The following is a 113,450-nucleotide window of genomic DNA, read 5'->3' as shown; positions in this document are numbered from 1 at the left end:
GCAGAAACACAATAAGGAGGCTTAACTTAAAAGCAATGTGTGAAGTATTTATGCAGCACACAAACAGTAATAGTGAGAAAACACCACACAAGAAACATTTGACTCCAATTTAGAAAAAGAGTCAATTTTTATAAATTATTTGACATCAAAACGACAACAATAACTACATAAGAAGGTATCGATATACTTGAAATTAATAAACAGATATAAAGTTGTGTTATACAAAGTCCTATATGTACAGGTATGGATAAATATTTAGGAACTCAGACTTTCAAGTGTTGCTGAACATAAAACATATTTATTTATTTTTTTGGTAATGTGTTTATTGAATTTATATCATTTTTCCTTTAAATATATATATCCTCCAATAGTTCTATAGTGAATCACTTATAGATGCAATTGTTATGATCATATTTACACAATGTGATATATAAAATAAAATAGAGACCCATAAGCATTTAATAAAATAACTTACAAAACGTATCACACATTGTGATAGATACATAAATAAAATATTAACAGAGACCCATAGGCATATAATCAAATAACATATGTAAACTATGAAGTGACCATATACATGTTAAGCATAAATATAAACCATAAGTAATATATACATTTATTAAAAAGATCTATAAGTATATCTATATATTTTAACCATAAATAGTATATATTTGTACACAGAAATGTATATAACTAAATACCTACATATAATCGAATGATATATTTACATATACAATCATATGCTGTACATTTGTGTTTTGAGTATGGTTTTCACGTAGGAAACAGCCAATTCTTGAGTTCTCTTCTGAAGATAAGATAATTATCCATGGATCTTATGTTTGGGGGTAATGAATTCTATAGTATGGCTGCTTGAACAGAGTAAAAGGTACCACAAATGTTTTTTTTTCCTGTATGCTGGGATTTGGAGGCGGGAACCAATCCGGAGCAGAGGTTCCTTTGCTTTTGTAATTGGTGATTTTATTCCTGACAAAAAGTGGCCTTATTCTATGTACTGCTTTGTGAGTGATACAAGGCAGCTTGAAGGTGGATCTTCTGGCAATTGGTAGCCAATGTGAGGCCCTCAAGGCAGGGGAGATGTGGGCCCTTGTGGCTTTACATGTAGGAGTAGTCTGGCAACAGAGTTCTGAATTTGTTGTAGTCTTTTCATAGTTGATAAAGATGATCTATGGTAGGGGTGATTTGCGTAATCAGTTGAGACAGTACAGCAGAGATATAATAGCTTGGACCTTGAATGGAAATCCTAGGTGGGGGAAGATGCGTTACAGAGTTTTCATAGTAATGAAGCAAAGCAGGTCATACTTTTTCTAGTTGCCACATGCGAGTATTTCAGTTTTGGATACATTAGATGGCTCAATGTCCTCCACTGAACAACATCTCGTGGCAAATGAAGATTTTTGAGTTTCTAATGTCTTTGGGGCTTGCCAGTTTAAGAAGTGTGTATGTGTCATCTAGGTAGTTACAGCATGTGAGCACACATTCACTGACCATTGCAGGTAATGACTATGCAGATGATGAAAAGAGTGGTTATTCTGTGCAGACAATGGAGCATGTAGGATTAGACACAAAGATGGATAAAATACAAGGGGGTTGCATGAAACAAAATTAAAGATGAATCTGTGTGTAACAAATTGGGGTTTCCAGTTACAAGGAGCAGGTCTTCTTGACATGCCAATAAAAATAAAAATAAATGCAGATATTTAGGGACCCTGGAGGGTAAAAAAAAAAGTTGTGTATTTATCATACAGACGATAGTGAAAGCGTAGTGTCCTGTTTGCTTGTGAAATAAGTGTAGATATTTCAAAAACCGAAAGAAAATAGGTTGCGGATGACAGACAAGAGCGCTGAAAGTGCCATCAAGGTCCAACAAAACTGTTAGAAACAAGGCAGGTGAAGTCCTTGCGATGAGTGTTCTTTAAGATTTCAGTATACAGCTGTCATGGTTCCTCGATTCTCTCCCCCCCCCCCTTCCCCGCTTGCCTGTTGTCCGTGTTGTCTGTGTGCTTGTACAACACTTGTATGGGTGCAGGGATCCTCGCTTCCGGTCTCGGCTGTTAGCAGTTCATTCGCCGGCCGGAAGCACAACCGGATCACTAGAGCTTCCAGGGAAGGTCGCTTATCAGGCGCGACTTCCCGGTGCTCGGCGCTTCGTGTACTTTCCTATGGCGCGTTCCTTTGCTGAACGCTGTATTTGTTACCCGGATCCAGACCGCGCTAGGAGCGCTTCTAACACCGTGTGGTAGCGCAGGAGCGCTTCCGCATTCATTTTCCCTGACCGCGCTTGGAGCGCATATCGTAAACACCTTTGCAGCGCCAGGAGCGCTAGACACTTGACTGGTGCAGCGCCAGGAGCGCTAGACTATTGACCAGTGCAGCGCCAGGAGCACTACACTATTGACCAGTGGCAGAGCTAGGAACTGTGGCAGTTGCCTTGTTTACAGCGCAGGAGCGCTTGGTTTTTTCCTTGTTTATAGCGCAGATGCTCTTGGTATTTTCTTTTTGGTAGCGCAAGGAGCGCTTGGCACATACCAAAATTGCAGCGCAGGAGCACTTGGTTTTCGTTGTATCCACTTCCTGGAGAGCTGGTGGATGCCTTCCTATCTTTATCCTTGATGGCAGCAGGGCGGCTGTAGCTATGAGGAGGTAAGCTGTGTCCCATATGAGTGTTGTGGTTGTGTTGCATGCTAGAGAACGGTGGTTGATTACTGTCCCCTTGTCTCCCCGTTCAGCTGGTGCCCTGGGACTACCCGCGAGAGGGACCTCTGCCCCCACCTGCATACCCAGCATTCCTGCCCAGACCTTTGGCTGCATCCTCACTCGCACCCCATTCCTGGTCCTATTACCCAATCAGAGCAGGGTGGTGCGTGTGTGGGGTTGGCAGTCCGTGTCGTCTCTGCGAGGACCCACCACAAGAAACAGGTACTTGTGGGGGGAGCCCGGACAACAGCTCGTCATATTTTATATATTGGCTGAAATATAAATCACTGTCTAAATATGCTAGGAGACAGTGAGAAAGAAAATGTTTCAAGTTTTCCATGAAGTGACAATGTGCTTATTTAAATGTATTTATTTAATGCAGGTTAATATAGCGCAAACTTTACCCAAAGGTGTCAGAGCGCTTTACAAAAGAAGCGGGTAAGTTACAAAAAGGTACACAAGATAGGCTAAACTCACAAACAAGTTACATATATACCGTTACCAAGGTACACACGATAGGCTGAGCACGGTAACAAGTTACATATATGCAGTTACAAAGCTAACAAGTTGCATATTTATATTGTAAAAAATAAAAGGTGTCGGAGTTGGGTAAAAGAAAAAGTAAAATACATATTTACAAAGTTGACCTCAAGCGAGGGCTAGATGGCCGTGAGGGTCAAGGAATGGGTTGAATTATTTCATAAGTAGAAAACGGCAAAAAACGTCATACTTCCACCTACCGCTAATGAATTATTGTTTGGAATTTGTATGCTACTTTTTATGTGGTAATATGAAAAGGGTATTCAATTAACCAAAAAGTTTAACATACCTGTTTAAAATTAGCCTGCGGGCGACACATCCTCCTAAATTGCGCCTGAGTCCACAACGACCTCGGCAAATTTGAACACCCGTAGGTCCATGACGTCTTTCGTTAGAAGATGGCCGCCGACGTGAACACGGCGGCTGCCATCTTGTTTATGGTATATGACGTCACTGGTAACGTATAACAACAGTACGGCTTAAGGCTCTATGGTTTAGTCAACCATGTCGGGCAAACGACAGATGTCCACAGACCACCGCGGTTCCGTTACACCCACCTTTCAGAGATTTAACCTCCTCAGCGCGCTGGAAGAGAGGAGGAGAGGAGGACAGCAGCACAGGGTAGGGTGAGCCCAGGCGAGGGTGATTGGGAGGAGTTAGCTACGCGGGGGTGGGCACAATACGGCGTGAGCTGCAGCACCGGATAGGGAGAGCCCAGGCGAGGGTATTCGAGAGGACTTAGTTATGCGGGGGTTGGCAGGCTCTGATTAAGCTTGTGGAGAACAGTTACTTTTTATTATAGCATGGTGCGGTTGTAATATTAGACAAACACGAGGGCCTGCCATGGAGGACAGCAAGACTGCGAAAATAGCAGGCAAACATGTCGACATTCGAATTGGGTGGGACACCAGCTTTTTAAGCTAATGTGTTTTTATATTCCCTCCACACCCCTTCCAACTTAAGCCCTGTGCAACGAAATTTGCAAATCAAATCCACTCGCTTTTTCGTCAAATCACCATTCTGGACGATCAGCAATATTTATGTGTATGATAGTCTGTTCTGTGGATGAACTGGGCAACAAAGAAAAGTGGGCGAGAAACAAGGTTTCCACTAGGCCACTATTTTTTCCAGCATGTTTAGGTCAAAACCTATTAAAACTTGGCAAAATAAGCTACATTTGGTATCCATGCTTTAAAGTGCAAACTTAAAAGAGCAGCAATTACTCGAATTAAACACAGCAAGTACACAAAGTAAACACTTCAGATGTGTTTAATATCTCTAAACCATTTTAACTGCTTATTGAAAGCAGACAGAGTCATACTTGCAAGACCGAAAAATAGGATACAGAGAAGTCTATGCTAAATCGTATTTAAGGGCCGGCTTTTGGCATTCTTCAAATTAAAATAACTGAAAAAGTAGGCAATATTTTTCTCTGCAAATGGTGGCAATCCTTAAAAAAAGAAACAATCATCACACAGCGTGGCAGTGAGAGTCGTGGTGCAAATGCATAGCATATAAAGTGGCTCTGCAGTGGACTGTATCAGGAGTCCACAGAGTATTGTATCTTGCAGCCATTATTTTTGTAGGGTCGAGTGTTACATTGTAACCATTCTTTATTAACCCAAACACCAACACTGGAGCCTAAAAATTATAGACCTTCTAAAATCCCCTGGAAATCAAAGCACGGTAAAACCAGGTTGTTCCAATCATTCTTGTCACCTTTCTTGACAGATAAATTCACTAAATCTATAAAAACACCTAACAATCTCTGAACAGTCGTGGTACAAGTGTACACTACAGAAAATGAAATAAGAAGTAGTAAATGACCTAATAGCTCAACTTCAGACTTCACTGCGGCAAACACCATAGCAAAACATCCCTGCCCTTCACCACATTTTTCAAATTCCCACACAAGGACCACAACAATCGCATTGTTAGATTGGCCGCTAGAGACATCATTAGAGTGGCAGGAATTGTTACTCAGTCCATTCGAGGAAAAACAAGTAGAAGATGTGGACCAGCCAAATAGAACCACAAATTTCAGACCTAAGCATTATTTTTCAGCCTTGCTTGCTTCAATTAAGCTTCAGTATGAAAATGATTCTAATATCACTTACAATCAACAAAGCAAGGATCTTTTGCCCAAAAAAGAAAACCGGCCATCCTCACACTCACCATAGTTTTCAGTACCCCTGTGAGCCCCATTTATAAATACAATGGAGGTGATTTCGTCAGCACTAACATTCCACTCAGAAAAACTTGAGATCCAAGTTGACTTATTGAACGCCCTGGCCACCCAGGTCTCTGGCATTGAACCCAACTTGCAGGAATTAAACAGTTCAATCAAGCAAGTGCAAAAATAACCCACCACAGCATATCACTCCTGTCAGTGCTCCTCCACCCTAGACCACCTAACATCAATTTCACACATTCTGTCGGAATTCTAACAGAAGTCAAATCTTCGAAGCAGCCGGACTTAATAGAAACATCCTCCACCGCAAGCCAGGATATCCCAGTTTCTCCCTATGTAACGAAGACACTGGGCTCTAAGAACGGCCTCACGAATACACAGAGAAAGGAAGCAAATCAGAAAGAAAATGAACACCTGACATCTGCAATAAACGAACTGGCAAGAGGAGGACTCTTTCTCCTTCCCTACGACTCTGAATCTTTGGCCCACCAGCAGCGACCCTCCCTAACTAAAAGGAGCGCAAAAGCCTTAGGAAAGCAAGGAACAACGAACCAAAACATCAGTCATCTAAATCGCAATCCCAAATGGCCCTAGACACTACTGATGACATAACAGATTATGTAGTTTTCTGTATAAGTATTAATCTTGTTGTTTGTTCCCTAGCTGCTTAGCCAGTGTGAATGTGCTGCATGGAATGTTGGTGTGGTGATGCATTTTATCTTGTAAATTTATCTATTGCATCTACTTCATTTTCTCTTGTATATTTTCCTTGGCATCTTCTTTATAGTTTTCTTCAATGCTATACAGTAGTTTCCATTGTACATGTATTATGTTTTTTTCAGGTTAATATTTTATTCCTTTTTGCATTTTGTGTACTTAATCTTTATTTATTTTGTATGGTTCTTGTCATTTCCGTATTCCGTTTTGCAGTTTCATTTTTTGTGATATACAAAGGGGGAGGGTATGTAGTAGCCTGTATATGTATTAATCCTGTTGCTTTCACCCTAGCTGCTCAGCCAGTGTGAATGTGCTGCATGGAATGTTGGTGTGGTGATGCTGAATGTAATGTTTGGGTGCCTGTGAGGTGAAGTGTGACAGTTGGAGTATGGGCTGAGCAGCAGGCAGAGTGCTCCTGGGGGGACTGCTCTACATTAACCTAACAACTTCTAGCTAAGATTGAATAAACCTTCATGAAATACATCTCGGCTACTGGACGTCCTTACTACACATTTTTGGCAACGATTTAAGTAAAAGAAACTCTGCGTTCTACAAATTAAGTTACAGAAAGAAGAATTTTAAAAGAAAATTAAGGTAACTAAAAATTAGGAGAGACACAATGCTCTATAGCTTTCAAGCCTCACCAGTAACTTCTACATCGGTCAGCCACAGGCAGAGCACGCCTATGCTTACATCGTTTTATTCTCTTGTATCCAGTAACAACTTTTAAAGTATTGGTTGAGATCAACCACATCGTGTGTTATGTTTGGAGCCTGCCTATGCTGTCAGGAAACACTCCCTGCCACATTGTACAACTTTCTGCCTGCAAGTTGGAAAATTATTAGTATGGATTTGGACATAAATCATCAACAGGTTAAAAGATACCTCGGTGGAGTAAACCAGTCAGCCCTCTAACTTTGGATGCTTCTTCCGCCAATAAGTTCACTCGTGTCCTGGTGTGAGTTATAAATTAGATCTCTGTGCTCGCCCAGTTAAGATACGTAAGGTGGTTGGTGTTTTCTATAAGAGGGTCAAGGCAAATGAGGACTAAAAAAAAAATCATCATGCTGATGAACAGGTAGCTCAGTGGATTATAGAGAAGATATGGACTCAGTACGGGGTCTTACAGCGTTGTGAAACTATCTATGTGAAAGCCATTGTCAGTATATGATTCCCAGGGTTTGTGTTTGCTGTGGCATTTAGAACCTTAATTGATGGTGTGTCCAACCTTTATGACACTGCAGAAACCCAGCAGCGGTATGTACTGTTGGATGAATCCTTATGAGACGGTAGCGGATCAGCAACGTGCAGGGATTTTGCATGTTTGTTGATTGCACACTGCTGTTTTGAAGCCAAATTTGGTGTCGGGTAGCATGTTTTGTTTTTTAAATGTGGCACACGTACCTGTCCCAGTAGTGTTTGCTGTTACGGAAGTGCTGCACGTACACCCCTTACAGTTGCCTTGGTGTCACGTGATGGTGCTGCAAGAAGATCTTCAGCGAGTCTCTTCTCATCCAGTGTGGCGATCCATAGCGCATATCTGTCTCAGTCATTACTCCCAGGTTTTGGGTATTATCTAGCGTTTTCACCACCGTGGATTCTAGGTTCAAAAGTATAAAGTTAAAAAGATGGTCTCCTTCAATCGGATTGGTTTGCGATCTGGCAAGCTACTGTTACACTAAGCAATCAGCAAGTCAAACCGATGTCATGTTCAAGAACACATTTGCTGCAGCTTTGGATAGTTTGGCAATGTTGAATCTTGCAGTAATTCGAAGGTGTTAAGGATGGAGAATTATCTTTGTATATTACTTTGGGGTTCCACCAAACATTTTGGATCGGAGAGATGATGTCTTTCCCTGGACTCTTTTTTCAGGTGAGAGGTGCACACAATTTTATTATTATTATTTTTTTTTAAATTTATTGTGATTTTCTATAGCGCGAATATTACCCGAAGGTGTCGGAGCGCTTAACAAAAGAACCAGTTGCGATACATAAGGACTTAGGATTACATGAGTTACATAAAAGATACAAACAGGAAAACACATTTGCAAATGTTCAAGTTGTAAAGTCACACAGGGAAGAGATACAAAAAGAACAATTGTAAATGTACACGTTGTAAAGTCACACAAGGAAAAGATACAAATGGATAAACTCTAAGAATCACATAGGAATGGTAGTTAGTACAAAGGTCTACTCCATATACTAGTGGTTAGAGTTATCTCTCTCTCTCTCTCTCTATATATATATATATATATATATATATATATATATATATATATATATATATATACATACACATACAAATAGTAGATTTTCTCAGGATTCCATTTTACCATCGATTTGGCTTGGACAAGTATATATCACATATTTACAGAGTGAAAAGAGAAATAAAAAAATATATAAAATAAATAAAAAGGGGCAGAGAGCGGTATGTGGGGGAGAAGAGTTGGAGGCTCTGAGACTGGTGAGAGGAGAGAGGGGGACCTGAGGGGGAGAAAGAGATAAAGCAGTCCAGCGTAAGTGGAATGTCTGAAGGTCAGCAGGATGAAATCCAAGGGACCAAAGGAAAGGACAAGAATCAAAAAATGGGGTTGTGGGCATCGATGGAAACCATCTCAACATGGCAAGATGCACCCAGGGCAAGAGCAACAACAGGAGCGTGTCCCAAAATGGCGGGGCGCACACGAGTTCCAGTCCAAAAGTTACGAGGGCCAAGTCCAAAGAAAACCAGGGAGCCGACCCTGGAAGAGGGGAAAAGGAGCCAGACAGTCAAAAGGAGGAGCATCTTCAGTATTTGCACCTCCTTTCACCACTGCTGCACACACGTGTGCAGTGTGCAGTACACTGGTGAGAGGTCGCTCACAGGCATAGTGTTCTGCTGTTGTACAATCATAGTTTTTGTGTGCCTGGTTTTGTCACTGTTTTAAATGCTTTCCAATGTCATACATTACTCTTTTCCATGTCATACACAATTGCTCTTGCTGTATTGCTCACATTGTAGCAGGTTTTTTTTCCACAGTGTTTTGTTCTGAATCTGTGCACAAGTTTGCATTAGTGTCGCTACTAAACTTATGTGGTGATTTCTTTTGGGTATACAGAAAGCGTGTGTGGTGTTGGGCTTTAATTCTATCGCTTGGAGTGTGAGCTGTTCACAGTTTACGCTATTGAGTTACGCTGACATTTTACGCTACATCTGCTCTACATTGTTAAATTGAAGTTCGCTTACCCCTGACAACTGGGATTGCGTTATGGGTGAGATTTGCTCATTTTCAGTCTGTTTGTTTACCCTTACACAAGGGATCACTTGGTGGATGGATTCCACCTGTTTCGATGTTTGTTATTACACGCCTTTACATGAGGGACGGGTAGAAGGAAGGTAGCCCTAACCAAACTGAAAAGGACACAGCCAGAAGGGGGCCTCGCCGTGCCTGACATGGAGGCATATTACTTGGCAGGGCAACTGCAGAGATTCACGCAGTGGTGACAGGTAGTCTGACACCGGACAGGGGAACGCCTCTCTTCACCCTGGATAGGCTCAGTGTGTTCTGCACCCTGTTGGGGACTGCAAAGCCACAGCATGTCCAACGCAATGAACACAAAGTGCTACGCCGAAGCTGGGGCATGAATACTAGAACACAACGCACATACTCACCGGAATTACCATAACACTGGCACTTCTGGGGGCACTCCCACATGGGGGACAATGGAGCAGGATAGACGATTGGGAACAGGCCGGAGCCACAAAAGTGGGAGACCTATACCGGGATGGGGAGTTACTCCCCTTTGAAGAGTTCAGGACAGACTGGGGCATCCTGCAAGGACACTTTCTGCTCTATGGGGCAGTCACGGAGGCAATACTGTGACACTGGGGCACAGGCACGACTGAGCCACCACGACATGCCACCTGCGAATACTTAGGCCTGGCAGGAGGGGACCGTAAAAGCCGTCACATGCCTGTACAGGGCCATTGGGTGAACCTCTGTTCAACCATTAGCCCAGTTGAGACAGCGGTGGGTGGAAGACATAGGCAGACCACTGGAAGACAAGGACTGGTAGAACATTTTATTATGAACAAATACTGTGTCTAGAAACACACGTTTTAGTATAATTAGCTTTTTCATGCTGCACCGAGACTACATAACACCGGAACGTATTAACCAGTTCTTTCACAGAGAAGATGCCGAATGCCCGAGGTGTAAAGAACAAGGGGCACATTTTATCCATATGATATGGAGCTGTCAGTCCCTGATGCACTATTGATAGGAGGTAAAAAGGGAGACTGTTATGATAACAGAACGGGTAGTCCCATGTACACCAGCACATGTCCTGGTTAACCTGTTCCCAAACACAGAAAAGACTAAGGTCACTAATAATTTTCAGGACCTCACCTTCATACTGGTGAAGCAGGAAATTACTAGTAGATGGAAGGCGCAGAATGGCCTCACCGCACATCGGTGGAAGCGAGAGTTGGTGAAATGGGCGAGATCCAAGGGCAGAATCTTGCTCAGAAATGCAAGACGGGATATGGGCAGGTTGGAGAGGGCGCAGGCATGGGAGGTGCCGATGGAAGAAATGAGGAGCCATGACCCTGGGTCTGAAGCCACCACCCCTTAAGGACCTTCACAACAGGGGAGTCCCCGAAGGCAGAATCAGGAGGGGGGAAACAGAGCAGGTACCAGGGGATGAGGACCCTTAGAAGCCTAAGAATTGAGGGGGAATAGAACCGGAAGGGGGCAACAGAGCGACACACAGCAAGGGACAACAGAAGTGATCGCTAGGCCTCATCCTACGAGTCAGCAGTGCAAGGGGAGGGTGGGGGTAGTTGGGTTTCAGTTTTGTTGGGGGGGGCGTGGGATTGAATATGTTTATGTAGATTAGTTAATATGGCAGTGTTAGAAACAATAATAACACTAATGCAACAGTAATTGATACGGGTAAGGGAGATAAATTGAGATTGCAAAGTGCCAGCCTGGAACAATGACTCAGCAACTAGAGAGATATATGTAAAAGGCAATAACGTTTAAAAAAAAAAGAAAATATTAAGCAGTACATGGCTGGGTGCAAGTTATAGTCAGCTCTGTAAGCTATAACTGGTTAATTCTAGTATTGTTTTGGTTTAAAAAAGTTAGTCCTTTGTATTTCAACACCTAAAGGTTTCCTGTGAATATCTAAGGTGTGTTAAACGAAAGCTAATATCTTGTTACCACACCTAAATATAAGTCACTTTAACCTTTTATTTTTTAAGTGAATATATATGTAAATATATATGTCACACAATGTCCGTCACTACAAAATTATCAGGGAAGGGAATACAGCCATGCTGACATAGTCAATAAATTTGCTTTTTCTTTATTGCTTTATACGGCAGACAAACAGATATGTTTCGACTTCTGACAGTCTTTTTTTTTTTTGTAAATCTTTTTATTTGTTTCAAAACAAAGAAAGAAATAGACATATCAGGTGCCATACATTCAGACATAATAATAAGGCGAACTGATGTAGATACAGGATAGATACTAAGCAGTGAAGAAATGGCTGAGAGGCCTACGCCAATGTATGAGAAACAGGACGTGCCACATTACAATATACGATTCACATTCAGCGCAACCTCTCAGAGTCTGCCCACCCATAAAATGAGGATAATAGAAGAAGCATGAGCACCAGATACTGGAATACCAACAAAGTCAGGATGTTCCACCAACTATACTTATAAAAGGAAAGTGAAAGAGAGTGTGAAGAAAAAGAACCCATAAAAACAAAAATGAAGCCAAAACAATAAACCCATCCCCCCACCCTGCACCCCTGCATATGACTATCGCCTAACCCCAACTAGCAGTGTGCCTGTCACCCCAACTAACTAAATACTTAAAGTAGAAAATGGAGGAGGGCATCTTCATACATGCCACCGGTCTCCGCTCCCCCGCCAAAGCCAAGAATCCCCAGACTAAGGTCTCGAAATCTATTAAGTTGCAAATACGTAGGGGAACAGGGGAAACTCCAAACACCGCCTAACCTCCCGAACGCATCATGGTTGCAAACCCCGTGTCCAGTAATACCCGATGGCAAACTCAATCACACAGTCTCATCCTTGACCCTTCCGATCAAACATGTGAGCCCCTTCCGGACAAAGGGTCGCTTCCGCAGGATAGTCAATCCACGAAAAAGCTGTAGCAAAGTTCAAACCGAGACGTAGCAGAGAGATGAAAGTGTTGAGAACTCCGCTAAGTCCAAAGACTCCCCACACCGTCATGGATTCCCAAGGTTGTTTCATCCGCCATCTTAGTGGTGCCGATGTATAGGGGAGTGACGCAGTTTCAAACCAACAACAGTTCCCATCAAAAGTTCCGGAAAGGGAGCTTCAAGTAGTCCTTCCATAGTCGGCAACGATCGTAGGCCAGACAATCCAATAGCGGCATCAAGCTTGCTCTCAGCACCCAAAACACTGGTCAGAGGCTCCAATACTTCCCATAGTACGGGGTCTGCTTCCTCCATCGAAGTGGCCATCTTCGGTATCTCGAGTCGTTTCGTTTCTTGTAGTGGACCATGGTCCGGTCCCATCCGCCCAGTTCCAGACAAAAACACTATCATTTTATGGATGTGGGATTCAACGCAAACATGAAGTGACCCTATGGCTGCCAACACAGTTCGTAGTGATGGGTCACTCTCGGTCCGCTCCACAACATCTCGCTCGGTTTCGGTCATATTCGCGTCCCAAGAGAGCCGGTCTCCCTGGGGGGAATAGGTGGATGCGGAACGGACGACTTCAGAGGGGGACTTATCGTTGGGGACAATAACAATCCGAACTCAGCCACCGTAGGCCGAGATCCCAACCCAGCGAACACCGGCAGGGCCCTAACCGGGCCACCGGGCAAGGGACCCCCGTTCACCGCTCCAATTGTGCGTCGTCACCCCTCCTTAGATATTCACCAATTCAGCCAACCATCGTCAACTTCGGTCCAAGAAAATTGTTTTTTCACCTCGGTAGACCGGACCCTGTCACACAACTACAGCCGATGTTGTTCAACTGCAACCCGGCTGGGCCAGTACTCGAGATCCCGGCTTCCAGGCTGGTCTAGGCCGCAAGCTGCCACACAACGTATCTTTGTCTACCAAACTGGTAGAAATCTCGGGATTGCACTGTTAAGATCCAGTCCGGTTCATACACATGGAGGCAGGGCACAAAAACAGGATAAATAACAGGATCTTCTGGCAGGAGTCTGAGGTCGGCGGAGCCGGGAGCTTACGCGGCCATCTTGTTTGCTGGCGTAGCTCCTCACTTCTGACAGTCTTGATCTTATGACCAGATCAGCGTGCTTCGGGCACATAAATACCACGTCATGTTGAGCGCTCCAACTCCATCAACATAAAAGAAAGACTCTACGACATTTACGAGCATGATTTGTGGAGACAAAAAATCTATATTCTGTACATAACTTATACCTTTTGTTTTACAGCAATTGGGAAATAATACAATTGCCATCACATTTTTTTGGTGTATTGTGTGTATGTATATTGCATGTATTTTAATAGATCAGAGCAAAAAGTGGGGATGTGAACTGTTATTTAACCAGTCTCAGTGATAAGCTTTAACTCGAACTACAATTCCCAAAAAGCCTTAAATTCCTCTCTGGGGCAGGGGTAGATACTTATCTCTCCCCATTTATCCCACATATCCATATGTATCCAATGGGACTCATGGTATCATGAAAATACAAATGAAAAACAAGCTATGTTGGAGTCTGGAGAATTTGGTTGTAAGATTTCATTTAGGTTAATGGCTCATCAGAGACACATAGATAGGGAACCATCCTGGTGTAGTACCTTATGGAACATCTAGTTCTTCTGTGAATTGTCTAGGATCATCCAGGGCCTACCAACATTTGGGGGGCCTTAGTTCATTATACTTAGTTCATATGTTTTCGAAAATAAGATGAAAAATTAACAACAGAAAATCATAAGGTAATGGCTCAGGTAGCCTTTGTATAATTTTATCCCAACTGAAAATGATGAGATTCCACATACCTATGTATAAGTCACTTTAAACTTTAGTTTGTAAGTGAATATATATAAAGAGATATAGATATAGATATATGCACTGAAAAAAAGTTACAGGGTCGTTATAGTTAGGCTCAGATTTCACTCGTACAAAACCAGTGAAATTCAGCAGTTATAGTTACCTGAGCTAACTATAGTTTATGCCCCCACAATGCACTGCTTATTACCTCACAAGTTACATCACTCATCACATGGTCAATGACATCACTGATTACATTTTTTTAAAGATGTATTTTAATTTGTTTTTATATTCGCAGAAATAGCCATGATTTAAAAAAAATGCTTTTTACCCTGCTGGGGTCCCTGTGGGCCACCAGGACAATGGTTAGGGTTTTTTTTATTCGTACCCTGCCCCCTTTTATTTATTTTTTTGCATTTTTATGTTTGATCTCGAGTCCCAAGATGGCTGCTAACACTTCCTGGTTGAAGTGTTTGCAGCCAATTAGAGCTCTTCAGATCTCTGCGTGAGCTTGTCATTATTCGCGAAGTCTTCACAACCCTAGATATCCAAATTTGGATTTCCTTTAATTTTTCAAAAAGTACTGAGCGGATGTTAACCAAATAACAAAAACTGTAATCTGTGAACCAAAACGTACCTTTCTGCCAAATTTCGTATAACTCAGTTTAGCAGTTCAGTGTGCAAGCGCATCTAATGAATATATGGAAACTCACTTTTTTCGCCCCCCTTTCCATGCACAACTAGAAATACCGGTGCATTTTTGGGAAAAACTTCCTGAAGATTTGTCAAACGGCACCAAAGATATAGGCAAGTCAAAAACGCTTTTCCTATGGAAACATGGTCCTAACTATAAGTACCTACTGGCGACTGCCAGTAGGTAATATACCTACATTAATATCGTAAGTAGTCTTTCTACAAGTAACTTTTCTTTCCCTTAATTTCAGCAAGATTTTATGTTTATGTGTAACAATGCCTAGTGTTCCCACTTTAAGTTTTCACAATATAGATTTCTTTATTTCCTTTTGGTATGAAGTTCGTCCTTCACCGACTGTTTTATGTTGCTGACAAAAGCGAGGCACGAATCGACTATAGGGATCTAACAGGTAAATGATTTTTTTCATTTTCAAAATCACGGCTACCTTTTTTGTGATTTATGCTGTCTTGCTTGTATATCTGGCATATCATCCATTTTTAGATCCGTTTTGTGTCCTGCTCGTGCCAGCTACAACTGACCTGATTTATCCATTTCCTGTGCCATCCTGTATCCATCTTTTTTCTCCCTCATTAGTACCAACTATTTATTTATATTCTATCATTAACTGAAGTTTTAAAAAGCTGGAACGAAACCCCTAAAACGGTGACTGAGCGCAGTGCAAAGTATTGAGTACATATAACAATAATATCAGCAAGATGTCATTTTACTCACCTAGAGTCCTTGTGCTTGAAAAATAAACAACATACATTTCTTGGGATTTCAGTCATCGCAATATGTTCATTTGTGATAACTTTCCAGTGTAAAACCTTACTTGCGATGGAAAGTAGCAGACGAGCAAAGAAGGCGGACCCTGGGTGGTATAAAAGGGTTCCAATGCAACCACAAATTCTTTTTTATGCAAACCCCTATCTACTAACATTTGTAGACATAGCTTTTTGGGGCCAAAAAATAATGCCTCTTTGAAGCTGGAGTTTAAAAGGCAAAATCTTTTTATATCTCCACACTTTTCTGACTTTAAATGTGCGCTGGCACTGTATCAATCACCTCCAGAGTTGGAAAAGTTTTGACGTTTGTCCAAACATAGGGGCATATTTACAAGCTCCTACCACCACAGGAACCTCACGTGTAGTGAGGGTCTTGTGGAAATATGGGCTTTGCCTTATTTACTTAATGTGGCTTAACGCTGCCTTGTAAATAAGGTACTCTTTCACGCTATACTTAGCGTGAAAGAGGCGGGCAATGGGTGTTGTGGTGGGTGTTCCACTGCAGCACCCATTGATTTTGACGCTGCCCCATATTGACACGGGTGGCGTGAATTTGAGGCAGCGCCAAAATTAAGACCAGGGAAGATGTGGTCTTACACTGGCAAAACGAGGAGAAATGCTTTATTTCTCCTAGTTTTTGCTGTTTCTATGTGTGATGCGTTGTGCAGCACACATAGAAACAGCAAAACGCCATTGATTGTTTATGTACAGGAAGGTGTCCCTTCCTGCAAATAAACAATCTTTAAAACAAAATGCCGATTTGCAACTTCTAGGTGTGCTGCACAAAGAAGTACACATAAAAGTTACAAAACTCCATTTAAGATTGTTTATGTGCAGGAAGGGACACATTCCTGCATTCAAACAATCCTTCTCCTCAACGGAGGCACCCTTGCACTCTGGTGCAAGGGTGCCTGCATTGGCGCGAGGCTGCTAAATTTAGTGCCAGCGCAGAGAGAAACGCAGGACTGCTCTGTATTCTTATAAATACGGTGCAGCCCTGTGTTTCAGAAGTGGCGGAGCGCAGCATTAAGGCAGCAAGTATAAATCCGCTCTTCATCACTTCTTTTGTAAATATGCCCCATAGTATTTTGAACTATAAGGGTACCCTTTCTGTACAAAACCTATGCTGAACATAAACCAGACATCTTTGCACTATGGCAGAGGTCTTCAAACCTTTGAAGGTTGAGCCCCCCACCTGAATTTTTTTAAATGTCGGGCCCCCCCACCCCCTGACAGAAATTTCTGGAATCTGGTACACTACATAATCGACCGCCACCCGCATATCCCTGGCCATATCCAGCAAATAATGTTCAAAACAATGAGTGTCTCCTCCTTCTCCATGAATTCCCTCACTACCACTCACCAACAATGCACCTCATCTCTCTATAGCACCTTTCTGGCAAACATATAATTTTTTTTATAGTGCTACTCATAGTTTCATCATACTCAGGGGCATATGTACAAGCCCCTATAGACACCACACCGTCACTTTTTTTTTTTTTTTTATTCAAGTATGTTTTTATTGTGAACACAGCGATAAGCCTACAACCTCGTGCTGAGGCCGGCCGCACATAAAAGAACTCATAGGCGTATACCAACTGTGGCGGGGAAGAAGCGTTAACACAGCGCCCTGCCTACAACCCCGCTAAGGGGGCCGGCCGTGTGGCTTAGGGATGATGGTCGCAAAGGTTGGCTTCGCGCAGGTGTCATGCAGCTACGCGAGGGAGGCGCGCATAGAATAGCTAACTGTAGTGTCACAGATTTTAAAGGCCCAACAGGGCTCAACTGCCCCATAGGGAGGCGAAGGCTAGGATGGCAAGTAGGAAAGGAGAAAAAATCAGAGCACCGTCACTTTTTAAGACATTGTGGTGGTGATGGGGGCATTGCCGTATTTACACGACAGAGTTAAGCCACTTAACTTGGCTTAACGCTGCCTTGTAAATAAGGCCCTCTTTCAAACTATGCTTAGCGTGAAAGGGTGGGCAGTGGGTGTTGCAGTGGGCGTTCCACTACAACAGGCACTGATTTTGATGTTGCGCCCTATTTACAAGGGCAGCGTAAAAGTGAGGCAGCGTTAAAATTAAGAACAGGGAAAACCTGGTCTTGGCAAAACTAGGAGAAATGCATTATTTTTCCTCATTTTTGATTCATCCATGTTTGCTGCCTTGTGCAGCACACATGGAAAAAGCAAAGTGCCTTGTATTTGTACTCTTTAAAAAAAATCCATTTTGTGATTTCTGTGTGTGCTGCATTACTGATACTCCATCACATTATCCTGGCTGCTCTGATGTGGACAGCACCACAGGTGACCAACTCAAAGCAACCCGGCATCAGCTTCCATGAGCCAAGCTCCACTCCCCACAGAAACTCAGTTATCTGCAATGAAAGCAACTGTAGCCCACAAGGCTCTGCCACCATACAAAATCAGGTAGCCGCTGAGAAAAGGAAAAAAAGGAGGAGGTGGCAAGGGGAGGAGGCTCATTTACAACCAAAACTTTAGTGAATTCCGACAAGGGAAGATAATGTATTAAAACATTTAACTACTTAATAACTTCCAGTCAGGTTTCTATAATCGTTTCTATGATGGACACAATCCCAAAACTGTAATGGTCAATATTGTGAATGATGCTCACCAGACACTTAACACATTAAAGACATGATGCCAGTGTCTTAAGACTCTCAGAGGTGTTTTTCACATTCTGTATGAAATACTTTTGAGCACTCTCCACAAGATTGCCAACTGTGTAATTATTTTTTGTTTCTGGCGCACAATTGATGTCAGTTTGTGAAAGTACCAGCAATATAACAGCAACACCAAATATGTATAAATAAAGATAAAGACAGCACATAAAATAACTTGTTACAATTTTAACGTGATAATTTGCCTCGGAAGTTAGGGGGTTAATAATTTGGCTGTCAGGCATGTTAAAATGGGCACAGCCTTATAATGTATTATTGCTCTGTTTAGATAGGAAAAAACAACAACAAGGGCTGCTTCAAACAAGAAAAAATAACTGATTAAAGCAACCCTTTTCAGCCGGGGAAAACCAAATGTGCATCTTTTATTCACTAAAATACAAATTTGCTGGGCCATCTACAGCTGAGCACTTCCTGTTCAGGCTAGTTGGATTAGGAGCCATTTACTTCAGCTCCAGACTGACTCTCGTCTCTTGCATGAAATTATTCATCATGATCATCACTGGGCAGAAGTGCTCGGATGGTGGCTTTGGGTCCCAGTTGCTTTAGATTTTACTTCTCTATCGCAGATAGCTGTATCAGCAGCTCTTAGCCTGGCCTGCAGCCCTGCACTGCCTAAAGCAAAAGCAGTATTTTTAATCCTCTATACTAGCGCTGAAAACGGGGCAGCATTGCGGCGAGGTTAGAAGGAGCAGGAGCTCCACAGAACTTCAAAAAGCACGGCGGCCGGAAGTCAATTAATTTTACCAGTGGGCACTGACTGCAGTGACGTCAGTTTAAGTTCGACGTCACCTGTCTGCCCGGGCTTTAAAAAACCTTTTTCTTGCTAATGAGTCTTTAATGGTTTTCACCCCTTCTTCGGGCCCCTGCAGCTCCACTCTGCGGTTTGTTTCTTCAATCAGTGGAGGACAAAGGTGAGATTTACAGAGGAGTGCGCGCCCCCCCCCCCCCGAGACGGAGTCGCGCCCCCCCCAGGGGGGCGCACCCCACAGATTGAAGAACTCTGCACTATGGTATAAAGGTGTGTGCATGGCGCTAGGCAGCCTATTTGGGTGCCAGTGCTAGGGAAGAGAGCAGGAGTGCCAAATCGTAGTAGCTATGGTGCTTTCTGGCTCTCCTTTTCACAACGCAGCCCAGCAACTTTGCTTGCTGAGCTATTGTATGTGAGAACTTTCTAAATCTATACCTACTCAGAACGGTGTTATGGAGAGATTACGGCCCACATACATCCTTCCTATTATTGGTTATATATATTTATAAGTGTAAAGTTCAGTTCAAGAAAGGTTCCAGAGCCCACTGTAGAGGTCTGGGCCCTGTAGATCACCAAAGAGCACCTCCTCACTCTCAAATGGTAGCATGCTTCATCATTGTGCTGTGCTGCTTGTTGGGCTGGCGCTGCAATGCCTAATGGTCCCCACACTGACCAAAGGATTTTAAGAAGTGCGTAAATTGGTCTAAAAAGAGAAGACTGAAATTAACTAGGGGTTCCTAACTCAGCCTATTTTATTTGGGGAGCCCTTGTTAATGAGATAAAATGAAACAATGGATCTCATTGTTTGGTTGACTTGTTTCGTGCCTCAATTGTCCTTACACTGATCAATGGTACTTCCTCCGGACCTATCAGTTACCTAATCTACTGTGGAAGAAATGTTCTCTCAATGTAAAAAATGATCTACCATTATCATAGCAATGTGTACAATAAGGTATGTGAACGACCACCCAAGTTCTGCATGTGCTCTGTATTCCTGCTCTGATGACCTGTATGAAAGAATGAAATATACTTGCATGCATGTGCTCTGGTTATAAATATGTCCCAACTACTATTTTGTGCTAATGATAAAATAACATTTCATATGTACAACAACATCTTGAGTGTGGGCATCGGACAGAATTCGTAGTTGGATCATATAAACAATTTTTCGTCCAATACAGAAATATTACATATTTTGGTAAAAAATGTTTTTACTTATTTATATACGGAGGGTATGAATTTACATTTTCCTCAACATGTGTGTCACTCACGGCTCAAGGTTCCTTGCTAATGATTTGCAAATCTCTTGATAAATATAAGGAATACCAGCACTTTTCTCACCATATTTGCAGCGCTACTTCCTTTCTAAGGGGGGGGGGGGCGATATTTATAAATGCTTGGCTCTATTCAAAGCAGTCCTTTCAATGTATGTGTCTACCTTTCATTGTGTTATTCCTGGGTTAGACTGAATGTTTGTGCTATATTTAAATGTATAGGGAGTCTAGTATCCTTATGACTCAGCAGTATAGATGCGGGGCATTTATTACCAGTGAAAATTTCACTACAAATAGAGAACAATGGGGCATATTTACAAGCCTCTATCGCCACAGTAACATCACTTTTTTCAACATTCCTGTGGCGATGACAGGGGAGGGCAGTGGGTGTTGGAGTGGGTGGTCCGCCGCAACACCCATTGATTTTGACGCTGCCCCTTATTTACAAGGGTAGCGTAAATATGGGAGAGCACCAAAATTAAGACCAAAATCAAGTTGGTATTAACATGGCGAAACAAGGAGAAATGCTTTATTTCTACTTGTTTTTGCTGTTTCTATGTGTACTGCATTATGCCCCATGCATGATTGTTTATGTGAAGGGAGTTGTCCTTTCCTGCACATAAAAAAATTAATTGAAAAATGACGAGTTGCTTCTATGTGTACAAAGCAGCACACATAGTAGTTACAATCTCCATATAAGATTGTTTATGTTCAGGAAGGGACACATAAACAATTACTCCCACAACGTAGGCAAGGGTGCTTGCATTGGCTCTAGGCAGCTGTAATTAGCGCCAGAAAAGGGGAAATGCAGGGCTGTACAGTATTGTTGTAAATACGGTGCAGCCCTGCGTTTCCAAAGTGGTGGAGTGCAGCGTTAAGCCAAGAAGGCTAACTCTGCGCTCTATCACTTTTCTTGTAAATATACCCCAATATTTCTTTAGAAATTACCTGCATCTTTACCAGAGCACTTAACGTATAGATTAGAAGATAGGATATAACCACAACGAATTTTCAGGGTTTAAGTTTCGATAAGGATATGGTAGCAGCTATCCTCTCGATCCTTCCCTTCTTGGGAATGTACAGTTTGAGAGAGGATTTGGAATCTTTATCTAATATAAATAAAAGACAACTAAAAATAGCCCTTCAGGGGGCAATCATGACAGAATATTTGCAAGCAAACATTTCCCCAAATGGTCTGCGGCCACAAATGCACACCATATTTTCCTAGAAAATATGATGTTTTGGTTTAAATCGTCCCAAATAGCATTGAAATGTACCCCGGACTAGCTTATGCTAATCATAAATACAGTTAAAAGACTACGAAATCGATTAATCAATCAATCAAGAATTTGTAAAGTGCTGCAAATCACCTGTGACGGTTTCAAGGTGCCGGAGTTGCTAACTGCTTTGTGGGGATCTGTTCATATGAACAGCCAGGTCTTGAGTCCTTTCCTGAATAGCTGGAGTGAAAAGGTAGGCCTGAGATGAAGGGTAATGTCCTTCCAAGCTTTGGCTGCCAAGTGTGATCCTGGGTGTGAAGAGAGTACAAAAGACATAATTGATGACAAAATGCAGAACAAATCAAAACATTCACCCCCAGTCAAGAGATCTAGGTTAAATCCATAATTCATTAGCTCCTCATGCCACCCCAGTTTAGACCTGGCCATATGCAAATCAGTCTTGACCCTGTGGCTCATGGGAAAAGTCCAACCTGAACTGCCAAGCCAGGTCCTCCTTGGACCGGAAACAAGCATCCTAGTACTGGTTTCGGGGTTTCACCCCTCATCAGCCAGGATAGCTTGAATCCAGTGGCACAGTGAGCCCGGGATCCACGTCTGGGCATACCTGGCGTACTTAGGGCGAGAAAGCAAAAGACATACATTTGATGGATGTAATGCATAATAAATCAAAACATTCACCCCTAGTCAAGAGATCTGGGTAAAATCCATCATTCTTTTGCTCGCCAGGCCACCACAGTTTAGACCTGGCCATATGCAAATCAGTCTTGACCCTGTACCTCATGGGAACAGTCCAGCCCAAACTGCCAAGACATTACCTCCCTGGACCGGAAACAAGCATCCTAGAACCGGTTTCAGGGTTTCACCCTCCATCTGCCTCGATGAGTGGAAGAGAGAGGCGGATCGTAGATGTCTGGTTGTTTGGATGGAAGGTCCCTCGTTGTATAGGGTTTTGTAACCGTGGGTCAACATTTTGAACTGGCATCTCTTCTGGATGGGGAATCAGTGTAGCTTCTTGATGTGGGGTGTGATGTGGGTTCGTCTGGGGAGGTCGAGGATGAGTGTTGCTGCTGAGTTTTGTATTGTCTGTAGTCTCATCAGGAGGCGTGCGGTGATTCCTACATTGTGTGTTCCCGTAGTACAGCCTGCTGGTGACAGGGGCCTGTGTGACGGTCCTTCTGGTGTTGACATGATGGAGATTGGATGCTCTTATCGCAAAGATACCAGTGGCAGAGAATGCCCTTAAAAGAGTAGCATTCAAATAAGTCTATTCAAGTCATTATGACACAAATTGGCAGAGATAAAGGCTGAAATCAATGAGAGTAAATCATTTTTAACGCAACAAAAAAATCACATAAACGACCGACTGATATGAAAAAACGTAGCAGAGAAAAGGTATAACCTTACATTAAGGAGAATTATGACTAGGGCTCCCGGTTTTATTTTTTTGACATTTCTGTCTATTTATCCATATTTATTTTTGCTAATTTTATCTGTAATTATCCATATTTATTTATTTTGGTCTTTGTGAAAAAATTAAGAGGAATTTGTATATTTCCACATTTATTTAACTGATAAATATGCACTTATGCTTGAATGCCTATCAGGTTTTAGTGCTGTGAACACCCGCTTGAGTTAAATTAATGCACTTATATGAAAACATGCACATTTCATTATCAGCCTTGTGTATATCTACTTCTGTTAAAACCTCTTACTAAAATCCCTTTCTTTTTTTAACCCCCTTTCCTATCAACCCACACAGCTACTGCCTTGGTAGTCATGGGAGACAGAATTTAGAAATACTAAAAAAACAACCCAATTTCCTTCTTTATCCACATTTAATAATAAATACAGACACGAAAATAAATGTTTTCTGTCTGTATTTAGCTGTAAAAATCAGTAAAAACGGAAAACAGGGAGCACTAATTATGACACCAATACATCCCATCAGTCCCGGTAGGAGACCACATACCAGAAAAAGAAAAGGATAATATACGGAGGCATGTCAAGCACAGAAGATTGGAGCAGTGAAGATGAAAATAGAGTACTTCCAAGATTTTATGGATATAATATAGGCCCCTACTCTTTTCAACAGCATCTTCAGATGTGGCCTCCGCAAGTGCCCTTTTTCACACCTCGAGCCATATGACCTTTTGCACCACATTTTCTAGGCATCGGGGGCAAAGGAAGAGGAAAGCAAAGAGGAAAGAGACTACATGTCCAGTGGGGCCGAGGGTACCACAAATGGTGACCTGTAACAAGGGTAGAGACTCAAAAAAGACTAATTGTTAACCTCTCTGACAGAGTATTGAGGACTGAAAAAAGACAAATCATTAATAAAGGACTAGGCTTTGTCCCTACACTAAATGAAGACGTCTTTAGACTGAGTGGTGAACTGTCTAATTTTTTCAGGAAGATAAGATTGCAAGTTTTCTTTAAAAAGAAACCAACGGAAATGGAGAACATGAACACAGGTTTGAAAAACCCTTCAACCTTTCTCCCTCCGGCTGCAGCAACAAAATTCTAATCTTTGAAGGTGGTATACTAAATGATATTAATGTACAGATGATCAGACCATCAAACTCATAGATAAGGGTGGTTCCATTATTATTTAATCAACATCAGCATACAGACAAGAATGTTTATGACAGCTCAGTGATACGAGATACTTCTAGATCATTAAGGAGGATCCTATTGCGTGCCTGAGCCAAAGGATTTGTGTTATGGTCAATGAAGCAGAAATACTCGGATGGATGGGTAACTCGAAATGAGGGAGACTTCCTGAAGATCCCTTATTTCTGCACCCTTCCTAAGATACACAAAGGAGTGAAAACTCCACCTGGTAGATTGATTGCTGAGTGCTAGATCCACTGTCAAAATGTTGTGATCATGTGTTGAGACCCATTGTGGGAAATACCTCCCACATTCCTGAAAAATGCAAAACCTGTATTAAACCTATTGAGGAAATCAATCCCGGGAGTCGGATTGACCTCTTGAAGACATTAGATGTAGAGGTATTATATACAAATAATCCACTGTAGCAACCCTGGAGGTTGTAAAGCCCCTTATTCAATCAATGGATCGGAATTACCCGACACCAGTCACTTTCATACTGGAGTGTGCAACCATGACCCTTAAAGAAAAAATTTTTCAATTTGAGGACACCTTGTATTTAAAGGTCCAGTGTACTTTGATGGGGAACACTTTTGTGCCTGGCCTGTTTATATATGTACCACTTTGAGAAAACTAAGATCCTTGTTTAATAGAACCATTTTAAAGAAAATTTCCGCCTGTGTCGCCATTTCATAGACAACATTTTGATTTTATGGAAATGGGATAGGGCCCATTCAGAAGCATTTTTCTATTGAACTAATAATATTAATCCCTATTTGAGATTAACTCAAATAATCTCAGATTTAAAAGCTTTTCTAGATGTATCCATTAAAGTAAGGAATGTGTTCCTGGAAGCACAAACATATAACAAGGAAACTGACCGGAACACCCTGCTCCTATTCGGTAGTCAACATCCACGCACACTGAAGTCAAACTTCTGTTTGGACAGTTTTTAAGGATTTGCAGGAATTACAGCCGGTTATAGGAATTATGATAGACAAGCAAAAAAACTATCTGCCAAACTACGTTCCGGAGAATTACCCCAATAAGATCATCCAAAAAGCATACAAATGAAGCAGGAATAACAATAGGGAGGTACTGCTAGACATCAAACCAAAGAAGGACCAACCAGCATTAACATGTGACTACCTTTACACCATTATCAAATGAAAATAGAAAACTCAGAAATAAAGATGAAATATCCTCTTTATTGGGGAATTACGACTGGAGAAACCATTGTAATATGTAGGCATGACCACAAAAACAGTCTGTACTCGTATAAATGAACATAGAAGGACTATCCCTTGGTGGAGGGAGACAACTAAAATGACTACCCACTTTTTAAACACACACATAGCCCTGATGAACTGAAATGGGTCGTGCTAGAAGTAGTAGAAGACAGGGCAGACTTACAAAAAATATTATTTGAGGGAGAACAAAGATGGATATTTATATTAGAGACACATGTTTCAGGATTAAACGATGGCATCCCATGGCCCATGCTTATAAGTCACTCATTTCAAGAATAGCCAGACTGAGTCTATGATATCAGGCTGGTGGTTGGTGAAGTAGAATAGAAGATGAAGTATAGAAATTCTACTCATGAACTTTTCGTAAGAATAACATCCAAACTTCATCCATAAATTGACTTTTCTACTGATATACTGATGTGAACCACATCTACTAATCAGGTTGAATGACCACACCAAAGATGGCTCTGTACATATGGCATACTGCCTACACATAAAAAGATCGCACAAACATTAAGTCTAACTTAAGAACAACACAATGAGAGGTAGATACATGAATTAAAAGCACTACCTTGAATAGATCCAAACTGCATTTATTAACATTGATCCATCTGGAAAGGAAGCAATGCAACAAAAATGGTGGCCAAAGTGCTGCTGATCCCTTATATTGACTGAGACAGTTGCAAATCATAAACAAAAAAACTTGAGGACTGGGTGACACACATTCTGAGGAAAATATAAACTTAAGCTATCCATATAAACATAAATAAAAAATTTTTAAGAATAGGTTATATTTCTAAACTGAATGATTGAAAATTGTTTATATGATCCACCTATGAATTCTGTCCAATACCCACACTCAAGGTGATGCCATACTTATGCCGCCGTATATGCTCCCATCACACCGAAGCACGTACAATCAGGAAGTCTGACCGAGGGTATATTTCCCGATGTCTCAACCAAGCAACATATGTTCGGGTTGGTGATGCATGAGTAGGCATGCCGCAAAGAAGATGGAAGAAGAAGTTAGTGCCATGATTATTCTAAGCTAACAGGACGGGCATTGCTATGCCTTAGCCTGGTATGATATTTTCTCCATGGGTTACGTTTTCCAGGTTTAAGCCCAGTTAGTCTAAGGTAAAAAAAATGTAAATCCATATTTGTAAAGCGTGAACTACTCACCCTTACGCGTCTGAAGTTGCTGGGGGCCGTCGTGGACAGTAAGTGAGCTATTGCCCAGAGTCACCTGGTGCTGAGCTGAGCTGCCGCCAGAGCCAGAGATTGAACGTGAACCCTGTGCTCCGAAGTCGGCTGCCCTGGCCGCTGCACCACACCTCTCCACTAAGGTCCTGCCAGTCCCAAGGGGCCCTTCTTTCTTAGGATTGGGGTATGCCTACACATGGAAAAAAGCATTTTGCATGATAATTGAGAAACTTGCCTTTGTCATATTTGTGACAAATTGAAATGATTGTAGCTGCATGTCAATAAATTGCATTATAAAAAATGTTTGCAAGACAAACAGAAGTTATGATTTTAAATGCTAATGAGATATTTGTCAGAGGTTGGCTCAGCACATTACTCACTATGCATGTGAGACCTATGCACGAAATACAAATGTGATGCTCTATGTCAGGACACACTCCGCAGGGTCCAATCGCAACAATATAGGCTCCACCTCCTGACCTCACCGACACCCTGATATATAAGTACACAGGGTGTTCGAGTGATCGAGCAAGGGAAATAAAGAAAATAAAGGGAGGGACGGAAGGGAACAGCGGGGAAGGGATAGCTGAAAGAGAAAACACACAAATGTTATACTACAAGTAAGAAATACTACTCTCATTTCATTCTCGCCAATGTCCCTCTATTCACCTGGCTCAGGTCCTCCAAATTGCCGTCCTGCTGCAGAATATGTATAGACCTGCACATGTTCCTGGTCCCTAAAGATAGAATAGACAAGTTATTCTTCAGACCCATACACATTAGTGAAACACTTCATTAGTAACCTATTAGTTTGAAAACGCAACCCCTAATATTAATGTTCATACTGGAATGATGCTCCTTTGAAACGGTTCCCAGCTTACAGAGAAATCCTTCTCCTTATCTCCTTCCAAACAATATAAATCCAAAGTCATCAGGTAAGGGTTCCTTCACCCAACCCGAAGAAAATAAAGTACCAGTTAATTAAACGGTGAGATGTAGCCTCCTACTACTACCTTCCGTTGTATAATATAGTACATAGATCCTTTAGTATCCAGAAAACAAATGTACATAACCTCACACTCCAAACACGGCAAAGTGTAGTTCAACCCACTACTTTCCGCTTTGGCACTTGCAACTCATTCCTTCTACTTTCACCAGATTGTGCTTGACTTCGTAATGGTAACGCGTAGCATTGCCACAGCGCTCCGCTCACGATGCGAACAGGATTGAAGATAATGCCGTGGCCGAAGTAAGACCCACAGCGTTTCACTCCAAGTTCAAACAAAAAGCAATAAGCGTTCTACTCACGCTTATGACATCGGGAAGAGTCCTCCGATCACTCTGATATGTAGCAAGCCATCGGCATACTCACCAGCAGACCAGAGAGTTGAATAGAGCGCCTACCCCGGAAGCCAAGAAACCAGAGGAAAGGCCCTTGGCAAGCACATCGCTCGAGAACCCGAGCTGAACCAGCGCTTAACGGATAGACATATCCAAACGAACAGCAACTCAGCAAGGATTTCTCCAACACACAGCAACTCAGGAAACGAACAGTTGGTGGCGAGAGGGAAACAGGAAATGAACCAAAATCACGCACAAGGTTTCCGGGTCCCGCCCATACTTATATACCAAGTACACACACCGGGCTGCTGGGACTAGTAGTTCAACATGATCCTGACAGTATGTCCCCGTCCCTAGCGCCTCCTAGGACCAGGCTTCACAGGGTACCTCATATGAAAGGATCTAACTGACCTCGGGGCATTGACATTCGTCACCGGCTCCCAAGAGTCATCCTCGGCAGTATAGCCCTTCCATGACACCAGATACCAGAGCACACCCCTACGCCATTTAGAGTCCAAGATGCTCTTCACCTCATATTCAAGCCCCCCATCGCTCACCGCTGGTGGAGGAGCCACCCTCCTGGAGGTCAAGGCTAGTTTTAGTAACTGCACATGAAACACCGAGTGTATTCGCAGCGACCCCGGCAGCCTCAATTTATAGGCCACTGGATTGATCCTTTTCACAATTGGGTAAGGGCCAATATAACGGGGGTGAAAAACACTTCGTAGTTTGAAATGAATGTTTTTTGTTGACAACCAAACCTTTTCCCCCACTTCGTACTGGCGTCCCTTCATGCAATGCCGATTTTCCCACTTCTTGTACACCTCTTTTGCCTTTATCAAGTGCGCTTGCACTTCCTTGTGCACTTTCCTCAGCAGTTGCACCTTTTCCTTCACTGAAGGCTGGTTCTGCACGTCCTCTGGGATGTCTACTGGCAAGGTGGTAGCATCATACCCGAAATTGGCCTTGAAAGAAGACATACCAGTGGAACTGTGCCATGCATTGTTGTAGGCCAATTCTGCCATCCACAACAAATCAACCCACGATTCATGAACCTCTTTCGAATAACATCTCAGGTATTTCTTCAGAGTCTGATTTAGCCTCTCTGTTTGACCATCAGTCTGTGGATGGAAACTTGTGGAGAGAGATGACTCTATGTTTAAAGCGCGACACCACATGCGCCAAAAACGGGCCATAAACTGGGGCCCTCGATCTGAGACAACTACTCTTGGAACTCCATGCAACCGTATGATGTTGCTGGCTAACAATTGTGCTGTCTGTCCTGCTGTGGGAAGGTTCTTGCATGGTATGAAGTGCCCCTTCTTTGTGAGGCTATCTACAACCACTAGTATGGCAGAGTATCCCTGATCAGGAGGTAAACCCGACACAAAGTCCAGACTAATGTTCTACCAAGGACGTCTAGGGGTAGGCATTGGCATTAGTTTCCCGGCCTTCCTGGTGTTCACACCTTTTGCCCTAGCACATACATCACATCTTGACACCCATAAGAATACATCCTTATTCAACGTCTCCCACCAAAAATGTCTTTGTACTGTAGTGATGGTTTTCCGTATGCCAGGATGCCCAGCCAAGGGCACTTCGTGGCACCAGCGAAAAGCCTTATGCTGTAACTGGATGGTGGGTAAAAACAAACGATTATGCTGGAAAGGTAACCCCTGTCTCACTGTTCTCTCAGGGACACTGGCCGCCCAAGCATTCCAAACCCCGGGGTATTTGTGATTCTACACCTCCTCCAGAAAGTTTTCGGCTCTGACCACACACACCACCTTGGTTGCAGGAATTATAGCCTGCGTGTCCTCTGTCTTGGGCAGGGCTGGCATTACTTGTCTGGACAACGCATCTGCCTTGCGATTCTCGCTACCCGGACTAAACGTGACCACAAACTCATATTCCGCAAAGAACAACATCCAGCGCATTTGTCTTTGCGTGAGATGTCTGGCAGATGACATGTATTGTAGGTTCCGATGGTCGGTGTATACTGTTATGGTATGACGGGCCCCCCACAAATACTGTCTCCACTCCTGAAAAGCTCTCTTAATCGAAAGGAGTTCTTTCTCAGCTATTGTGTAATTGAGCTCGGCAGGACTCAATTTTCTGGATAGATAGGCAACGGGATGGAGCTGCCCTGTACCTGGGTCTCTTTGAGATAGTACCGTCCCAATTGCCTCATCAGATGCATCAGCCTCTACCACGAATGGATGTTCCAGATTTGGAGGGGAAAGCACAGGAGCAGTGATGAACGAGGTCCTCAGACTCCCAAATGCCTCCCCAGCCTCTCTTGTCCATACAAAAGGCACCCCCTACCTCAATAGCTTGGTGATGGGAACAGCCACTTGAGAGAAGTGTAGAATAAAACGGCGATAGTAATTCGCGAATCCCAGAAAACTCTGGACTTCTCTCACGTTTTTCGGGGTATGCCAGTCCTGAACCGCTAGCACCTTGCGCTCTGACATCTGCAACCCTTTAGGGCTAAGCATAACCCCCAGGAACTCGACATTGGTCACCCCGAATTCACATTTGCTCAACTTAACATACAATTGATGCTCTCTCAATTTGTCCAACACTTTGCACACCTGTTCTGAGTGTCTAGATACCTCCATTGAATAAACCAAGATGTCGTCTATATAGACCACCACAAATAGATCTACGTATTCCTTCAGAACATCATTAATAAAGAATTGGAAAGCCGCCGGGGCATTGCACAATCCAAATGGCATAACCAGATATTCATACAGACCATACCGCGTCTTGAAAGCTGTTTTGCACTCATCCCCCTCACGGACCCTGACCAAGTGATAAGCGCCCCGCAAGTCCAAACGGGTATAGATCTTTGCCTCTCTCACTTCGTCAAGCAGAACTGTTATGAGGGGGAGAGGGTATCTGTTACGGATGGTGTTCTTATTCAAGACGCGGTAGTCTACACATGCCCTCAAATCCCCATTGGCCTTCACTATAAAAAACAAAGGAGATGCTGCCGGGGAGCGTGATGGTCTAATGAATCCTATGCTCACATAATGGTCCAAGTATTCCTTCAAATGGGTAGTTACGTGAACAGACAGGGCATAAACTCTACATGTTGTAGTAGTGGCACCATCCACCAGGTCTATTCTGCAGTCATATTCCCTATGAGGAGGTAACGTTTCTGCTTTGCTTTCACTGAACACATCATGATAAGATACATATTCCACCGGGAGTACGACTTCCTTCTCAGCGGCCGTGGCCACTAGATAAGGACTAGCCAGCACAGCCACCTGCGAAACTCCACATGGAACGAAATGTTCCTGACAATACTCTGGCAAGAAATGCACTGTCTTAGCTTTCCAATCAATGGAGGGGTTGTGGTAACTCAACCATGGCATCCCTAGAATAAGCTCATATTGAGGTGCATCTATTATGTTTAGTTCTAGCACCTCTGCGTGTCTCTCATCTTGTACCTCAACAGACACTACCACTTCACCCGTCTTTTCTGTTATGAGCCCTGACTTGATAGGCTGCCCATCTACAGCTAACACCTCCTCTGGGTTGTCCCTAGACACCCTGGGTAAAGCCAAACGGGATACCAATCCGTCATCTATAAAGTTACCTGTAGCCCCGGAATCGAGCATTAATAGCACTTGATGGGACTTCTGTTCACATTCTAAAGTCATGGTGAGCACCAAATGTGACTCCGTCTCCCCTATTCCTCTTGTGGACAAAGAAGTGAGCTTCCAGTCCACAGAAACTTCTTCTCCCTGCTTTATGTTGGCGGTATTCTCCAAATCTTTTACTGTCGAAGAATTCGCCACTCGGTCTCCGCTATCAAGCGATTAAAAGCAGTTAGATAAGTTATCAACTCCCCTTTTCCTTGCTTTAGCTCCAGCAATTCTTTATCAGCGCTAAAAGTAGTGGCTCTGCGGTCAAAGACTTTCTCAAACTCGGTCCTGAAAGCTGACCAATCCGACAATATGGCGTCATTATTCTTTACCAAGGGCACTGCCCAATTCGCCGCATCTCCCACCAGATAGGATATGGCAAATGCAACACGAGAATGGTTAGTCGGGAATGAGGCAGATTTGCATGAGAAGTGTAGTAACACCTGTGTAAAAAATACCTGGATCTTACGGTGGTCACCTGCATAATGTTCAGGGTTGGCCAAAGGGATGGGGGGTGGGACTGTGACTTGTATTTGTGAAGTGCCAGCTGAAGCATTGAAGGGATTTTTTGAGAGCTGTTCTACCCTATCCCTCAAAGCATCTGTCTCTGCCTTGGAGGATGCCAATTCCTGCTGCACTAAGACTAGGGCATGTAATACGTCCTCCATGGTAGCTATACTTGCTACAACTGGACCAGGCAGAATGAAATTCTTGGGTGCGTGATTCTGTCAGGACGCACTCCGCAGGGTCCAATCGCAGCAATATAGGCTCCACCTCCTGACCTCACCAACACCCTGATATATAAGTACACAGGGTGTTCGAGTGATCAGGCGAGGGAAATAAAGAAAATAAAGGGAGGGACGGAAGGGAACAGCGGGGAAGGGATAGCTGAAAGAGAAAACACACCAATGTTATACTACACGTAAGAAATACTACTCTCATTTCATTCTCGCTAATGTCCCTCTATTCACCTGGCTCAGGTCTTCCAAATTGCCCTCCTGCTGCTGAATATATATAGACCTGCACACGTTCCTGATCCCTAAAGATAGAATAGACAAGTTATTCTTCAGACCCATACACATTAGTGAAACACTTCATTAGTAACCTATTAGTTTGAAAACGCACCCCCCAGTATTAATGTTCATACTGGAATGATGCTCCTTTGAAATCCTTCTCCTTATCTCCTTCCAAACAACATAAATAAGGGTTCCTTCACCCAACCCAAAGAAAATAAAGTAACAGTTAATTAAACGGTGAGATGTAGCCTCCTACTACTATCTTCCGTTGTATAATATAGTACATAGATCCTTTAGTATCCAGAAAACAAATGTACATAACCTCACACTCCAAACACAGCAAAGTGTAGTTCAACCCACTACTTTCCGCTTTGGCATTTGCAACTCATTCCTCCTACTTTCACCAGATTGTGCTTGACTCCGTAACGGTAACGCGTAGCATTGACACAGCGCTCCGCTCGCGATGCAAACAGGATTGAAGATAAAGCCATGGCCGAAGTAAGACCCACAGCGTTTCACTCCAAGTTCAAACAAAAAGCAATAAGTGTTCTACTCACGCTTATGACATCGGGAAGAGTCCTCCGATCACTCCGATATGCAGCAAGCCACCGGCCCGCTCACCAGCAGACCAGAGAGTCGAATAGAGCGCCTACCCCGGAAGCCAAGAAACCAGAGGAAAGGCCCTTGGCAAGCACAGCACTCGGGAACCCGAGCTGAATCAGCGCTTAACGGATAGACATATCCAAACGAACAGCAACTCAGCAAGGATTTTTCCACCACACAGGAACTCAGGAAACGAACAGTTGGTGGAGAGAGAGAAACAGGAAATGAACCAAAACACGCACAAGGTTTTCGGGTCCCGCCCATACTTATATACCAAGAACACACACCGAGCTGCTGGGACTAGTAGTTCAACATGTTCGGTAGGCCCGGCTATGTAATCCTGACACACTAGGTACAGTTTGACCATTAGTAAATATATGAAAATGATGGGAAAACGCTAGGAGAAATAAATTAAACTTGAATCATTGAATAGAGGGTAACTGCTTTTAGAGGAGGTGGACATTTTTATTTTATCATTACCACAGAATATAACCAGATGGTTTCAGAAATAGTTGGGACATGTTTATAAACAGAGCATATGCACGCATGTATATTCTCTTCTTTTATATAGGTTATTAGAGAAGGAATACGGAACACATCCAGAAGTGGGGTGGCCTTTCAGGTACACGTATCGTATTGCACACATTGATATGTTAATGGTAGACCATCTGTATATGGAGACAATTTTCTACCACAGTAGATTAGTTCCTGAGGAAGTGCCATTGAAACCTGTAGGGACAACTGAGGCACCAAATATGTTGCTGCTGTTTGATGATCTGCAGGGCCCAGACCCCTACTGTTGTTTCTGGAACCTTTCTTGAACAGAACGTCTCACTTTTTGTATAGATATAACTTTGTAAATCTGCCTCTGCTTGTTGTGCAATGGTCATAGAAATCTTCAGAAGGATATCACTTACACTAAGCTTCTTCAGTGTGCGCTTGTGAGCTGCTGAGTTCACCAGCTGCCAATAAGTCGCTCACAGATATGAAGCCCAGCCAAAACCATATTTCAAAGGTTTTGGAGCAGAGCAGTGCTACATCCTGACACTGCGAGGTAGCCAGGCAGATTAATGTTAGCGAGCGCATACACACACACACACACACCGCCCTCCCCCTTCCACCCCAATCTACTCTGAAAATGTATTAATTTTATGTGATAGCACTGTGCCAGAATATGATCAATATAGTGAAAGTGAAACAGCGCAAGGATGGCCCTGTGGTCGTATCATTGGATATGTGCAGGAGCAATCCAAGAGAGCAGAAGCTGGAGTGGCAGAACAAATGGGCAAGTACTTCACTTATCCTAGGATATTTTTGGCTTTGTGGATCTGGAATTTGATGAATCCGCTTTGTTCACCGAGTCAGTGATGCGGCGAGTGTAATGTAAGTGGTTTTATTTCGTTTTTTAATTTTATTTTCCCTATTCTGTCGACTCCCTCCCGGCTGTGCCTGCCTTGGACCCCCAAAGTCTTCAAGAATGCCATGCAGAACAATTCTTCGGGAGAGTTTCACTGTGTCCCCAATCAGGCACATCGGGAGCTGGTATCTACCTGCCCCGCGAGGGTGGCGTAATCGGCCGTCAGTCGGGCGGCACAATTAGCATATTTGCGGCTCGCAGAGGCCCGCGGCACGCCTGCTCTGTGGCGGGTCTGGCCCCGCCTGCTGTGTCTCGGCTCAACAGGGGCCTAGGTGAGCTGTGGACATTGGAGCTCTCCTCGTCATCCCTGCAGCTGGAACCTGGCTTGGTGGCCTGGGGACTGGCGCCTGGGGTGTGCTTCACTAGAGGTGAGGAGCGAAGGTGCTGCCCTGTGGGATGGCCCGATGTGCCTGGCGATGAGGGCTTCTGTTGGAGGTTTGCCTGCGTGGAGGTGATGGGCCCTGCTGTTCTGGATTGAGAGCATTGGCACCTTGGGGCCCCTGTGCGCCACATCTGCTGGACTTAGTGGAGGCCCGTGACTGAATTCCCTGGGGCCTGGACTGCGGACCTGGGCCCCCCCGGGACCCCTTGCATTGCGGCGGTGGTCTTGTTGGGCTGGTGCCTGTCGGGGGCCTGGACTGATCGTTTCTGGTGCCACCGGGTCATGGAGGCAGTCTGACTGGGGCAGACCTGATTCCTGGCGGAGTGTCGTGATCTGCTCGCTGTGTGGTCTGTTGAGGAGGTGCCCCGTCGCTGCCCCCTCTCCTGGGCCTGGGCGGACTTCTCAGGGGACACCGGCCTCCGCCTGCGGTGAATCTTACTGGTATTGTGGTCCTTCGCGGAGGGGCATCAGCGGTGCCCTGGGCGGCCAGCTGGGAGCGGGGCTTCCCTCCCTCGCCACTCCCTGGGCCCAAGCAACATTGTTGGAGGTGGAGCGCCTGCGGTGGCCTCAGGGGGGGAGACCTACATGCTTCTGGACTACCCCTGTTGAGCCTGAAGCCTGTGCTGCGCTGCGGACTCTCATGGCGGTCGGTGGAGGGTCGGCGACGAGCGGCGAGTTCCTGCGCCCTGGACTGGAGGTAAGGAGTGGGAGTGCTGTTGCATCTGGGTTTGGGTGGAGGATTCGGCCGTCGGTCCGGCGGCAGGCGGTGTGTGGGGCCCTGGTTGGCGCAGCTTCCTTCCCTCCACCCCGTCTCCTCCCCCTCTCCCCCACTCCAGGCGTCATCCCTGCGACCAGCGACCGAGGTGACCTGTCCCAGTTGGGCTTCTCCTCCCCAGGCCTGGCACTGCTCACTACTGTGTTTCCATGATCACCTGCCATACCAGTCCCGGGCCGCCTCTATTCCTCCACCCAGACCAAGATGGATTGCTTCACCACCCCGGAGGGGGGGCTACTGGGGGAGTGGTTGGGTAGGAGGCTCCTCCATCCGCTGAACTGGCCGCCATCCTCCAGGCCATCCATACGTCCCAGACCTCGGTGGAGGGCAAAATCGCAGAGGCGAGAGTGGATGTGACCCTCATCAGGCAGGACCTTCGCAATGTGAACGCCCGGATTAAAGAGGCTGAATCCAGGAACTCCTCTGTGGAAGACGACGTGCAGCAACTTAAGGGGCAGGTGGCCCGTCTTCAGTCCCATACTCAGTAGTTGCACCACCGGGCGGAGGACGCCGAAAATAGGTCCAGACGCAATAACCTCCACCTGGTGGGCTTTCCGGAGGGAGCGGAACAGGGTCGTACAGTGGACTTCCTGGAGAGGTGGCTGAGGTCGTGGGTCCCTGAGGGATCCCTGTCCCCTTGGTTTGCGATCAAGCGGGCCCACCGGTCCCTGGCCCCCAAGCCAATGCTGGGCGTTCCCGCCCGTCTGATCATAATGCGGGTTCTTAATTTCAAGGACCGTGACATCATCCTGTCTGAAGCCAGCAAGCGACAACGGCTCCTCCATGAAAACTCTTCCCAGATTACACCCGTGAGGTCCAGGGCCAGCGTTGCTCCTTCGGAGAGGTCAAGCAGAAGTTGAGGGCACTTAACATTCAGTATCGGCTCCTCTTCCCGGCTCGCCTGAGGGTGGTATTTGAGAACAAGACAGCCTGGGCGACGGAGGAGGGAAACAACCTTTTACAACACAACTTTTACAACGCACTACCATTGCAACTAAACTTTTACTACGCAGGATCCATTACATCGCATGCCATTAGAACGCAACCATTACAACGCATGACATTACAATGCATGTCATTACAACGCAGTCATTACAACGCATACCATCACAACGCATAGTACCCTTACACTATCCAACTCTTACCCTACTGTTGCACCCCCTGGAGTTAGAATAGTAATTTTTACCCCTAAACTATCCAACACTTACCCTACTGTTGCACCCCCCCTGCAGTTAGAATAGTAATGTTTACCCCTACACTATCCAATACTTACCATACATGCAATGTAATGGTATGCGTTGTAATGGTATGCGTTGTAAAGGTAGTATGCATTGTAATGGAATGCGTTGTAAAGGTAGTTTTAAAAAAAAATTTGTAAAGGCATGTGTTGTAATGGGTGATGCGTTGTAAAAAATGCATTGTAAAGGTATGCATTGTAAAAGTATGCGTTGTAATGTCATACATCCACGGAGGAGCGCTCTCTGCGGGCTGAGGGTCGTACCCTGGGTGGGGGGGGATGCGGGGGCGGGCTCGACCGCCCGCTCCCCAGCCTCCACGTAATTGTTCTCGCAGGCGCCGTGACTGAAGGCAGGCGCGCTCTGACTTCTCACCGGGTCACAAACAGCAACCATCCCAGGTCGAGGAGGGAGCATCGGATGGGAGGCGCTTCGGTTCATCTGGCCAGCTGGACGGCGGAGGCGTTGCTTCCCAGGCCTCGGAGATTGACCTTCCAGATATGGGCCTCTCTTGTAGCTCGATGTTGTTGAGGGATCCTGCTTGAGCCGGTCTCTGCCCGCCGTGACTTGCTCCGCGGCCGTAGACGGCGCTTTGTCTCAGATCTGTTCCTAACTCCCCGATGGTCTTCGTAAACATGCACCTGCTCACGAGGAGGGGTCCTCCACGCTTCCCTATTCCCAGGCGTTTTAGTTTGGTAGTTCGCCCCGTGTACTGGGTGTTGTTTATTTGGAGGGTCGGCAGATGCTTCTGGTCCTGATGTGTAGGGTGGGGGGAGGGAGTGAGGGGGGATTTGGGAGAGTTTTTTCCTGTATGTTGTTCTGTTGTTTGTAGGTTTTTGTTTCAACTACCATGGAATCACACATGTTACCAGTAGGAGGGACGGATGTCCCCCGTAATCCACGATAGCGCTCACAACTGTGGGCCCCCAAGCGCGTTTGTATACCCAAAGCCACGCGCCCCGTGTTGCCCTAGAAACACCTACCATGACCGATAACGCTTCCCCTTTGGCGTCTTTCCATGTGTTGTCATGGAATGTCAATGGCCTGCTGGACCGGCACAAACGCACAGCGGTCTTAAGGTACGTGCAGCGTCTACACATTGACATCCTGATGCTTCAAGAAACGCACCTCCTAGGTAACTTCTGCCCCTTCTTAGCTCGCTACGGCTACGATAGGGTATGGCACTCCGGCTTCTCCAGGGGTTCACGAGGAGTTGCCATCCTCCTGAGGCGTACACTGCCCTTTGTCCTCTCCCAAGTGGTACATGATCCTCAAGGCTTATTTGTGACAGTCTGCGGCTCGTTGGCTGGTTCCCCCCTTACTCTCATGTCGGTGTATGCCCCCCCCTCCATGCTCGTGCCCACACTTCCGCACACTGCTGCCCTGCTACACAGCGTGCCCGCAGGCAACATGGTCATTACGGGTGATTTCAACGCCGACTTAGCCCCGGCCCTCAATACAACGGGACCTCCATATGCCGCCCGGGCGGCGAGCGCGAAACAACTGCAAAACTGGTACGAGTCCCTGGGGCTTTGCGATGCATGGCGCATATGGCACCCACACAGTATCAAATTCATGCGTCCGTCCGCAGCTCATCGCACCCAAGCGTGCATTGATGCTATCTTTGTCCCCGTGCCCGACTGTTCCCTGATTGTTGACGTCCGCATCCTCCCTAGAGGCATTTCTGACCACTCCCCGATACTCCTTAGCTCAGAGACCCCCCCTTACACGGCCCACCAAACATGGAGGATGAATGCCTGGTTTCTCCAGGGTAAAGATTTCAGGCAGGCGGTGCGGAAGGAACTTGCCAGATCTTTTGCTACCAACGAGGGCACGGTAGAATCTCCAGGTACTCTGTGGGAGGTGGGAAAGGTGACCATACAAGGCTTTGCAAAACGACAGTTGAAGATCCAGAGGCAGTCTCAGCTACAGGAAATCTCCTCCAAGGAAGCGCAGGCGCTTTGCTTGGAACAGCTACTGTCCATGTCAGAGGACGCCGTTCAGACCCGTCAATTAGCACTCATCCGGGACGATATTAAACAACTGTCCCTGGATGCGGCCAAGCTCCTCTGGAGTTCTTCGGTAGCAAGAGTTTACGGGTGGGGGGATAAGAATGGTACGATTTTGCACAGGCTGGCCACATACCCCAAGGCGAATCGTATTATCCCGGAGGTGGTGGACGCAACTGGAGCGGTGCAACGTGCTCCTGTTGCAATGGCAAACACCTTTGTGGCATACTACAAGAGGCTATATGCTGCACATGCCCCTACGCTGACCGTTGCAGCCCTCCTTGACTGGGTAGGGGTGCGCCTCCCCAGGCTGGAACCAGTGGCTCGGAAGGATCTGGAGCGTCCCATCTCCTTGAAAGAAATTGAGGAAGTAATCACCCTGGTCTCCCCAGGTAAAACCCCGGGTCCGGATAGGTTTCCGGAGGAGTACTACGCGGTTTACTGAGGCGCCCTAGAGCCCTACCTAGCCAGCTTGTTTAAAGAAACGGTGGCGAGAGGTTCTTTTCCGCCGGAAACGGATATCGCCACCATTGTGGTTCTCCCGAAATCCCAGCCTCCTTCTCGCCTATGTGCAGAGTACCGCCCCATATCCCTCCTCAACACCGTTAATTAAACTTTACACCACCATTCTGGCCGATTGGCTGAAACCCTATTTGGCCTTTTTGGTACACCCGTATCAATGTGGGTTCATGCCTCAGCATTGGACTCGCCACTGCCTCCGTAGGCTGCATCTGGCCGTGGCACATCGGCACTGGCTCACCCTGTATTTGGTGCTCCTGTCCATTCACTTCGAAAAGGCTTTCGACTCGGTGGACTGGACGTACCTGCAGGGCGTGTTGACTGAGATGGGGTTCGGGCCCCATTTTTGCTCCCTAGTCCGGGTCCTATACGCGCATCTGAGGGCGCGTGTGCTGGTTAATGGGGTGCTGTCGGAGGCCTTCCCCATCGCCAGGGGCACTAGGCAGGGTTGTCCCCTCTCCCCAGTGCTCTTCGCCCTGGCGATGGAGCCCTTGGCCTCCTTGGTGCGGGCGGAGGAGTGTCTCCATGGGTGGAAGTGGCCCGACACGGACGCGGACAAGATCGCATTGTACGCGGATGATTTCCTTGTCTTCCTGTCTGATTCAGCCTCCTCTGGGCCACACTGCCTCCGGATCCTGCACGCATTCGTATTGGTTCCCCTACATCTTTCTAGAGAGTGCTTTGATGGGCAGTCTACCATACCACTCCGGAGGCAGTCCTTTAAATATCTGGGGATTTGGATCACCCTTCTTCCCGAGTTGGGCTGGTCCCTTAACGTGGCCCCGTTGGTTAAGAATGCCAAGGAGGACCTCCTCAAATGGACAAAGCTGCCTCTGAATACCCAGGGGAGGGTGGCCCTATTAAAAATGATGAACCTCCCCAGATTTCTTTACGTCCTGCAGAATACCCCCTTCTGTTTTTCCTGAACGTGGTTCAGGGAGCTGGACAGCCTAACCACCAAGTTTCTCTGGAGAGGAGGACGGGCCCGAGGGGCTCTGTCGACCTGTCAGATTCCCTCTTACTATGGAGGTATGGGGATGACGCACTTGTATCTCTACTTTTTGGCGGTGCGTCTACTGGTCATTCACGACTGGTTCAATAGGGGGCGGTCGGCTCCAGCCTACAGGCTTGAACTGAGCGAACTGGGGATCACAGACATCCAGAACATGATGTACGGGGGACCCATTCGGACCCGAATGCCGGATGTGACACGCTCTGCTTTGTCGCTCCGTCACACTGGATGGATGGGGAAGTTGACCCAATGTACTCCCCTTTGGCAAGGAGTGTGGCTCCGGGAGGTTAGTGGATTGCGGGGATTCAGAACCTGGGACCTTATTGGCATCTCCCAGCTAGGGACGTATGGGACATATGGGCAAGGGGCCGTATGCTGTCCTCCCTACACTCATCTCAGTTTTATAAATATTTGCAACTGAGACACGCCCTCCACATTCATATTGCGGATGACACAAGGCTCCCTGAATGTAGTCCCACTGAGGCCCAAACGATGTTGGGAGACTTGGGTAGGGGGTGGGTAGGGGGTGTTTCCCATATTTATCGCACTCTCATTAACAACGCTCCCACATTCCTAGACAAGCTGAGGGATCAATGGGTAGGCCCCCTTGACGAGGTGGACTTGTGTGATGCCCTTATGGCCCCCAGAATAGTCACCGTCTCTGCCAAACTCAAGCTGGTTCAGCTCTACTATTTACATGCTGCGTACCTCACTCCCCTACGCCTGTAAAGAGCGGGTTTGCGCCCGGATGCGTCATGTGCTAGATGTAAGCATGCCCCAGCTGACTTCCTCCATATGGTTTGTTTGTGCCCCCACCTGGGGCAGTTCTGGGGGTCCATTGAAGTGGAACTAACGTAGGTACTAGGCTGGGAGGTTCCTCACGACCCACGTCATTCCTTGCTGGGGATCACTGATGGGCTGGATGGGTCCAGGAATGATAAGGTGTTCTTCAACACAGCTATGGTGGTGGCCAAGCGGGACATTGCGGTGGCTTGGATAAGCCCTGACCCACCCACTCTGGAGAGGTGGCGAAGAAGGGTAGACTGGTGTGCGACCCAGGAGAAAGCCCTGTATAAAGCTAAGGGATGTGTTAAGAAATACTGTAGAGTGTGGGGGAAGTGGTTGGGGAATGTGGAGGGTCTGGCTTAACCCGATTCAGATTCCATCTACGTACTTTTTCATGGGCAACATGATTGGGGGGTACAGTGCTTGTGCGAATGAATTCATACTTGTGAGTGATTTCCGTGTATTTGCTGAATTGTTCAGGTATTCTAAAAATCAATAAAAATTTACTTAGCAAAAAAAAGATTTAAAAGGGGGTCTCTGGAGTTGAGAACCACTAATTTGTAGCTCTGCAACACACTCCCCTTCCCGTTGGACCCATTAGAAGTTTTGCTTCGAGTGGACTACATTCAGGTATGCTATCGAGGAGTGTCCTATGAGAGTGTAGAGTATGTTGTAATTGTAAGTAGTAAAAGAATTAGGATTTGTGTAGCGCATATTTTACTTGAAGGTGTTCGAAGGATTTTAAGTTGGAGCCCTGCCAAACATCCCTCAACTTTAAGATCCCAATATGGTCCAATTTATCAAAGCCCTTAAGCGTTGCCATATGGTTCAACCAGTTACCTTTCAACAGGTTAATTTCAAGGGTAATTTTTTTAATTCCAATCAGTTCATTTTAGTGCAGATCGTCAGGACCAGAAAGCCACTTTATTGAGATCTGGAAGGGATTGAGGGATAGCGTCGCCATACAGTATGCCTTATATGTTGTTCCGACCAATCAATGTCACTTCTAGGTGGAACGCAGGTCATGCCATCTCCCGCTTAACCAGGTATTTATTGCCAAAAGTTGCAAAGACAACGCCCACCATACCGATCCCACCATTGGTTGGTGAAAGACCACATTTACCAAAGGCCATTCTTGGTGACCAGTTCAGCCATAGAAAGGAGTGGATTTGGGTGCCTCTTTGGAACCAGTCGTGGGGTATCATTAGGGGAAAGTTTTGGATGGTCTAGAGAATTCGGGGTGTCATAATTATTTTGAATAGGGCTACTCTGCCAAGCACATTCGGATGCAATGTGGCCCATTTGCCAAGAGTTGTGGTCAATTTATTCATTAAGGGAATTCAATTTAAGTTCCAGGTCAGGGTGGGTTCTAAAGCTGTGTGCACCCCCAACAAATAAAAACTTAGTCTGCAGGTCAGCAACTATGTTTGCGAGTTCACTGTGCTTCTGTCATTCTTAGTGGGACCAAAAGGGATTTAAGCCATTTGAACCATAAGTTGGAATCCTCCCCATAGAACGTCCATATCCAAAACAGGCAGAGACCTATGAAGGAAGGCCACAAGAGGGATAGTAGAATTTTGTACGCATAGAGTGATGTGTGATCTTCAACTGCCAGTCTTAAGTCGAAACCCCAGACCTGAGCATCACATCTCATTGAAGAACATAGGGTTCTATGGCCAGGGCGAATAAAAGGGAGTTTAGCTGGCAGCCTTGGCAGGAGCCACAGCTTATTGAGAAAGGTTATGTCAGGGTCCCATTGATCTGGACCTGCGCCTGTGAGCATAGAACTTGAACATGTGATCAGAATTTCGGCCCAAAGCCCATTTTTATATGCACCTGCTCCTTCAAGGATTAGTCAACTGAGTCGAAGGCTTTTTCGAAGTCGATTAGCTTGAGCGCGGTGGGATCACGTAGATCAGAGAGGTGCACCAGGACCACCTGTACCCTGCAAATGCAATGTCTAGTTCTGTGGTGTGGCATGAACCTGCATTGGTCTGTGTGAGCTAGGTGCTTCAGCAGAGGGAGGAGTCTGTTAGCCAGGCCTTTGGCGTGGATTTTGAGCTTTGTGTTGAGGATGTATATTAGATGGCAGGAGTCACACCATTCTGAGGGATGACCAGATTTGTGTAATACTACCATAGTTAAATCCACAAAAGAGGGATGCCCCTAGAGTATGTTCCTAAAGGTATCTACAGAGGTAGGGGAGATGTGCTACCATTGGGGGCATCTCATAAAAAGTTACGGACTGGCCTCACACACCGCTCGGTGTTATGCTTCATCATCGGCTGTCCTCGCCCTCTAGAAACTTGGTTTGATAGAGGGCGGGCATACACCTGGAGACAGGGATGCACTTCTAAATCTAAGTGATGGCCGTGAGGGAGTGAAAAGTGTATTAAAAACCATTACCCTTGTCCAAACCTTAAATGTATTCAGGGCTCAAAGGTATGGTAGTTAAAAGAAGTGATTGGTGGTATGGGACGTTATTCTCCCTTCACCGTATTATATAGGGTCAGCATGTTTCTGCTTCCATGTCCCATATGTTTCAGAAAGTCTAAGTAGGTCCTTCCACCTCTGCCCTCCCATGGAGCAAGTAGGTCAGACTTTAGGGTAAGGCCTTGAATAATTTTCCTTTAGAGGGTGAGGACAGCCGATGATGAATCCTGACACTGGGTGGTGTGTGAGGCCAGTCCGTAACTTTTTATGAGATGCCCCCAATGGAAGCGCATCTCCCCTAACTCTGTAGATACCTTTAGGAACATACTCTAGGAGTAGCCCTCTTTTGTGAATTTACAGTAGAGTGGAGGCTGGCTTGCCCCTAAGCCCCGTGCCCCTGGTTCCCACCCTTGGCGAATGCTGAGGTTAGTGTGTGTTATTCTACCATAGTTGCCAGGTCCAGTTCCGAGAAGAAAGCGCCTGGTGGAAATAGTGCCCTAGTACATTGCCAGGAGTGGGGGTGTCAAGAGCGATGAGAACCGACAGTAGTTTTCAACCAGGAAACCGTCCCGGCCTGGGGTTTTGCCAGCAATCAGGCACTGAATGGAAAGTCTAATTTGGCTGGATTGTAAAGGTTGCTGAAGCTCCCGGTGGTCCTTTGAGTGGAGGTGTAGTTAGGAGAGGTCCTTGATAAGAGGTGTAGATGGGTCTTTAGAACGGGGGGATCATGTCCTGAGTATAGTGATCAATAGTATGTAGCAAAAGCATCCATTATAGCAGCAGCATGAACCAATTTTTCCAACTGGTCATTCATAAGGAATGAGACTGTTCCCAAGGCTGTGTCTTTAGTCGACAGCCTGTATAATATTTTACTTGATTTGCCACCCCATTCATAGACTGTCCTCGATGAGGCTATCCAACACTGACAGGCCTCATCGAATGTAGTTTGTCTGAGGGATGCCCTGGTGATGTCTAGGCATTAAGAATGTGTAGGTTTTCCTGTTTTCAGTTTCTATTTTTGGTAAATTCTGGTGTTTTTTTTTCAGTGTTTTCAAGTGAATTCAATACCTTAAAAGAACAGTGGTTACACATTTTTGCACCATTAAAAACAACAGAAACAGTGTTTTTCCTGTGTTTATTGAAAGTTATTGCTTTTATTATTGACTTCTGCACTGATAGTGCATGGTATATAGAGAGTGTACAGTACGCACAGTGAATATGAGGTACAAATACATTTTTACAAATCAAACTTATTGTAGTACACCATACAATACTTCTTCAGTGAGTCTTTGGTCATGCGCGCTTGCACTTTCCTTCCCATGTAAACTTCTATCTGTGAAAAGGCCCTCAACATTGTCAGTTGAGACGGACAATGCCAAAACAGCCAGTACACATTTTGCTAACTCAGGCCCCAAGCCACTACTGGTGCACTTGAAGATTTTGATTCTCTGGGACAGGTTCTTCAACAAATGCATTGAAGCATTCATAAATGAAGCAGCACTTTTGATAGTCCGGTAAAATTCCCCTTTACAGAAGGGATCTAGAATTTGTGCGGAGTACCACAGTGAAGCTTCATTGACTTCAGATGCCATGGTTGGTGGAGAGACATGTCTATGGATCATTGCAAGCCATTTCTCATACAGTGTAAAATAAAATGTCCTGAATTGCTCCTCAACATTTCTTTGCTTACCAAGTGGCAAGCACTCTAACATGGAACGTCTTGCAGTGCCAAAGTACCTAAAAGTGTTGCCCAGCCTACTCTCAAGGAGTAGACAAGGGTGTTTTCAAATAATAGTTTTTTTATTATGGCCACTACAGAAGCCATGTTTTCCTGTAAAAATCTAAGAATGCAGTAGAGGGTACTTTTTTCACATCACTAGTAATATGCGACTGAAGATCCTCACATTTCTTGCCTTTGGGATCATCACTCAACAAAAGTCTGGTAACGGTTGCCACACAGATAATATAGAATTCACCGCCTCTAGGAATGAGAGCCACCAGCTAAATGACACAGTTGGGAGGACTCTTTCTTTGATGCCACACAAAGCACAAAATGAGAAATATTTGATTTTAGTTCTCACGCATAACAAAACAGCGCACCAGATTGGACTAAAAAATCAATAGCATTCTTCATTAACTCTGAAGATTGTAAAGATGCTTTCAGCATACCATTATGAAGTGGCAAGGATCTCATACAATCTTTGTTGAACTTGGTAAGTACTTTTGCATCAGCATTCTTCCAGCGGCACTGCGTTCCATGTTTTCCAAAAGTCTGGTGTCATGTTTTCACCCCTATCCCAGATACTTTGTCGACAGCACTCTTTTCACATATACCTGTCACTACACTTTGCATTGAACGTTTAAAGCCTGGGGTGTTTGGCAATTCACCTACTATCAATACTGACTCTCTAGAAGAGGGGGCTGATGTTTCAAGGGGATTTACCCATTTTCTGTGGGTAAATGTGATTGTACATATTCTGAAAGATTCGTATGAAACCAGCCATTTTACCTATCAGTGAAAATATCAAATGTAGCGAAAATATCAAATATGATTTTGATATTTTCTGATTCTTCACAGTTTATAAAATAATTAAACAATACCTAAAACATGCTTCTAAACCCTGCATATTTAGACCAAAGACCACAAAACTGAAAAAAGCAAAAGGAAGAGGAAACAATATTTTAGTGACATCCCGAAACAACAAAACTCAATCAGAATAATGTTAGCCCAGTTGTTTTTGTTGCTACCTTGTATAACAAAGTTACAATATATTAGCCCCCTCAGGAAGAAATAAAAATGACTCTTTCACTCTCCTTTTCCTTTTTTTGAATGGCATTTAGTTTGTGGTAGTGCAGGTGTTTTATCAATGTTTATATGTTTACACTGGTGATGGCTATTTCTCTTTTGGTGGGGTTTTATCAGTTATTATATGTTTAACCTAAAACAGGACAACCTAAGTGTGTGTTTGGATGGAAAGACTTAGCAGGTTCGCTCTAAGGATATCACTTTAGTCTCTATATCTGTTATGTGTTGATGCTTTTCTCTTTCTTTATCCATAGGTAGTACCTGGCTATACCCTGCAACATGGCTTTCCTGGCAACCCATATCGTACTGTGCAACATAACCGAGTCTGTGTTAGTGTCCAAGTGTGTTTGTTTTCTTGAGCGAGAAACTTTGCGATTTGAGCTTTTGTAAGATGCCAAGCATTTAAGCACCGCTTAGCAATAGGTTGTTATGGGACATTGTTTGTGTGCAGCTGCTGGGTGGGTGTATGATCACTTTTTGGAGGGGATTCTTTATTCTCCAGACGTTGCATAGCCCCCTGACTCCCGGTCCAACTTTTTATTTCCACCCTATGGCTCTTTTTGGGGCCCTGAGATCCTGTAGAGTTCTCCCCAGTGTTCATAACATCGTTGAAGTCTCCCCATATAATAGTATTAACTTAGGGTAACCCCAGCGGAACCTCCCGGCCACACCCAGAAGGGGAGGGACGTACATACTAAAGAGATGGACAGGGAGGCCTTCAAGAGTGTCCTCCACTGTGACATATCTGCCTAGGGAGTCATGCATCACCACAGACACAACCAGAGAAACGGATTCCTGTAAGACGATACCTACTCCTCTGAAACCCCTCATGTGTCTGGAGTGGTTCACCCTGTCATATCCATAGTGAGCTAGGAGAGGGCAGTTATTTCCCAGAAGGTGGATTTCTTGGAGTAGTTGGGCTGTTGGGGCATGTTGCTTCGCAAAGCGCAGGGCAGTGGTACATTTAATCCAGTTGTTTATGCCGCTAACATTCCAAGTCCTAGTAGTGAACTCCTGCATGAATTCAGTTGGTGGCATTGAGTGGTGAGTAAGAGCCACTGGGGCTACCTTTGGTGACATGTATAGAGCGACTGAGATCCAACAATAAAGAACTCCTCAGTGGCGACTGTCATCATGGGTAGAACTGTGATATAAAAAAGGAGGAAAGATTATGCTTTTGATTTTTGGACCAAAAGACAACTAGAGTAGGGCATTACATACTGAGATTTAATTATTCAGTGAGGTAATTTTGTGCTCTCATGCATACCAGCTGATTAGCTTTGAAGTGCTCAGTTTTGGGACGAAAATGCTAAATTATGTTAGGTAATGGTTTAATGGATATGCTATTGATCATTACAGATATGAGAAATTAAGTAAATTATATATTTTTTTACAGTTACAAATATATATTTTTTTACAGTTATTTCAGGCTAGTGATAAAAGTATACATGCAATAGCATTCTGAAGAAGGGCTTTTTTAAGCCTGAAATCTTAGGGCTTGATTAGGCTGTAGTGAACAGGTTGAAGAATTTTAATTGAAGAAAAAAATCATGCTTTAAAAATCAAGAACCGCCAAACCAACCCAAAGTAATAATGCACCTTACAAATGAAGTTGTTCTTATATCACTGTATTATAAAAACAGTAACTTATAGTAAAAACTCCCTGTACTGCTTATTTCTACAAATGCTGTGTATAAGTGGAGGCACAAATCTGTGGGGTGAGTGCATTGGTTTCAGTATTTTATTTATTTTGCCCTCATTTAGCAATATTTTGGAGTTGGGCGTGACGGGGGCCCATTTTCCTTACTATTCCACCTGTCCGGAGTTTCTCCTAGGTAAACGCAACATGGGTGTGGAGATTTTCTTCTTCCCCTTTCTACTTGGGCCCTTTTTTATCCGCTTCCAGTACAAATCAGTTCTACGTTGAGCTAGTCACTTTGACTACTCCTTCAAGTTCCCACTTGAAGGCTTTTATTGCATTGCTTAATCATTGGACCATACAATGCTTTTCACCTTCTTTAATTCATAAGATTGTGATTTTCCCAGATGCACCAAAATGTATTTCTCTTTCCTGTGTACCCATTCCTATCTAGTTTATTTATTCTTTATACGGAAGCTAGCCCCTCTCTATGTGTTGGAGGTATACTTTTCACCTGCTTAATACATATTTCTCTTCTTGCTAAAAGTATCAGTATAAAGAGAATTTTCTCCTGATCTTTCTCAACTTAGGTGTCGCTAACTCGTGCTGGATTATCCCAAAAATAACCAAATCTATACTCCCTTTCACCTGTCGTCCCAGCAATTTAGATAAGGTCTTACCCGTCTCCTTCAAAAATTCCTCGAGTTGGGGACACTGCCAAAACATATGTATGTCATCTGCACACACTTCTCCGCACTTAGGGCAGCTTCTCTCCCTTTAGATGCTGATCTTTGATAACCTCTTTGGCGTCCAGTACGCTTTGTGGATGGTGAATAAATGGTTCCTTCTCAGTACTAAGATTCTCTGCTCGATGACCCTCTCCCAAGATGCATGCAATGTGTTGTGACTACAGAGAATACAACTAGCCGCAGTCCTTGAAGGTTAGAGCGGTGGGGCCCTGTGAAGGTGATTACGATGTATGACCACGAGGGAAAATTAATTATTTGTTTAATTTACCATTGCAGTCATATGTAGAAATACTATGAGGATAAAAGCTGTGTTTTTACTTCAGGGTTTGTCAGAATTTTTTTGGGGAGCACACATTTTTTGCAGCCCAACTGAAAATCTTCTATTTCAGTGCCTCTGTTCATTCCCTGTAGGCTATATATGGAGATGATGCTGTGAGCTTCCTCAGCCTCCTGGTGCAGATACTTTATCAAATTGTTTTGCTGTTATGCACATGATGCAGGCTTTTATCAAGAGATAACACATCTTCTTTCCTCTTCTGCCCAAGGGTACCATGACAGGTTGTTCCACAGCATCGTAAAATCCCACTTAGGGGAAGCAATTTCAGGACTTCTCCTCATCTATCCTAGGACCATTGTCCACATTCTAGAGGTAGGTCAATTAATACCGTTACAAATTACTTTATTTCCGAACGCAGAAGCATTTCAGTTCTGTTTGAGAAAACATGTCATCCAAACTATAGATTTTCCCAGTTATTGTGAAGGAAAACCGGAAGCTTTCTAATGATTTGTGGGTGCAGATTATGCGTTTTCTTTCTGTACTGCTTGAATATTAGCATTAACAACATAATAAACAACCTTTCCCAAGAACCCTGGACATCAAGGCCCACCACTTTTTGGCAGCCCATCCTTCTTGTCATCTAGAGCCTACAGCCTGTCTTTGTCTACTCACTTACAACAGAAGACCCCTGTCACAAAAATGTAAATGAACACCAAGGAGACATCTCATTGAGGGCTGTTTGAGACAAAATCTGTTGATAAAAGACCACCATTGACCTACCTGTAGACAACCATGTAAAATATAGTACAGAGTTATACAATCAATTCCATGTCAACATTTTGGATGAGAAAAGTGAACATCTTTCTGATTGGCCTGTAATTTCAGATTCATCCGGTAGGTGGAGGGATTATCTGAAATGGGAATTACAAGTTTTGCTTAGATTTGTTCCCCCCAGTCATGTCACATGCTAAAAGCATCAATGTGGGCAGTGACAAAAAGCAGGTAATGTAATAAGGAAAAACCAAATTGAATTGTTGCGTAAGCACTGATCCCTGAAGATATTCCCGATTTATGACTGCAAACTCGAATTAACTTGGCATTCCATTATCCTAGAAGTCCCTTCAGCTGTTGGTGCGGTAGTGGTGACACAGGAGTTCCCACCATCTCATCATCTGCACAAGACGTCTTCCAGCCAACATTACATATTATAGTTTATCTGCTCTGAGAATCATGAACATTCCTTGGTGGAATAATTAGCAACTCCTTGTTTTTCAATTGAAACATGTTTCTTATTTTTATGAAAATTTGCATTCTATTTTGGCGCTGAGGTGAGCAGTATGCACATCGAAGTTCTGGCTATGAGTCAATATATTGAACTGGTTTAAAATCAAATTTGTTAGCCTTAAGCGGTTTAATACAGAATGTTATTATGTAAAGTAGTTTCCAGTTAGGCACTCCCATTTTGTACTCTTTTATATTTCAATACATATAACCAAATAAACATCTGTGACACAACAGGTTTTTTTATATGCGTTCTCCAAAAACCTACCAAATCACTACTTTGTTTTATTCTTTACTACTCCTTCGTGAGCCTCCTACTGTTGCTGGATTCCTAAGTCCCTTCCTGGCTCAAGTCTGTGGTTTTTCATCTCAGTGTCCACCTCTCTCCCCCCTCCGCCCATGTATACAATCTCCTATGGTCTCCTTCTTTTAAAAAGCAGCTCTGACTAGGTAGCTTAGAATAAAGGTTTGCTCCATCCACCTGTACTACAGCTTTTACATGCAGGAAAATCTCCCTTAAGAAAGCTGTGATCTCCACTACTACAACTCCCTTAGATGTTAAACTAGGCAAAGTGGGGACTCCCTGAGGCTCTTCTATAGAAATATTCTCCACTTTCACATGTAGGACTCATTGCTTATTCCATTATCCTTCACATCTGGTTGTAGGACCTAAATCTGAACAGGTGAACAACAGCATATCTTTTACAGAGGAATACATCATGCTTTCCTGTACCAATAAAGATCTTTTTACCCACACTTGTCAGCCTCTCCGCCTAACCTCACTTTTGGGAAAGATCTAGGGCCACATGTACAAATCTTTACAATTGCGATTAACTAATAGCGGTTCTTAGTGAATCGTAATTAGGAAATTGCAATTCGTAATGGAAGAAAACTTTCAAGTTTTCAATAGCGATTCCTCATGGGTCGCAAATAAAACCTACCTCATGACATAGGTTGCAATTTACGACCCATTAGGAATCGCAGCCATCACAGGATGGTGGCCTGTTAGGGTCAGTAGACCACCATGTCTGATTGCTTTTAGATAAAGTAATCTTTTTTTTTAAATGCAGCCCCTTTTTCTTACAGTAAAATGGGCTGTCTTTCAAAAAAAAATTATGAAAAGTGTCCTTTTGATTTTTTAAGAGTAGGCAGTGGTCCGTGGGACCCCTGGCTGCTCTTAAAATATGTTTTAACAACCATTCTCAAAGAGAAAGGGGTCCCCAAAGGACCCCTTCCCATTTGCAAATGGGTTACAACCATTTGCTTAATGGTGAAAATTTGTGAATGTTTTGCGACCTCAATTTCCAGCACAAAACATTCATACATTCCACTGCAATTCCATATTAGGAAGGGACACCCTAACCACGCCCCCTCCTAATACTGAATCGCAAAACCCACATTGTGATTCAGTAACAAGTTCACCAAATCGTGATTCTGTGAATCAGCCGTTTGCGACAACAAAAATGGAATGTACATGTGGCTCCTGAATCCTATCCGATAATGATGGCTAGGGCTTGGCTGTGCCAGATATGGAATTCTTGCCTACTTTACTTTTTACAAAAGAACCACATTTGACTCCCCAATCGATTAAACTGTCTGACCATGAAAAGACGGACAGAGCTTAATGCCTTCCTTCCATCACTCCTCTTGAGCGTGTGGTTCCTAAAGAAGGGATCTTTCAACTCCCAGGCGCTACGTGAATATGACCATTATATTCCTCATTTTCGGTAACATGAGATCCCATCGGCTGCCAGGACCTCCTCCAAAGAACTTAGTATAAGAGTAAGTGGCTGTGGTTCTGACTGGGGCCATTAGCGGGCAGCCACAGTTCTCTAACATGCTCGGTAGATGATGTGAGAACTTGACAACTTTTTCGTGTAATCAGGATGAAGCGGGTGCATTTAGTCAAGTCAAGTCAAGTCAGAAAATTTATATAGCGCACTACATACCCGGAGGGTCTCAAGGCGCTTGAGGAGGGGTGGGGAATTACTGGTCAAATAGAGGGGTGGGGAATTACTGGTCAAATATCCACGTTTTTAGTTGCTTTCTGAATGCTAGGTGGTTCTGAGTAAGGCGAAGGTGAGTGGGAAGTGAGTTCCAGGTTTTAGCTGCCAGGTAGGAAAAGGATCTACCTCCCATGGTGGTTTTGTTGATGCGAGGTACAGTGGCCAGGGCTTGGTTGGATGATCGTAGCTGGCGTGCGGGGGTGTAGAAGGACAGTCGTGCGTTGAGGCATTCTGGTCCGATTTCGTAGAGTGCTTTGTGTGCGTGGGTTAGGAGCCGGAAAGTGATCCTCTTATTGACGGGGAGCCAGTGGAGGTTTTTCAGGTGACCAGAGATGTGTTCGTTGCGCGGGATGTCTAATATGAGCCTGGCTGAAGCGTTCTGGATTTGTTGGAGTTTTTTCTGGAGTTTAGCGGTAGTGCCGGCGTAGAGGGTGTTTCCGTAGTCCAGTCGGCTCGTGACCAGAGCGTGGGTGACCGTTTTCCTAGTTTCGGTGGGGATCCAACGGAATGTTTTTTTGAGCATGCGAAGAATGTTGAAGCAGGATGTAGAGACGGCGTTGACTTGTCTATTCATTGAAAGTGAGGAATCCAGGATGACGCCTAGGTTCCGTTGGGATGGGTGCTTTTCCGAGGGCTTCTGGCGACCAGGAGTCGTCCCAGGCAGAGGGGGAGGTGCCTAAGATGAGGACTTCTGTTTTATCTGAGTTCAATTTCAGACGGCTGTGTTTCATCCATTCAGCTACTTCTTTCATTTCTTCGTGTAGGTTATTTTTGGCGGTGCTAGGGTCATTGGTGAGTGAAAGGATCAGTTGAGTGTCATCCGCGTAGGAGATGATGTTGAGGTTGTGTTGGCGTGCGATGGCCGCGAGGGGGCTCATGTATACGTTGAAGAGGGTGGGACTGAGTGAGGATCCTTGGGGTACGCCGCAGATGACTTCAGTGGCCTCTGAGATGAATGGTGGGAGGCGGACTCTCTGGGTTCTTCCGGTGAGGAACGAGGTGATCCATTCCAATGCTTTTCCTTGTATTCCGATGTTTTTGAGGCGCTGTAGAAGGGTGCTATGGCAGACTGTGTCGAAGGCTGCGGAGAGGTCGAGGAGGATGAGGGCGACTGTGTCTCCGTTGTCCAGAAGAGTTCGAATGTCGTCTGTTGCTGCGATGAGGGCGGTTTCAGTGCTGTGATTGGCTCGGAAGCCGGATTGTGAGGAGTCGAGGGATTTGTTTGTTTCAAGGAAGGCGGCGAGCTGGTTGTTGACCGCTTTCTCGATGACTTTGGCCGGGAATGGAAGGAGCGAGATGGGGCAGTAGTTTTTGAGTTCGGTGGGGTCAGCTGTGGGTTTCTTCAGGAGGGCGCTGAGTTCGGCATGTTTCCAGCTTTCCGGGAAGTTGGCGGAGTTGAAGGAGCAGTTGATGACATCTCGGAGGTGTGGTGCTATGATGGAGTCTGCTTTGTTGAAGATGTGGTGAGGGCAAGGGTCAGTTGGGGATCCTGAGTGGATGGAGTTCATCAGGCGGATGGTGTCCTCAGTGGAGATTGGGTTCCAGTCGTTGAGGGTGTTCAAGGGAGGTGGGGGTCCTGCCAGGGGTTGGGTGGGTTGGTCTTCGGGTTGGTTGTCGAAGCTGTTGTGGATGTCTGCGATTTTGTTGTGGAAGAAATATGCTAGGGAGTCGCAGAGAGTTTGGGAGGGGGTGATGTCGTTGGAGTTGGCCGTGGGATTGGTAAATTCCTTGACGATATTGAATAGTTCTTTGCTGTTGTGGGCGTTATTATCTAGTCGGTCCTTGAAGGCGGCTTTCTTGGCTTTTCGGATCAGTTGGTGGTGTAAGCGGGTGGCGTTTTTGAAGGCTACCTTGGTGCTGGTGGTTGGATCTTTTTTCCAGGCCTTCTCAAGGGAGCGGCACAGTTTCTTGGATTTCTTAAGATCATCGTTGAACCAGGAGGCCTTCTTGCTGCCGAGTTTGTTTTGTCGTTTTTTCAGTGGGGCTAGGATGTTGGCGCTGTTGGATAACCATAGGGTGAGGTTGGAGGCGGCTTGATCGGGATTTGAGGAGTGGGCTGGGGGGTTAAGAAGAAGTGATGAGGAGATCTGGTCGATGGTGATTTTGTTCCAGTTTCTTTGCAGAGTTGGTTGGGGGTGGTTGTTGGGTTTGGGCTTGTTGTAGGTGAAGTGAACACAGCTGTGGTCAGTCCAAAGGAGATTCGTGGTGTGACTGAAGGAGACATGATTGCTGGAGGAGAAGATAGGGTCGAGTGTGTGACCTGCGATGTGGGTGGGGAGGTGACAAGTTGTTTAAGTCCGAGGTTGGCGAGGTTGTCCAGAAGGGTGGAGGAGTTGCGGTCGTTGTGCTTTTCAAGGTGAAAGTTGAGGTCTCCCAGAAGGATGTACTCTTTGGAGGGGAGTGCGTGTGGAGTGATGAAGTCCGTGATGTCCTCACTAAATTGTGCGCGGGGTCCTGGAGGTCTGTAAAGGAGGGTGCCTCTGAGTGTGGTCTTGGGGTCGATGTGGATTTGGAAGTGGAGGTGTTCGGAGTTGGCGAGATTGACGTCTGAGCTGGTTGAGATGCGGATGGATTTCTTATGGACGATAGCGATTCCTCCTCCTGTGTGGCCGTTCCGGTCCTTGCGTATGATCTTATAATCTTCAGGGATGGCAATGGTGATGTCTGGGGCAGAAGAGGCGTTCATCCATGTTTCTGTTAGGAAGGCGACGTCCGGAGAGATGGTGTCTAGTAGATTCCATAGGTCAATGGCGTGCCTGTGGACCGAACGGGTGTTGAGCAAGATGCATTGTAGGTTGTAGGGGTCGGGTATCTGTGGTGTGATCGTAGCGGAGTTGTAGACAGTGCCGTAGAATTTGCAGGAGTTGCAGGAGAAAGGTCCGTGGGTTTGTCCAGGAGCGGCTTGGACGCAGTTGGGGGGGCGGCCGGGGTTTAGGGCTAGGAGGGTGGAGGCATCGTAGGTAATGCGGGAGGGTTGGGCAAGACGAGGGCCAGGGGGACTGGCGCTGGGCGCGGTCCAGGCGCGGACGGGCGTAGACGGGCTTACCTTTGGCGCACCTTCGGCGCGATTTGGGCGCGAACGCTGCGCGTAAACGCTGCGCGCGGGAACAGCTGTCATATATGGATAGTGGAGGGGGAGGGGCGAGGGCGGCTCAGCTGGGAGGCGGGGCGGGTTTACTCGGAGCACAACAACAAACAAAATGGCAGCGGAGCGCTGGGGGATAACGCGCAAACACACACAAAGTTACACTGGCAATTACAAATGAAAGCAGAGCAAAAGCGGCAATGTTAAATTTCAACAGAGCAAAGACGCGCCAAGCAGGCAGATTGCAGGAAATAATAACGAGGCGCTGCAAAACGATACCAGGTGTCGTCAAAGACACTGGGGAGCGACTACTCGGCTCGAGAGCGAAGAGCGAGTCACAGCGCTACCAGGGAATGGAGCGCTGGAAGTAGTCTGTGGGAGGGCGGCTCAGCTGGGAGGCGGGGCGGGTTTACTCGGAGCACAACAACAAACAAAATGGCAGCGGAGCGCTGGGGGATAACGCGCAAACACACACAAAGTTACACTGGCAATTACAAATGAAAGCAGAGCAAAAGCGGCAATGTTAAATTTCAACAGAGCAAAGACGCGCCAAGCAGGCAGATTGCAGGAAATAATAACGAGGCGCTGCAAAACGATACCAGGTGTCGTCAAAGACACTGGGGAGCGACCACTCGGCTCGAGAGCGAAGAGCGAGTCACAGCGCTACCAGGGAATGGAGCGCTGGAAGTAGTCTGTGGGAGGGCGGCTCAGCTGGGAGGCGGGGCGGGTTTACTCGGAGCACAACAACAAACAAAATGGCAGCGGAGCGCTGGGGGATAACGCGCAAACACACACAAAGTTACACTGGCAATTACAAATGAAAGCAGAGCAAAAGCGGCAATGTTAAATTTCAACAGAGCAAAGACGCGCCAAGCAGGCAGATTGCAGGAAATAATAACGAGGCGCTGCAAAACGATACCAGGTGTCGTCAAAGACACTGGGGAGCGACCACTCGGCTCGAGAGCGAAGAGCGAGTCATTTACTAATCAGTAGGACCTACCCCACAGCCGTTTTGGTATACTGGAACAACCTTGGAGAATCCTTTTCCTCCATTAATGAGACTGTCAAAAGGCTGCCTGACAGGACCAAAGCACTTTTTCTTCTGGAATGTCTATCGTGCTCTTGAGGCTTTCTCGCAGAGCAATGCAAAATTTGGCAAAAACTGTTTTCCTGGGATCAGATTTGGTGACCGAGTATAGCTCTGTGCTGTCAAACTCAGAGACATCCCAGACACTAGAAGCACCTAGAGGCTAAGAAGTAGGTTTGCTTTGTGGAGAGAAACCTTTATGACCTAGTACTCACTATGCCAAAGTAGTGGCACAGTTGCGTAGCTGTGCCTAGAGAGGAGACGTGCCTCATGATCGCCAGTCACAGAGATGGGTGACGTGGGACACCACTCATTCGGAATGGTGGTCTTGCGATGCGCCACCAGAGGTGGTAGTAAAGCGGAAATCAATTGATGCTGACTGCAGTAGAGAGGGGAAGAGTGAGGAGCCTGAACACCTTAGTAGTAAGTGAGGAGCAGCACACCATTAAGTGCACCATCCTAATAACAGTCCTCACGTGAAGGGACATTACGAGGATCTTATACAATCCCTCAAAAGTGGAGATGGGAAACTCTAGAAAACAGGACAGTGGAGTCTAAGTATCTAGAAAAGACTAACTCGCATAATAGACTTGCCATGGACGTTCACTTCGGGTTTACGAAGACCACTAAAGGGATAACAATCTGATAAGTATTTCAGAGGCCACTGTACCTGTAGCAGATGCCTTGCAACCTGTTGTGAGTTCAGCTACACCATAGTTATTAGTTAATACCCAGCTTTGAAGTCCCCACCTTTCTTTGGTTTTCCATTTCTGTTTCCCCCTTCATTTTGTCTTTGCACATGTTTTACCTTGTAGATTTATTTTCTCTCTTAAGAGAGAGATGCTCTGGTTCTTAACCATTCTGGAATTAACTGCTTGTCATGGTATCCTGGATTCCTGGTCAGACAGCTTCTGTCTACCACGAGACCCATAAGCTAATGTCTGAATACACATATGTATACTTTGATGTAAAAAACCCTGTACATTCATTAATAATGTTATCTTCTTACCCTATAGTCAGTTGACGTATGGACCTTTAGAACTTTCCCATGGTTGGCTGTATCCAAGCAGAGAAAGGCTGCATTCCAGTACACAGCAGACTCCAGTCCTCATAATCTTTTCCTGCTTACCTATTATCCCATTTCCTATTGTGGGTATGCACTTTACTGCCAACATAGGTATTTAGAGACAAGAGTCCACAAAAGACTAAACTGCATAACAGACTCGCCATAGACCTTCACTTCCTGGTTAGCTGGGTCACTTCTGGGCTAACTTAGGTAGATCAGTATTACAGGCACTTGGCAATATCGTAAGTTCTTTCGGTTTTCTGCTACTCTATAGTTTGCACCAATCTTTGCAGGCTTCGTTCCTTATAGTCAACTGATATGTGTGGCCAGTGAGAACATATCCTGGGTGGTAGCTGTTTCCAAGCAGAAAAAAACTCCATTCCAGTGCACAGCAGACTAGAGTCCAGTGTATCCTCCTACCATTTTCCAACCTAGCTTTTCCCTGCTGCTCTCTGGCTCCTATTGTGGGTATACAGTGTACCCCTTCCATACACAGGGGTTTTGGTACGAAAGGTGTTTCAGCGGGTTGAACACCCAAATCTGACACATCTAGACAGGGTTAGATGCTGGGAGCAGGGTCCCAGGTAACATCCATCAATTATGCTGAGATGGCAGTTCCCTGCAAAACACAGATAATCACTATTAAATACATTTACATTGATCAGAACAGTAAAAGTCATTTCTGCAGAACACAGGCGCTTTGCACGAGATGTTAAAGTGTCAGTGACAGCAAAGAAGGTCTAAAACTGAATAGAAGAATGAATTGATATCTTGTGGTGGACTGGAATGTATCGATGTGTGTCGGGTGCTTTTTAAGGATTCCTGGAAAATGTAGTTTGTTATGATATTATCTTGTTCGGCTGCTTTTCCTGTTCAAAGCATAATCCTCATCTCTGAACCTGTCATATAACAGATGCATCATTGCAGCTGTACAAATAGATCATAGAGCAGAGTTGCTGTTCCATTTTTATGTTAGCCTCATGTGCGCTAGCGGAATTCCGCTCGTACGCTGAGATTTTTAAAAGCGCATGTTACGTGACGAGCTGGGCTCGTCATCAGCGTGCGAGGAGGCTACGCCATGACGAGCCCAGCTCGTCATCAGCGTGGAAGGGGTTAACAAATAAAATGTTTGTTATAATGCAAAGCCGAAATCTATGGAAATAAACAAGGACACTTTAAAGGAAACATATATCACCAAAGTCAAGACATGTACTCAAAATAGTAAGTCTGAGAGGACATGCCAGATCATCTTTCCCTCTCTCCATTCATGTAACCCTAGGCATGCTAGGGAGGCAGTTACAAGGGTGATGGTTGGCTACAAGTATGACTGAGAAGGATGACATGTTTGTGATGGATATTGGCAATGGTCAGTAGGATGGCAGGCGTTGCTAGGACATGGAGCCTGATGCAGGAAGTGGGGATGGCCAGGACCTGGACACCTGTTACTCATGTCTTGGGGAGAAAGGGTGCAGACAACAGGAGGATTGATGAAGCCCCAAATGCCCTCACGAGGATTATTGGATGAATAGATACAACATGGTGCTTACAACACCCAATGTCACCTGACACAGCGTGTTTTGGAGAGAGGAAGGTGATGTGGGATGTCACGTGACATAGCAGGTGTTTGACAATGCCCTGCATGTTTCCACTTTGTGTCGGTACAGATTGTTGTCCCTTGCATGGACCTTTCCTTGTATGCTCTCCTCCTTCTGATGTCTCATGGGTGTGTCTAGGTTGCAGATGCTCATCGTGACCATGGTCCCTGGGGTTACCTTACTTACGAACTTTGGGTCGGGGGTTGATGATGGAGGCATATGTACTTTTAATGGTTCTGCAAAGTTGCATTTGAACCTCTGGCTTAATCAGGGGCATTCTGCACTCTTGTTCTGTGTGCTCACTTATGTGCAGTTTTTATTTATGTTTCACTATGCATGGTTGTGTGGACATTGCTCACAGTAACGGTGCAAAGAACACCTGCCCTCCAGGTGAAATAGTATTTTGCCTCCCAGCACGCTCCTCATACGCTAAAAAAAGGCTAGTTTAGGCCTCTTTAGTAATATGGCACCACTGCATAGTTGCTCGCTCAGGTGGCCTTCTGAAAGCAGCAGCCATATAACTTTATTTTAGGTCATTTTGTGGCTGTTCTGTTTGTTCAGGGATGGGTTTTTTAAATCTGCTTTTCATGCTATTGTGATGGTTCTTTTCTGAAGATAAAAGTGAGGTTAAGTGAAGCAGCTCTTTGTAGGTTTAGTGGACTCTTTGACTGCTTTAGCACCTACCTTGCTTTCATTGCTGGTGTTTCCATGCCGTAGTACGGATCAGCACAGGATGTAAGCTTCTGTTCGTGTTGGTGAACACTATAATCAGCGGTATCGTCCTTGTTTTCCCTGAAGTAGTGTTCAGTAGTGGTGTGCAATAACTGGATTATGAGGCTGTGTCTAACATGGCAAATCTACAGTCACAATTTTCATTGACTACAAGTTTGCGCAATAGAACCTCAGAAACAACTTCAGCGTGCCGTTGAAAGACTTTGGACTGAAGGAACGAGATGGACGGTCCCACCAGGTAAATTTTCCAAACTGATCAAACACTCCACATGAGGGTCGCCTGTGAGTGAAGCGTTACTCAAGTTACAGCATCCATTCGATCCTCGTTGACCACTGAGCTGTTGACTGAAATTATATTGATGAATATATGATTCTGCCATTCCACCTGATAACCTACTTCCTACTTCTAATTGGACTTGTCTTGCAGTCTTCCACTGAAGCCCTTTACTGTGTCCTTCAAGATTTGGTTGACATGCAGAAACGGAACTCCACGTAAGTATTGGGCTGATATGTAGACATCACAGTAACGCCACCAGTGCCTATACGTGCAAAGTGCTGGTTATCTTAGGTTATTCTTTCTTGTATACTATGCAAACCTGCTGAAATTCAGGAACTTAGAATTGAGTTGTTTAACCTTTGAACATAGGACCCGCGTGCTAAGGTTACCAGTTGACATGTGTACAACTATTTTTTAATGAAGTTTAAGTTTGGTTTTCAGTCCTAATCTCAGCTCCTTCTATCCATTAGAGCAAAACATCATGTGGCATTTTCAGTACAAAAGTCTGTAGGGTAAACATTTGGGCTGTTTTGTTACAGACCGATGCTGGTTGCAGCTCTGCGCTGTTGGGGTGTTTCTGGGGTCCTCTGGACAAATATCCGGAGGTCTTACCATAAAGGTTCTCATAGACTCCCTAGTGACATTTGACGCGCTCCAGGCTCCCAGTTTGACCAACTTTAAATGTATTACCCTTCTCGTCTCATTCATGCCAGTGTGATGCCAACCAATACTGCATTAAATGTTACACCTTCAGAAGGGGGTACATGCAAAAACAGCTGAACGCTCATGCGTTCTTGTGCCTGCAATGAAAGCTTTAACCAGCCTCGATAAAGCAATTTCTGTTTGAGTTTGGATCTAGATTTTTTTTAGTTTGCATTAACAACATCTCATGTTGACTTCATAGTCTAACCACCTGGCTGTTCCCATTGTAGAAACACCATGCTAAGGGAGAACTGTTAGATGTTTAGTGTGCTAATGCATAAGACACGTGCACATTGCAGTTGAAATTGTAGCTTTAGTTGCTAAATATTTTCAGTCACAAATATAAGCTCCATCACAGCTGGTGTGCTTGAAAGTGAAAGTTAAAGCGCTGTTCTGAGGAGTTTCCCTGTTCCAATGGTTAAACTCTAATACTTTTCTCTTAATTTCCCTTCCACTGCCTTGTCACTATTGTCCTCCTTAGATGTGTGCACTTCTCTGGCTAGACAATTACCTGTGATCCTGTTTAGGAAGAGACATTGTACTGGGCAGAATACAAGCATAAAAAGAACAGTACTGTGAGAGGTGTGAAGTAGAGGGAGAAAGTGGTAGAAGCTGAGATGATATATGAGCTAGGGAGAATTAGAGGAAGGGAAGGTAGCCATGATGAAAGATAAATAGAGGTAGAAAGGGGAAGATGTATGTATAGAAAGAGAGCATGCGTATGGATCAAACAAAAGCAAAGAATATTTGTTTTCTGCATCAGCAGGGTGTCTTTTGAGAGGCAAGTCTAGGCAAGTAATAAAGACCAAGCATGGGATACTCATTTGTGTTGCATTGGCTTGACTAGGGAGACCGTACCCCCGTCCAATATATTGAGTCTATCTTCCCTCTCTGAGAGCATGGCCCTCTTTGGACCCCCACCTCGTATTGTTGGTATAAGGCAATTGTACACTTTGCCCATGCTTTAGAACACCCCTGTTTGAATTGTATTGTGGACTTCACCACAGGGAGTGTAAAGTCATCAAAACTGGGATGGTGTGTGCCCTTTCCTCGATGCCTACACCAACTTTAGCAATAACCTTCTTGTTGAGTGGGAGCTTCAGTAGTTAAGCAGTTTAAGAGGTCATCATTGAGCCCAGCTGTTTCGACTCCCTAAAAAGACAAATATATTGGAAGAACTGTGCCTAATACTGGCTAAAAATGGCCACAGCAAGTAATCCAAATGCACTGTATGTTTCCCACCTTTAAGATATAAAACATGGATAGTGCCAGAATTGAACGTGAAGGGAGATGGTTATAGAAGTTTGGTAGATGGATGTGCTTCTATTCATAAGCTCGGTCGCAGAACTATTATGGTTGAGCCGTTTAGCCAATCCCTCACTGTAGCTATAAAAGTGTTTAATGTGAGAAGATGCCTGGTTTACCCAGTGTTTTGATTACTGTCGTCCATCAGGCGCCTCTGTTACTTCTCATTAGGTTTATGTGTTATTACATGGTTCCTGATTTGCCATTCCAAACTCTCCATCCATGCTTCCAGGTTCATGGTTTACCCAGTGTTTTGATTACTGTCGTCCATCAGGAGCCTCTGTTACTTCTCATTAGGTTTATGTGTTATTACATGGTTCCTGATTTGCCATTCCAAACTCTCCATCCATGCTTCCAGGTTCATGGTTTACCCAGGGTTTTGATTACTGTCGTCCATCAGGAGCCTCTGTTACTTCTCATTAGGTTTATGTGTCATTACATGGTTCCTAATTTGCCATTCCAAACTCTCCATCCATGCATGGTTTACCCAGTGTTTTGATTACTGTCGTCCATCAGGAGCCTCTGTTACTTCTCATTAGGTTTATGTGTCATTACATGGTTCCTGATTTGCCATTCCCAACTCTCCATTCCTGCTTCTAGGTGCCTGGTTTACCCTGCGGTGTGCTTACTGTTATGTAAATGTAAATGTGTTTGTATTTATATAGCGCCTTCTACCCAGAGGTCTCGTAGCGCTGTATTCATACCGCTGTGGAACACTTCCTGGCTTTTCTGTGAGATGTCCACTCCTGGGCACCCCCAAGATGAAGCCAGGCATCCAAGCGCTGCTGGGGCCATTGTGGAGATTAAGCAAGCTATTACCCAGAGTCACAGAGTGGGACCCATGATTAGACTAGGCACCGAGGCGAGAATTATCAGGTCCAGGGAGATGCAGTCCAAGAACCGCAGAGGCGGGAATAGAACCCTCGTCCCGGGCCAGACCTCTGCATCAGAGGCTGCCGCTCTAACCATTGAGCCACGCTTCTCCACATCCAGCAGGAGCCTCTGTTACTTCTCATTAGGTGTAAGTTTATGTGTCATTACATGGTCCCTGATTTTCCATTCCCAACTCTCCATTCCTGCTTCTAGGTGCCTGGTTTACCCTACGGTGTGATTACTGTTATCCATCAGGAGCCTCTGTTACTTCTCATTAGGTTTAAGTGTTATTACATGGTTCCTGATCTGCCATTCCAAACTCTCCATTGCTACTTCCAGGCCTCTACTCAAGAATGCAACAGTCTTGATTATGTCGCACAACATCCCTAGCAGATTATTCCCGCAGTGGTACTTCAGGATCATCAGTCTACCCGTGAGGTATATGGAGGATTCCTTGGAGGGGCAATCGATGGAATCCGTAGTGATAGACTCCCTCACACAGCTGTTGAAACTTGCGGCCTTCTTTTCCAAGACAGCCAAGGTGAGAAGTTTACGAGTACTGATAGAATACAATGTACATTGAAAGATGTCTCTTAAACAGAAATTGTGTTTGCACACGGTGGTTGTCTTATTATGAGATGTCATTTATATTTACCTGCTTATTTGCTTTGGTGTCCACATGGATTTATTTCTTTATGTTTTTTTATAACACAGAAAAGGTGTGGGGTGTTTGAACTCTGTACATAGCAACAGGAAATACTAAAAGCCTGAGAACTTGGGCTCCCATTTTTTGTTACTTGGGGCCCTCGGCCCCCTTGCGACGCTAAGAGACACTATACGGCCCTACATGGCACAAATTAAAGCTCTGACCAACTTTCGCACGCAAAAAGGAAGTTTTGCACCAAACATTTAGACATGAGATGTATCTAATTCCTTGCAACACCTAGTCCCAACATCCTGCTAATCTATGGAAAGGGGATGGCGCAGAAGAGGATTCCAAGCATAGCCAGATAATATGTTAACGCCACGCTCCGCCATTCTGAAAACTTAAGGATGCACCGTATTTACAAAGATATGGCGCACCCCTACGTTTTCCCTAGCGCTGGGGCTACATTACTCTGCCTAGCGCCAACGCAGACACCTTTGCTCCCTAGTTTCTTTGTGTGCTTCACAACTCAGCACACAAAGAACCAGCAAAAAATAGAAGAAATAAAGCATTTCTCCTCGTTTGCCATGTAAAGACCAGGTTTTCCCTGGTCTTAATTTTCGTGCTGCCTCCTATTTACGACACCCTTGTAATTAGGGGGCAGTGTCCAAATCAATGGGTGTTACGGCGGAACGCTCACCGCAATACCCATTACCTGCCCCTTTCACACTAAGTATAGCGTGAAAGGGTGCCCTATTTACAAGGCAGTGTCAAGCTACATTAAGTGGCTTAACACTGTCTTGTAAATAAAGTGAAGGTGATATCGCCACAGGAACTTCGTTAAAAGAGACGTTCCTGTGGCGATAGGGGCTTGTGAATATGTCCTATAGTGCCACATGAAAACAGACAGAAACAGTGGGTCAACGGAATATCGTGATATTTGATACAGAATATGTGTAATTAAAGTGAAGTTAGCATTTTATGTGGTTACTCTCTGGCAGTTGCAGATTTATATAGCGTGAACTCAACTCGAAGGTATCAGAGCACTTTACATGAGCACCAGTTGCATTACAAATGGACACATTCCTTTTTTTTAGGCACAGGGACGTTAAGTGACTTGCCCAGAATCAGGATGCTTGAGCCTCCCACCAGACTCGAACCTGGTTTCCCAGCTTCAAATTCGGCCACCTGTACTTGTGGGAGTGCCCAAAGTACAAATCTCATCCAAAATACTGAGCACTGCCCTCGGTGCCATCCAAAAACGGCTTTTTTAGAGTGGGTTTGGCCGAAGACATCATCAGTGCGCCCCTCTTTATAAAAGGAAGCCTAGCAGTTCAGTATTTCACACAGTGCTGTTGAAATGGGACAGAAAATTGGCTCCAGCACAAAAATAAAAGTGCCCCCCATTAGTGAATTTGGGCCATATGTATCAAAAATTCTCAAATTCCGATTTTTAGCGAATCGCAATTAGAGAAAATGCAAAATGCAATGTATGTAGGATTTGCAAAAAATTGTGCGAATCATACATATTCCTTATTTGCAAATCGCAATTTGATATTCGCAAATAAGGAATACCTTCCCATTCATTCCTATGGGCTAGGAGGCCCATAGGAATGAATGGGAAGACATTCTCAATTTACGATTACCAATTAGAGAATTGCAAATTGAGAATGCAATTTCAAGGTTGCAAGGGTGCCAAAAGGACAACCTGTTACACCATTGAAATATGCATGTGTGCACATTTTGCTCACATACATGCCCTAAGGGCAGGTATGTGCGACATATGGCACTTTAAAAAATCTTTTTTTAAAGAAAATCGCAAATTACCACCAACTTGAAGCTGGTGGTAATTTGCAATTCGTTAAGGCCAAATAGCAAATTTCTGGTGCTTCCAGAATTGCATTTAAGGAATCGCAATTTGCAATTCCTTAATTGCATTTGCAAAATAGAGAATCACAAATTTTGCAATTCTCTATTTTGCAATGGCCTTTTGGGATGATACATCCCAAAGGCTTTTTCCAATTCGCAAACGGGCCGAATCTGAGAATCTGCCCGTTTGCAAACGGATAAAAGGCTTGATACATATGGCCCTTGGAGAGCTAAAAAGTGGCTCATATTTGCAAATCTGGGCAGTTTTGAACTTGTAAAGACATATGGTGTAAATGTGTTGCAAGGTATGAAATACTACATGGATTTTAGCTTGCTGCATGCAATGTTTCTTTTAATAACAGGGAAATTAGCAGTAAAAAACGACCCAGTATGTGAGCCCGTTTTTTGGCTATTCGTGGGCCTGTTTTATGGTCATAAAACAGGCCCACAAACATCCCAAAAACTGTCTCACATACTGATTTGTAAGACCAGCCCATCAAACACTGCCTGACTGCCCTATAAACCAGTCTGACCCTGCGAAGCAGTAACAGTCCACTTCCGCTAAGAGAATCATGCAAACCCCCCAGTGGCTCGTTGACTGTATCTTTACTTCTCACTCACCCTGTCCAGAGCTCCGCTGTACAAATTCCACATACATGCATGAATTATGAATTATTTCTCATATTGAAATTCTTATTGCTTTATGATATTTATATCGAAATAAAGCTTGATTGACTTGACATACATGCTTACTGAGATTTGACATCCTTCTATAAACAAAGTTATATCTCAAAGTTTAACATGGCTCCTTTCCTTATGAAGAGGAGGGGTGATACCTTTTAGAGCTAGGACTGGCAGCAATCTCTTCACAAAATCTTGAACATTTTGGACGCTCCAGTATTTCAGAAGAAAATTAAGACTGCCAGGAAGGGTGTGCTGGCTTAGAAAGGTGTGAGGGAAGAATAAATGAGGTGGCAATGGCTTAACAGTTCACTTTAAAAATCCAATCAAAATATTCTGCCATCCAGGGGTGAATAAGCGTTAATATTATGATCACGATTATGATCCATATGAAACCGCATATGAGAACTGTAGAGAATGCCCAATGATGATGGTGCCTGTGAACCTCAGAAAAGATGTATGCCTCAGGATATCTGACTATTATAGAAAGCACAGTGCAGAATCAGTCCAACAACCTGCACTGCAGCAAACTACGTCAACATCACCGCAGCCGTCAGAACACAGGGCTGATGCTTCAAAGTCACTGGTCAAATACAACTCCACGTCAGCAGGTATGACTTTCCTTGACCTTTGTGAAAAATCCATTCAAATTAACAAGTCTGATGATCGGAAACTCATCGACCTAGAGGTGATGAGTGGGATGACTACATCCTCACAACTGCAGCTAAACCTCTGATCCATCCCCCAGTGGTCTGTCTTCCAGGTGACATTGCCAGATTTCACATCCTAATAGAGAGGGCATCCAAAAGATTTGATCTTCTGGTAACCGTCAGGAAGACTGACTGCTTCCTTTATGATTTCCAGGAGCCTACCAGAAGATCCGTCAAGACTATTCAAGTAATAGACCACCTCAGGCAAGTAGGTATTTAGCTAATACAGACCCCGGCAACAGTTGCAGTGGTGGTACTCAGGCTGGTTAAACAATATAAGGACCAGAGAGCTCAACAGCATACCTGCTTGCCACCCAAGAGCGTACTCTGCATGCACAGAGGAGGTCTAGAAATCTGGAAATACCATGCACTGCTCCACCTGACAGGGTCATAGAATGGATGCATTTAGCACAAGAGTCTCATCTATAGCAGCAGTGTAAATCAGAGCAGCCAATCCTCTCGTAGGAATGATCAACAGATCAGATATTGACCCATACCTAGATGATAAAAAGCAGACAGTGAAAATAATTCTTCAGGGTGGAGTACAGGCTTCTGTAGTGCTGATAGAGTCAGGAGTGGATGTTGCAAATCCAGGCTTTTAGTAGCTGGCTACGGCAGCTGTCTTACGAAGACAAAGGTAGCTAAGGGTTAGCTCTTTTCGGGCTGAAGTCCAAATCAGAATCACAGGTATGATGTTTGAGAAAAAAATATGGATGAAGCTTGTCAAAGCCTCAAAATGGACACAAATTCAACCAGGTCACTTGGGGCTTTACAGCACAGCAACCTAGCCCTAATAAGAAATGAGAGGAAGGATGCCGTCTTACAGTGGGTCATATCAGCCATACACATATCCGTTATACAACCCCCATCAAATAGACATTATTATGGACCCCCAACAGGAGAAGCCATCACACACATCACAGCAGTTCTAGACATAGAACAAACCACAGGTAAAATACAGAGGAGGAGGCTCTCAACAACATTGACAATCCCCAACCCAACCCATCCAATCGAACTCATTGACAATCTCCAACCCAACCAATCCAATCCAACCCATCCCATCTAACCCAAACAATCCAATCCAACCCATTGAAAATCTTCAACCCAGTCTTTAGGCACCATTTACCATCTCACTTACAAGACACTTGGGCACATAGCAGACAGGACCTCTGTTTTGTACATTAAATGAACAAAATCCTCATGGACAGATGGTTGCTGGATGTAATCTAGGTTGGATACACTTCGGAATTTCTTCAACACTTCCTCGCCAAACATCAGGTACAGAATCTATGCCTTTTGAAATCGGACATTTCCAAGTTGCAGTGGAAGGAAGCAATACATTGAGACACAAATGAACAACAGAACATGGAATTTTGCTCAAGATTTCTCCTCAACAGAAGACATGGAAGGAATGGGAACCCATTGTGGACCTGCATCAGCTCAGCGCAGTGTTTTCCAAAGAAAACAGTAATTCATAGGTGATACTCTAGCTTCTGGAAAATGAATACGTGGCATATTTAGATCCTAAAGTTGCATATTTTCACACACCCATTCACTTAAAAAACAACAAATTTCACATTTTTGAGCTAGCCACTACAAATTTTGTAAACTTTGGCCTCAGATCTGTTTCTGTAATATTTACCAAGTGTATGATGGTAGCTGTCTCACCTCTGTAGATTAGGACACCAGGTCTACCCATACCTGGATGATTGTATGAATAAGGTCTCATCCACAAACACCATAAAAAGGTCGGTGTCAGTTTACATCAAACTTTTCAAAAGGTTACGGCTCACACTCAAAAAGAACATGTCCTCTTTGCATCCATTTCAGAGACTTCATTTTGTAGGACCCCTAATGAAAACAAAAGAAAAAAAGCGTATTTGTGAAAAAACAGGCAATCCACTGGCATCTCACTGCCCCTGCATATTGTGGCCTTTTCAGGTGCACTAGAAGCAGAATCTTTTCCACTTGGAGCAAAAAGAGAGCTGGAATCTTCCTCCTGAGTAAAATACCATTGTCCCAAAGAGGAGGAGAAGAGAGCTGGGAATAAGGTTTTCACGAACAAAGGAATCAGAGAGACTGATTTGAAAGAGCCCTCAAGATAATGGAACAGAATGAATTACCTAATTCTCAGGAAAGGGGAGATCAATCTCGCCTATGAACTAGAATTTAGGATTGTCAAATTATAACAATCCTATGGGTATATTTAAAGTTCAGAATCTATTTAAAAAAAGACATTTCCAAGTTGCAGTGGAAGGAAGCAATACAATGAGACACAAATGAACAACAGAACATGGAATTTTGCTCAAGATTTCTCCTCAACAGAAGACATGGAAGGAATGGGAACCCATTGTGGACCTGCATCAGCTCAGCGCAGTGTTTTCCAAAGAAAACAGTAATTCGAAGGTGATACTCTAGCTTCTGGAAAATGAATATGTGGCATATTTAGATCCTAAAGTTGCATATTTTCACACACCCATTCACCTAAAACACAACAAATTTCAAATGTTTGAGCTAGCCACTACAAATGTTGTAAACTTTGGCCTCAGATCTGTTTCTGTAATATTTACCAAGTGCATGATGGTAGCTGTCTCACCTCTGTTGATTAGGACACCAGGTCTACCCATACCTGGATGATTGTATGAATAAGGTCTCATCCACAAACACCATAAAAAGGTCGGTGTCAGTTTACATCAAACTTTTGAAAAGGTTACGGCTCACACTCAAAAATAACATGTCCTCTTTGCATCCATTTCAGAGACTTCATTTTGTAGGACCCCTAATGAAAACAAAAGAAAAAAAGCGTATTTGTCAAAAAACAGGCAATCCACTGGCAACTCACTGCCCCTGCATATTGTGGCCTTTTCAGGTGCACCAGAAGCAGAATCTTTTCCACTTGGAGCAAAAAGAGAGCTGGAATCTTCCTCCTGAGTAAAATACCATTGTCCCAAAGAGGAGGAGAAGAGAGCTGGGAATAAGGTTTTCAAGAACAAAGGAATCAGAGAGACTGATTTTAAAGAGCCCTCAAGATAATGGAACAGAATGAATGACCTAATTCTCAGGAAAGGGGAGATCAATCTCTCCTATGAACTAGAATTTAGGATTGTCAAATTATAACAATCCTATGGGTATATTTAAAGTTCAGAATCTATTTTTAAAAAAACATACCCGCATGTAGAAACAGATAGTAATCTTTGTAGACTGGCTGAAACTGCACATGGACATTGGGGAATGCTGGGCACCGCATGTTGGGTGTCGGAGGGTGACACCTATCTTGCCTTTGGCGAAAGCTTGAGCAATTGTATTGGGGTAGAAGTGATGTTGAGCTTGCATGCAAAATGTGCAAACAGTGCCGACGATTGAGATTACATTTTGTCTGTGCAAGTTGAACAAAGAAAAGCGTGATCATCATTTCATAGTAAAATAAAGTGAGAGTGGAGTTATTTTGTCTTTTTTTCAACAATGCACAGGAACCTCGCCTTTTTTTGCTGTTGAAGAGTGGTTGCAGCAATGCTCTGCGTTCGTTTAGTAGCTCTCTATATATGCATAGCAAGTGTGTAATGTCTTCCTTTCCCACCCCGCTTAGTCAGCAAGTTAGTGGTAATGGGGGACGTAGCCATGGTGGTAGATGAAGTGCTGAGGGTAGTATTCCTAGATGATACCGCAGGTATTTCTCTTTGGAGGCTTTAGAAAAGCCTATACTCGGATGCGGTTAAGGAATAGCCTTAGTGTAACTCTGCACAGCGAGCCATCCATGCTCCCTTCCTGATAATGCATCTTTGTCCTCCTGCAGAGAAATTCTTTTGATATTTTTGTTGACAATCTTTTTAAAGTTCTCATGTGTCCCTGAGGTAACCCAGTGGCCTCATAGGTCTAGTTGTTTTAATGAGTCTTCCCGGTAGGTCCTTTCATGGCTTTTCTCCTTAGTTATCAATTCTATCTATAAATGGGCATTTAAGATCCCTGCTTCCCCCTTTTTAATCTTTTACCAACTTTGATGTATGCTGCTTTGCGGGCCAGCTCCTGCCTCTGAATGCCGAATTCTAGTCTTACTTGTGCAGGGGATGTGTATTCAGGTAGACCAAAGATCATTAGTAATGCTCTCTTATTGAGCCATCCAGTAATGCTGCGTCCCTTCCTCTCATGGCCTTGCTTCCATAGGTAATTGCCGGTATACTTTTCGCCTGAATCAGCGAGTAGAAACTTGTGCCAGCGATCGTGTGCTTTAAGTTCCTCAGTGCCACAGCTATCACTGTGCCCTTAGTTTTAGGGCCTCCTTTTGGACAGCAAAGTTTCCTTTGTTGCCTATTATAACTCCCAGGTATTTATACCCTTGAACAACTTCTAGCTGTTGTGTAGACAGATGCCAGCGGTATGGTATTTTGGCTCTCCGTTTTAATTCACACTCATGGCCTTTGTTTTTTCCAAATTTATACTCAGGCCATTTTCTTGGGAGTAGCTTAGTGTTACGTCTAGTAAGCATTGAAGGCTGATTGCTATTCGGCTTGTGAGAGTACGAGGTCATATAGTGAGTTTGAAAGGGCCAAGCCCCCCCATCTTTGAAACATGAGAACTGCATTCATCCAGCCTGGTTGACAGGTCTGACATGAAGAGGTTGAACAGGGTTGGAGTTAAAACGCAGCCTTGTTTTAGCCCCATAGATGTTGGAATCTTCTTTGTCAGGTGGTCTCTTCCACCCAGGTTTACTTGCATCCACGTGTTTGAGTGCAAGAGGATTAACTGTTTTAGGAGTGAAGATGGGATGTTCCACTTGGTCAACTTTCGCCATAGATTTCTACTTGGTAAACTTTCGCCATAGTATGTTTCTGTCTATGCAGTCAAATGCTGAGCTATAATCAATGAAGCATACATACAAAGGCTGCTTGGCTGCAATTGTGGTATCAATCATAAAGAGAGTTAAAATATTAGTGGTCGTCCCCATGTGTCTGGCAAAGCCTTTTTGGTTTAGAGGGATGACTTCGTTTTCTGTTGCCCAGTTTGTTAATTTGTGTAACATAAGCCTGGTGTAGTATTTAGTGTCGTTGTCTATCAGGGCTACTAACTGGTAATTTTTTGCCCTTGTTCCTGTTGCCCTTTTTGTAAATTGGGGAGATGATAGAACCCCTCCTTGATACTGGAATTGATGTGAAGTGAAGTGAAGTAGTGTGGCTCACTGGTTAGAGGCGGCAGACCCGAGAGCAGAGGACGGCCCGGGACCAAGGTTCGATTCCCGGCGCGGCAGGTTTCTGGACCAGGGTCAGCGGACTCGATAATTCTCTCGCCTCGGTGCCCACTCTGATCAGCGATCACACTCGGCAACTCTGGGCATTAGCTTGCCTCATCTTCACTAACGGCCCCACCAGACCGCCGGGGATGCCTGGTCTCACCCTGGAGATACCCATTAAGGGACCATCTCTCAGGGAAGCCAGGAAGGGTTTCGCAGCGGTCAAAGCGCCTTGGGACCCTCCGGGTAAGTAGTGCGCTATATAAATGCCTATACATTTACATTTACATTTACATTGATTATGTTTCAAAGACTGCTTTTAGTGCTTCACCTCAATATCCCTGGTCTAGTTTAAACAAGATTGGGGGAATCCCATTGTGGCCTGGGGCGCCCTCTTGTCTGTCCTTAGTTATACTCCTGGAAATTTGATTGATTGAGATCGAAATCAAATTGAAGATTATGTTGGCTTCAGGTAAACTGAGTCAGTGTTTGTGCTAGAGTCGCTCTTTGGTTCTATGTTGAAGTGAGAGTAATGGAAGGTTGTCCAGGCCTCTTCAGTCAGATATGAATTGATCCCGTGAGTTGATGGGTATATTAGAGTATTGATTGTGTGCCAAAATCATGAGCTGTTATTGCTCTTGATGTCGTACAAAAGTTTGGGCCACAAGCACTCATGTGATTCCGTTTTGAGTCCCCAGATTAGCCTTTTACGTGTTGCTTTTATTTGTCTCAGTTAATTTTCGGTTCTGGAGTCCTGGCCCCTTCTTTGGAGTCTCCGTACCACTTGGTTTTTTGCTTTCTTGAGCTGTTTCATTTGCACATTTTTAGAGATAGATGGGTTCCCCTCTTGAGGATTTGATAATCTCCTTTTTTGTTGATCCTTTTTGTCTGTATATGCTTTTCCTAGTGGTTTTGTGAAGCTCTCCTAGCCTATTAGTGCATTATGTTCATCCTTCTGCTTTTCTTGGTAAAGTTTCTTTGCATCGGCCAGGAGCCTTTCTGGGTCGTGGGTTTTGCATCTCAGTCTTTTGTTATTAGTGGTATAAACTGGACCTGCTATGTTTCTAGCTGTGTTGGAGTTATGACCCGTGTCTTCATTGTGGTCTCTTGTGGCAGGCGATCGCAATAGGCAATTGCTCCGATGTGGGAATCCACTACTTTACCAAGCAAAGGAAGTGACTCAAAGGTGTAATCAATTGTTGTACTAGTTACCACGTTATGGAACGTTGCAGCTTAAGGGCGATCTCCTGGAAATCGACCACTTATTGCATGGAAGGTCAGGTTTTCTAAGATTCTGAGAGGTTTCTGTGCTAATTTGGTTTGTCATCCCCAGTTGTGCCCTTCCTGTGGCGGTATGTTGCATGCAAGAGAGTGGTCTTCCACGGAGTTGTCGATAACTATTGTGCCCAGCAAATGTAGATTGAAGTCACCAGTTATTATAAAGTTTGGGATTTGTTCGTCCATTAATACTTTGAATAATACTTCCCCAGCTGGTTAATTCTCCTGGTCTTGTCTTGAGGCTGTAAATATACATTTATTAGTACCAGGTATTGGCTTTTGTTTGACCCTTGTAACATTTGTCTAAAAGGAGGGGTGCTTGTTTAGTAGATAGCTCATTAACTGTGTTGATGCTCCTTGTAGAAGTGTAAATTGCAAGGCCTCCTTTGTGGTGATGAAGGTTAAATCCTTGTAATACGTTGGTTGGTCAGACCATGACTCTTGTAAGAGTATGATATCAGACCTTTGAAGTTATATTTGCAGCTCCAGATCAAAGGTCCTATTCCAGGAGCTGAGAAGCAATGAGTTTTTCCTTTGGGGAAGTTTTCGAGCACTGTCAAGGTTTGTGACTCCTGTGTTTATCGTCCTGGTTTCCCAGCCCCAGTTTTTTGAAGCTGGTGCTCCTGTTTCATTTTTCACAAAGCATGGCTGCGCTATGTCCTATTTTCTCCTAGGGGATGTGCTATGGGCCCCCTGTAGCAAAGAGAATGATTGTACAGTCGGGGGATCCTGGCGGGAATCATGTCAGGTCTTATGCTTAGCTATTAACGGCTCTGGGTATCTTGGTTTGAGAAAGGGTAACAATTTGAGGCCCCAAACTTGAGTTGTGCTTGCTTGTTCAGAATCCTTTTGGCTAATTTAAGTGAAGACCAGATTGCTGTTGGTGCTTCGATCCCTGGATGCTCTTTAGACTCCACAGATTCAATTGATTCCAGATTGCTGGAGCTTAAGTACTTCAAGCTGCTGATTGACGTTAGAAGCCGTAGGATTATACCCCTGTTAAGTATGTCTGCCCGACCTTTGGATTTATATTCAGGGTGTATAGGGTGGTGGATGACTTTGCTCGAGTCAGCTGTTTTCTAAATAATTTTTCGTCAGACAGTGCTGGATCTGTGCTAGGTCCCATGTTAAGATCTGTTTCCCGTGAAGTGATACTTTCTCCCACCTGTGCCTCGTCCTTGGGGATTGTATTGGCGCCCCTAGGCATTGGCCTCTCTTCTGCAGTGACATTCCCTGTCAGGACATAACTGGGTTCTGTCTGCACATCTTCTGAGTTTGCAGTGTCCCTTAAATCTTCCTGCAATTGATTGCATGTGGTTTGATCCTGCCGGGGTTGAGTATGCTGTTAAGTAAGTCTTACCTTTCGGTCCCTTTCTCCTCTGTTTTCTTCATTGCTTTGTAACTTGCATTTCAGCCAATGAGGTGTTTCCCTGTAGTAATTTGCTGGCTGATGTAGGACCCCCGATAGGAATGATTACATCTTCTTGATGAGCTAACTTATTAGTTTCTTCCTCCGTCTGCTGGTTTCCCTCATCGATCTGTCCTAGTTCTACATTCCGACAAACGTCTGGGTTTTCTAAGCGTGGTTGATTTAAGGCTGGGACTGACTTGCCATGATCAATAGTGCCATAATTTGGGCAAAACGCGTTGGCTGTGCAGAAACGTTTGTTGCTAAAGAAGAAAGTGAATAGAAAAATGACAAGATATAAAAGAACGAAGACCTCTCAATTCGTCTCTATGTTGCTAAATACAGTATTGACTGTGTGATTTGTTTGAATTCTTTCAAAACGGAGGCCCACTGGAGGGCTTTAAAAAGACTGAAAAAGCGATATTGGAGGTTGGTGCCCGGCAAGACATTTGAACTTCGTAATTACCCACGGGAGGGATTACAATGCACTACAACTCCCAGCATGCTGTCACAATACCCAGGTGGGAGCAGTATGCAAAATGGGATTAAATGTTTGTAAGGCGCAGCCGCGCATTAACCTGCTTTTTCCCTATGAAGAAGAGACATGGTCTCGAAACGCGTCAGGGAGTCATCAAATGAACTCGGTTTTAAAGCTGTCTGCTGTAAATAAAAGTTCGGTGAACCAATTCTGGTGGAGTGGCGTCCTTCATGCACAGGACAACTTTGAATGAATATATATATATATATATATATATTGAATTATGAAAGGATAATGGTGGAGGCTAGCTATTAGAGATGGCCAATTCTCGAAGAGTAAGTGTTTAAACTAGTGATCTAAATTTGTTAACACACATAGTGGTGTGGCAAAAGGTGTTCATTGCTGCCATTGCCTGTTCAGTCTGGAACTTTGAAGTTCTATATTGAAAAAAAAACATAAAAAGGATGAGTTCAATGCTCCAAGGTGCCTGTTAACAGGAGCCAGAAAAACGAACTGAGGTGACTGCCTCGGGCTGAGCATGATAGGATATTGGCGGTGTCTCTTCTCTTGAAGGCATAGTCTCTTTTTTTCTTCACTTATAATGGCAGCATATGGGCTAGATTGTCCTGCACTCCTTCATCTATGTTTTCTCTCATAGGAAAAGGGTATGTGAAGTTACTTTTCCAGTGCCCTTACAAATAATTTTTTCATATACTAGGCGCATATTTCTTTAGTCTCCAAGATGAAGAATTCTGGCTATTGTAGCCTGTTCCTTAGACTGCATTATGAATTTCTTAAGTGACTTTTCAAGGCCTTAACAAAGAAAGGCGACCTCCAGCACTTAAGAAGTTATATTGGATAAAGTGCTCCGAGGTCCCCGCAATGCTTATGACTATCATGGAAAAACCCCTTTGAGAGAACTGGAATTACAGGTAAGAAACTACACCTTCTCTGTGATGTATTTCATGAGGATAAAGTTTGTTCCCAGGTTGAATCCAAGTGACTTGGCATTGGGTGCACATTGGAATTCAAATATGTTAAATGAATGTGAAATTACGCATTTTACCTGGGTACTCTCAGGCAGTTGGTTACCTCTAGAAATTTGTACTTGAGGTAGTGTCTCAAGTACAAATCTCATTCATCATACTGGCCACTGCACTTAGTGTCATGTAAAACCAGCTTTTTTAGAATGGATGTGGCTGGCACCTATTCAGTCTGAATCACTATACGAGTCCTCTCTAGTAGTGCCAGAAAAACCCAGACGGGGTAAACACACGCAACTGAATATTCATTTAACTAATTCATTCATTCATTTATCCTTCACAGACAAGCAAGATCCGTCCCCATATCGGAGTCGGGTCTTGCTACACTTTCCAAAACAAATCTCTGTGCTTCACATAGAGTAAAGTATAAAAATGTATAAACGCATAGTTAGAAAACGAGGTAATATTTTAACAAGAGGCACGTTGTAAAACTCGGTAAGCCTATTTTGACTCACAATTGACATACTAGGGTTCTTTGCTGCTTCTCTCGTTAGTAGTCGCTTGGCCAGTGCTTTTCCACATCTCATGATGCACTGTAACCAGTTTTATAGCCGCCAATGCTTATTTTTCACAGATTGGCAGTAAAGGGCCAGGCGAAAACCTCCATGATGTAGCACCTCAGCTGTTACTGAGAGAGGCCACCGTTAGCTATCTGTGTGCGTCCAAAGAATGGCTCACTCCAGACCAGTTCCTAGCACAGTACAACAAGCCAGTACAGATCTCTGCAGCACCAGGTACATTAAGGATCATTTCTGACCATTTTGAAGTTGAATACTGCTGTATATTGCCTTATGACTTCAGTTACCGCATTGGCATCTGGATCTAACTATGCAAAATATTTTTATCTTGATGAATAAAGAATATATAGTATATGGAAAACAATTGATTCTTGGATATCAACATTAAAGGTATATTCAAGAACCTAAAGAAACCAGATATAACAGTCTCCCTGAAAGATACTCTTTATACAAAGCAGATCTTAGATATTTCTATATTTCTCAAGATGTCAGGTTGGTACCCTGAAATGCCACTGGCCCGATTACAATCAAATGAAGCGCCACACCACACATGCCCAAAAGTGAACATGTATATATATATATGCTATACCTGTCACCGCTCACACGTGCATCTTCCACTCATACAAACCCCACTCAACAGAATGTGGCATGGCCCTAAAAGTGCAAGGGATTGTGTAAGAAGAATCTCTAAGAGAAACAGATAATCCACCAGAAATAATATTATTTTCAAAGGAGTGTTGTCAGACCCGTCCTGTTGGGGCACATGGCAAGCAAAGGCTGTTGTGCGTCAACGGTTTGGTGGGTTAGGGTGGTTTGCTTCTGATGTTCCAGGGCCCATCCTACTGCGACTCCCCAAACTGGGCCAATTACAACCCCTTCAGCACTTGATTCACTGGCAGTGGTGGCAAGGGGGGTCACAGATTTCTCAGGGAGGTAGTGTAGGGGTGCTTAAGCTCAGATCTCAGCGATCATCCAGCAGTGCAATAACTGATTGTCCAACCCAGTTCTTCATTTTATAAAGGAAAAGTACTTTTTTCACACAACAAGTAGCTACCACACAATTAATAGTAAACAGACATATTTTAGTGAAGAGGGCGCAGGGCTTCTCCTCCTCTAGCTGCTATCCATTCATCTCCCCCTGGGTTCCCCTCCTCCTCCAAACTAGGCAGTTCTCCCACATGGGTAAGTATATCGTATCTTCCTCTTATCCCTCCTGAAACCCTTGAAGGACTTCATACCATCTAGGACATGGCACAAAAGTACCCAGTTTTATCCTCTATTGTGCTGATCACCTTCCCTATAGGTCACAGCACTCGGATCATCCCTGGTAACCTCTTAAACATCCCTTGATAGGGATCCTCTACATATTTATGAACTCTTTAATAAGTCCCAGTCATCATGCAGTATTTCAGAAACACTTAAAATGTGTCTTCTTTTAATTGTCAACACACTTTCAATTTGAAATAAAAATATAAACTATTACAACAAAACAGGCTTCGGCAGAAGCTGAAACAACTGCTTCCTTTAATGTTGTTCATTATCTGTGACTCTTTGGGGCTTCATCAATATTCTAGTTTTTTTCGAGTCATCAGAAAATAATCTTATTACTCTTCTTGTTAAAAAATGTATTAACATTGAACAAAATAAAAACATGCTACAGCACTATTACTTTTGAAATAAAAAATTAGTTTAAATATATTACATTCATTTTTTTAAATTTACGTAAAAAATCCTACTTATATTAAATGTTTATATTTACTCCAGTATTGGAACTTTTATAGATTCCCATGCTTGTATCATTCCCCGTCGTCGAGATGGGAGTCCCCGGAATACATAAAATAGCAATACAAACCATTACAAAAATAGAAACTAGTCCAAGCCCCATTCTAGTTTTGTAACATATCCACCTCTTTTTGTAAAAGAGACGAAATAGAATGAACAACCAATCAGATTAGCCTCACCCTCTAGTACCTTCCTGAGTGAACCTCAAACCCTCAGATTTTCTACTGCACGTTGTGTAAGGGAGTCTCCACTAAGCTCTGCTCGGTTTTTTCCTTACAACCTAATTTCTACAGTATTTTCACCATTTTTTTTACAAGCCTGGCTCCAGAAACCTAAGTCAAGGAAAGAGACAGTCTCCAGTGACAGTGATGAGGCCTCCTCTGCTTCATCTTCTAGGAGGTCTCAGAAGAGGGTTAGGTCTTCTCCTTCACCTTCTAAAGACCGTCCCAGTAAATCCTTGAAATACACCTCCCATAGGTCCGAAGGGCGCAGCCCTAGCAAATCTCCTCACCGAGGTGTAAAGGAGAGTGAAGGACTCTCAACAGGAGTGGTATCTGAGAGGAAATCCAGTTCTGTTCCTCCGTCATTTCCTCCGGCACCAAAGGCCTTCAAAAAGCCCTCATCCTCTTCTGAGGGCAAGCCGATTAAGAAAATTCACTCGTCGACGACGCGGTCTATGACTCCGTCGACGAAGGCTTCAAAGGTACAGTCTAAGTCCTCGTCGCCTTTCATTCTGACTGTCGGCGGGCTCGTCTACAGTGATTTCTTCGTCTCCTTTGCCTGTGCTGTATGGTTCAGCATCAATGGCATTGACGCCGGTGGTAGCAACTGCGTCGACGGTGGCGTCGACGACTATGACGTCAGCAAGGATGACGACGGCTGTGGTGACAACAGCGTCCACGACTACTACGACAACAGCATCAGCCGCATTGGTGACGACGATCTCGACAACGGTACCATCAATGGCTTTCATGTCTTCGTCGACGACCCTTACATCGTCGTCGACGACTTCATTGACAAGACAAGAGAGAAAATTGCTATAACCATCAGGAAGCGCCAAATTACACCAGAGATGACTTCTCCCAGAATGGTGACACCTTTACCACCTGCACTTCTCCTTGAAGAGGAAGGCTCTGTTAATGATGACGGGTCATATGGGTATGCGCATAGCCCATCTCAGTTGCACGTTAAGTGCTAGGACACAGACTCGGAGAAAGAATATGTTGAGGAGCAACACTATGATCCTCCCTTTGATTATCCAGAGGTCTACCAGCCACAGATGATTTCTATGCCTTTCTCCCTACTAACAGACTTACAATTTATGCTTTCGTACTATAGAAGGAGATTCCTAACTCAATCTTCGGGTCCGGTTGGGGTACCAGTTACAACTGTTCCACCTGTGCTACCTTCTACCCCTCAATAGCCACTGCCACTGCCACTACCACTGCCCGTGCCTCCAGGTACACCACCAATAGTCCCCTAAATCCAGGATGATACTTCTGATGAGGACCAGGGTGACGTCACTCTTCCGGATCCTGACACGAGTGGAATGACTATATTATTCCTGATCCAGCTTCGCCCTCGACAGCGCCAGTGGATTCTACCCCTGGAGACATAGGGGGTTTCCATAATTTGATGGAAAGGGCTGATAAGAAGTTCGAGCTGCCCATGCCCACGGTGCAGTCTGAATGTTTCCTTTACGACTTCAAAGAGTCTTACAGAAAATCTGTTCAGACTATTCCTATTGTTGTTCATGTCAGGAACGAGGGCTTAAAGGTGATGAAAAATCCAGCCACGGTGCTTCCCGTGCTGCCTCACCTTGAAAAGAAATATAAAGCCCCCGGGGATAGTCCGGCCTGCCTGGTCAGTCAGTCTAAACCGGACTCTGTCATCTCCCACACGGCTCAAAGAAAGTCCAAAAATCCTTCAGCTTCACTCACAACCCCTCCAGACAAAGAGGGCAGACGCCTGGATAACGATGGCAAGAGGTTTTCCTCCATGTCCAGCATGATGGTCAGGGCGGCGAATACCTTATCAATACTTGGTCGCTACAATAGCCAGATGTGGTGTGACCTTTCCCCCTATCTGGATCAATTACCAAAAGAGGCTAAAGTGGAGGCTAAAAAGATTCTTCAGAAGTAATTGACTGTGCAATGCACATAGCAACAACTGCATTCCGCTTTCTAGCGGGTGCTGCTGTCCTTTGTTGCTAAGGCTGGCTTCGAGCCACATGGTTTCATCCGGAGGTCCAAAACAAAATCTTGGATCTTCCCTCCGATGGGGAGTCGCTCTTTGGGAATCCCATTGATAACATGCTTCAAGACATTAAAAAAGACACAGAAAATGCAAAATCCTTAGGGACTCTGCAATTCCACAAGGTTCCCTTTCGCGGGGCAAGAGGCAGACGTCTTCCACCTACAGAGGAGAATTCCAGCAACAACGATATTCTACATATACTGCAGCCTCTCAATCTTATCGCCCTCAATATATACAGGGGCAGGGCCAATCATCCTCTTTCTCTAGATCCAACAACAAAGGACTTTTCCTGATACGCAAGAAATCAGGGGAGTGGAGATCCATTTTGGATCCCATACACCTATATCCTTCAGCGCCTGAACAATGGATACTCCATGACATTCCTGGATTTGGAGGATACCTATTTCCATGTCCCTATCCACCCCAAGAACCGGAAGTACCTCAGATTCACAGTAGCTGGTACCCATTATCAGTTCAGGATCCTTCCCTTCGGCCTGAAATCCACTCCTGGAGTCTTCACCAAGTGTCTGGTCCCAGTCACAGCCGCTTTACGGAACCAAGGTCTCTAGCACCGAGGTCCGAAGACGGCTCATCCCTGTGTGGAATAGGGGGCACTGTACGCCTTCTTGAGAGCACAAAAGCGCATTAAGGGGCCATTTAAATTTAAGGCCAGACGGAGACCAAAATGTCTAATACAAGGTCTGACTGTTTATGGATATATAATGAAAGCAGTGTGGGAGGGAAATTTCAAAAGAGAACGCGAAGAAAATAGATGGCTGTACCAGTTTTTAACATGTGAGGAAATCATAGTAAAAATATGTGAGTATCTGACATAGGCCTTGTAGGAAGGAATCAATGCTATTGTGTCTTTGAAGTTTGGATCACCTCAGTTTGGAATTTTGCCCTGAAGAAGTCCTGTGGGAATAGAGATGAAACGCATAAGCTGTTTTTTTTTTCTTTGGGGATGTTGTCGTCCTGTCTTGTCTAGCTACTTGAAGAAGTTTGAATAAAGACAAAAAAGAAATAACAAGGACGTGAACATTTTCATTATAAACAAAAAGTATTGGTTTGGCTGTCTAATGTATAAGAAAAGTGTCTATAAAAGATGTATGAAACATGCTTGAATATTGTATAACTCTAGGAGGTTGGATTTTTATATTTCAAGGGATTGTGCTCCACAACTTGTGTACTTGCATATATTGTTAAAATCTGTTTTTTTAAGGTTGACCTGAAGAGTGAGCACTGCTTAGGACTAACAGTGTGCAGGCGAATCGTAAGCCATAACCGTTATGCTGTAACTGTATAGTTTCTCTAGCTCATCTTCACATGAGGAGCTTCAACTGCAATGAATTCAAGTAGGGGGATTCTTTGCAGATGTGATCTCTATCACTCCACACATGAGAGAGGCATTCAAATTGTGAAGCCTAAGGTTCTCATCTTTCACAAGGCCTCTCTTTCCGACCTTTGGTTCCAGACTTTATCATCACCACAGATGCCTCCATGGAGAGTCGGGGAGACTGTTTGCAAGACCTCGATATTCAAGGGAAATTGTCCTAATCCCAATGACTAAAGCACATCAACAGGTTAGAACTCAAGTCCATATTCCTCTCCCTTCAGGCTTTCCTCCCTTGGATAGCTGGATCAACACCGCAGGCATGTTCTACATCAACAAGCAGGAATTCTTATCTCAGGATGCACTAGAGCGTTGGAATTGGTTAACAGAGCATGGAATATCCTTGAAAGCCGAGTTTGACCCTGGGTTTCAAAACACAATAGCAGATGCCCTCAGCAGGACAAAGGACAGTTGCCATGAGTGGGAGCTAAACCGGGTTCAACTGGACAAGGTATTCTCACGATAGGGGGAAACAACTGTTGGACATGTTTGCAATGAAGAACAATAACAAATGCTGGTTCTACGCCAGCAGATTTCCTCTCCCAGGATCACAGGGGAATACCCTTTCAATGCAGTGATCTGGGATATATGCCTATGATTTTCCCCCCATCCCTTTGATTCCAGAAGTACCCACCAAAATGAAAGCGGAATGCTGTTCTCTACTTCTGATAGCCCCAGATGGACCAGGAGGCAAGGTTCTCAAAGCTTCTCCTCCTCTAAGAAGCCAAGTCCATCAGCCTTCTACTGTCGCCAACTGCACTAATGATGAACTGGGGCCAGATATGTCACCCGGAGCTAGCATCTCCTCAATTGTATGCATGGCTCCTGAATTCAATGAGTTTCGGGGTCTGAACATTACGCAGTAATGTAAAGATATGTTTGCCAGGTTTCCAGCAAAAAGCACCAAATAGACATACAGATGAAAATGGAGGCTATTCGGTCATTGGTGCCATTAAAACAATTTGCATGCATACCTCTCTACTCCAGAGCAAATTCTACCATACCTACTCTCCCTGGCTAAATGAGGCCTGGATTATTCATCAGTGAAGGTTCATCTCTCCACCATATCTCAATACAGATGCTCATCCTTTGTTCCACCAAAATCGTAAGCAATTCATGAAAGCCCTCTTCCGAACCTTTCCTCTAGTGAGAGCTCCCCTTCCGGAGTGCCATCTCAATGTAGTTCTATCACAACCAATGAAGCACCCCATCTATAGGGCAGACATCATATTTCTAATGTATAAGGTTGCTCTTCTCCTCGCTCTAATATCCACCAGGAGAGAAAGTGAAAATCTGAAAGAAACAGGTTAGTATTAGATTCCTTACCTTAGAATATCCCCAGGCGTCAGACTGAATCCGGAATATTTTTGCGTAGCAGTACCCTGCGCGTCGGTAGGCGTCGTCCACGGCTCCGCGTCCATCGTCGGCGTCGTGCGCGCCGTGATGACGTCGTCGGAGTACTTAGACGCCGCCTCCGAGTGCTGACATCAATTCTTCTTTTTTCCGCGCCAGCAGCGCAGATCCGGAAAAAGTGGTACCTTAGTCGATTTTTGACTAAACTTTTTTATGATCCCTTTCGAAGTCTTCGACTCCGAATGGTGCCGGTAGGGATGCCAGGATTTAAACCCTGTGAGGACTGCGACCGACTGATGTCGGTAACCGACCCTCACGCCGGTGCCTTCACTGTCTCGGCGTCGACCACGACGACAAGGCCTGCCCCGACTGCCGAGCCCTGACATCGAAAGCTAGGCGGGAGCGGTCCCGCAAGTGGCTCGAGCTCAGGCAGTCGGCCCCACGCCGCGAGAGGTCCCGGTCCGGACGGAGGTCGAGGGACCGTCGCGGGGTCGGAGCCATCATAGCTCCGGGAGTCACCATGACTCTTCAGGCTCGAAGTCGTCAGGTAAGCACAAGAAGTCGAATAGACATCATCGCTCATCCGACTACCCCCGACGCTCGCGTGACACGGGCGGAAGTTCGGGTGACACCGCCCACGCGGCTCCGTCGGAGTCGCAGGCATCGCAGCCTGCCCCATACCCTCCGGTCCCTGGGGAGCAAGTGACATCGGAGGAGATCGCGCGCTTCCTCATGGCCATGCGGTCCCTCTCTCCTCCGACGGGCTCCGCGGCGCCTTTGGGCCCAGTGGACCCGTATGGGGGCCCTAGCTGGTCCGGTGCTTTAGCCCAGATGCTGGCGGGTGCTTCGGCCCCGACCCCGCCAACGCCTTCGGGCCCGGTGCCGCAGGGCCCCGCTGGATCCGCTTCCGGATCCGGGTCGTCGCCTGTTGACCTGACGACCTCACAGGCGCCGGTCCCTAGGGTCTCACCTCCGGCACCGCCTTCGGGCGACACCGTCCCCGATGCCTCCCTCGATCCGGTTCCAGCGTCGGAACGGCGCCGCTGGGCGCAGCTCTTGACGCCGCTTGGAGAGTTCAACTTCAACGAACCGGCCCCATTCTTTGACAACCCTGATTATCAGGAAATGGGTAATGAGGAATATTGGGAGGGGTCTGAGGACCCTCTGACACGTGAGTGTCAGTCCCAGCAGGACTGGACAGGTGAACTTGGGGATGCCAGTGGTCTGGACACTTCGCCAGACACTGGTTTTGTCTCACCCCCTCCCGTGGCTACGGAGGAGGGGGCAACCTACAGTGTGGTGTTGACGCGGGCGGCCAGGGCCTTGGGCCTTGAGCTCCCCGTCGTGGCCGTGAGGACTAACCTCTTCACTGAGGTCCTTAAACCGCAGTCAAGCTCGGCTGAGCCTCTGCTGCCGTTTAATGCCTTGCTTGACGTTCTTTTGGGCACTTGGTCCAGGCCCGCTACAGGTCTGCCTGTAGATAGGAACGTGGCCAGACGCCACCGCCCGGCCCCGGGCGACCCTTGTTTCCTGTCCACCCATCCCACCCCGAGAGCCTGGTCATCCAGGCCTCCAACTCCCAGACCGTATTCCCGACGGCTCCGCCCGATCGGGAATCCAAGAGGTACGAGCAATACGGCAAAAAGGTATTCTCCTCCCTGAGTCTGGGACTGCGGTCGCGAACGTGCTGCCAGAATGCCTGGCGGAGGTCAAGGCTAAACTCGCCCAAACCCTTGCGGAGGGTCGAGATGCGGCACATTATTCTATCCGGTGTGAGCTGGATACCACCGACTCACTGGGCAGGGCGATGGCAACGACAGTGGCGATTCGTCGCCACGCCTGGTTGAGGTCCGCCAACTTTTCGGCCGATGTCCAGAATACACTCATGGACATGCGGTTTGATGGCCGTCACCTTTTTGGCGACAAGGCAGACCATGCGCTTGAGCGCTTTAAGGACTCCAGGGCTACGGCCAAGTCCTTGGGCCTCTCGGCCCCGCGCCAGCAAACGGGTGCCTTTCGCTCCTTTTGTGGCCATGGAAGGGGCGCCTCCACACGTGCTGCCAGCCACGCACCGCAGACTAATTTCCAACGCGGTGGCGGCCGTGGAAACCGCTGTGGCGTCGGTCGGGGACAACGGCGAGGTCAGTCCACACCTACCCCTGCAGCATCCGCCTCAAAACCCTCCTAGTCCGTGCTTTCAGGCCCATGTGACGCCAGTGGGGGGCAGGGTTCGCCATCACCCCCTCCACTGGCGCACTGTCACAATGCACAGGTGGGTGCTGCAAATCGTCCGAAGGGGCTACTCCCTCCCCTTCGAGGCGACCCCTCCAGCCATGCCACCGCAATACCACTGCGTGTCGGGGGATCACTTGCGACTTCTGCAGGAGGAAGTTACGGCCCTCTTGGCCAAGGGGGCCATCGAGCGCGTTCCTGGGCCAGACGTAGGGTGTGGTTGCTACTCCCACTACTTTCTGGTACCCAAGAAGGACAAAGGGGGCCTACGCCCTATCTTGGATCTACGGAACGTCAACCGCTTCCTCCGGAAGGAGAAGTTCAAAATGATGATACTGACTCAGGTCTTAGCTGCCCTGAACCCAGGAGACTAGATGGTAGCGTTGGACTTGCAGGACGCTTATTTCCACATCCCCGTCCTGCCGGCCCACCAGCGCTACCTGCAGTTCACGGTAGCCACGAGCACTTTCAGTTTACCGTGCTCCCCTTCGGCCTTACCAGCGCCCCACGGGTGTTCATGAAGGTGATGGCGGTGGTCGCAGCTCATCTGCGCAGGTTAGGGGTTTCAGTTTTCCCCTACCTCGACAACTGGTTGTTGAAGGCGGGCTCTCCCCAGACAGTCGTCAGCCACCTCCAGACGACGGCAGACCTCCTGCACCAGCTGGGGTTCTCCATCAATGTGCCGAAGTCACACCTGTGCCCCTCCCAGAAGCTCCTCTTCATCGGAGCGGTTCTCGACTCTGCGCATTTTCGGGTTTATCCTCCCGAACAGCGGGTTCGGGATATTCAGGCTCAGATTCCGATCTTTCAGCCTTTATCCCGAGTCTCGGTCAGGTTGACGCTAAGGCTTCTGGGGCTGATGGTCTCCTGCTTCCTTCTGGTGCATCACTCCCGTTGGCGGATGCGGGCTCTGCAGTGGGACCTGAAGTTTCAGTGGGCCCTGCATCAGGGCAGCCTGTCCGACCATGTCCTGATCTCGGAGGGCACTGCGAGACAGCTGCAGTGGTGTCTCATGGACCGCAATTGGGTCAGCGGCAGATCCCTCTCCCATCCCAAACCAGAGCATGTAGTTGTGACGAACGCGTCCCTCCAGGGCTGGGGAGGCCACATGGGAGAGGCGGAGATCAGAGGCCTCTGGTCTCCGGCGGAGTCCCGGCTTCATATCAACCTTTTGGAGCTGCGGGCGATTCGTCTAGCACTGAAGACATTCCTCCCCTCTGTCCGGGGGAGTGTAGTGCAGGTGTTCACGGACAACACCACCGCCATGTGGTACTGCAACAAACAGGGCGGGGTGGGTTCGTGGACCCTCTGTCAGGAGGCTCTGCGCCTCTGGCAGTGGCTGGAACATCACGGCGTGACCCTGGTGGTTCAACACCTGGCAGGTTCTCTGAACGCCAGGGCGGGCGAACTCAGCCGCCGGTGCATGATGGATCACGAATGGCGTCTGAACTCGGACGTGGCGCAAGGTCTCTTTCTGCAGTGGGGAGAGCCTTGTTTAGATCTATTCGCCACCGAAGAGAACGCGCAATGTCATCAGTTCTGCTCGTTGGAATTTCCAAGGCGGCACTCGCTCGGAGACGCATTTCGTCGCGAGTGGAGTTGCGGTCTGTTGTACGCCTTTCCGCCTATACCACTTCTGCCCAGAGTGCTGAAGAAGATCAAACGCGACCGGGCCCAAGTCATTCTTGAGGCTCCAGACTGGGCTCGAAGGTACTGGTATCCCGAGCTACTCAGTATGTCAGTCGATCCACCGGTTCATCTGCCTCTTCAGGAGGACCTTCTGTCGCAGCAGCAGGGGACGGTCCTCCACCCGAACCAGTCCATGCTTGGAGATTGAGCGGCGACAGTTGAGGCCATTTGACTTGCCTCCTCAAGTCTGCAATGTTATGCTGGCAGCCAGGTGTCACTCCACAAAGTCGGTATACGCCTGCAGGTGGAACAGATTTGTGGCATGGTGCACAGCAAAGGCTGTGGATCCTCTCTTTGCCCCTCTTTCTGAGGTTCTTCTCTTCCGTCTGTCTCTTGCCCAGCAGGGCTCTGCTCTGGGCACTATCAAGGGCTACCTTTCTGCCCTTTCAGCCTTTCTAAGGCTGCCTGATCAACCATCTTTGTTCAAGTCTCCTATTGTAACTCGTTTTCTGAAAGGCATCACACACATGTTTCCCCCTGTTCCGTTTCTGATGCCTCAATGGGACTTGAACCTTGTTCTTACCTATCTGATGTGCGCTCCCTTTGAGCCACTTCACAACTGTCCTCTCCGCCTTCTTACTCTGAAGACTGCTTTCCTGGTTGCCATCACCTCTGCCAGGAGAGTGAGTGAGCTCCAGGCTCTTTCATCCAAACCTCCTTTCCTTTCTGTCCATCCGGACACGGTTGTGTTGCGGACTAGACCCTTTTTCCTGCCCAAGGTTGTCACGGCCTTCCACATCGGACAGTCTATCCCCTTGCCCACCTTCTTTCCGCCACCGCACCTCTCAAAAGAGTTGCTCCTCCACCCGGAACTGGCGTGTGCGATCTAAATAGAACGAAAGCGCACGTTTTGGGTCCAGACGGTGGAGCCTCGACGAACTTGCCATAAGCTTGCTTGCCGAAGGTAAGTAACTTGTTCTACAGGCATTTACTATCAAGCAACCTTTTCTACATTTCACTAATGACTTTCTGGTCCTCAGAGCGAGTCCTAAATTCATCCCTAAGGTTCCGTCACAATTCCACCTAAACAAACCTGTTATTCTCAGAACTTTCTTTTCCAATCAGGCCGCTCCATTAGAACAGACTCTGCATACTCTAGAAATTAGGTAGTGTCTTAAATTCTACCTGCATGGGACTAAGAATAGCAGCAGGATTGACCAACTTTTCGTAGTTTATGGCAAGTTTGTCGAGGCTCCACCGCCTGGACCCAAAACGTGCGCTTTTGTTCTATTTAGATAGCACACGCCAGTTCCGGGTGGATGAGCAACTCTTTGTTGGTTACGTGGGCCGTAAGAAGGGATGGGCGGTACACAAGCGGACCATCTCTCGGTGGGTCGTCTTGTGTATCAAGGCTTGTTACTCCTTGGCGAAGAAGGAGCCTCCTGTTGGGCTGAGGGCCCATTCCACTCGGGCCACGGCGGCTACCACTGCCCTCGGCCGGGGAGTCCCCTTACAGGACATCTGTCAGGCAGCTACGTGAGCATCGCTGCACACGTTTGCAAGACACTACTGCCTGGACAGCCAAGTCCGGAGGGATGGCTTCTTTGGCCGTTCCGTCCTCCAGGACTTTCTGGTGTGATTATTGGTTCACAATCCCACCACCGGGGTTGGTATTGCTGGGGTATCTATTCTAAGGTAAGGAATCTAATACTAACCTGTTTCTTTCAGATGAACAAGTTACTTACCTTCGGTAACGATATATCTGTAAGAAACAGTAGTTAGTAGTAGATTCCTTACCGCCCCACCCATCCTCCCCGTTCTGCGAACATGATATCTAGGGTTAAGGTTATCCCCTTTCAGGGCCCTAGTTTCAATGGCACCAGTGTTCGTTTTTAACATGGCTCTGCGTTTCTGGCACAGAAAATCTGTGTCTAAGAACTGACGTCAGCGAGCGGAGGCGGCGTCTAAGTACTCCGTCGACGTCATCACGGCACCCACGACGCCGGCGACGGACGCGGAGCCGCGGACGACACCTACCGATGCGCAAGGGTGCTGCTAGGCAAAAATTTCCGGATCCAGTCTGACGCCTGGGGATATTCTAAGGTAAGGAATCTAATACTAACTACTGTTTCTTACAGATATATCGTTACCAAAGGTAAATAACTTGTTCTACAGGCATTTACTATCAAGCAACCTTTTCTACATTTCGCAAATGACTTTCTGGTCCTCAGAGCGAGTCCTAAATTCATCCCTAAGGTTTCGTCACAATTCCACCTAAACAAACCTGTTATTTTCAGAACTTTCTTTCCCAATTAGGCCGCTCCATTAGAACAGACTCTGCATACTCTAGAAATTAGGTAATGTCTTAAATTCTACCTGCATAGGACTAAGAATAGCCGCAGGATTGACCAACTTTTCATAGCTTATGGCAAGTACGTCGAGGCACTACAGTTACTAAGCCGCCCATTGCCAGATGGATCGCAGCTACAATACAATTTTGCCACGACAAAGCAGGCAAACCTTTGGCAAGGAAGTTAGAGCGCATTCTACAAGAGCAGTCTCCATCTCGGCTGCTATGTTCGCAGGCATTCCACTGGAACAAATTGCAGAGCTGCAACATGTAAAAGCACCCACACGTTCATGCATCATTACTGCCTGGAATCAGCATAGCGTGGTGATGCAGCCGTAGGACAGGCGGTGTTACGCCATTTATTCTAATAAGGTGAGCCTCTTTCAATGGAGGAGTTTATTTATGTTTAAAAATGTCCTGTGTTTCAAATGTTATCTTACTGATTGACTATTTAAAAAAAAAAGGAACTTATTCAATACTATTAATAGGAATGTTAATTCTGTGTATCTATACATTTTACATACATTAGTATATTCATAAGAGATATGCGTTTGTATTGATATTTTCATGTGATATTAATGTTACCCACCATCTGCTAAGGGTACTTACAGTTGCCTTGATACTGCTTGCTATTCTGATTCAAACATCTGAATCTATGAAAGATACCCCAATGCTGGATAAGAAATACGAAACTTACCTGTAACTGCAGTTATCCAGTATTGGTATCTTTCATAGATTCACATGCAACCCATCCTCCTCCCATGAGAGCCTCCCCCTATACTTCAGTATTACCTATCCACACTTGTGCTGGATAATCTGAGGGATTCAGCCTCTCTTAGGGAAGGTTCGGGAGGGTGCGAACTACTGAATGGTTGTATCTAAAGTTTGGTTCTTTTTTAAAAAGGAGATAGATAGGCTATTAAATTGATGGCCTAATGCCATGAAAGCCTATGAAACTTTTTCATGCTGCTTTATTTTTAGTACCGTGGGACTTCCACTTCAACAACAGGGAATGATTCAAGCATTTGAATCTATGAAAGATACCAATACTGGATAATGGCAGTTACAGGTAAGTAAGTAACACTCAGCAGTGTGGCAGTTTTGACATTGAGATATTTGTCACAGCCAGACTACTAGTTCTCAAGGTCCCTCCTACCATCCAGAGAATGTGGAAGAATCGACTAATGATGCTGAGCACCCTCAAGAACAGGATATTCTCTTGCACTGATACCAGCAGGCCTTAGGTAGTTGCTTGCTGATGCTCCATGTGATCCAGGTTGTCATCCCAGACCTTGTTTAACAGATATGAGATGATCTCAGGAAAAGAGAAGGTAAAGCTCAGAAAGTCTTTGGCTCCGCCATTTCCAAGACACACTTCTCCAATACCTTGTACACATTTGTCAGCAGTTAAAAGGTGCACAGCGGACATGGAAATGCAAGACAATATTTATTTTCCATGTTCTCTTCATTCAAGGGTAATTGTATTTCCTCCTGAGGCACAGCCGGGAGACTTGTATTTTGTGTTCACTCGTTCGCTTTTAAAACTGAAAAAATTGAATTTTATCTGCACTTTCCCCCTGCTGCCTACACACGATTGCTGTGTGCTGGCACCTGTCCCTGCGGCAAAACGAGCGCTGGGAAGGCTACAATCACACCTTCTTGGAAACCCCATTCACCCCGCCCGGAGCAGGACACGCCCACTCCGAGGCCACGCCCCCCTAGGAATCTCAGACTACAAGAATGTGTATGAATAGGAAGCGCAGCGGGCGCGATGATTGCGGGCCAAAGGCGCGCATAAGGCAAGCTAGTCTGTGCTCGTCCGCGGCGAGTCCGGGCCTTGGGCCACCCCCCTGCCCCCCAGCCATCAGCACACATATGTTGTACGCTAGCAACCCTCTATAAGTTAAGGCCTCCTGTCAACTTATGCCCTCGGCATTCCCTCCAAGCCATGGACCTTCCCTCAACCTGTCCTACCTGTTCTGCGCCTCTCAAACCTAACTCGCGCACAACAACCACACAGGAATTCCAAATGCTCCTACTTAACTGCCGCTTGCTGCCTAAGCATAGTGCCGAAATGGCCTTACTGATAGAAGAGCACACCCCGGATTTATTGTTCCTTACGGAAACGTGGCTTACCAGTGAGTCCAACCCGGCGATAGTAGAGGCGCTCCCCACCGGCTATCAAATAACACGGCAAGACCGGCCAAAAGGGAGAGGTGGAGGCCTTGCTATCATCCATAAGGAGCAATATCATTGTCGACTCTCTCCCGAGACCATCTCGGACTGCGAGAACATGGGTTTCAACATCAACCTTTCTCCAAACATCTGCTTCTCAGGCACCCTTATTTATCTCCCACCCGGCCTCCCGAAGCAATTTCTTCTATCTCTGCCATCGAATGTGGCCAGTAGAGTCAGCACCTCCTCTAGCTTTACCGTGTTGGGTGACTTGAATCTTCATTTTGACTCCCCATCGGACCTTTCAGCTGCTATCCTATCAGATGACCTAGCAGCCCTACAACTCACTCAACGTGTTTCCTCCCCCACTCACGAAAAAGGCCATTTACTAGATCCAATCTTTTCAAATTGCTCTGAGATCACAGTGGACCCAGGCATTACCCTACCCTGGAATGACCACTTTTTAATCCCCTTCAAATGGACCACACCTAAATTCTCTCCTCCGGCTCCCACTACCAAACTCAGGCGAGCCTGGACGCGCCTTGAGGTTGATAAGTGGTGCACTAAACTGGCTAGCTGACAACCAGAAATTCCGGATGATCCCGCCCTAGCAAACCAGGAATATGCTAATTGGATCTCCCACACTCTTGACTCTACTCTCCCAATGAGCAAGACTGTACTGAAGCGGCCTCAAAAAAACGCCCCTTGGTACACCCAATCCCTCAGAGAAAAAAAGCGTCTCTGTAGAAGGGCGGAAAGACGCTGGCGCTTAGACAAATCGGCGGATAACAAAACCCGGTACCGTGAAACCATCAACGAGTACAAAACTCAAATAAAATCAGCTCAGTCTACGTATTTCGCCGAAAAAATCCTGATTGCTAGATCTAAACCCAAAGAGATCTTCCAGATCATTAAAAAGCTAACGAACCCATCCCCTGTGGTGCATGTCGAGAAATCTGTCACCCAATGTAATGACATTGCCGAATTCTTCCACCAGAAAATCAACAAAATGTATTCAACTTTTTCTCCCCCAAACACCGACCTGTCTACTCAATCTAATAACCTCCCCAGCCTGCCACATTCCCCCACTCCTTACAGCTTAACTCATTTTCCCCCACTAGACCTCCCTACTTTAGAATCACTAGCCCTCAGTGTCAAATCAGGTTCTCCGGCCGACCCTGCCCCTCCTGACATCCTAATGGCAGCATCCCATACCATCCTGCCCGTCATCAGAGAGGTATTAAACTCTTCCATCTCCTCCGGTACCGTCCCACCCGTATGGAAACAGGCCATGGTTAGGTCACTGATCAAGAAACCCAATCTGGACCCGTCTGATCTGGCTAACTACCGCCCTATTTCTCTGCTCCCTTGGTTGAGCAAGGTTTTGGAGAAATATGTGAACCAACAGTTAGTGAACTATCTCGAGGACCACCACATACTGGATCCCACTCAGACGGGTTTCAGACCTAAGCACGGGACAGAGACCGCCCTCCTCATGGTTGTAGAGGAAGCGAGAAAAATCTTGGATCAGGGAGGATCAGTGGCAGTGATCCTCCTTGATCTAAGCGCGGCCTTCGACACAGTGTGTCATGACACCCTACTTAGCCGCATGTCCTGTGTGGGGATTAAAGATAAAGCTTGGGCATGGTTTGAATCCTTTCTGGGGAACAGATCTTTCAGAGTTTTTGATGGCGACTCAGTTTCCTCCAGTAGACCTCTAAATTGTGGAGTTCCTCAGGGCTCCTCTCTGAACCCTGCTTTATTCAACCTATATATGAGACCACTGGCCAGTGTCGTCCGCCCATTTGGAGTTAAAATCATCTCATACGCGGACGACACGCAGCTGGTGGTCTCACTGGCGCAGGAGGCATCTCGAACTGCGCCAGGCGGGCTCAGAGAATGCCTGGAGGAAGTGAGGAACTGGATGTCGTCATCATCCCTGAAATTGAACGGAGATAAAACTGAGCTGATGCTCCTAGGACCTTCAGAGCCGGCACTTCCCCCCTCCCTATGGCCCCCATGCCTAGGACCGCCTCCAACCCCAAAAAACACCATCAAAAGTCTTGGGGTATGGCTGGACAGCTCACTATCCTTCAATGTCCAAGCCACAAAACTGTCAGCCACATGTTTTGGCATTCTGAGAGTGCTAAATAAAATCTTCCCTCCCCTCCCCCTGGAAGCCAAACAGGCTGCCATTCAAGGGCTCATTCACTCCCGTCTTGATTTTAACACGCTCTTTATCTGGGTGCACCAGAATACACCCTTCGGAGGCTGCAAACTGTACAGAACAGTGCAGCTCGCCTTCTACTTAAAATCCCGCACAGACACTCAGTAAGGACCGGACTGACTAGCCTCCATTGGCTACCGATCCGGCAGAGGGTTCTGTTCAAAGCGCTATGTATAGCCCATCAAGCTTTCTGGGACATGGGACCTATCATTACCCGTGATTTGATCACTCATTACATCCCAAATCGTAGTCTTCGTTCCAGCCAGACTCTCTTAGCAGTAGTCCCAAGAATAAAAAGATCTAGAACCGGCGGAAGGACGTTCATGTACAACGCAGCTAAGGCCTGGAATGCTCTACCACTTCATCTTAGAGCCACCCAGAACCTTACTACGTTTCGCAAGCAACTGAAGACCCACCTTTTCACATCTGCCTGCTAAACCGTTGTCTTTTTTTCCCCTTCCCTGCTCTCTGTAGGTCACGATTATCCTAGCGCTTGGACGCCTTCGGGCAACAACTGCGCTCTATAAATCCCCAAGTTTACAAGTTTACAAAGACTCTTCACTTTGGGAACCTGATTATCTTCAGAGTTATTGATGCAGTTGGGTGCCTGAGTAAATATTTCTAGTACGTCTCCATCCCATTAGGAACGGGTAATGGTTAAAAGCCTGCATTCCCAAAATTCACCTTGGTCTTTAGTTCTATTGGTGTTCTAGAGCCTACCATAGACTCCCTGGCTCTTGTCTCCAGAACACATAGCAGACGAAAGCAGGAAAGGAAATGCAGAGCTCTTGAATCTGATGCATTTTTTTATGTCTCAGGATCTTTCTCCTGATTGTACAGTAAATGGAACCCTTCTTGACATTCATCCTCAAGTTTTCCAGATATGGAAAGCCATCAAGTGGTTAACGTGGGAAGGAAGATTTGTGCAGTACTTTAACCTCCATCCTTCATGGGGAGATAAGTCGGCTCACTCTGCGAATCCATGGAGTGTATTGCAGATTCTGCATTGTAGGATCTTGATTGACAGTCATAAATGTTAGAATAATTTCCCCCCTGCCTGTAGGGTCCCTGGAACATTTTATATATCTATATATACCTATATCCCTATATTTTTTAACTATTACAAAGAGGCAGATAGCACTCTGTAGTTATAGTTAGGTCGGTGTTTCCATCGGAAGATGTTTTCTTCTTTTGCTAATAACTTTTCGTCGTTTGTCAAATTAGCATGATACTTTCCAAAAAGAAGTTCATCCACCTCGGCTCCTCCAAGGAAAGTTTTGTGCCGATCAGTCAAGTGGGCAAGGCCCCCAAAACATTAATTTCCCATGTTAATTCTCATAGGAAAAATTCCAATACAGAAAAAATGGTTGCATGGAAGTACACGAAATTAGGCAAAATGTTAGAACTTCGCTCAGAAAGCGTGTTTTTTGTGATTTGGTGTAAATCCATTCAGCTGTTTTCAAGTAATGTGCTTTTAAAGAGGTGCTTGGGTCTGGCTTGAAGGGGTTCAAAATTCATCTATATTTAGACTGTTCATCCTGTGAAAATCTGGCTGTACCAAAAACTTAAAAAATAGGGCCCTCTTATTGGTTGAGGAAGCTTTTACTGCCATCAGCCTTTTCCTGTTCTTGTGGTAGCGAGCCATCTGATAGGCTGGCCCAACCAAAAATAAAATGTTGTGTCCAGCATTACCAGACTGTATCCCCATCTCCTAGGAATATTAAGCAAAAAATGTATGGAAGGGTAGATTAGGCACCCCCAGTCCCTTATCACTTGTGTGGGGGATCGGCGGGACCCCCTAAGACCCAAAATTAAAATAAGTCATGTTGCGGTATCTGGTATTCCCATAGGACCCAGCACAGCCTTCCTGTGTGGTAGTGCGGTACTCCTGTGGGTGCCACTGCTCAACCTTCTCCCCCCATGGAAAAGCCTGCAAGGTGCTGCAGTATCATGGGTGTGAAGATTGACTGGCAGGCCTTGTGCAGCAGGTAGTTGGCTGTCCACAGAGGGGGCTGTGTGCACGTCCTGTTGCAACCCCCTGCTGCGCATGGCCAAAGTCTGTACACAGCCATTTGTAGGGGGGGTTGGACACAGTGACTGGTGAGGGGCCAAGGCCCTGCAGCCAGCCTCCTCCTGCACACAGGCAAAGATCATGCACAGTATGTGTTTGGCCACCCATGGGGTGGGGTTGTAGCTAAGGGCCTGGCCGGGTGCTTGGCCCTGCAGCCAACCTCCAGCTGCGCTTGCCAGAATCCAAGCTCTCAGTCAACACCCCACAGCGAACAGCCAAAGACTTGGGGCAAAAGGGGGATTGTCACCCGCAGGGGTGTTGCACACTGGAGGATTGGCTGGCTTTGGGAGGGTTGGGCGTAGGGTTGTTGGGTACAGGGCCCACTGGTAGGTTATGCCCTGCCCCCAAACTGTGAAAAGTAATTCCCGCGGTACCTAGAAAGGAGCTTCAGGTAGAACTGCATACATTCCTTTATGTTGCTTAGGAAGATGCTGTTCCCTGCTGCTGTGAAATGCACTCTATCGCTTCTGAAGATAACAGGCATGTCAAAGTGGATGTTATTATGGTATATGGAGCCCATGCCTTAGTATTAGAGAAACGCCAAAATTACTTTTTTGACATGCTTCCGACATTTCTAAGTTTTTGGACAGAATTGATTGGGCCACTGACACTTTTGCCTTTGCCATAGTTTGGAATAGACATAGGCAGTGCGGAGGAGAAGATTCATCAACTCTCCCATGGTTTCCTTAATTTGAATCGATAGGGGTAACCTTGTAATTGTGCCAAATCAGTGTACAGACATGACATCAACGTGTTGACAATTTGAAATGATTTCTACCATAGTCGGTAGTTTATGCCATGTTATCGCTTTGTGGCCAATATAAGTAATTTCCACTTAGGAAAACACTAGATCTTTGTCGCTGACGCAAGGTTTGGCATACTCACAAGCCCAAAAGACAAACCAGGGGCACACAATCCCTATGTGAACCATGATGCTGATATCCTAGTACAACACCGAGGCGTTTTCAGCAGAATGAGAAGTGTTATGGAAGAGTGTGAAGTGTGACGAGGGAAAAAAAGCTTCTATAGTCCTAGCTTCGAGATTGGTTGCTGCTAGTTAGATAGAAAAGTAATTTAGGTAGCAAGTAACTGCCATTCTTTTGTGAATTGTGATTGGAGGGAGTACTAAGTTGGAGTTTGCTGCTATTGGTTTAAACTTATGAGCAGAATAAGAGGACTGCTAATTTTAATATTTGGGCACTCTTTGGAGTACACTATGCTGGATGAACCTTTGAATTGGAGACAAGCTTCTAACATGGTCTTATTTGATTGCCTATTAAACTGATGTACGGCAGTGGGGTTGGGGAGGGTTCAGTGTTGGTTGAATGTCAAAAATTCACTTCAGTTTAATAAGTTACTTTCTATTCAAATAGAATTATAGTATACATGTAAAGATATCTATAACTGGTGAATTTCAGTGGTTTGGGACATTTAAAACGGTATGTTTTAACTGAGGTTTTGACATAACTATAATGTCCCTTTAAACTTTGTTTTTTCATTGAAATACATACACAAACGCACACACACACATATAAATATATATGTGTGTATATATATATATATGTATGTATATATAAATATATGTGTGTGTGTACACACACACATACAAAAGACCATCAAAGAAACCGACGTTTGGGGCACCTCTTTATCATATGATAGTTCCCCCCCACCCCCCACTACCTCTACAGACCCTAGATAGATTATATTATATATAAATGAAATGGGACGTGTTGTTCTTGCTTTGTAGATACACAACTTTGATCACAAAATGTATTCACATGTGTATCACTTTGATAGATGCACCAAGCACCTTTCCCACTAGACACCTACTGCGGCGTCACAAACTAAAAGCTTTTTTTTATAAACATTCTTTATATATGAGTATATTAATAATTTTACCCAAAAAAACACTTGGTTCATTTGTATTGATTGTATTATTTTCAACCGTAGAACTAGTGTTTCTTTTACTTGTACTTACCCAAGGTCCCCGGTGATATTCGGGATCCCTTGTTAACTGCAATGCAGGCCCACTAGTAGCATTTAATTTGCAGGCCCTGGGTACATGTGGCACCGCTCTATTAGGGACTTGAAAGTAAATTAAATGAGCCAGTTGGGTATAAGCTAATTCCACCAAGTTTAGTCGAGAGAGGACAAGTATTCTAATACTGGTTTGCAGTGGGAAAGTGTGCAGAGTCCTAAGGCCAGCAAAATAGGAAGGATGAAGGCAAAATGTTTGGGGGGGAACCATCCTAAGGCTGACAGGTCTAACAATGGAGAACTGGGTTTGCAAGAAACCTTGTCTTCTTAGTTTATACAAACTATTCCGGTGGTTAGGGCAGCTGTTGATCTGAAATCCTAACTGCCATCAGAACTCTCTGATCTAACACTGAGGTCAAGCCAGCAGTACCAAACTCATGTCAGACAAAGCCGTAGTCTCAAGGCGCTTGTACCAATACCGCTGTGGAACCCATCCTGGCTTTCCCTGTGAGGCGTCCACTCTTGGGCACCCCCAAGGTGGAGGCCAGGCATCCTTAGCGTTGTGGGGGCCGTTGTGGAGATTAAGCAAGCTATTGCTCAGAGTTGCAGAGTGGGACTCCATGATAGGAATAGGCACTGAGGCGAGAATTATCAGGTCCGTGGAATTTTGAGCCCAAGACCCGCAGAGGCGGGGAATTGAACCCTGGTCCCGGGATAGACCTCTGCATCAGGGTCTGCCGCTCTATTCATTGAGCCACACTTCTCCACATCGGTCTCTGTTTCATCCTACTTATATTCCCTGAATGCGATCTGATGATACCCACTGCTGAATTTTTTGGGATGCAGGGGCCGTAGAAGGTAGCAGTTGAAGTTACCCAAGACTGATGGACCAGGAAATGCAATATCACATTTGGTTACTTCTGACTCCACGGATTCTTTTCAGTACTTTATAATGCATGTATTCTTCAGCTCTATTAATATCACCTTTACATTTTTGTTTCTTGCAGATGATGTTTGGCCTATTCCTGGGCACGTTTACATGTAAGTCCATTCAGATCTGTTCCTCTTCTGGCAAATCCGATGTTTCAGTTTAAAAAAAATGCATTGGAAACATCCTCCTGTTTGAATTGGACTTCAAGTAGATACTGATATGAACTGCCCAAGTACAACAAAATCTTTGTTAATACATGCACTAAATACTTGCTCTTGTTGTGGCCATCTACCTTGTGTATAGGGTGCCTCCTCACAGATGGTCAAATCTGCAGTGTTCATAATTATATGCTCCATTGTTGCCAAGTTATCAAATTAAAAGTTTTTTTGTCACTGTCCCTCTATGTTGTATTCTGGATTAATTAGATAGTTGATATGGTTACATGAGTAATATCAATACATTTTGTATTGTTATCTTTTAACAATGGATCCTTGTCTTCTGGGATTTTCGCATATATGCTGTGCAAAACACACTGTGTGCTACCTCAAACAGATCTTTGAAGGGAGATTCTGGGCCAAAGCTATTGTTGTTACGCGTAAAGCACTGGTTGGCCTACGCCGAAATGCTTATCAGAAGGCCTTCTGTAATGTTAAAAAACCACAGCTGTGCTTATATGTAGTGTTCATGACATTATTTGAGTGTTGTTATATAGCAGTGCAGGTAGCGTAATCATTAAAACCAACTACAATCAGAAAAGATGTGAGTTTTCTGGCACATGGGGAACCTGGAAGAGAAACTCCCTGTGAAAACACCCTGGAGGGGAGTGACTCACACGTGGAACAGGAAGAGTAATGGAGTAGGGCTTTGGTACTGGTATGACAGGCAGAGGGTGGGTGTTAGCCATGTATGCAGTTCCATAATGCAACTCAAAGAGTTTAATGAACCAACCTCTCCCTTTACAGGACATAGAAGCACTTTCGCAAAAAGTCTGGGGTAGTAGAAATTACATCATGCACCATTTGACTCACCACCGCCCCACCTCCAGTTACTCCACAGGAGTCACTCCTTGTACCAGCCTTAGAAACTCATTATCTTCTATTTGCTGATGTGAGAATACGGCAAGGAGTGTACATTTTAGAATGGAGACAGCACTGTTTTTTTCCAGTTGCTGATGTTACCTTCATGGTTCCTGAGACCAGTGGTAGAGCAGTGGCTGGTGTACCGAAAAACATGCTAAGAGTAGCAGCTCCTACCTTGGCCTTCCCTTATTAACGTCCATGTCATGGAGCAGCACCGACACTGGAATTGTGAGGTTTGCAAAAGTGGAATAAACGTCCCTTTTGATAATAGAATGCTGTTAAAGTAATGTTAATTCTATTGAAATAAAGGACTACAGTAAAACTGATAAAAAGCAGGATTGCATACTGTTGCCAGTGCCACTGACATATATTTTCTGACTGTTTTTTGATTACTCGACAGAGGAAGAGCTTGTTAACCGGTCACAATTGTTGCCGCTTCCCTTCTTCCCCCCGATTGTGTGCTTGGGAGTTCAATGGAGGCGGCTTTATAAAACCTTTTACTATGGGGACAGCCATTTATTTTATGTCCCCATGTTTCCGTCACACCAGCGTTCACAAACTTCTGCTAACCTGTGCCAGGACTGGACTCTGTCTTTAAGGGTTTGACTTATCCCCTCTGGTCCTCATTCTCAGTTATATATTTTCTCCTGACTAGTGAGTTGTGAACTTAGGAGACACCAGTTTTTTTGGATTGAAACAGAAGGTACCTTGCCACTCAGAGCTTTTACTCTGAAAGGGTTTTGATTCTGCCAGTTGGAGTTTTGTGTTTTTGCTGTCAGGTCTATGTGTATTTCAGATGCTCCTTCACAATCCCAAAGCACTGGTCAAAGGCAATGACATTACCGTGGCATGTTCCAGATACATAGGTTTGTAGAACAGGGCTGCCTATTCTCATCTGTGATGTTTGTTGTAGCAATTGAGCCTTTGGGTTATTTGATGAGTGCTGCATTTGGTGACTGAATGATAATGGGATGTACTGCATGTAATATCCTCGACAAACAGTGTACTAACATTACTGCAAGGAAAACGTCATAGGGAATTCGGAAGTCATAGGCGTGCCTATGGGACGGGCCATGGTCCTGCATGGCCATATATGTGATCAGGGTTCTCTTTCTTAAACTTTTCTTGAGCTGAGAAATAATATTATTAATTTCATGGCCTATCATCTTTGAAATCCGATGAAACTGGAGAGCCCGCCATCTTTGGAGTGACTATGGTGGCAAACTTGTGCTTTGTTTTGTCCCTGGTTGTACAGCGAAACTCTTTCTACTTCAGTCAGTTAGTTAGTTAGTTAGTTAGTTAATGACATTTATTAAGCGCATGGTTGCACAGAGAACAGTGCGTCCCCGCGCTGACAGCCCTATCTGCATCTCATCAGCTGGAACACAGAAGAAGTGTCAGGCCTCCTATACTGAAGTTAGCTTGGGGAAAAGGTGGGTTTTCAGTCTCTGTCTGAACCTGGTTTCAGACAGCTCCATCCTCAAATCGATGGGTAAGTTATTCCAATCATTACTGGCATGGTGTCTAAAGGAACGACCTCCCATCCTAGCTCTATGTATCCGAGGCGCCACTAAGAGCATGCTGCCCATCGACCTCAGGGGACGTGCGGGGCGATAGACAGGAAGCAGGTCCTGGAGATATAGAGGTGCTTTTTTGTGAGCTATACGGTGGGTTATACACATAATTTAACGTTTCTGATTATTTTGGAGCATAGATTAGTGCTGTTGTGCAAACTGAAGATCACTGTACGAGGAAGGTAATGTTGCCAGAAAGGATAGCTTTTGGAGTGCCAGTCAAAGATTGGTTGGCTATGGCTAGTCAAGTAAATCAAGTCAATTTGTAATTAAGTGCCTAACCCTGCAAGTTTCCAGGACCAGTTAAGATCCTGGCATTGCTGAGGCAAAATTAGATCATAAAAGTTTTTAAACTTTCCCTAAACTTCTCTGTGCATATGCCTGTCCTTCTCCCTATAGGAAGATAATCCTGCCAAGAGCATGGAGCAATTTACTACCCAACAATTACTTCCAAACGTTGCAGGGGACTTGATCATGTGATCTGATGCTCCTTTGTGGAACATATGGTGTTCGCCCTAGAGCTGAAGTGTTAGTGCATGTGTGATGGATATCTTTATACAGCACTACCAAAACGGACAATGTCATCCAATCAGCAGTCAGGAGCTAGTGCACTTTATGCAAAATAAGGCTGATATGCTCTAGTGATTCCTAGTACTCAGTTGATGGCATTTTGAATGTTTGGAGTCTTTCCAAGAATTGAGATACTCCAATGCATAGGGAGCAACAGAAATCGAATCTTCCTCCATTAATAGCTCGCGCCACCAACACTCGATATCACAGCAAATCAACATTAAGGCTGCTCCCCTGTTACACCGAATCCAACCCTTTCTGTAGCATTCCGCAGATGTTATCTTTCAAAGCCCTATCCCTTGCAGATTTTGCCAAAATACTAAGCACCTTCAGTGCTACTTCTAACGATTATGATGCCTTACCCCCGCCTTTCACAAAAGCTCTTTTACCGCTGAACAGCATGGTTACTGTTCAAGGCATATGCCCAGAAAATTTCAAAGTAGGCAAGTCCCTCCCACTCCTAAAGAATCCTACACTAGACCCAGATCATCCCACTAACCACCTTCCCATCAATCACCTACCATTCATTGGAAGAACCAGGGGTGGCTCCTCCGTAATGGTGGAGCGTTGCCCAGAGCCAGCAGATGATAAATAAAATGATTATAACACAATGTTATTATTTTATTTATCGCTGTCTGCGCAGGGCAATGAATATAGAGTAGGGCAGGGCGGGCCAGGCATGGCAGGGAGGAGGAGTAGTGAGCTCTTATGAATGCGCATCAGTTTGGCCTGCTTTCGTAGGCTGGCCAAACAGACATGCAGACTTCCGTTTCTCCAACCAAGTGTGTTGCACAGCCAGGTTGGAGAAAAGCCATAGGCTCCCAGGCACTGTCTTAGCGGCAAACAAGACTGTTCCCGATCAATCCTGGTGCTGCTCCCATGCTGGAGAGCAGGGTCTGGATTATGTGGGAAGTCTGTGCTTTGAGGCCCATCCACTTCCAGGCTCGAAGAGATGAGCAACAATGAGGCTCGCAGTGTCAGCAAAAGCAGAGTGGCAGGTAATTTCTATTTTTTTATTTTATTCCCCAACTTTTACTAACGTCAAATCATTTGAATTCACATTGGACGTCACCCTCAGAGAACACACTTCCAAAAAACACAAAGCCATCCTAGTATCAGCCCTCCAGCTTAGAGAGTGAAACAATTGCTTACAGAAAGTGACTTCAGAACTGCTGTTCATGCCTTCAAATTCTTGCAACTTAATGGTGGTAACACCCTGGTCCATGGCCTCCATGCTCCACACTGGCATCCCATAAGAGCATCCTACTCACGGCAGCTCGTCTCATCCAGGGCTTGACAAAATATGATCACATCACTCCCATCCTGATGGAACTCCTTTGGCTACCCATGCCACCAGTACCATCTTTAAAACCAGCTGCATCATTTACCGATCTATCACGACCTGTGCCCCCACGTATCAATCAGACAAGCTCACCATTTCTGGGCACACACCCGTTGCCAGAACACCATTAGACTGGATACTAAGAAGTGCAAAAAAAGAAAGAAAAAAACCAAGGCAGCAGGCCATTTTCATCTCAGCACCTAGTGTCTGGAACAGCTTCTTCATATCCATTAGGACTGCCCTGATGCCGCTTCAATTTAGGAAAGGCTTAAATATACACCTCCTTAAAGAACACTAAATCACAATGCATTAACAGTTCATAAAACAGCTACCTCTCCTAACATTTGTTGATTACTTTCGACCCTGTACAGCGCTCCGTTACCTATAGGCTATGTGCACTGTATACAAATATCATATACCTACATCCATTCACTGTCCGTGATCATGGTCTCAATTTCAGCGAAGTCCTCGCAGTTGAATCCACTCCTCTTTTTGATTAGATTAGGAAAAGGGGATGCCTTCAGAAGGAAAGGTGAGGAAATGGTGCAGTCATAGCCTCCTCAAAGGCACTAACAAAGTTTCAAATCAGCCTAATTTTCACTACAAAGAGAAAATACTGAATGCCTTTCTTTTTCTGTTACAGCCAATTCAGGGGAAGCTCGACAATAGACCAGCAGTGTGAGGGCCGAGTCCTCTCCAGGACTAGGGCCTCTGGGCAGGGGCAAAAATGTCACCTAAATCTATCAAAGAGGTGATGTACTTTGCTGACCACTTTTCCACTAATGTTGGAGAGAGTTGGTTAAGTCGATCTAGAAACATTGGCACCATGACCAAAGGAGTGAGGATATGATTATGCCACTTCTGGATCTTTTTGAAACTTCTTAATTGACCAAGACTAGCTCTTTGAGTGATTTCAAGCGAGAGATCAGTGCATGGTCTCATCACAACTTTGTGACTCCAGTTAGCCCAATTATGGGTAAAGCACATCCCGGCCAAGTTTCTTAGTCTGGGAGAATAATAAGTGAATATTGTTTATTCTAGCCACGAGGAACGCAAACCAAACAGGTATATCTGAAATACATATTCATATTGTATAATATTTCACCAAGACATTAAACCTGTCCAAAGACTTACAAGTTTATAAGTAGGAAAGCTTGGACTTCTAGATTTTAAATCAGTTTTATTTACTACCCATGTCTCAAATGAGATCTAGATATCATTTATAAGACCAGCTCGTGGCTCGTTATTACAAAAAAATTATATAAATTAGGCCTATTAATAAAGAAAACAAGATAAAATATAGAAATTACAGTTATATAGATTCTAACGTTTATTTATTGGTTTTATATCTCGAAATAGTAAAGATTAACATTCCAAGACAGGCCAGCACTATAGAAACTAACACACTCATATTATAGAAATGATTCCTGCCTCCTAATCCTCCTTGACCTTTCCTCCGCATTCGACACGGTTAATCATGACAACCTCTTATCCATTCTGAAGAACAGGATTGGTTTCTCGGGTCGGGTGTTACAATGTTTCTCGTCCTCCCTCTGCCACAGATCACAAAGAGTCAAGGCAAACCACTCCCTCTCCCAACCCTCTCCAGTACTCATGGGTGTCCCCCAAGGATCAGCCCTATCTCCTATCCTCTTCAACCTTTTCCTGGAACCATTAGCTAATTCACTAAATTTCACGAACATTCTCTTCCATATGTATGCGGACAATACGCAACTTTATTTGAAAATCTCATCTCCGGATAACATCATCTCACTCAACACTACCCTAACGTTCACTCAAAATTGGTGAACTGAGACCATATCCTTCTCAATACCTCCAAAACTGAATTCCTTCTCATCTCGCCTCCGAACCACATCCCCAAGCCAGACCTTTGGCTGAATCACCTCACTGCTTTCAACTGCACCCCTCTCATCATAGACTCAGCCAAATCTCTTATACCCACCCTGGACAAACACCTGAATATGAAAAATCACATCAGCAATGTGTGTAGGGGAGCAAATCACTTGATGAGGACACTTAGAAATATCAAACCATTCCTTCCACAATCTGACTTCAAGCAGGTGGTCCAAGCGCTTGTCTTGCCAAGGCTAGACTACGGCAGCGCTACGCTCTGTGGCTGAACGCGGCAGCTAGACTGGTTACAGGTACCAAACTATATGAGCACATTTCCCCAGTACTAAAATCTCTTAAATGGTTGCCATACGAAGGTCGAATTCAGTTAAATATTGCCCTTCTGACGCACAAAGCCCTGCATTTCAAAACTCCCCGGTACCTAGCGCAAAAGGTTGAATTATCCTGTGGTGGTAGAGCCTTAAGAAGCGCTAACACTTTCCTCTTGAAACCACTCATCCTTAGCAAAAAGAGAACTTGTCACCAAGCCTTCTCTGGCGCTGCCCCAAAGATATGTAACTCTCTTCCACCGGAAGTACGCAGAATCTCTTCAACGACTGCTTTCAAACTGGAAGCTAAAGGATTCCTTATGAATAAATTCTTACCTTAATTGGACTAGGCTCACTTGCTCATAGTCCTTTATCCCACAACCATTGTACCACCATTTTAACGCTGCTCTTCTTTACCACATAGTGTGCTCCCTTGTAACACGCTCTATACTTGTTTATTGTGTTACCCTCCTTGACTCATTTGTCTTCTAATTATGCATTTATTCCTGTTTTGTATTCTTACTTGATGTCAATATTGCATTCATGTCTTTCCTTCCATCCTTTTGTAAAGCGCTCAGATATCCTTCTGGATCTTGTTTGCGCCATATAAAACTTTATAAATTAAAAAATAGTCTGTAAGAGTTGGAGGTATACAGCTATGACTGTCTAACGTTTGTCGTTTCAGATCTTTACCAGCCCATAACAATGATTCAGCCGCTCTCATTCAATGCCCACTCTCTCAGGTCCTTGGCTCAGGATTCTCCATTGAAATTAGAGAAACAAAATGTGCCATTTAAAAGATGTTGGTTCAACATCTCCCTTTGGCATCATTTCAGGCAGCATCTGGTGCATTATCCTGGCCATTTCCCAGATCTCGCTTTCCACGTTAAAAAAAAAGTGGATTATAAAGATAATTATGTCCACTCCTATTTGATTAGAATACCTGCTTACTTGTGATCTGCTCAGATCTTATTAATTTTATTTCTCATCAAATCAGATTCAAGCAACAGTTACACAAACCTGAAAATGTATTCCAATTTCCTCTCTGGCCAGATGAAAACTCCTCAACTTCAAGCCAGCTCACAGACTGGTTTAAAATATAAAGTGTGGCTCATCTTTCACCTTGTCTTTTAGATTGGATTATGCAGCAATTACTTCTGTGAACCTGAATTCCATAATCAGATAGAAGTGAGATTCATGTGATGCTCTGTATTCTAAACCAAAACATTGGCTCTAGTATTGTCACAGTGACCTTGGATGGCAGCCAAACCATTTCAACCAATGTAACGCATTGAGCAGACTTTTGTTCTAACAATTTGGAGCAGAAGTCTTCAAACTGGGGGGCAGGGTCCCCTACTGGAGCCTTAACTGGTCCTGGGGGCACCAGGCTCTGGTTAAAAAAGGCATCATGCTAATAACAGTGCTTTGTTTTAAGCTGATAACAAATGAGCGGCAGTAAGCCACTCTGTAATGGGCCATCACTAACATTTATATCTGGCTGGGAGTATGTGCCAAAAGGGGAGGGGCTCCAAATATTCTTCAAACCTCCCCGCTCCCATTTCTTATAATCACACTGTGAATGCGTTGGTCAAACCTGGCTAACCAGAATAGTATGTTTGGCGATCATGTATTTGATTGCATTTTTGAAAGGGGTAACATAACTTAACTGCAATGTTTAAATAAGTCTAGACATACTTAAACATTGCCAATTTAATAGGATAATTGTAAAAAATTCGGGGGGGGGGGGTAGCAGTGATTTTTTTTTTCTTTCAATGGTGTGGCGCTGCATTAACACTTTTGAAGACCACTGGCTTAGAGTGTTAGCATGGTTGATTAATGCACTCAAAACACGTTAAGTGCAAATGTTAAATGTATGCATTAATGAAAACATAAAATTAAATGTTAAGGCTGCAATAGCTTCATCATGCTAATTAAAATGAAGAGTGAATTCACAACCGTCTCTCCAGCAGTAGAGTGTTGTTAGAATGTTTACTGCAGATAAACTGCCAAAAGATAAGATCCAATCAGCAATATGATCATTGTCGGGGAGGGGGGGGGGGCAACCTTGGTTTAAGGCCCGGAGGTTCCGAATGGTTAGCAAAGGATAGTGAGCTTAGCTTGTCATCCGGCTTAGCCCACAAAATGAAATCTGCCACCACCAAACTGTGGTCTGTTGAGCTTCTTTGAGGGTTAATAAAGTCTAGAAAGTCCTCAGCACATGAAGGACTATGTCCTGGAAAGGGGGGGGGGGGACACAACACATTGCAAAGGAATCAAAACTGGCTATCATTTGGTGGTGCATCCCTGCTCTGTTATTAACAAGTAAGCCCATTCTGTCTCCTTGTTTAAAGTACCTGTTCCCTACAGGATAGAAAAGTTATCCATTCCAATACAATATATTCCCACTACTGATATATGTAAGAGTGAACAATAAGGGAGAAAGCGGAGAATCCATGTAAGTACCCCCTTCCACCTGCCAGAAACCAGATTTGATTTATCTAAGCCCTAACTATCAGATTAGTATGTAATAATTGAATCCAGGCACACGTTTCCTCACCAAAGCTCATAGCACACGGACCATGAAACAAGAAATCCCACCATAACTTATCAAATGCTTTTCCATGTATATTAAGGCAACAAGAGCGCCCAGCACCATGTCAGTGACATTGTTTAAAATGTGAAACAACCTTTGGATATTGGGGGCATACTTCTGCCATGCAGAAACCCATTTTAATCAGAGTGGACCACACTTGACAGGACTTTCAATAGCCTAGAGAGCAAATGTTTGCCCATCATTTTGCTGTCATAGATCTTATAGAGACAGGGTTTTATAACCTGACAACCATAAAGTCATAGCAGGATTTAAGTAGAAGTGCTATTATCGCTTTTTAGGTTGGGCGGCAGAGTGCCTTTTACCTTAAACACTATATATAGCTCATAGATTCAAGGTGCCAACAAGTCTTAATAGGTGCCATAGTAGTTGGATTTAACCCCTCCTGTGCTCATGACGAGCTCAGCTCGTCATGAGCCACAGCACTCCGGTGCTCATGACGAGCTGAGCTCGTCATGACCGCGTCCGTTAAATGGAACACTCGCACGCTGGGCTGATTCCCCTGCTGTGCTGAGCGTTCCATGGGAACGGGTGTTGCCATGACGAGCTCAGCTCGTCATGAGCACCAGAGCGCCGTGACTCATGACGAACTGAGCTAGTCATGAGCACCGGGGCGCTGTGTGCGCCCCCCCAGCACAGCGTGGGAAACAGCCCCGCAGTGAAGGGGTTAAAGTAATCATAGCCTGGGGTCTTCCCAATGGTAAACTTTTGTTTGATTGCACACCTTATTTCCTGCAGTGTAAGTGGACCATCAGCGTTCCTTTGTTTGGAAGATAGTGTATCCAACTTGACCCCTCCTTGATCCCCCAGTGTTAGAAATGGGATTCCTGGCTGGCTGAGGTTGGCACCAAAGCCAGGCAGAAATCACAACTCTACTCAGGGCAAGGGAACTACTCCTCAGAATGACCCCCTGCTCACCCTTTTAGGTAGTGTGGCGCAAGCAGACAAGGCTAAACTTTGGGGCGCTATAGTTAAGCATTCATGACCATTCACAGTAAAACTGATTCTCCCCACAAATAGACACCAGGCTGTGGTTCTGTAAAAATACGTAATCTTTATATAAAAAAAAATATATATATTTTAGGCAGGCAGATATCACAAGACCTTATAACGTGTTACTTTACTTTTGGGCCACTAGATCTCAGATGTGGGCCACAGTTCTCTTTACTTAATCAAGTAGTGTCTTTACTTCTTAGTTAGGGTGTCCTGCACTCATGGACACTCTTTTTCAGGCGTTGGTACGCAGTCTTGGGGAAGGCACGCTTCGTAGCGCTCTCGTGCGTTGAAGAACGGAAGAAAACCCCGGGCCCTACCAATGCTCACGCATCTCGCGTGAACAGGCGGATGCGGATTCCCACGGTGGGGCTGAGCTTAGGAGCAGCAAGGAGGCAATGAGAGGCCTCGGGGAAACCCAGGGCCTGCCTTCTCCAGCGGTGGGGGCTCTTGGTTGCAGTGAGGAGCAGGCGGGCCAAGCGCACAGGGAAGGTAATGCGCTCCGAATACAAAGGCTTCGATTCTCAAAGGCGCTTCGGATCGGATTAAAATAGCAAGCGCAAACTTCACTGTAGAAAGGGAAAAAAGAACGTTGTGGGCCCGAGCCCGTGTTGTGCACAATAGATATACCTTTGGAACGTGGGTCAAGGATTCAGTTGTCCCTCGATGCAGGGGGACGAATCAGGCTCTTGGTGCGCTTCTTAGCGCAGGCGTACTTCTTGGATTAGTCGTCCCTCGGGCAGGGGGACGGCTCGTAGGGGTCTGGTGCGCTTGGGGGCACCAGTGTAGCTTCGGAGCTTCACTGCAGCAGGTGCGGGCACACAGGCAGGCGCGGCCCACGACCTCAGTACAGACGGTACTGGGGTCTCCTACAGAGGGCGGCGCGGCCTGTAAAGTCTCAAAATGGGGGTGAAGCTGGGCAGCAGGGCACGTTCCTACGTGCGGGCAGCTGTCCCGGCGACGATCACCAGCCTCGGAGGAATTCCAGCGGGAGGGGCGAGTGAGCGCTTCAGTGCGCACCTAATGGCGGGCAGAAGAGCAGGCAGCCTGACCCGGGGGCAGAGAGCGACTCCAGCAGAGCGAGGCTCTCCCGGGTAAAGGGCAGGCGAGCTCCAGAGTGCCACAGCCCTAGGAGGGGGCGATGGGGGCGCAGACTCAGCTCCAGCAAGAGGCACACATGGCTCGCAGTACAAGGCGAGCGAAGGCACAAGGAACCCACTGGTCCTGGGGTTCCGTTCAAGGGGCAAGCTCAATCAAGCCCTTGGAGAAAGCTTCAGGCACAAGTCAGCGAAGTCCTCTTTAGGTCTCTTCCTCAGCAAGGCAGACAGCAGGCCAGTCCTTCCAGCTTCTTCTTCTTCTTCCTTCTAGTTGGGCAGACGTTGGTTGTGGGAAACACAATCTAGTTTCTAGGGAGCAGGGCTCCTATACTTATACTCAGTTTCTTTTGTTCCTTCAGGCCAGGGGGCCTTTGCATAGCCTATTTCAGTTTTGAAGCACTCTGTTGTGCTGTTCCTGGCCTTTCCTTTCAGTGTGAGGGGCAGGGACATCAGACGCTCCGCAGGAGGTGGAGCCAGCATTGTGATGACAGGGGCAGCCAGGAGTACTCTGTTAACTGAATCAGATATGTATTCGCTAAAGTAAGTCCTATGTCTAACAAGTACTGTAGGAATACAAAAAATGAATGACAGACCAAATCGGCAAAATATGAAACACCTGTAACCGTGAGTCACCCCAGTTGTTTGGATTCCCATCAAAGTCTTGTAAGATCAATATTATCATTTGGTAGTCCTTAACGGGTATTGTGTCTCTTGATCATTGAGATCACATGCATACCCTCTCGGATGGTTCGGGGTAGCGACCACAATCACACAGATATCCCAAATGATGTAGATTCGATGGGAAAAGTGCAGTGCGAAAAGTAAAAAGTGGTGGTTTAAAATAGGATAGGGAACTAACAAAAAACTTTTAATGGGCGTTGGCCCCTTCCTGGTTAAAAACAAGAACAGTTTGGCAAAATCGTCGCAGTGATAACAAATAACTGCGAAGAGACCAACATGTTTCAGCCACAGAGGAAGATGCCTCAGGCTTTCGTCAGGGTCTCTGTTCTTAGATAAGCTACTGCCTATATATGTGTATTAACGTGTGTGAAAAATTATACAAAAAAACACACAAGTGGAAAACAACAGAAAAGGATATAGTGTTCCTTCATCTGTGCGGACTCCTCTTCGGAAGCTGGTACTTTGTTACCAGTGCTTCCGGGGAGTGGACCTCACCTCTTCCTGGACATGGCTCAGGATATGTGAGACCCCGCTCTGTCCGTCGTTGTCTCGAGCTGTGACTGACACAATACCCGTTAAGGACTACCAAATGATAATATTGATCTTACAAGACTTTGATGGGAATCCAAACAACTGGGGTGACTCACGGTTACAGGTGTTTCATATTTTGCCGATTTGGTCTGTCATTCATTTTTTGTATTCCTACAGTACTTGTTAGACATAGGACTTACTTTAGCGAATACATATCTGATTCAGCTCTTAGACCCCTAAGTTTATTGTGTATAGTTCAGTCCTCTGGGGGACATTACTTAGGCACTGGTCTTTAAACGTCCCTCTAGCCCTAAAATACTGGTTGTTTTTTCAGGAGTACTCTGTTGACAGTCCACCCTCTTCCTGGGCCAGGTGTCGGGCTGAGTCATCAGTTGCTCCCCGGGAGGTGGAGCCAGCATTGTGGTGGCAGAGCACAGCCCTATTCAGAGTCTAAGGGCACTCCCACTAAGGTGTAATCCTTGCATTCACCACCTGTCATCCCCCAGCCCTGTCACTCACACAACCCAGACAGCAGATACACATCCTAGCAGAGGCGGGCTGAAATGGTTTAGCAAGCAAATGCTAACTTTCTAAAAGTAGCATTTGCAAACACATGATATTAAAATAAACCTTACTAAAAAAAGTATTTTATTATTCTGAGTTCAGGAATACTAAACTTGACCTTCTACCATGTTCCCTGAGCCTGCTGGGATTATAGAGTGTAATAATTCCAGCAGCCCATCTTGGCCTAAGAGAACAGGTAGCCTTACAATAGTGAAAAACGAAATTGGCTGTAATTCACTATTAGGACATGCCACACACATCAGGGCTTGTCCTACCTTACACTTACAATGCACCCTGCCCTAGGGCCTACCATAGGGGTGACTAATATGAAGCAAAGGGAAGGTTTGTAGGCTGGCAAGTGTGTGCACTTGCCCAGCCAGCATGACAGTACCAGACTGCATACAGGTTCTGCAATGGCAGACCCTAGACACATTTTCAAAGGCTGCATCTGTGGGTGGCGCAACCAGCGCTGCAGGCCCACTAGCAGTATTGGCATTTACAAGCCCTGGCACTCCTGGTGCACTTTACTGGGGACTGACAGTAAATCCAATGAGCCAATCATGGACATCAATCACATATACATTTTGCACAGGGAGAGCATATGCACTTTAGCACTGGACAGCAGTGGTAAAGTGCCCAGAGTCATTAAATCAA

The 113,450-nt window shown here is 45.3% G+C and overlaps 1 protein-coding gene across 1 annotated transcript; it reads left to right on the top strand.

The window, feature by feature from the left end:
- Nucleotides 1–3,759: 3,759 nt before the first annotated feature.
- Nucleotides 3,760–99,971, top strand: LOC147684627 (testis-expressed protein 47-like). The gene is made up of 7 exons (XM_086942374.1): nt 3,760–3,876; nt 15,211–15,280; nt 49,603–49,706; nt 60,614–60,678; nt 63,683–63,884; nt 77,255–77,414; nt 99,651–99,971. Exons 1-7 carry the CDS (start codon nt 3,760–3,762, stop codon nt 99,686–99,688), a joined length of 756 nt encoding a protein of 251 aa, XP_086798500.1. The 3' UTR covers nt 99,689–99,971.
- The last annotated feature ends 13,479 nt before the right edge of the window (nt 99,972–113,450 follow it).

The sequence above is a fragment of the Lissotriton vulgaris genome, chromosome 10 (genome assembly GCF_964263255.1).
Source record: "Lissotriton vulgaris chromosome 10, aLisVul1.2, whole genome shotgun sequence".
NCBI classification, from domain to species: Eukaryota; Metazoa; Chordata; class Amphibia; order Caudata; family Salamandridae; genus Lissotriton; species Lissotriton vulgaris.
Note: the sequence above shows the minus strand (reverse complement) of the source record. Positions and strands in the feature narration are given on the sequence as shown.

Coding starts and splice junctions, on each gene's coding strand:
- LOC147684627 (XM_086942374.1), top strand. CDS start 3,760: ATGTCGGGCAAACGACAGATGTCCACAGACCACCGCGGTTCCGTTACA. Junction 15,281..49,602: donor CGACTATAGGGATCTAACAG/GTAAATGATTTT, acceptor CTTCTGCCCAAG/GGTACCATGACAGGTTGTTC. Junction 77,415..99,650: donor ACAGATCTCTGCAGCACCAG/GTACATTAAGGA, acceptor TGTTTCTTGCAG/ATGATGTTTGGCCTATTCCT.